Genomic DNA, 121,896 nt, shown 5'->3' with positions numbered 1-121,896 from the left:
AACTAGAATGGCTATGCCTTTAGATATTATATAACTTAGAAGCAATAGAAAACCTACTTTCGAAAAATATACTGAGATAAGATAACTTTATAGTCAACCTAGTACTCCTGAGTTCCTGCTATATGCGGATGGTCAGGAGACAGGAAAAGGTCTGAGCTAAAGAGCGAGTTGGGTGTGAATGTCTGGATGAAGGTTTTAGCTCTGACTCATCCACCCAGGAGAAAGGCTGGGCAGCTAGGGGTGGGGGACTGGACACAACCGAACCAGACAGGCCAGGACCTGACTCTGCGGGACCCTCCTCATGGCTGGAAGATAGCATCACAGGAATCACAGAATTGTCACAAGACAATGTAAGCCTCTGAGGAAAGTAGGCCAGAGGAAGCCACGGAGAGTGAGGGGGCCTGAAGTCAGGCCAATCACCTGATCAGAAGAGGCCAGACTTCGGAACAGCTCAAGAGGCAGAACTCCCATCTAGCAAGTTGGAGGCCCCAATTTGTGGGAGGCTGGAAGAGCCTGAGGTTATTCTCAATAAAACAACATCCATTATCCCTTGCTTTCTCCTCCATGAACCCAATTAGGAGGACATGTACATGTATAAAGTTTTTGGCCATTGGGCTGGGAATGTGGCTTAGTGGTAAAGGGCATGAGCACACATGAAGCCCTGGGTTCAATTCCTCAGTGCCACATACACAGAAAAAAACATAAGGGATACCTGTGGCTCAAGTGGTAGAGCACTAGCCTTGAGCAAAAGAAGCTCAGGGTCAGTGTCCAGGTCCTGAGTTCAAGCTCCCCCCTTCCCCCCAATATCTGGCAATTACTGTTGGTATTTGCCAGCAGTTGTGGAACCAGGGACTTGTTAGTGGGCCAGGCACTATATAGAACACAGGCTTGCTGTTACCATGGCAGTATGAAGGCCAGCTACAGCTGGACACCATTAATCTGTCAGTAGCTGGTTGGCAAGGATGAGATTTTTCTACCACAAGGGCTCAGCAAACAGCAATGGCCAAAGGCCTGGAAGGGATGGGTGGATGGGCTACTTGGAAGGTGGGCTGGCATCAGAGACTCATGGGGCCATGCGTTCCAGTCTGGAAAAGCTGGCCGGAGGCAGTAAGGTTCCAGGCTCTGGGTCTGTTCTGGTCAAGCACAGATTTCACGGTGGGCCAGGAAGAGTGAGGAGGCCTGGAGCTGGTTGTGGCTGGGGAGGGAAGAGACTTCCTTTGTTCCAGTCCTACCGCTCCTGGACTCTGGTGAACAAGGCCTACATGGGGGGAAGGGGTGGAAGTAAGGCAGGTGAAGTAGTGGAGGGAGGAATCAGGGAGGGGATGGCCAGGCAGTTGCTGAGGCCCCGGGAAGGGGGAGGGAAATGGGGCAGGAAGACCCCGTAGCCAAGGTCGGGAAGCAGAGTTTCCTCTCCCGGGCTAGGTCACAGGAAACCCAGCCCTGTGCTTCCCGTCGATAAGGGCGACCCCTTCCTGCTTCCTGCTCTTTCCCCACCTCCCATCCTGCCGGGTCCCCGGGGACCTGCGGCCTTGGGACGGCCTGGGTGGGGAGGAGCTGGCCCGCTTCCCCAGAGCCTCAGCGCCCGGCTTGAGGAGGCAAGGCCAGACCGACGGACAGCCCGGACGGCTTCGCCTGGTCAGTAGCCTAGGGAGCAGGCTGGCCCTGGGGGGCGGGCGGGGAGCGGTCCAGCCGGGCGCCGTGCTGGAGTTGGGGGGCGGCTCGGGGCCGGGCTGGGGTGGTCTCCGGCCTCCTCCAGGCTCGGGCCGCCTGGGGAGGCCGGGGCCCAGGGGCCCCCCCATCACTGGGGAGGGCTCCCGGCCCGCGGCTCCGTGAGGTGTGCGTGCCACCCAGGAAGCGGCTCGCTGCGGGACGGGGGTGTTCGGCGGGGGGAAGGCGGCTGGGGCGCGGGGCCCGGGCGCGGGGCCGGGCCCGTCCGCGGCTGGCACGCCGCTCGGGCGGCGCCGCACCCGCGCGCTCCCTCCCGCCCACTCGCCGCCCCTCCCGCGTTGCCACGACAACCAGGGAAACCAAATTCACCTCACCGCCGTCGCAGGTGGAGACTCGTGGCGCCCCCTCCCCTCAGCCCTTCCCGCAGGTCGCGCCCCCACCCTGCCGTCGCTAAGGTGACGGGGAGGGGGCGCCTGCAGCGGCGCGGGGCCGCCCCGGGTCCGGAGGGCCGCAGGGAGGGGGCCGACTCCACAAACTCGGCCGCAGTGGGGATCTCTGGGAACCCTCTGGGTGCGGTCGGAAGCGCTGACGGGGGGGGGCACCCCGTCCGGGGCCCATCGCCCCCGTCGGGGTCCATCCCCGGCACGCCCCCCGGGCCCCATCGCCCCCCCCCGGGGTCCAGCCCCCACTTCGGGGTCTATCGCCCCCCGGGGTCCATCCCCCCCACTCCGGGGTCCATCCCCCGGCGCCCCCCAGGCACCCATCGCCCCCCCCGGGGTCCATCCCCACGGCACCCTTTCTCGGGGTCCATCGCCTCTCCCTCCCCGGGCCGGTGCGCCGCTGACCCCGCTGCCTCTGCGGGGTCTGGAGCGGGGGTCGGTAGAGTGGGAGGCAGCGAGGGGGGAGGTTTCCAGCCCCAGACCTCAATTCCGCTTCTCTCCCTCTCCCCCGGCCGGGGGTCCTCCAGCCCCGACGCGGCCGCCGCCGGCTCCCAGGACCCGCCGCCGCCGGGCCCCACGGCGGGCGGTGGGGCCCTCGCCGCCCGCCACTCCCACCGCGAGCCCGGGGCGCCCCCGGCCCCGCCTCGAGCCCCCCCGGCTCCCGCCCCTCCCGCCGGACGCCCCCGCGGCCCGCACCGCGCGAGGACCCTGGCCGGCCGGCCCCCGGTCTCCGCCTCGGCGCGGCCCCCTCGCCGCCCCCGCGCCGCGCCGGGCGCGGGCCCCCTCCCCCCGCCGCCCCCGCCCCCGGGGAAGGCAGGCGCCGCGCGGAACCCGGGCCGATGCAGCTGAGCCGCGCCGCCGCCGCCGCCGCCGCCGCGCCCGCGGAGCCCTCGGAGCCGCTGTCCCCCGCGCCGGCCCCGGCCCCCCCCGGCCCCCTCCCGCGCAGCGCGGCCGCAGGGGCTCCGGCGGGGGGGCCGGGGCGCCGCGCGGAGTCCCCGGGTGCCCGGCAACCGGCCGCGAGCTGCCTGGGCCCCGGCGCCGGCACGGGGATGGACGGCCCCGGGGCCGGCGCCGCCGTGGTTGTGCGCGTCGGCATCCCGGACCTGCAGCAGACGGTGAGCCCCCCGAGCCCCCCGCGCGGCCCCCTCCCCCCCGCGCACCCCGCGCCCGACCCCCGACCGCGGCCGCCCGCCCCTCCCCCTCCGCTCCGCGGGACCCTCCCCGCAGCCGGGCGGGGCCGGGGAAGCCCGGCCCCAGGGCGGGGCCCGGGCCGCGCGCGGCTCCCGGCCGCCCCTCGCGGGCGGGCCCGGGCTCGACGCGCTCACGACCCGCTCCGCCGCCGCAGAAGTGCCTGCGACTGGACCCTACCGCGCCGGTGTGGGCCGCCAAGCAGCGCGTGCTCTGCGCCCTCAGCCACAGCCTCCAGGATGCGCTCAACTACGGGCTCTTCCAGCCGCCCTCGCGCGGCCGCGCCGGCAAGTTCCTGGACGAGGAGCGGCTGCTGCAGGACTACCCGCCCAACCTGGACACGCCCCTGCCCTACCTGGAGGTGCGGGACGGGGCGCGGTCCCCCAGCTTCGGGGGGCGGGGCCCGGCTCCCCCAACTCCGGGGGCGGAGCGTGCCGCGGGGTGGGGCGTGTCGGGGGCGGGGCGAAAGGCGGGGCGCGGCCCCGGGACTCCGGTCCCGGAGCCTCTATGAGGGCGGGGGGGGGGGGGCCGGGGGGGTAAGGGGGAGCCAGGGCAGCCCGCGCTGCGCGTAGCACCCGGGAGGCAGGCGTGTTCGGCGCCGGAGGTCGGCCCGAGCACGGTGCGGTGGGAGGGCGCAGTGCCGGAGGGAGGAGTGGGGTTTGAGCTGCGTCCCAGACGTGCACACGTGCCCTCGCTGGCCCTCGCCGGCCCTCGCCGGCCACCCTGGTGAACTTGCCCCCGACCTGCGCGCGTTCCTGGCGAGCGGTGCCTTGAGCGCCTTTCTCGGCCGAGCCCAGGGTTTGGAGGCTGTGTGACCGCCCCGACGGGCCCAGCTCCCCAAGGTGACCGGGCGCGCGGGGGCCCCAGCGGCTCTGCCTGGAAAGGCGCTGTCCGGGGAGCGCCGGGAGAGGCCGGCGCAGGCCGGCCACGTGTGCGCGTGTGTGGTGGGCAGGCGGCAGCTGCCGTCGGTTGTGTCGGACTGGTGTGACTGCCGTGCGCGCGTGTGAACAACATGGCGCTCGCCGCTCCCTCGCTCGGCCTACATGGATACTTTCTCTTCACCTTCTCTTTGAGCAGTTTCGATACAAAAGGAGAGTTTATGCCCAGAACCTCATTGATGACAAGCAGTTCGCAAAGCTGCACACTAAGGTAAAGAGGGAGTCACGGGAAGGCGCCCCCCACGGCCTCTGCCCCAGCCAGCCTGGCTGACCACAGCTGCTGCAGTACTGGCCCAGTACGCTCTCCTCTTCTGTCAGGCGCTTGCCTGTACTGGGAGAGTAGATGTAGATGCTGTACTTGTAGGGCCTGACAGAGAGGGTGGAGATAAGTGTGTGCATGTGTTGGGAGCCAGCTAAGAGAGAGACCTAGGCTAGCTTCGAACCACCATCCTCAGATTTCAACCTCCCGAGTAGGTAGGATATTCTTGTCCCTGGCTCATAGGCAGACTTCTTGATCTACCGCTCTCTGCCAGGCAGTTTTGTGGACAGTAGGCCTTTTCTTGGTGGATACGTCATTGAACATCCCTAGAGCCTAGGAGAGGGCTTCTGCGACTGGCGCCAGATCCTTAAGCTTTTTTGTTTTGTTTTGTTTTTTGTCAGTCGTGGGGCCAGAACTCTGGGCTTGGGCGCTGTCCCTGTGCTCAAGGCAAGCGCTCTATAATTTGAGCCACAGTCCCACTTCATCCTTAGCTTTTTTGCCAGATTTTTTTTTTCTGTTCTTACGCAGTGGCAGTCAATGGTCCTGGGTTGTAGCTGGACAGAAAGCATCTCAGAAAGATGTTTCTCTCCAATGGCCCTCATGTTGACCCTGTCACTCTGAGTCCCTCTGATATCTCTCCCCAGGGACCCACAGGACACTAGTAACTTGTTTTTCAGTGAGTCTTGTTTTATTCTTTCTTTTCTCTCTATTCCTCCTTTCCTTCCTTCTTTCCTTCCTTCCTTCCTCTTTTGTTTTGGATGGGCATGAGGCTTGAACTCAGGGCCTGGGCACCATCTCTGAGCTTTTTTGCTCAAAGCTAGTGTTCTCTCACTTTGAGCCATGGCATCACTTCCAGTTTTTTGGTGGTTAATTGGAGATAAGAGTCTTGCTGGGACTTTTCTACTCTGGCTGGCTTCAAACTGCAATTCTAAAATCTCAGCCTCCCCAGTAGCTAGAACTATAGATGTGAGCCACCAGCACCCACTTCAATCCTGTTTGCCTTTAGAATGAATCCAAACTCCTTACCTTAGCCCTGTGCCTCTGTGTGCCCAAGTTGTGCTCTCCCCATCATCCTTGGGTCTGACTAAGATCTCTTAGAGGCTTTGCACCAGCCTTCCCTGTTTGCAAGCACCTTTCTTCTGGTTTCATCACATATAACAATGACAGTGGTCCCAAAGTGGCCTCCTTCCTTGTCTCTGATGCGTGCTGAGTCTTTCTGGAGTTTGTGTGTATGCTATCCATTCTACCAGCAAATGCTAGTGAGGCTTTGCTGGGTGGCCTGTGTAGGATGTGTGAAAGAATAAAAGGGAAAATCATGTCACAAGGGTCTCAGGGGTCTGCCGTAGGGATGAGCTTGTGAAGATAGTCAGAGAATGGTTGAGGATTCAGGGCTGCTGTAGGTCTAGCAGGCTCCTGCTAGAGAGGACTCAGCTTGTGCAGGCTGGCGCCATGCTCCAGGGCTGGAGCACCATGGTCAGAAGGTAGAATGAGAGCAGTGAGAGGTTGAGAGCAGGGCATAGACTCATTTGAAGGGCACGACTAGGGTGACCAGGCTGTAGTGAAAAACGCCAGGCTTAGGTTGATAGCTGTGGTAGGTTTGGCGATCAGGATATAAGGAAGGGCTTTGGATGGTACGTGAATCCAGCTAAGCTGGAATTAGAGCCAAGATAGTAGTATGGAGCTAGGTAACATTGCCGGCTACTCAGGAGGCTGAGATCTGAGGATTGCGGTTCAAACCAGCCTGGGCAGAAAAATCTGAAACTCCTATCTCCAATTAACCACCAGAAAACTGAAAGTGGTGCTGAGGCTTAAAGTGGTAGAGTGCTAGCCTTGAGCAAAAAGATCTCAGGGACAGTGTGCAGGCCCCCAGTTCGAGCCCCACTACTGACCAAAAAATAAAAAATAAAGCAAGACATCGTATCAGAGTGACAGGGAACAGGTGAGCATTTTATAGGTGGCCAAAGATTTCCTAGAGGTAGGGAGCAATGGTTGGATGGCCATGGCACCCAGCTGATTAGGATGGCTGGTGTTTCAGGCAAACCTAAAGAAGTTCATGGACTATGTCCAGCTGCACAGTACGGACAAAGTGGCCCGCCTGCTGGACAAGGGGCTGGACCCTAATTTTCATGACCCTGATTCAGGAGGTGAGTTGCAGAACAGAGTGGGAGAGGTTACCGTTGAGTGGTTAGGAGCCTGACTTTCATTTCTTCCTCACCTCAGAGTGCCCTCTGAGCCTTGCGGCGCAGCTGGACAATGCCACTGACTTGCTGAAGGTTCTACGCAATGGTGGTGCTCACCTAGACTTCCGCACCCGGGATGGGCTAACTGCAGTCCACTGTGCCACCCGCCAGCGAAATGCGGGAGCGTTGACGGTCAGTGGGGTTCCTTCTGACCTGGAGGGGCATGGGTGCGGTAGAGGAGGAGCTGGCCTGGCATTGATGCTGAGGTGCCTTCTCTTAGACCCTGCTGGACCTGGGCGCTTCGCCTGACTACAAAGACAGCCGTGGCCTGACACCCTTGTACCACAGCGCCCTAGGGGGTGGGGATGCCCTCTGCTGTGAGCTTCTTCTCCATGACCATGCACAATTGGGGACCACTGATGAGAATGGTTGGCAGGAGATACACCAGGTGGGCTGGGTCCCTGGGGTGGGGTCCAGGCCCTGTCCAGGCAGGGGTTTTAGCCTCTGGGATATTGCAGCACCTCTGTCTTTTCTAGGCCTGCCGCTTTGGCCATGTGCAGCACCTGGAGCACCTGCTGTTCTATGGCGCCAACATGGGTGCCCAGAATGCCTCAGGGAACACAGCCCTGCATATCTGTGCTCTCTACAACCAGGTGTGTCCTTATGCTCCACATTTGAGTGTGCATACTTAGACACTGTGTGTGTGATGAAGTGTGAGCATGTGTATGTATGTTCCTTCACAAAAATGTTTGTTCTGGTTTACATACCCCTCCCCGTGTGTATTCTGTGACCTCCAGTGAGTTCTAGTTACTGGATTGCCTGCCTCTTTTTTTTTTTTTGGGTCCGGTCGTGGGGCCTGAACTCTGGGCCTGGGTGCTGTCCCTCAGCTCTTCAGCTCAAGGCTAGCGCTGTACCACTTGAGCCACAGTGCCACTTCCGGCTTTTTTCTTATGTGGTGCTGAGGAATCGAACCCAGGGCCTCAGGCATGCAGGGCAAGCGCTCTACCACTGAGCCACCTTCCCAGCCCTGGATTGCCTGCCTCTTGGGCCTGCTTGTGTATATTTATTCCCTGAACATACATATGTGAACATGTGTGTTCTGAACAAAATTGGGTATGAATTGTGTACATTTAAGCTCTCTGGAACAGGTGAGACCTACCCACATAGCCCTATGTGGTCTAGGTATACACTGAACATATAGGTATGAGTCTGCATGTAATTCCTCTGCTCTGCACACCTGTATGAGCAACCTCATGTGTGTACCTGCTCTGGCTTCCTAGCCATTCTCCATTTCCCAGTGTCACTGCCACTGTCTCCCAATAGGAAAGCTGTGCTCGTGTCCTGCTTTTCCGTGGAGCCAATAAGGATGTCCGCAATTACAACAGCCAGACAGCCTTCCAGGTACATGTTGGTTTATAGGAATATGAAGCTGCCTCTGGGGGTTGACTGTCTCCTTGTGATTCAGCCTTTCTGAATCTTCTTCCCAGGAAAGTTACAAGGCATTGCTCACTCCCAGGAAAGAATGGAGGCAGGGTGGGTCCAGTAGGATATTCAGTGAAGTGGTTTCTTTTATTCACCTTTCAGGGAGCTAGGAAGATCAGAGGGCTGCAGGATGGGGGAAGGGCAGATGAGAGGACAGGTGAGCAGGTGTAGGTGTGACCCCTGGAAGTAGAAGGGACCCAGAGGACCAATCCAGGAGGGGGGTTCCTGAAATGTGAAAGATACAGACTGGTGTGATAGTGCAGTAGAGAAGAGTCAGGCTGAGATGTAGGCATCAGGGCACATCTAAAAGTAACGCCAGGGCCAATCAGATGACTAGGTGTCACAGTTATAAGGAGGAAGAATGAGAGCAATAGGCTGGGCAGCCATGGGGGGCCCTGGTTGAGACAGGATAGAGGACTATATTTAGGGGCAGATTAAAAGTTCTAGTGCTGTGCCCCGTGTACTGAGGGCTGTTTGGTTTTAGCTCTGAAAGCCTAATATCTAGGAATAGATTGGGTTCTTGGCAGATGGGGGTGGTAGGTGACCCTAGTTACAAGTTGAGGTGTAGTACCATAACTCCTTTCTGTAGTGAGTTGTGTCCCAATAGACAGGAGTGCTTTGACTTGAGCAAAGCATGATCTGGTAAGGAGGAGTACTGTGGTGAGGCAAGCCTAGGCCATTGAGAATCCTTTCTTTTCTTTCTTTGCTTTTATTTTTTGTCGGTCATGGGGCTTGAACTCTGGGCCTGGGTGCTGACCTTGTGCTCTTCAGCTCAAGGCGAGCACTTTACCGCCTGAACCACAGCACTACTTCTGGTTTTCTAGTGGTTTATTGGAGATAAGAGTCTTACGGACTTTCCTGCCTGGGCTGGCTGTGAACCTCGATTCTCAGATCTCAGTCTCCTGAGTAGCTATGATGACAGGCGTGAGCCACCGATGCCTGGCTTCTTCGCTTTTTTTTGAGCATCCTTTCTTGTCCTCTGTGTCTTGGCCTCTTTCTCTCAGGTGGCCATCATTGCAGGGAACTTCGAGCTTGCAGAGGTCATCAAAACCCACAAAGACTCAGATGTTGGTGAGTTTTGCCCACCCATAAGTCCCTGATCAATGTAAGTTTTAGAGGCAGTGGTGATAGAACGAGGGCCTCTGCCCATGAGCCAAGGTGGCTCTTGTAGGGATGGGGAATATGCTGGGGAAGGGGTTGTATGGACTGGGCAGAGGCCTCAGTCAGGGCTGGGATAATGCGAGTCTAGGGGTTGATGTTGGGCTTAGAGCTGTGTTTACAGTTAATTAGGTTCTGGGAAGGGCCATCTATGGGACGTTTTCATTTTAGCCTAGAACATGAGAACATTTATGTAGCCATGGTTCTCCACAGGGTCTCATGAACATCCATGTAGAGAAAACAATATATTATAACAAAGATGAAGTCCAAGGTAGAAACAGAATTGCTGCTATCCTCTAGGTTTTGCGTTTCTGGTGGTCCATGTATAAATGAAGGCCTGGCATGTGCATAAGTTGTGGTCCTAAAAGGAAGACCAGGGCTTTGTAGCTTAGCCCCAATATGGATAAGAAGAAAGGCCCCAATTGTATTCCCTTATCTCTTGGATGTGTGGTGTCAGACTGGACCATTCTGTGTTCAGGTGACTGAGCAGCAGGGGCTGTGGATCTCTGCTCCAGGAAAAGATATTGTCTAGCTGGGCCACACTCTAGTCACTGGCTGCCTCCTTGTCCTCCTTGTTTCTAACTATCTCTTTCTGGAACATGGAATCTCAGATTCTCCTTCTTGCCATGAGTATTTACTTGGGCTGGTGTTAGAATCTCTCTTGGATCCAATGTAGGTTCCAGTCTGTGATGCTTTGCTTTCTTTTAAGTAAACTATGTACCATTATTTGTATCCCTTTCCACCTTGGCCTCCTTTGAGCTCAGGGGTTCCACCTTCCTCCCACCTCCTGGGACGTGTACTTTGTGTAGCTGATTGGGCCTGTGGTCGGAGTGCAAGGGGAGTAAAGGCAGTCTAGGGCTTGAATGCAGTCCAGACTGAGAGACAGGAACATTGCACTGCCCTATCCTCAGGCTCTGGAGCGTTACCATACTGAGACTCCTGTTCTGGGGCATTCTGGCGCAGTTGGTTAAGCATACTGTCCTTAGAACACTAGAATGGGCATCTGTGTCACCTAGTCCAGATATGGTCACCAGTTCTGCTGGCCACACACTCTTGCTCATATGTCATATACTCAACAACATCCATGTATGCAAGGTGCTGCAGTTGTGGGATTTACTGTGAATTTTCATACCTCAGTTCTTCCTCTCAACAACTGGCTCATTTTATAGAGAAGGAAACCAAGGTTCAGAGAAGTTAATGACAGGGCTTGACCCTAGACCTGGGGATTCAGGGTCTTGTTACCCTCTCTCCCCTGCTCCCCAGCACATATTTATTCTGAGACACTCTGAGTGACAGTCATGAATCTCCATGGTCCACCCAGGTCCTTGAGCAGGCCCTGCACATAGAAGCTTGAGGGGACTCTTCCAAGCCATTCTTTTCCAACTTCCTTTGTGTGGGGCTGATCACCCTTCAGAGGACAGGACACTTTCTATCTCAGTGGCTATTTCCTGTTGTAGACCAATAAGCCTTTGATAGGATGCTGGCCTGTCAAGTGAGTAACTCTGCTTGCTGCCTCTGTCACTAGGCCATGTTCTTTCTAACTCTCTCTCAGGCATGTTCCCATCTACATGGGTACCATTCATGCTTCTTATGCATATCCTTTTTTTTTGTCGGTTGTGGGGCCTGAACTCTGGGCCTGGGCACTGTCCCTCAGCTCTTCAGCTCAAGGCTAGCGCTCTACCACTCGAGCTACAGCACCACTTGTGGCTTTTTCTGCGTATGTGGTGCTGAGGAATCGAACCCAGGGCCTCATGAGTGCAAGGCAAGCACTCTTATCACTGAGCCACCTTCCCAGCCCCCCTTATGCATATTCATTACTCACTTGCTTTTGTTGAGTGTCATGGTGACATCACCCGAAGAGCTTGTGTAGATTCTGACCCAGAGCCTGGGTGGGGGCCTGAGCTGCACTAATCAGCATGAGGTGAGGTTGGAGGTAAGGCTAATGCTGCTGATTTGGGCACTACATTTTGTACAATAGGAGTCTGGATATGGCTTGGTAGATGGTGGCCACAGGCCAAATCCACACTATAGCCTTTTGTTTATTTATTTATTTGTAAGTCCTGGCTAGGGCCTGGCACTGTTCTTGAGCTCTTTAGCTCAAGGCTAGTAGTGCTCTACCACTTAGAGCCACAGCCCCACTTCCCATTTTCAGGTGGTTAATTGGAGATAAGAGCGGCACAGACTTTTTTCTGCCTAGGCTGGCTTTAAACCATGATCCTCAGATCTCAGCCTCCTGAGTAGCTAGGATTATAGGTGTGAGCCACCAGTGCCTGGCTAAGTTTTTGTTTTTTTTGAGGGTGTGAGTGTGTGTGTGTGTGTGTGTGTGTGTTTGTACACATGTATATATGTATATATACATATATACATATATTAGCTATGTTAATTGATCTAGTAGCATTTTTTTTTCTTCTCTACCACTTGAGCCAAAGCACCAATTCTGGTTTTCTAGTGGTTTTTATTGAAGATAAGAGTCTCATGGACTTTCCTGCCTGGGCTGGCTTTGAACCGTGATCCTCAGGTCTTAGCCTCCTGAGTAGCTAGGATTACAGGCGTGAGCCACCAGCGCCCAGCTTTCCAGTAGCATTTCTTACACTCACAGTGTAGTGTAGTTAATTTTATTGAATTCTCCCCTTTTCATTGCCCCAAAAGAAAAAATCTCACACATTAAGTAATTATTCTGCATACTCTCTCCCTTCTAGTTGTCTGCTGTGAACACACGTTTCTGTCTCTGTATTTACCGATTCTTGCTGTTTCATATAATTGGAATCATACAGTTTGTCCCTTTGTGTTTTTATTTTTGTTTGTTTGTTTTTTGGTCATGGGTCTTGAACTCTGGGCCTGGGCGCTGTCTCTCAGCTCTTCAGCTCAAGGCAAGTGCTCTACCACTTGAGTCACAGCACCACTTCCAGTTTTCTGGTGGTTAATTGGAGATAAGATTCATCATGGACGTTCCTTGCCCGAGTTAGCTTTGACGCGATCCTCAGATCTCAGCCTCCTGAGTAAGCTAGGGTTACAGGAATGAGCCACCATCACCCGGATGCTACATACTATAAAACTTTAGCATCTAGGTATTCTGCAGCTCGTGAATGAGGGTAGCCCCTTGCTGGGAGAGGCAAGAGGGGACACCTTTTTTTCTTACAAATGAGTTGAGGGGACACTTTTAAAATTTATTTTTATTTATTTTATTAATACATATTAGTTGTATGATGAGGGTTTTATTGTGACATTTTCACATATGTGTACAGTGTATCTCAATCTCACCCGTTCTGTCCCCCCCACACTTCTTAAAATCATTTAAACCTATTTTATTTTTCTTTTCTCATACATGCACACAAAATTCTTCCACTGTCCTCATCATCATTCACTTGTCTTTGTTAGCCTGACTAGCTCCTGCTGGGACTTGCTTCCCTAACACAGCTTGCTTTTTGATCCCCAAACCCTCAACCTGTTGGCTGACAGCTTTCATTGAGAGTCTTTTTATTATGAAAAAATTATTTTAAGTACTTATACAAAGGGGTTTCAGTTTATTTATTTATACATGTATTCGTGTATAGTTGCAATGTATTGCAAAAATGTTCACATTTGATCTTTTTCCTTTTAAGAGAGGAAATATCTATCCATCTCCTTACCTATCTCTGCATGCATGCTTGCCAGTAGGACTCGGGGCCTTGTGCTTTGTTTGCCTTTTTTGCTCAAGCCTGGCATTCTACCACTTGAGCTACAGGTTTTTCCTAGTTAATTGGTAATAAAAGTCTCTTAGACTTTTCTGCTTTGGCTGGCTTCAAAACACAGTCCTCAGATCTCAGCCTCATGAATAGACATGAGCCAAGGGCTCAGTTTTGTTTTGTTTTTTTTCTGGTCCTAGGGCTTGAACTCAGGGCCTGGGCACTGTTGCTCAGCCTCTTTGTGCTCAAGGCTAGTAGTGTTCAAGGGGAAACTTTTATGAAAGTATTTGAAGAAACAAAACAAGGAAAACAATGATTGGTTAGAAGTTAGTCGATGGCTTCTTATTGGTGCAGTTTCTAGTTTCAGTTTACTGCTTGCTTTGGCCTTTGGTTTCTTTTTGGGTGCTGTCCCTCAGCTCTTCAGCTATAGACTAGCGCTCTACCACTTGAGCCTCAGCACCACATAAGCAGAAAAAGCCGGAAGTGAACCCAGGGCCTCATGCATGCAAGGCAAGTACTCTACCACTGAGTCGTAAGTCCCGGCCTTTGGTTTCTACAGTAAGAATTTAGAAACTAATAATAAATAGCATCTCAATTAGATTTTTTTAAAAAACAACCCATTTCTTTTAGCCAGCCTCTCATTCATGTGAGATTGACCAAAACCTGGAAATTAAGTGCCACCATGGTAGCCGATTTTCTTTCTGTCAGAAGTAGAATTCATAAGTCCTGGCCCGGTGCTGGTGGCTCACGCCTGTAATCCTAGCTACTCAGGAGGCTGAGATCTGAGGATCGCGGTTCAAAGCCAGCCTGGGCAGGAGAGACCGTGAGACTCCTATCTCCAATAAACCACCAGAAAACCGGAAGTGGTACTGTAGCTCAAGTGGTAGAGTACTCGCCTTGAGCTGAAGAGCTGAGGGACAACGCCCAGGCGCAGAGTTCAAGCCCCACGACCGACAAAAAAAAAAAAAAAAAAAAAAAAGAATTCATAAGTCCTGGTGTCAGGCCTGTTGAAGAAAGATACTTTTGTTCAGATCACCTTTGCTATACTAATCATGCAAAACCATGGATGGCTGTAGACGCACATAAAGACATTGAGAGACAGTGGTGCACTAGAGACATGGGAAGGTTGACTGGCAGGATAATACCAACAGCCCAAAGTACATTTCTCAGCCTTGGTCTCCACCAGCCAACCCAGCTAATAAATCTGTGGAATAAAACAAAAGCAGAAATCAGTGATTAAAACAAACTAGAAGTTAGTTTCTGAGTCCACAGGGGAGTTACTCATAACTTCTATGTTCGAGCTTAAAACCTACTTCTGGGAGTGTGGCCTGACAGATAGCTGACCTCTGATGGTCCACACTAAAGTATCAGGCTGTCTTCTGCAGTTGCACTAAGGTATCCATCTCCAGCTTTGGGACTGCAGGAATACTGCAGGTCTTTTGTGTTTTGTTTTCTTGTTTGGGTCCTAGGTCTTGACCTCAGGCCCTAGGTGTTGTCCCGAGTTGGTTGTTTTTATTAGTTAGTTTAAACTTTAAAAAATTTTTTTTTTCCAAACAGTCTCTTGCTGTGTTAGCCCAGGCTGCCCCTCATCTCCCTCATCTCAACAATCTTCTTGCCTTAGCCTTCAAAATTCTGGGATCACAGGCATGTACCACTATGCTTGGCTTCTTTCGTTTTCAGATACTGGCTTAGACTTTGATCTTCCTGCCTGTGCCTCTCCTGTGGCTGAGATTACAGGCACAAAGCACCATGCCTGGCCTGATTTTTATGTAAGGTCAAAGTAACTTTTTTTTTTTTTTGCCCAGGCTAGACTCAGACTGCACTGCTACCATCTCTGTCCCCTGTGTGGGAGTTACATATTTTTTTAACCAGATGATTGGGGTAGCTGGCTTGAGACATACACAAGAATGTAGTTTTATGAAAGTTGGCTTGCTATTTACACAAATGCAGGAAGAGAGCACATAGGGTCTTGAAAACTTGAACTTGGTTAGCATTTTACAAATCACCAGTTTCTGTTTGCTTGTTGTTTTGGTTTTTAATTTTTTTAAGTTGGTATTATAAAGGTGATGTACAGAGGGGTTACAGTTTTGCTTTATATGTATGTGCATGTGTGCACTGGTACTGGGGTTTGAACTCAGGGTCTCAAGCTATCACTTACTTGACTTTTTTGTTCCATGCTCTATCACTTCAGCTGCACCTCCAAATCTGGCTTTTTTTCTGATTAATTGGAGATAAGAGTGTCATAGACATTCCTGCCCAGGATGGCTTTGAGCTGGGATCCTTGGATCTTAGCCTCCTGAGTAGCTAGAATTACAGGTGTGAGCAATCATTGCTATGTGACTATGGTGCCCAGTTTCGTCCAGAACTGCTGGCTCAAGCGGTCCTCTGCCTCAGCCTCCAGAGTAGCTGGTACTATAGTCACACTCTACCATGCCTGACTTCAGTTTATTAGAATTGTGGAAATTGTTACCGAGTCTGATGGTATGGTGTTAAAGTTATCAGAAGCAATTCCATATTAGTTTCCCAAGAATGTCTCTGAAGGAAAAACATTTTTGAGTTGTAGCTGACTGCAAATGCTTTTAGGGAAGAATGATAATAATAACTATGGGTGACAAAACAGAGAAGGGCCATGGTAAATTCTGATGATGCATTTGGCAAGGAAATTTGATTATTTTTTGTTACATAATAACTGATTGATAGCATTATACCAAGACATTAGACTTCTAGGAATTTCATACAGGTTGCTACAGTCTTACCAATAACACACCTGTAAATATAACTTGAAGGTTCAGGAGCCCCAGGGTATGATTCAAAATATATCCTCATAGGTTCTTGTTCCTGCTTGCTTGTTCTCTCTCCCTCTCCCCCTCCCCCTCTCCTCCTCCCCTTCTCCTCTTCCCCTTCCCCCTCCACCTGTCCCTCTCCTCCCCCTCCCTCTCTGCTTCTCCCCCTCCCTCTCTACTTCTCCCTCTCCCTCTGCTTCTCTCCCTCTTCCTCTCTCTCCTTCCCTCTTCCTCCCTCCCTCCCCACTATCTGTGTTAGGATTTGAACTCTAGGCTTTATGCTTGCTAGGCTGGCACTTTTATCATCTGAGCCATACTCTAAGTTCTTTTTTGCTTTAGGTTGTTTTTTTTTTTTTTTTTTTTTTCAGATAGGATGTGTGTTTTTATCCAATGCAGGTCTCAGATTTGATTCTTCTACCTATGCCTCCCATGTAGCTTTTTGTGTGTGTGTGTGCTGTGTACCCCTATCCTGGGGCTTGAACTCAGGGCCTGGGCCCTGTCCCTGAGTTTTTTTTTTTTTTTTTTTTTTTGGTCAAGGCTAACACTCTACCACTTTGAGCCATAGCTCCACTTTTGACTTTTTTTGGTGGTTAATTGGAGATAAATCTCAACAGACTTTCTGGCTTGGGTTGGCTTCAAACCTTGATCTTCAGACCTCAGCTTCCTGAGTTGCTAGGGTTACAGATGTGAGCCGTTGGCTCCTGACTCCCATGAAGCATTGAGTGCAGGTTTGAACCATCAGGCCTAACTTGGATGAGGTGGGAGAGCTCATTAACTTTTTTTTTGTTGGTTGTGGGGCTTGAACTTTGCGCCTGGGCTCTGTCCCTGAGCTCTTCAGCTTAAGGTTAGTGCTCTACCGCTTGAGCCACAGCACCACTTCTATTAAGTCTTTGCTGAGGCTGGCCTCTTAACTATAACCATCCTCTGCCTCCTGAGTAGCTGTGATTGTAGGTATGTAGCACCCGGCTGGACTTTATCTATTATTATTCATATGTCAGTGCCGTTGTTTTTTGTGGTTCGGGGGACTGAACCCACATCCTTATACATGCTAGGCAAGTGAGCTTTATACCATTGAGTTTTATCCCCAGCCCAGGGATGGTTTTGATTCCTGTATCTCTGTAGTAAGTTTTGAAATGGAGGGGGGTGGGGGGAGGGTTGAGTCCTGCAACTTTTCTTTTGATACTGTTTTGGTACATCGAAGCCCCTTACAATTCCACATGGATCTGAGGGTTACTTGCTTGCTTTGGAAAAACAGAACATGGGCCAGGCAGTATATATCTCTAATCCCAACGCTCAGAAAACTGAGGCAAGAAGAGGCAAGTGTTAGGCCAGCCTAGACTGTATTCATAATGTACTGTCTCAGAAACACAGCAAATGAAACAAACCCTCCACCCCAACAAAAGTCCAACAAAAGTCCAAGTAGCAGTTGAAATATTGGTCAGAATTACCTCAAATTTATAATCACTCTGGGTAGGATTGGCAGTTTTTTCCTCTGGCACTAGGGACTGAACTGAAGGCCTTGAGCTTGAATATTCTACCACCTGAGTCCTGCCCTACCCCAGCCCTTTTGCTTTAATTTATTATTACTTTTTGTTGTTGTTGGTCGTTGGGCTTGAACTCTGGGCCTGGGCGCTGTCCCTCAGCCCTTCTGCTCAAGGCTAGCGCTCTACCACTTGAGCCACAGGCTCAAGCTTTTTCTGCTTATTTGGTGCTGAGTCATCGAACCCAGGGCCTCATGGATGCAAAGCAGGCACTATACCACTGAGCCACCTTCCCAGCCCTAACTTCTTTTTCAGATAGAGTTTCATGCTAAAATTTCCCAAGCTGGCCTCTGAGATCCTCCTGCCTCTCCCTGAATGGCTAGGAGTCCAGATGAGGGTTACTGTTTAAAACAATATTCTAGTTAATGGATGTAGATGGGCCTTTCATTTATTTAGATCTCCTTTAAGCAATATTTTATCATTTTCAGAATATAAATCCTTTCACTTCCTTGAGTTTGGGGGTATTCTTTTGGATTCAATATAAATTGAATTATCTTCTTACTTTTTTTGGGATTGTTTTATTGCCAGTGTATAACTAACTTTTGCACATTGATCCAACAACTTTGCCAAATTATCTCTCCTGGTAGATTCTTGTGTATGGGGAGTTTCTTTGTTTTGTTATATAGAATCGTGTTTTGCAAGTACAGATAGGTTTACTTCTTTTTTTTTTTTTTTTTTTGGTCCTGTCATGGTGCCTGAACTCTGGGCCTGGGCACTGTCCCTCAGCTTTTCAGCTCAAGGCTAGCACTCTACCACTTGAGCCACAGCGCCACCTCTGGCTTTTTTCTTTTTGCTTATATGGTGCTGAGGAATTGAACCCAGGGCCCCAGGCATGCAAGGCAAGCGCTCTACCACTGAGCCACCTTCCCAGCCCACGTAGGTTTACTTCTTTCTTTCCAATTTGGATTCCTTTCATTTGTTTTTCTTGCCTAATTGCTCAAGCTAAAATTTCTAACACAATGTTCAGTAGCTGTATTGAAAATGGGCATTCTTGCTGGGCACTGGTGGCTCATACCTATAATCCTAGCTACTCAGGATACTGAGGCCTGACAATTGCAGTTCAAAGCCAGCTGGGACAGAAAAGTCCATAAGACTCTTATCTGTACTTAACCATCAGAAAACTGGATGTGAAGCTGTGGCTCCAAGTGGTAGAGCACTAACCTTGAGCAAAAAGATCTCAGGGACAGTGCCTAGGCCCTGAGTTGGAGCCCCATGGCTGACAAAAAACAAAGAACGAGGAAATGGCACATTTTTTTCCTTACTCCTGATTGTAGAGGAAAGTTTTCAATCTTTTACCACTGGGTAAAAGATTGTTCCTGTGAATTTTAAATTAAATGAGTCTTATGTTGAATAAACTTATTTATACTACTAGTTTTCTGAATTGTTTTGTCGTGGAAAGTTTTGGATTATGGAAAATACTTTATTCTGCATCAACTGAAATGATCATTGTAGGTTTTCTCCTTTGTTCTATTAATGTGGTATATTTTATTGATGATAGTGGTTTCTAGATTTCTCCTTGTAATACCTTATCTGGCATTGTCATCAAATGATAGTTGTCCTCATAGAATGAGTTAGGGAGTGCTTCTGTCATTTTCAGTTTTTTGACTAAGAAGGGTTAAAATGTTAGTAGAAGTCACCATGGTCCCATCTGGTAGTAGACTGTTTCCTTTCTTGCCAGTGTTGGATTTTGAACTCAGAGCCTCCTGCTTGTGGCTGGTGCTCTGCCACTTAGACTACACCTCTAGTTACAGCTTTTTGCTGCTTAATTGGAGATGGAGGTTTTTCTACCTTGGGTAGTTTCAAACTGAGGTCACTCCAGGTCTCAGCCTCCTTAATGGCTAGGATTATATTTGTGAGCCACCAGTGCCTGGCTAGTAGACATTTTTTTTGTGGTTTTTGCTTTCTGAATGAAGTTTTGCTTGGTTTACATTTGTTTAGACTTTCTATTTCCTTTTTTTTTCTTTTTTTTTTCGGTTGTGGGGCTTAAACTCTGGGCCTGGGCGCTGTCCCTCAGCTCTTCAGCTCAAAGCTAGTGCTCTACTACTTGAGCCACAGCAACACTTCCAGTTTTCTGGTGGTTTATTGGAGATAAGAGTCCCATGGAAATTGTAACTCCTCTGTACGGTATTTTCATAATAAAAAATTAAATAAAAAAACAAAAAACGAGTCTCATGGAATTTCTTGGGCAGGCTGGCTTTGAACTCTGATCCCCATATCTCAGCCTCCTGAGTAGCTAGGATTACAGGGTGAGCTACTGGTGCCTGGCTCCTTTTTCTCTATGAAAGAAATAAATTTAGGTAGTAATTAAAAAGGCATTTGGCAGTAAAACTCCAAATGTCATTTCTGATTTTGGCTGTTTCTAAAACTACTTTTTTTTCTTAGTATAGTTAAAAGTTTGTCAATTTTGTTGATATAAAAAAAAATACAGCCGGGCGCTGGTGGCTCACGCCTGTAATCCTAGCTACTCAGGAGGCTGAGATCTGAGGATTGCGGTTCAAAGCCAGCCCGGGCAGGAGATACCGTGAGACTCCTATCTCCAATAAACCGCCAGAAAATCGGAAGTGGTGCTGTAGCTCAAGTGGTAGAGCGCTCGCCTTGAGCTGAAGAGCTGAGGGACAGCACCCAGACCCAGAGTTCAAGCCCCACGACTGACAAAAAAAAAAAAAAATACAGGAGGGCTGGGAAGGTGGCTCAGTGGTAGAGTGCTTGCCTTGCATGCATGAGGCCCTGGGTTCAATTCCTCAGCACCACATAAGCAAAAAGAAAAAAGTTGGAAGCAGCGCTGTGGCTCAAGTGGTAGAGTGTTAGCCTTGAGCTGAAGAGCTGAAGGACAGCGGCCAGGCCCAGAGTTCAGGCCCCACAACCAGACCTCCCCACCCCCCAAAAAAAAAATACAGGGGTAGCTGGGTGCTGGTGGCTCATATCTGTAATCCTAGCTACACAGGAGGCTGAGATTTGAGGATCATGGTTCAAAGCCAGCAGGTGCAGGAAACTCCATGAGACTCTTATCTCCAATAAACCACTCAGAAAACCAGAAGTGGTGCTGTGGCTCAAAGTGGTAGAGTGCTAGCCTTGAGCTGAAGAGCTGAGCCCAGGCCCAGGGTACAAGCCCCATGCCCAACAAAACAAAACAACAACAACAAAAAATACAGGGTTAGAGATTTAGCTCAGTGAAAGAGTGCTTGTCTAGCAAATACAAGGCCTTAAAAGTTTGGTCCTCAGCACCATAAATAAATAAATAAGACCAAATAAAACACAGCAGTTTATCTAATTGATTCTCTGTTATTTTTCCATTTTCTCTTTTCTCTAATCATTTCTGTTTGTTACCTTTCCTTCCTTTTATTGGCTGGCTCTTTTTCTAGTTTCTTAAGTTATACAATTAAGCTTTCTATCTGTTTATTTATTCTTGTGCTAGATATTGTATGTGCTAGTACTTGTAACATTACATACTACATTCTTTTTTTTTTGGTCATGGGGCATGAACTCTGGGCCTGGGTGCTGTCCCTGTGCTCTTCAGCTCAAGGCGAGTGCTTTACCGCTTAAGCTACAGCACCACTTCCAGTTTTCTAGTGCTTTATTGGAGATGAGTCTCAGGGACTTTTCTCCCTGGGCTGGGAACTGTGATCCTCAGATCTCAGCCTCCTGAGTAGCTAGGATTATAGGCATGAGCCACTGGTGCCCGTCTCTAACACTACATTCTTAACCTCCTGCTTTTTTTTTTAGTTTAGTTTAGTTTTTGTTTCTTTTTTTTGGTCCGGTCGTGGGGTCTGAACTCTGGGCCTGGGCGCTGTCCCTCAGCTCTTCAGCTCAAGGCTAGCACTCTACCACTTGAGCCACAGCGCCACTTCTGGCTTTTTTTTTTTTTTTTTTACTTATGTGGTGCTGAGGAATTGAACCCAGGGCCTCATGCATGCAAGGCAAGCGCTCTACCACTGAGCCACCTTCCCAGCCCCTCTTACGGGTACATTTCTTATCAAGCATTGTTGCCTCCTCAAGTGAGAGCTGAATAGCTATTCAGGCTGCTTTCCTTCCCAGTGTATACACTCTCCTTCCCAGCCTCACTTGCAGTTTTTGAGAGGTTAATTGTAGATAGGAGTCTCACGGGGACTTTTCTGAGTGGGCTGCTTTGAACCAGATCCTCAGATCTCAACCTCCTGAGTTGCTAGGATTACAGGCCGGAGCTACCAGCACCTTGGCCTTTTTTGTTTTTGTTTTTTTGTGCTTAAAGAGAAGATACTTTGTATGGTTTCAGCTTTTAAAATTTATTGAGACTTATTTTGTGGCAAGATCCGTGGTTTGTGTGGAGAACGTCACAGTGTACTTAAGAATTCTCCATAATATTCTGCTGCAATTGAGTCAAGTGGCTTGAATGTATCTTAGATCTTAATTGGTTTAAGTCTCCTATGTCTCTTTGTTCATCTGTATAGATAGTCTATCCATTGTCAACAATGGAATATTGAAGTCTCCAGCTATTATTAATATAGAACAGCCTATTTCTTACTTCAGTCATTTATTAATATATTTTATTTTGGTGTCCTTTGGTGCATGTAATAATCGTTAATTCTCTTGATAGATCAACTCAGCAAAGTATAATATCCTTGTCTGTCTCTTGTTCCATTTTTTATTTTGAAGTTTAATATCAATATGGACACTCAGTCCTATTTTGTATACTATTTACGTGAGATATCTTTTAAAAATGTTTTTAATTCCTAGCCTATTTATGTTTTGGGATCTGAAGCAATTCTTGGGTAAATAGCATATAATTGGATCTGGGTCATATATTTAATTTTGCCAACTGTTTTTTGTTTCTCTCTCTCTCTCTCTTTCTCTCTCTTTCTCCCCTCCCTTCCTCCCTTCCTTCCTTCCTGGGTCATATATTTTATCTTGCCAACTGTTTCTCTCTTCCTCATCTTGCCAATGGTTTTTCTCTCTTTCTTCCTCCCCTCCTTCCCTCCCTTTCTTCCTTCCTATGTATGTGTGCCCTGGAGCTTGAACACAGGGCCTGGGCACTGTCCCTGAAGCTTCTTTTGCTCAGGTAGTTCTCTACCACTTGAACCACAGCTTCACTTCTGGCTTTTTTGGGTACTTAATTGGCAGTGAGTTTCACAGACTCCCTTGCCCAGGCTGGCTTTGAACTGTGATCCTCAGATCTCAGCCTTCTGAGTAGCTAGGATTGTAGGTAGGAGCCATTGACACCTAGCCACTGTTTCTTTCTTTCTTTTTTTTTTTTTTTGCTGGTCGTGGGGCCTGAACTCTGGGTCTGGGCGCTGTCCCTCAGCTCTTCAGCTCAAGGCTAGTGCTCTACCACTTGAGCCACAGCGCCACTTCCAGCCTTTTCTGCTTATGTGGTGCTGAGGAATCGAACCCAGGGCCTCATGCATGCAAGACAAACACTCTACCACTGAGCCACCTTCCTAACCCCTAGCCACTGTTTCTTAAGTAAAGTTTTAAAACACCTACATACCGGTTTGCTTATATGTAGTTTGTGACTATTTTCATGCTACTGGAGAGGAATTGAGTCATGTTAATATTAAGATTATAAGTGGCTTTCAGAGCCTGAAATAATTGGTTTTCATAGAAGTTTGCTGACCTTTGGTCTAGAATGTCCTTTTCTGTTTCCTTGAGTGTAGTTTCCTTGAGTACAGTGTCACATTGCTGTAGGTGAGTGAGAGCTATCACATTAGCCTGCTTTGGGTCTCTTGAAGCTTGGAAATAGGCTCATTTTGATAACAAACATGGGTACTCCCAAGGCCTTGGCTGGCCAGACAAGGAAGCTAGGGTTGGAGGCAGTGGGGCTGGGATTGTCCCCTCCTTAGCCATGCCATTCATAGGGCAGCCAACTGTCCTGGTGTCCATGCAACTAAGGCAGTTCTTAGTATATAGGATTCTGGAAAGCTTAGCTAAGCTATGATAGTCGATTGGTCAACCAGCTGATCCTTAGAATCTCATTCGTGCCCCTCTACCCCAGTACCATTCAGGGAAACCCCCAGCTATGCAAAGCGGCGACGACTGGCTGGCCCCAGTGGCTTGGCATCCCCGCGGCCCCTGCAGCGCTCAGCCAGTGACATCAACCTGAAGGGTGAGGCACAGCCAGCAGCCTCTCCGGGGCCCTCCCTCCGAAGCCTTCCCCACCAGCTGCTGCTCCAGCGGCTGCAGGAGGAAAAAGATCGCGACCGGGATGGTGAACAGGAGAATGACATCAGTGGCCCCTCAGCAGGCAGGGGCAGCCTGAGCAAAATCAGGTAGGAGAAGGTGGGGAGGTCCTGGAAGGGTAGGCAAGGGTGGGATGCCAGACATCCAGCCAGCAAAGCCAGAAGAAGGAGGCAGGGAGAGTTTGTGGCTGGCATCTGTGCAGTGTTGGGTTGGTGTTTGAAGTTGTGGCACAGCCAGGCCCTCAGAAGGGCTTCCTTGGATGGAGTGCAAAAGAATGTGATGCCCTGGAGGCTGGGTCGGCATATTCTCACTGATTTATGGTTGGAGGTGGGGTTTGCTCTGAGGACACAGGGCAGCTGAGAGAGTTTAGGCGGGTGTGGTCCAACCTGTGAATAGAAAGCTTATTGCCATGTGTGAGAGAGTGGTAGGATGGAAGGGGATGCCTTTCACTGAGGGCTCAAATCCTGTGGGTGAAGCTAGCACTGTCCTCATGCAGGAGTCTTGGCTTCACCCTAGACCCAGTCTTCTATACCTACAGGACTCCACCTCTTCTTACCCTCAAGCCCTGAGAAATCAGGAACATTTGTGGGACTTAGTTTCTCCCAAACTTAATAGTGGGAGGCATGGATTGGAGCTTGTTAGTCTTTGCAGGCTGCATGGAGGTAGAGGGGAGGGTGAGCACTAGCTCTCAGATGGCCAGTGTGCCAGTCCTGTTGGTGAGGTCTTTCAAGGCATGCATTCCCATGGTGAAGCCCTCCAGGTGGCCTGGGCAGGTTAGTCTGCTGGGACCCACACACACTGTCAGCCAGTGTGGTTATGGGATCTGTGTTTCCTTTGCCTTGGTAGTAGGAGCTGTTTTTCTTACTTCCTGCCTTTTCCCCAGAGCTAGGCACATAGAAGTGTGTGTTAGATGCAAGTGTTACATAAGCAGAGTATTGTTTTCACAATACAGTTTAAATTTTTTAATTGTTAATATAAAGGTGATGTACAGAGAGGGATTACAGTTACGTAAGTCAGGTAAAGAGTACATTTCCTTTTAGACAGTGTCACCCCTTCCTTTGCTCTTCATAATGTGGTTTAATAACCCCAGGGCTCCATGTGCCACTGGGCTGTATGACACATTTATGTCATGTCAGTTCTATAACTTAGGACATGTGACACTCAAGTTGGCTCATACTTGTCCAAAGTCAGAGTTAGGAATCAGCTTATCTGGGTTCAGTTTGATAAAGGTCATAGGGTATGGCAGGAACATATGCAAGGCCCTCCTTTTCTTCATGCAGCAGGTCTTATGTCTGTTTCTACCTAGACTTGGATCCCCGAAAACTGTCTGCTTGCTCCAAATACCAGTTTTCATTTGAAGATTTTTCATAAGCCCTTTGGATTTTCCTAAGCTAGGGCTGATGGCCTGGTGGCTGAAACCATACTTTGCCATTTCATGAGATGGCTACTTGTGAGAGGAGCTGTGTGGTCACCGCTGGTCTCTGCTTTAGTGTATTTATTCGCCCTTTCAACAGACAAAAACCCAGGACCTACCCACATGCCCGGGACTCTAGCTTTCTTGCTCTGTAGGACAGCAGGCTTCTTTCTTCCTCATGAACATTTGTTAGGCCCCATTGTGGTGGGATCCCACACCAAGGTTCTGAGTGGGTTTCAGGGCATGGACACCTGGATCCAGGGCTGAGAGGCAATTAGGTGGACAGTGAATCAGGTATGACAGGGATCTGTAACGCTTAGGAAGAAGTGGCTGGTAAAGTGTGGTGCATGGAGGAGGGAGGGACTCTGGGTTCAGTTGCCTATGGTCAAGGGGGAAAAATTGCCATTGATGGAACCCCGTGGGGCTGCACTGGCTCTGCCGCCCCCTGTTGGCAAAGCTTGGCACAGGATCCCTGGCAGCCAGCCATGTGTGGTCGGCCGGGTCCTGGCCCCAGAAACCTACCAGGGCACTCGGAGTGGAGTCAGTACTTCAGTCGCTGGCCAAATGGCCGGGATGGCAGTAGGTTCTGAGTAGGTAGCCGGTGGCCGGTTCCCAAGTTCCAGAGTGCCTGGCCATTGGTGGAGACAGTGAGTATCTGACTTGGCATGCCTAGGTGCTAGACCGCAAGCTTTGGAGCCTTGGTACTAGAGAGCAAGCCCTGGAGCTGAGAGCAGGTGGCCTGCGCCTCGGGGCTCAGTGCCCAGGCCCGGAGCAGGCGTCTGGGATGAGAGGACCCAGGCCTGTGGGAGGGCGCCCCGCGCGGGGGTGGGCAGGGCGCAGCGGGCAGGCCAGGCCCACACTGGGGAGCTGGGCCCGGCCACTGCGCCCCGCCTGGGCTCCGGCCTGGCCTGACGGCCGCGCCCCACCCGCCCCGTGGTGAGCCCAGTCATCCTGCCTGGCGCCCACACCCCCACCCCAGCCTTCCCCAGCCTCCCGCGGCGGCTCGGCCGCCACTCCCCCCACAGGCGGGGCGCCCCCTCCGCACCGGCCCTCAGCCCGACCCCCGGCCCTCAGCTCCTCAGCTCGGACCTGCCGGGCCGTGGGCCCGCGGGGGGCGCCGCGGGTGGAGGGCGCGCCGGCCGCCGCCGCCCGCAGAGGGAGGAGCCGGCGCGGAGGAGGCGGGGCGCAGAGCGGCCGCGGCATGGAGCGCAGCCCCGCGGCCCCGGAGCCCTGAGCGGGCGCGGCTCGTGCGCTGGCGGGAGCTGGCCGGGCGCAGCGGCGGCGCGGCCCATGGAGCGGCCCCGGGCCGGGCCCCCGGCGGCGGCGGGCGGGCGGGCGGCGGGCCGGCGGCGGGCGCTGCGGCGGCGGCTGCCGTGAGGCCGGCGGCGGGGCCCGGCCGCGCGCCATGGAGGCCCCGGGCGCCGGCTTCGCGTGCCCGCTGCCCCCCGGCATCGCGTCCGTCACCTACGTGTTCGTCTACAGCCCGAGCGGGCCCGGCGGCCCGGGCCCCGCGCCCGGCCCCGGCTCGGCGCCCCCCGCATCCCCCGCGCCGCCGCCCCGGGGCCCGAAGCGGAAACTTTACAGCGCAGTCCCCGGCCGCAAGTTCATCGCTGTGAAGGCGCACAGCCCGCAGGGCGAGGGCGAGATCCCGCTGCACCGAGGCGAGGCCGTGAAGGGTGAGCGGCGCGGGGGGCGGGCCGCGCGGCCGGCGGGGCCATCTTGGGGTCTCCGGGGCCGGGGCCCCGGTCGGGGCCGCGGGCCGCCGCCGGCACCTGCGCCCCTGGCTGTCGCCACAGACGTTTCTGTGTCATGCTGGGGGCCAGCGCCACCCGGCCCCGTGTCCGGCCCCGCCGCGGGGCTCTTGTGTCACTTCTTGGGCTTCTCCGCTGGACACCCTGGGGCCGGGGTGCCGCCGCGGGGGAGGGCTGTGACAGTGACCGTGCCCACGGGTGCTGTGCACATCCCTCCCGCCCGTGCGGCCGGCCTGCTGAAGGCACAAGTGCCTCATTTTGTAATCACCCGGGTCCTGCCCAGGCGCCCTGTTTCCATGGGAGCCTGAGGTGGAAGCAGGCATATCTTGTGGCTTACTGCTCTGGCCACCGTGCAGTGACCCTGAGCTCTTGGCGGTGGCCCTTGGGTGGGTGACAGCTATCAGAGAGTGGCCACTGGGGGCAGGAGCAGGATTGTGGCTCCTGCAGCTGCTCCCGTCCTCCTTGAGTATGTCCATCTGTGTCTCTGTCCCCTGCATGCCCATTCCGTGCCCAGCCCATCTGTTTGTTTGCCTTTTCTGCGTGGATCCCACAGTCTTCCCAAGAAGAAAGCTAGGCAAATGTGGGAAGGGATGGAGAGCAAGGTTTAGGGCAGAACCTGAGCCTGAAATGGATGGGTGGGGGGGCGGGTAACCTGCAGAACCTGAGCCAGAAATGGAAGGGAGGTGACCTGCGGCTCCTTGCTTTACCCTAATGGCCTGTCTGGCTTTTGTTCCCCAGTGCTCAGCATCGGGGAGGGCGGATTCTGGGAGGGGACCGTGAAAGGCCGTACAGGCTGGTTCCCAGCTGACTGTGTGGAGGAGGTGCAGATGCGACAGTATGACGCCAGGCCTGGTGAGTGACCCCAGACTCCTTCCTAGGCACCTCCTGAGGTGTACACCCTTTGGCTTCCCGTTGGTTTTTCTTGGCGTAAATCTGGGTGCTCACAGAGAAAAGACAAGAAGTAAACTCAGACACACCTAAACACACACCTGTGCATATGACACATACATGGTGTGTATTCGTGACACATGTAGTTCTAAACAAAACTTCACATATGTTGGAGAACTTGTGACATGCTCACAGGAGGTACACAACCGTGAATGTCCTCTGTGTTTCCACACGTGATTCCAGTGCTTGTGACCACTGTTTTAGCATAGTCTTCACAGAAATACCAGGTGCTTGGAGCTTGCGATTCATGTGTGACTGGCAGACAAATAAGGAGGTCAGTGTGAGAAAAGAGGCATTTTTCCAAAGTGGACAGATTGTCCAAGTGGGCAGAGCAGGAGGGCTGGACCAGCCAAGAGGAAATGAGGCCAGCTGGGCCCCAAGGGGTAGTTATAGGTACCCTGGGGCTGGGATAGTCTGAGGGCAGCTGTTGAGGGATGGCCCCTGTCTTTAGTCAGGCAGAGAGGATGTGAAGTTGAAGGCCTCAACTCCTGAGGCTGGTGAGCAGCCTTCATTTAACCCTGCTGAGCAGCTGGGTTTCTAGGTAGGACCCCTCGGTGCCGGAGCCCACTGCGTGAGCTGGCTGTATTATCTAGGATGTAGCCTTTAGTAGGAGCCTTCAGGGATCCTAGAAAGCCCTAGGTCCCATGAGTTTTACTTCTGGCCCACAGAGTAGGTGTGATAAATGAAGTTCTCCTGAGTGGTGGTCATAAGTGGTCACCAGTGATGTGTTGAGTCACAGTGCATGTGTTTCTCTGTACCTGGAGGATTTGGGTTCAGAGTTGGTATTTCCTCACATTGGATTGACAGCTTCCCAGTGGAGCCCATCCATGTGTCACCCAGGACCCATGTGTGATCCAGAACCAATGTCCTGTGCCAAATTTGGTAGAGACCCAAGGACATGTGAGTTTGGCTGCTGACCCACTGCTGGCCAGGTGACTTGCTCCCTTACCTGGTAGACCCTTGTCCTGCTCCAGTGGTGGTGGCATGGAACGTGGAAGGGTCTGGGCTTCCTTGTTCTCTGCCTGTGGAAAGTAGTAGATGGAGTGGGAAATGATGTCAGGGTTTTGGCCTTAGGCCTGTCAGGGTGAAAGGAGGGAATAGAGAGGTATGTGGACTCAACACCTGTTGAACAGGAGCTAGTCCTATATACTCCTACAGGAAGGGTGGTGAGGTGCTGGTCTAAGAACTGGAGGCGCCAGGGACAATTTGGACCTTGGGATGAAGTTGAGATGGTAGGAAAGTTTGTGCTGGAGTCGGAGTCTGAGATGAGTGGCTGCTAATTAGGTTACTCCACGCTGGACTTGGTGCTGGCTCCTCACAGCAGCTGTGGAGGGTACACTGGTCTGTGCTTCTGCAGAGGCTTTGTGAGGAGCTCTCTTGAGTTCCCTGAAGGATTCAGAGAGGGCTTCAAAGCAGAGGTGATGTTTGGGCGGAATCTTCTGGGTGGATCCACAGATGAGGCGTTACTTCGTGTTTTCAGGGATCTCTGGCTTAGGGTTCTGGTGCTATACAGTGTTTCAGAGTTTCATTTGTCAGCAACTCAACATAACTTTTTTTGTTGTTGTTGTTGGTCGTGGGGCTTGAACTCTGGGCTTGGGTGCTATCCCTCAGCTCTTCAGCTCAATCAAGGCTAGTGCTCTACCACTTGAGCCACAGTGCCACTTCCGGTTTTCTAGTGGTTTATTGGAGATAAGAGTCTCACAGGCTTTCCTGCCCGGGCTGGCTTTGAACCGTGATTCTCAGATCTCAGCCTCCTGAGTAGCTAGAATGACAGGCATGAGCCACCGGTGCCCGGCTCTAATTTTAACATTTTTAAATGGACAGAATTGCCAGTTTGTCCCAGAAACCCTGGGGAGGTTGAGTCAGGTGTTATTAGTACATTTCTAGAGGGCCCCGCAGCCATGAGGGCCACTTGTGGCAAGGCTGGAGTGGGGAGCCTGAGGTCACTTAGATGCTCCTGGTACAGAGAAAGAACAGCCTTGTGGTGGGAGCTGACTAGGCCAGGGTTGCTTGATTGTGCAGTTCTTTTAGGGTCATGGTCAGGATTTGGACAGAGCAGAGCAGAGAGGTAGGCAAAGTGGGCCAGAGCTTCAGAAAAGTAGCCTGTGTGAGTGATGAAAACCTAACAGTTACAGGGATGCTAGACAGGGCTGTGGGGACTGAGTATCAAAGATAGCTGTGTGGATGGGAGTTCCAGGGGTTGGCCGAGGATGAGAGCCCTGCTGAAGCTGCCTGTCTGTAGGAAGGGGCGGGAACAATGGTAGCCTTTCTCCGACCTCAGCTGTAGTCTTGGCCAGTCACTCTAGGCAGAATCTCCCATGTTGAACTCAGACTGAGTTTGGCCAGAGGCTGGAGGGCAGCCCGGCCATAGAAATCTGCTTTTAGTAGGCGTAGATCCAAGGAAGAAATCTGATTCAGGGGCTAGAGTAGGAACTGAGGACTTAAAGGCCAAAGACTGGACACTGTGTTGAGGCATATGGGCGAGGCTGGTACCCAGGGCCACCGCTAGAAACTGGACTAGGGAACAGGTCCTGATCCCTTCATGAGGTGCAGAGCCAGTCTCTCAAGACACTGGAGAAGCAGAGGGTGTTGAGCTGGGTGGGAGGAAATGCCCAGGCCAGTTTGTGCAGGGACCCCAGTCCCAATGTGCCTCCCCTCCTTCCCCACCTAGTTTTGGGGTTGTTCATGTTCCGAACCTTCAACTATCTTTTTTTGTGTGTGTGCCTGATTAATAAGCCCAGGAAATGAATTTGTGTTACATAATGAATGCAATTTGTTTGGTTGACCAAAAAATTTCAAAACAAGATTCTAGTGATTTTAAGATTGGGTCCTTTTATCTTGCCCATGTAATTGTAACCCCTCTGTACAGTATTTTCACACACACACACACACACACACACACACACACACACACACACACACACACACACACACACACACACACACACACACACACACACACACACACACAAAAACGAAAAGAAAGACTGGGGTCCTTCTGCAGGCTGAGTGTTTCTTTGACTTGACTGGTCTGAAGAAGGGTGTTATAGAGGAGTGTAGGGCACTGCCTTCGTGGTAAAGCCTGGCTTATGCTGGCCTTGGGAACCAATATGGCCTCAGCCATATTGGGCTGTATCAGGGGGAAGAGAAAAGTGAATTGAGAGCTTGGATGCGGCAAGGGTGATGATAACAGGCTACCGAACCCAGGGGCCACCAAGGTAACCTTGCTCTGGAAGGATAGACCCAGAGGGGCCAGTTGCCTTACTGAGAATCTCATATCTAGTAGTAGGAATCTGAATTTAGTACTTGTTTTTTTTTTTTCTTTTTTGGTTGGTCGTGGGGCTTTGAACGCTGGGCCTGGGTGCTGTCCCTCAGCTCTTTAGCTTAAGGCTAGCGCTTTGCCATCTGAGCCACATGTCCGGCTTTTCCTGAGTAGTTTATTGGAGATAAGGATCTCACGGACTTTCCTGCCCAGGCTGGCTTTGAACCTTGATCCTCAGATCTCAGCCTCCTGAGTAGCTAGGATTACAGCCATGAGCTGTAAGATATGAACAGGGGCTGGGAAGGTGGCTCAGTGGTAGAGCGCTTGCCTTGCATGCCTGAGGCCCTGGGTTCGATTCCTCAGCACTACATAAGCAAAAAGAAAAAAGCCGGAAGTGGCGCTGTGGCTCAAGTGGTAGAGCGCTAGCCTTGAGCTGAAGATCTGAGGGACAGCGCCCAGGCCCAGAGTTCAAGCCCCATGACCGACAAAAAAAACAAAAACAAAAAAAACACAAAGCCTAAACATCTCCCACCTTTGCCAGACAAAATTCTACAATTTGATTCCCTCTGCCATTTTCTTTGGCTCCTTCAGTTCTAGCTGCATGGGTTCCACACTGTCTCTAGCATCCTCCAGGTTGCTGCGCATTGGCTCTGCCCTGACTGCCCCACTCCTGGGAGATGCTGTGTCTCCAAGTGGTCTTTGCTTGGCTCCCTCTGCTGGTGAGGCTATCCCTAGAATGGTACTTTCTTTTTGGGGGAAGGGCAGTACTAAGGTTTAAAATTCAGGACTCGACCAATACTTCTAGTCCTTTTTTTTTCTCTGATTTTTTTTTTTTTTGGGGGGGCGGGGAGTGTCATGGGGCCTGAACTCTGGGCCTGGGCGCTGTCCCTCAGCTCTTCAGCTCAAGGCTAGCACTCTACAACACTTGAGCCACAGCACCACTTCTGTCTTTTTCCGTTTATGTGGTGCTGAGGAATCGAACCCAGGGCCTCGTGCATGCAAGGCAAGCACTCTACCACTGAGCCACCTTCCCAGCCCCTTCTCTGCTAATTTATTTTTTTTGGGGATCCGGTCATGGGGCCTGAACTCTGGGCCTGGGCGCTGTCCCTCAGCTCTTCAGCTCAAGGCTAGCATTCTACGACATTTGAGCCACAGCACCACTTCTGTCTTTTTCTGTTTATGTGGTGCTGAGGAATCGAACCCAGGGCCTCGTGCATGCAAGGCAAGCACTCTACCACTGAGCCACCTTCCCAGCCCCTTCTCTGCTAATTTATTTTTTTTGGGGATCCGGTCATGGGGCCTGAACTCTGGGCCTGGACGCTGTCCCTCAGCTCTTCAGCTCAAGGCTAGCATTCTACGACATTTGAGCCACAGCACCACTTCCGGCTTTTTTCTTTTTGCTTATGTGGTGCTGAGGAATCGAACTCAGGGCCTCATGCATGCAAGGCAAGTGCTCTACCACTGAGCCACCTTCCCAGCCCCTTCTCTGATAATTTTTGAGATAGGATTTTACTTTCTGCCCAGGCTAACCTAGTCCTTGATTCTCTTATTTATGTTTTTCACCAGTTGGAAGATAGCTGTGTACCACTACACCCAGCTTTTTTAAACTGTTAAGGTGGGATCCCATGAACTTTATTTATTTATTTTGAGACTACCCTGGAACTGTTATTTTCCAAACCTCAGCGTCTAGATTATAGGCATGTCTTGTAAACTTTTTGCCCAGGCTGGCCTCAAATTTCTTTCTTTTTTTTTTTTTTTTTTGGTCAGTCGTGGGGCCTGAACTTGGCCTGGGTGCGGTCCCTGAGCTCTTCATCTGTAGCCTAGCGCTCTACCACTTGAGCCTCAGCCCCACTTCCAGTTTTTTCTGCTTATGTGGTGCTGAGGAATCGAACCCAGGGCCTCATGCATGCAAGGCAAGCGCTCTACCACTGAGCCACTTTCCCAGGCCCTGGCCTCAAATTTCTATTTTTTTGCTATCTACCTCCCGATTAACTGTGATTATAGGTATGAGTGTGGGTAGAACTGAACTTTTTTTTTTTGCATCCTTGCTCTGTTTTCTATGCTATATTCTCAGAGCCAGAAAAACTAAAAAGTGCATAGTAGACATTTAATAAACCCTTGTTGAACTAGAAAATGAATCTTGGAAAGTGCTACAATAAGAGAGAATGAGAGCAGAAGGTTCTGAGGGATGAAATTTGAGTCAGTGGTGGGGTTCCCTTGGAACTCTTCCCCGATCTGGGGAGTAGAACCAGAGATAGGAGGAACTGGGATATGATTTCAAATTTTGATGACATCTGCAACAGCGAGGAGGGGACAGGCAGCCCCTGGTCAGCTCCACAGTGGCCATGAAGAACTTTAGGGTCAGAGAAGAGGTGAGGACAGGATTCTGGGAAAGGGACCCAGACCTTGAGGTTCTTTCCCCATTCAGAGCCGGAGCCTCTAGCTAGGTACACTCTGAGGTTTCATCTTGGCTCTTGTGAGGAATTCAGTGGAGAAAAGAGTTGCTTTCATGATAGTTCATGTGGGCACATAGCACAGAATACATGCACATGTATGAATACTCCACTTGCACACAGCTGTGGGTACATGGACACTTATATGTTACCATGCTAGGCTCATACAGATAATGTATGAAAGAAGCAGTCGCATGCACTACAAGTCTCTCTTTCACACACACGAATATGAATACAACATTAATATACTAGCGCGAGGCTCATACACACATAGACTTGCACATTCTGTCCCATAATCTCAGCTTTAGGGCTCACTGACTGGATGGCCCTGGTCTTTCTGGTCTCCTGTGTCTAGCTGTAAGGTCCTCAAAAAAAAAAAGCCACAGCTGCTGCCCTCCTGGGTCCTGATTCCAGGAGGCAAGTATTCTCTGCATGCTTCCTTCTTAGCCTTCTTACCTTAGGACGTATAGACCCAGAACCCCAGGATGTGGGATCCCCCACTTACATCTTGGTACAAGGGTACAGAGGCTAAGACCAGCACAGTTAGGGGTAGTCCCTCCAGCTGGAGGCCAAGACTACTTCAGCTTCTGATTCTCGCTCCAGAAACCCGGGAGGACCGTACGAAGCGGCTTTTCCGACACTACACAGTTGGTTCCTATGACAGCCTCACTTCACACAGGTATTAACAAGTGAGGGAGGGGAAGGGGGACAGGACATGGGCTGGACCTGTGGCTATGGCATGGGAGGCGTGGGAGGGGGAGGCCAGGGTTTGGCAGTATGGGTGGAGGGTGAGGAGAAGGTGCCCAGAATGTCTGCCTTCTGCTTTTCCCCAGGGTGGCCTGTGTCTGTGTGGCCCTGTGGGGTCCTCCTGGTGCCAGGTTGCCTGCAGGTTGCCTGAAGTTACCTTTTTGTGCTTTCCTCCACTAGTGATTATGTCATTGATGACAAGGTGGCCATCCTGCAGAAACGGGACCATGAGGGCTTTGGCTTTGTGCTCCGGGGAGCCAAAGGTAATGGATTGTATTTTTGGGAATGTTTTCTATGTCTTTAGTCCCAGCCCCTTCCATCTAATGCTGTGGTTGTGACGGTCTTGGTTTGCAGTGTCTGGGTATAAGGCAGCCATTTCCTGAACCCTCCACTGTCTCCTACCCTTTGGCTTGGGGTGCCTAATAGAATAGGGGCTTTTAGCCAAAGTGAATGAAAAAGGAATGTGTACTGATGTTCTGGACTGTGCGTCTGCCTGCTGCCCTCTCCATCTTGGGTCACTGTCCCAGTAGTCACATGCTTCTCAAGCTAAGCATGTGGAGGTTGCTGTGTGACAGCTTCCCTCACTTGAACCACACTGGTGAGTGCCTTCCTGCTCCTGCTTCCTAATCCCCCTCCCTGCAGCAGAGACCCCTATCGAGGAGTTCACGCCCACACCGGCCTTCCCTGCGCTCCAGTACCTGGAGTCTGTGGATGTGGAAGGCGTGGCCTGGAGGGCTGGGCTTCGTACTGGAGACTTCCTTATTGAGGTGAGGCATATCCTGACCTGTAGTGGGGGTAGGCTGAGGGGAGGTGCTGACCCTCAAGCTTTGAGGGGGTACATGTAAGCACCCTACCCAGTTGCCTGTGTCCTAGGTGAATGGGGTGAACGTGGTGAAGGTCGGACACAAGCAGGTGGTGGGTCTGATCCGTCAGGGCGGCAACCGCCTGGTCATGAAGGTTGTGTCAGTGACCAGGAAGCCTGAAGAGGATGGGTCTCGGCGCAGAGGTGAGGGCTCAGGCTTCCGGATCTGTCAAGACTCTCCCCTTGGCTCCTGACCTTAGCCCTTTGACTTCAAGCCCACATTTCTCTTGTCACTCAAACTGCTGGGTTTACATCCTAATTTCATATTCCTGAATTTAGAGGAAATGTTGGCATTTTAGCCCAGAAACACTGCCCGAGCCCTAGTGTTGGATATCCATTGGTCCCTGGCCAGGCCTCTGACCCCTGACCCCAGATTGCCCTCATACTCCCACCTCCTCCTTCCCGGCATCCTCCAGCCTTGGTGTGGCAGAGCCCTCCTTCCCTACGCCAGCAGCTGCCTGGAGGCCGGGTTGCCATGGCAACTGTGAGGTTGACGCTGCCGCTGCTGCTGCTTATTGTGCGGGGAAGGGGGAGGCGGCACCTGAGGGAAGAGGAAAAGCGTCTTCTCCCGCGCCGACGTAGTTGAGGCTCAGCCTGGGCCCAGGAGGCTTTGCAGCAGCCCAACCCGGGTTGTTGGCTTGCCTAACCACACCCTGGTCCCCTAAGGGATAGTGGTACCTGGGCCTGGAAACTCTGGGTGGCAGGAGGCAGCCTGGCAGAAGACCCACCCAGCCCCCACATGGCTCCAGTGCCCCCTTGCAGGGCCCTAGGAGCCTTCAGGGTGGGTGCTCATACCAAAGCCAGCCAGCACCGTGTCCCCCTTCGGTATTCTTGATCACCACCTGAGGCCCTGGTCAGGGGCCCCAGAGGTTCAGCCATCCTGGCTCCAGTGCTCCCCAAGCTCCTGGAGCTCCTGGAGCCATGAAGAAGTTTGCATCCAGCCGCAGCCTGAACAAGATCTTGGCACAGTGTGACTCGTCCTCAAGGGAATACGAGGAGATCCAGGCGGTGGAGCGCAAGTGGCACTTACACCTGGCCACGCCGCGCCGCCTGCTGCTGGACCGGAGGGCCAAGGCCTCCCTCTTCTTTGCAGCCCCACCTCCTCCCAAGAGAGCCCCCAGCACCACGCTGACCCTGCGCTCCAAGTCCATGACGGCTGAGCTTGAAGAACTCGGTGAGCACCGGGGGTGGTTGTGGAAGGAAGCGGTTGACCCTGGTCAGAATGGCCGGGGTAGGGGGGGGCCCCAGGCAGTGTGGGAAGCCAGAGGGACTGAGGCTGGGCTGAAGCCAGGCACCAACAACAGGGAGGAAAGACTGGCGAATGTGGAATCAGGTCAAAGGTTAGGTCCAGTGCCTGTTGGATGAGGAGAAAAAAATGGCTTCTGCAGGGGTGTGTGTGTGTGTGTGTGTGTGTGTGTGTGTGTGTGTGTGTGTGTGAGTGAGAGACCCCTGGTTCTACATGTCTCCACTCTGACTTTGTTCTTGCACTTCACCCAAGTGAGGGAAGAATAGTGGTTGAGCAGCCTGGTGTCTGTTCCCAGCTTGCCAAGCACTACTTGGGTCATCTTTGTGCTGTATTTTACTCTGTTTGTTTGCTCATGCGTCAAGCAAGCCTGCTGGCCTCATAGGGTCATTGTAAGCATGTCTTGTGCAACATGGGATGGGTCCTTGTAAGCCGCAGAGGTGAACAAGACTGAGTCAGACTTTGATGGGCACAGTCCCAGGTTGAGCACAGAAACCATCAGGACCGTATCCCAATGTATGACATTTAACAACCTTGCAATAGGCATGTCAGATACATAATAATGTCCTGACATGTATGACCATTAACAACTTTGTCATGAATGTCCTGTGTGTATAACCATGTCCAGTCACGCATAGCAATCAATAGTCTTTTCATGGGCATGCTCTCATACATAAGACTATATCCTCATTGTGAGAATATGTTAATGCTTGTGAGAATTAAGAGCCTGTGTCCTGACCATCAACAGCCTCACAGTGGGTATATTCCCATACAAGTGATTGTTGGCTCACTGCACTTCCACATTCTGAGTCCAAACCCAGCCTCAGTTCCTTGCTATCACTGTACCAGTGGAAGGAACTTTTACCCTGGCTCACAGAACTCACCCTGTCCTTGCTTCCAGAGTGAGCTCTGACCCTGTTCTGGCCCACAGAGCTTGTTCTAGTCTGAAAAGGAGCTTTGACTGCAGTTTTCAGTTTAGTTTCCATAACAGCTACCGGGAGGGACTGGGTTGACATGATCAGAATTTTCCTTGCCATAAATATTCTGAATAGATAACACACAAAAAATACATAGACAAAAATACACAGACAAGTCAAAAGAAAGGAAGAGGAACCCTTAGGCTTCAAACGTAAAATGGGATATCAAAGCCAGGGGAAGAGAGAAAGCTGATGCTTCCTAGCCGTGATGGAGATCCCAAGGGCAAGGTCAGGTTCTGAAGCCTTCACCAACTCGAGGGGATGAGGCTGTGGACCTGTAAAAAGTGGGAAGGCCAAAACCAAGCATAGGAACTAAAATTAGCATCAAAAGAATTAGAAGCCAGAAAAGAATATGAGACAGTAGATACAATGTTTATCACAAAGATCAGAGAACTAATAGACTAATGAACTAATAGGACAGGGCCAAAAGAAAAAGAGCAATCACATTTAGAAAGGGTTTCTGAAGGACTGTCATTGAAGCCTGGTACTAGGGGCTTCCACCTATAATCCTAGCTATTCATGAGCTGAGATCTAGAGTACTGTAAAGCCAGTCTGGGCAGAAAAGTCCATGAAATTCAGTCTTCAATTAGCCAGCAAAATGCTGAACTGGAGGTGTGGCTCAAGTGGCAGAGTGTCAGCTATGAGCAAGAAAGCTGAGCAAGGGCTGGGAAGGTGGCTCAGTGGTAGAGCGCTTGCCTTGCATGCATGAGGCCCTGGGTTCGATTCCTCAGCACCACATAAGCAAAAAGAAAAAAAAGCCGGAAGTGGCACTGTGGCTCAAGAGGTAGAGTGCTAGCCTTGAGCTGAGGAGCTGAGGGACAGCGCCCAGGCCCCGAGTTCAGGCCCCATGACAGGACCCCCCCCCCCCCCCCCCCGCAAAAAAAAAAAAAAAGAAAGCTGAGCAAAAGTGTGAAGCTTTGAGCTCAATCCACGATACTGGTGGACAAAAAAAGAACTGTTATTAAAATTGAAAATATAAAACAAAGAAATACAAGTTAGAAAACAAATGAAAAAAATCTGTGGCTTATATACACAATATCCTAGACCCAGCTGAAAATGAAGCAGTGGATGAGATCAGTTGGAGGAGATGACCCAGAATCTGCTCAGGAAGAAGAGTAGATATTGAAGAGCAGGTAGAGGATATGAGAAAAGTAAAGAGAGACTGGCAGCTACTTAGTGGAAGATCTAGAGGGAAAGAGTAAAAAAATGAAAGGCAGTGTTTGAAGAGTAAACAGCTAAGAATGTAAGTGAAAAAGATACGAATTCCATTAGAAAAAAAAGAGCAGAAGTCATTCACAAAGAAAGAAAAACTCATCTACATCCAGATATGTCAGAATAAAATTTTAGAATGCCATTGACAAGCAGAAGAAAGGAGAGAGAGAAAGCATGCACCAGCCCGCCTTTGCTTGCCCTTGTGAAGCCAGTTGGCTTAAAAGGGAGTGATGGTGTGATGGGCAGCAATGGTAGAAGGCAAACATGGAATCAAGATGCCTCTCCACCTAGATTCTGAACTCAGCCAAACCTGCTTACCTGAGTGAGCAGAGACACCAGCTGACTTCTGGCTCCAGCATCATATAAATCCCAGGTTAGTCACAGGGAGCTGACCTGTCAAACTGACCAATTAGGCAGTACTGGTAGGCAGCTGGACTTGTGTGGACATCAGGCAAGACCAGTGGATGTTCCTTGGAGTCTCTTGCCAGACTGTAACATAGCCATGTTTAGGACTCTCCTAGTGGGCACAAAGGCTTTAGGCAGCCTGAATTCTGCATTCCATGGGCATAAATACTCTGCTGTCTCAGAGTAGAGCTCCTCCCTCTTGCCCTGAGCCTTTCTGCCTACAGAAACCGAAGTGGAAGAGTGGAATGTTCTTTTCTGCTCCAGAAGCCTCAAGAGAGGCTCACTGTTTGCTCTGGGCCCTGCTGCACCGAAGGGCACAGATATCAGACTGTTCCTGAGTAGAACCTAGAGGAGGACAGAAGCCCAGCATGAGCTCTGCATACATGTCTGGGCCCAGAGACAAAACTGCTGAAGTGGGATCAAGGGTCTAAATGGTGCTATATTTAGAGAAGGGCCAGGCAACCAGGGGCCCAGAGCTGTGCTGCCTCTCAATACAGCTGTCCAGAGAGGCCAACTTAGCACCCACTTCTTTTTTTTTTTTTGTCGGTCGTGGGGCTTGAACTCTGGGCCTGGGCGCTGTCCCTCAGCTCTTCAGCTCAAGGCGAGGGCTCTATCACTTGAGCTACAGCGCCACTTCCGGTTTTCTGGTGGTTTATTGGAGATAGGAGTCTCACGGTCTCTCCTGCCCGGGCTGGCTTTGAACCGCGATCCTCAGATCTCAGCCTCCTGAGTAGCTAGGATTACAGGCGTGAGCCACCAGCGCCCGGCAGCACCCACTTCTTAACCTGTTCCCTCTGGATGTCTGCTTTGAAGAAGCCAAGCCAAAATTGTGGTTCCCCAGGCTCCTGGGGAGCCATCCCACAGTCTACTATTTGTGTTTTTAAAATGTAGAAATAAGACATGTTGGTGGCCAGGAATGTGGCTCAGTGGTAGAGTGCTTGCCTAGCATGCATGAAGCCCTGGGTTTGATGCCTCAGTACCACAATAAACAGAAAAAGCCAGAAGTGGTGCTGTGGCTCAGTGGTAGAGTGCTAGCCTTGAGCAAAAGAAGCTCAGGGACAGTACCCAGGCCCTGAGTTCAAGCCCCAGGACAGACATAAAAAAAGACAAGTTGGCACCACTAGCATGAACATGTCCATCCTGACAGTAATAGTTAGAAGCTAATAGAGCCCTTTAGGATCCATAGTCTATTGAGAAAATGACCTGAAGACTTGCAAAGAAAAGAAAATGTGAGGTAATGGGGAAGCGGGCCTCAGAGGCTCACGCTCGGTGTCTTGTGCTTGGTGGGGATCAGGCCAGGTCCTGTAGAAGGAAGAAGAGGGATGAGCGTGTTGTGGGTGAGCAAAGGCTAATGAAGATTGGGTGGCTGTGAGGAATGAGTGAGGGAAAGAAGTTGGAGGAGATAGCCTCCCAAGAGAAATAATTCTTAGAGGGAGAAATTCAGAGCACCTGTTCCCCTCCTCGTGTCACGTGCACATTGGCTTCGCTTGAACTAGGTTTGGAGGTCATGTTTTGGAGACCTAGGTCAGGGAGTCTGGTGGATCTAGACTTCTTTCTTTCTCATCCATTTCTTCAGTAGAAGTTGGGACTTCGCTGTAGTTTCTGGGTCCCTTTTTCTTTGGTGATGAGAACTCATGATAGGTGTCATATCGTGTCCCTAACTCTGGCGTTGGTCTGGAAGAGAATTCTCTGCCAGACATATATGTCCTCCCTGCTGTTTAAGCCTGTGTTTGCTAAGGCCCCCAGTTCTATCCCTAGCATGGGAAAAACCTACAGAATGCTCATGGGTGACCATCTTGGTTTTCATTGGTCTCTGAACTTGGGTTTTATGGAGTTATATCTTTTTTTTTTTTGGACAAAAACCACTTGGCCAGAAGAATGTGGTTTAGTTATGCATGTCTCTGTGTATGCATGTATGCATGTATACATGTGTGCTTGTGTGTGCATGTATACACAGGCATGTGTTCCTGCTTGTTGTTCTTCCCTCTTAGGTTTCAAGACATTGGCAGGTTTGTGCTTTGGTTTAATAAGGGGTGGGGGCAGACCTGTGAGGCCTGTTTTGGGAGATAGGGGATGGAAGGGATGAGGGCAAGGAGACTAGAGTGGAGAACAGGCTCAGGTGCCGTGAGAAGAAGCGTGTCTCTTACCCACTTTACTCTGTTTCTCAATTCCAAGCCTCCATTCGGAGAAGAAAAGGGGGTAAGTCATCTGTTGTGTCCCTGGGCCCAGCTTGCTTGCCCCTATCAGGTGGTGCCTGTGTGTGAGGAGCCACAGTGGAGCACAGTGTGGGCCTGGGAAGGATGAATGGGAGTTCCCAGAGGTGTGGGCATCTGGGATCACAGCGGGGCACAGCATGGGCGTTAGGGGATTAAGTGAGCCGTGGTATGAAGATCACTTGAGACATATGATATCTGGGCCACGTTGGGACAGGCATATCTGGGTGTTCAGGTATGTCCTTGCTAAAATTTTACGCCTGTCCCCTGGGGTTACCTCTGTGAGTTGTTGGTGTCCAGTCTCATGCTGACTGGTTGCATGGTCAATTCTAGAGTTGACAGTACCATCAGAGCATGGGGGCCGAGTTCCACAGCACTGGTAAGGGAGCTAGAGCTCCCCTGCCTAGCATTTCCCTCCCCCCTCACCACAGCCTTTTCAGGGGCTACCTCCATATCTTTTCAGATTCTTCCTTATATATGTCTTGTGTGTCTACCTTGACTGTATAGAAAACAATGTCGGATGTAGACAGAGCTGCCTGGTCCCCAAGGTCCAGTATCTGAGGAAGTCTTGGAGCCTGTTTACTACCTCTTGCCTCTGTGTGTGTGAGTGCACATGTGCACACATATGCCTGCCAATCCTGGGGTTTGAAGTCAGGGCCTTGGCATTGTCACTGAACATTTTTGCTCAAGTCTAGCACTCTATGACTTGAGCCACAGCTCCACTTCTGATTTTCTGGTGGCTCATTGGAGATAAGAGTCTCACGGACTTTCCTGCCTGGGCTGGCTTTGAACCAAAGTCCTCAGATCTCAGCCTCCTGAGTAGCTGGGATCGTAGGCATTAGCACTTAGCTTTCTCTGCCTCTTGAAGGAAGGGAGTTAGGCCCAGGTGGAAAGAAAGTTGGGCCCAGTGGAAGCCCCAGGTGTGTGGAATCACACACTTAGCGCCTCTCTGTCACTTTTTTTTTTTTTTTTTTGGGGTCCGGTCGTGGGGCCTGAACTTGGCCTGGGCGCTGTCCCTCAGCTCTTCTGCTCAAGGCAAGCACTCTACCACTGAGCCACCTTCCCAGACCACTTTTTTTTTTTAAGTTGGTTGTGGAGCTTGAATTCAAGGCTGGGCACGGTCCCTGAGCCTCTTTTGCTTAAGGTGAGCACTCTACCATTTGAGCCACAATACCACTTCCAGTTTTTGAGTGGTTAATTGGAGATAAGAGTCTCATGTACTTTGCTGCTTGGGCTGGCTTTGGGTTGTGGTCCTCAGCTGTCAACCTCCTGAGTAGCTAGGATGACAGGCATGAGCCATCCACCCCCGGCCCTCTGTCACTCTTGAGGCACTGGACTTTCCCTGGATGTGCGTGTACACCCTCAGTGTGCATTTCTCAGTTCACCACAACCCCACCTCAGTCTCCTGTTAGCCTTTCAGGTACTAAAAACAGATGTCAAGGGTTCCTCCAAGGACCCATCTCTCCTTGCTCTAGAAGTTGACAAGCAAGTTCTTTCTGGAGTGTTGTGTTGTGGCCCTCTGGTGCATTAATGGGGCTGCTGTGTACTATGCGAGGGCCATCTCCGAGCTGTGGGGAGTCAGATCTGTCCCCCGTGCAGGGCTCTCCTCTCTTTGGTCCCAGTCTGCTCTGCTCTGTGGGAATGAAGCCCAGACCTGGCTATCCTAAGGGGCTTCATTTCCTTTTTTAAGTATCTAAAATAATCCTCACACCAGCAATCCTTGGTCCATACTGTCCCCTGGTGGTGTTGAAAGCCATATTTAGGCCCCATGAATTGCTCTGTACTGGGAACTTGTTTTGCTGGTAAACTCCTGTGTTGTTCAATGCATAGTCTGAATTCTGATAGAACTTCTCTTCTTCAGAGAAGTCACAAGTTGTTTGGGGAGGCAAACGGGTGGCAGGTAGAATGAGCAGGTGCTGGTAGGAAGCTTCAGGTTGGAACTAAAAGAGAAGGTGTCCATACTGACCATAGAAGTGCTGGGTACTTTGAGAGTGGAGGGCATTAAGATGAGTGTCCCCGGATGGTAGGCACAGCTCTCAAGAGTTAAGCAGAGCTGGGTGCCAGTGGCTCACACCTATAATTTTCACTATCAGGAGGCTGAGATCTGAGGATTGAGGTTTGAAGTTAGCCCAGGCAGACATATCTGAGAGACACTTATTTCCAATTAGCCAGCACAAAAGCTGGAATTGGGGCAGTGGCTGAAGTGGTAGAGTAAGTGCCAGCTTTGAGTGAAAAAGCCAAGCAAGAGCAGAAAGCCCAGAGTTCAGGCCTTCGTACCAGGCAGAAAACAAGAGTTAAGCAGAGCCTGGAGACAGGTAGAGCCTGAGGGATGGGTGAGAGACTTGGTGGTTAGATTGAAGCTGCTGAATGAGAACAGGGGGACACAGGTGCTACCTCCAATCCCTACTGCGTGCTGGAGCACTGGCTCCGAGTTAGCTCCAGGGTAAAGATGAGTGGACCTATTAGGGTAAGAGTGGTTGTTCTCTTGGCCGAATCCATCTAACTATACCTCTCTCAGCCCTCAGACACATGTTAATTGTTTAATAAACAAAAGTACCCATTTAAAAAATAATAGCTTTGATAAGAACAAACAAAACATTCTTAAAATATTGGACTTGAAACAAGTGTGCCTGAGGCCTGCTGGTACCTTTCCTCCCGGGCCTTGTTCATCGGTCTTCACATGAGTCTCCCAACCCTAACTCTGCTCTGCTTTTCAGCTCCCACTGCTTTCAGAGGAATTGAGGGGAGCCCCTCAGTGAGGAGATTCCTTTTCAGTACTGTCTCCTATTTCTCCTTTTTGTAAACATCTTCCATTCCGTCTACAGCTGCCTTCTCTCAGGGGGAAGGAGGAAGGATCCATGGCCTTCCGTGCTGTATTGGACCACTTTTTAGGTCCCCAGCCCAAGTTTTGTTCTCAGGAAGTATCCCTACCCTTGTTTGTTCACTTGTTGATAATTAGCTTAACCATTCATTATTCAGACAGCTCTGTGGACACCTGCTTGAAGATCAGGATCTGTCCCAGGGCAGTGATACTACTAGAAACAGCTTTTCTTGGCAGTGGTAGGGACAGGCCATGTGCTGAGAACAGGCACAAGGGAATGGGCGCGAGTCGGGGAGATGTTTCTAAGTGGTCTGTCCTCCATCTTGGTGCCCTTCCATAGCCTTATCGTAGTGGTCACTATTGGAGGAGTATCCCCAGCGACACTTGGCAGGGAAGGGGGGTCCTCTTTAAGGGCAGAAGATGGCTGGGTCTCAGTACCCCTGTGTTAGCACCATAGACATGTCTAGGAGAGGGTGCATCAGTGAGCAGGCCCTGGGCTTGAGGTGGTTGTCTCCTCGATGTGCAGAGAAGCTGGATGAGATCTTGGCAGCTGCTGCGGAGCCAACACTGAGGCCGGACATTGCAGATGCGGACTCCAGAGCAGCCACAGTCAAGCAGCGGCCCACTAGCCGAAGGATCACCCCTGCTGAGATCAGTGTAAGCCAGCCTTGAGCAGCCAAGTCTTTGGATGGTAGGGGCTGGGCTTGGGGACCAGAGGCTCATGTACCTCTTGTCTGAGGTAAGAATCCAATCATTTGGGCCCCTTCTCCAGAGGGGTGGAGCTCCCATGACCTCTCTTGGAGACATGTAGGACAATGTCAGCCTTCTGAATGGCCATAGTTCAGTACCTGCAGGTTTTTACTTCTGTGACTATAGCTTGTGGTGCCTTGACTTGGGGTAGTTTTTGTGTCTCTCAAGTCATCTGGATCCCCTTATGGGACTGACAACACAGTATATTCCCAAGCCTGCCCTTTCTCTCTGACATCTCTGGACTCCTGCTCTCCTTCACCTGGGCTATACGCACTGTCTACAGTGTTGCTGACCACACTGCCCATATGACCTAGGCCCTGCTTGGTTGTATCCTCTGTGATTAGAGTACATAGATCCAAATCCTGAGTCCAGATCCCACTGACACCAGTGTTGTCCAAAGGAGTGCATGGGGTATTGAATGTCCAGCTTAGGAGGAGGATGAGTGGGGCTGGATGGAGACCCAGGGTCCCCAGTGTCCTGGAACCTCCATGTTCCCCCTCCCCGACCCCCACAGTCATTGTTTGAGCGCCAGGGCCTCCCAGGCCCAGAGAAGCTGCCGGGCTCTCTGCGGAAGGGGATTCCACGCACCAAGTCTGTAGGTATGGCTGGGCTGAGGGGCTGCCGTGGGGCTGGGAGGGGCTGGGCTGGGCTGGGTGGACTTGGGTTTGCAGGGTACTCCCTCTGCTTTCATAGCCAGGGATCTCATGTGTTTATGAACATAAACGAGTTAGTCCTTTCCTTAACCCAGAGATGTGTTGCTGGAACTTGAGAATTTCTCTCCCCAGTCTACCTATCCCTGTACACTGGGCACTCTCTGGTTCACCAGGCTTACCCCCTCCCCACTTCACGTCTCCTATCTGGGTTCCCTCCCATTCATCCCTTCTGCCTCCCACAGGTAACCAGCATCTTTGTCACCACGTCAGCTCTCTTCTCTCCAGGCTGCTCCTTTGCAGCCTGGATGCAGGCTGACCCTAAAATTACTCTCTCTTGAACCTCCCTCACTCAGATACTGTGCACGCTCTTTCTCCCCCTTCATAGCCAATTTTCTTGAAAAGGTCACCCATACTTCCTCCTGTCTCCATCTGTTCCTAAGCCTGTGGCAGATGAACTCATTCCACATCTAAAACTGAAACTCCTCTCACCAAGGTCATCAATGGCCTCCAGGGCATCCCTCCTAGTGGATACCACCAGCTCTTTTCATAAAGACCTCAGCTGGCATTGGTGTTGTTTTTTTCCATGAAACTCCTCCCTGCAATCTAGGCAGTGCTCCTTGTTCTCTTTTCCTCTTTCTTGGGCTACCCCTTTTCAGACCCTCCCTCAACCCATCCAAGGACATGTTCTGATTTTCCTTTCCCTCTGTACCTACTCACTTTGGGGCCTTATCATCACCTTCTCTAGCTGCTGGCCTACCTCTAACTGTGTTTCCTTCTAACCCCAGCCTGGGACTTGTCTAACAGGCCTTGCCTACTGATCATGCATGGCTCCTCACCTTGCTAACTTGTATATCTGTCTCCTACAGAGCTGCCCATTTGTCTATTTATTTGTCTGTATTCATCCCACCATCTGTTCAGAGGAAGCCCCTACTTAGCATTTAAAACATGTTAAGCACTGAATGTTTATGTACATGGATCCATGTAATACTTACAGTGATGATATGGAGGGAATACTGTATTCTGTTCAAGCAAGAAGACTTAAAGTGACTAGGCCAGGGCCACACAGGTTCACTTTCTAGCCACCCTGAAGCCAGCCAACTGCCTAAACATATCCCTCACCCATCCCAGGAATCTCTGGTCTGACCCTGGACTGGGTTTGGGGCCCAGCTGGGGAAGAAGACATGTTTGTACATGGTCAGCTCAGCAGTTATATGGTGGGTGTCAAGACACATACACAAATGGGCTCTGACGGGAGCTATGAACGTCACTGAAGCCTAGGGGAATTTGAACTTAGAGTGCAGAGTAAGTGGAACTTTCTGGGTGATGATGACGTGAACTGTTGACACAAGCCAGTGTATAAATGACTCAGGCATGTAGCAAGGTCCTTAATGTATTGACAAGGGTTGGGATGTATGTGTGTGGCAATGCTAGGGTTTGAATTTAGGATATTATTGGTTGCTGGGCATGTGCTCTACCCATCTGAACCACTCCTCAAGACATGTTTTATAGGTCATGGGGCTTGAACTCAGGGCCTGGGCACTTTCCCTGAGCTTTTTCACTCAAGGCTAACACTCCACCACTTGGAGTCACAGCACCACTTCCAGTTTTCTGGTGGTTAATTGGAGATAAGAGTCTCAAGGGGACTTTTCTGCCCAGACTGGCTTTAAACCGCTGATCCTCAGATTTCAGCCTCCTGAGTAGCTAGGATTACAGGTGTGAGCCACTGGTGCCTGGCTGCCTCCAGACTCTTTTAAAAGTTGTTTTTCAAATGGGGTCTCGTATTTTGCTGAGGCCAGCCTGGGATAACAGATGTGTGTACTACCATTCCCAGCTAGGGGTCTTGCTAACTTTTTGCCTGGGCTGGCCTTTAGCTGTGATTGTTCCAACTTCTGAAACTAAAGGCATGAGCCACCATGCCCAGCTGACCAAAGGTCATTTCTATAGCTAAGAGAGTGGGGAAAGCAGTTGGTAAGACTGCAGGCTGTCAAGTGGTACTTCTTTTTGCTCTCTTTTGCCCAAGTTCTGGGCATTCTCCATGATTTCTTCCTTAGGCTATGCCTCACCTGACAAATTGGGAGTGGGCTGCCTCTTCACATGTGTTTGGCACTGCTATGCTCGGCTTGTACCTAATCCAGAGCTCTTTCTTATGACCCCCTGCCCCAGCTCTGTCTTTCTGGGAAAGGAGGCTTTCTACAGCACAGTTATCATATCATCTTGCATCCATCCTGCTGACCCACTGCGGGCTCCTTAGGAGGACCAGCACTGGCCCTCTCCTGGTCCATCTGAAGATATTTGTCACTGCCTCTCCCCACTGTGAATCTTCCCACACTCCCTGCTCCCCACCTGCCCTTCTGCTCATGGACAGCCTGTCACTCAGCCTTGCCCACTTCCAGAACAGATCACTGCAGGGACCTGTACACCTGCTCTTGAGCCTCTTGTTTGATCTGCTGGTTGGTTCCTCCTGTGCCCAAGTTGACAGGTGGGCCACACAGAGGCTCACATATAGGCCCCCTCAGTGTGGAATGCCACCAGTTGCAAGCACTATCACTGGCTGAATTGTTAGTCTCCCCAGGTTCCCACTCTGTGCCAAGGCTGTGTGTTGTCCCCGTGTACATGATGCTTCTCTTGGAAGCTGTCTGGGTAGGAACCACAGGACTCTTGTCCAGAAACATGGAGCATAAATACTTAGTACCCATTTCTAAGGACTGCTCAGAGTCCCCCTTGAGCACACCAGGCTGCACAGTAGCTGTAACAAGTCAGTAGATCTAGGACCTGCATTTTGAGCAACATTGAGTGCCCAGGAAACACCTTTGCTGCTGTTTTGAGCAAGTAGAGAGGGTCTCTGCCTCCTCTGGTGTCAGCATAGCCCTCATTCTGGGCTGCGTCAAGTGACTTTTCTTTACCCTCAGGCAGAACTTAGCATACCATTAGCATTAAATTCCCCCTTTTCATCTTTGCATGTCACTCCCACCTTCTGTATCCTCCAGGTACGTGTTTTTCCTACATAGTTCTATCTAACATACAGGCTTGTGGGTGTTCAACTGTATGTTTATGTACTGTGCAGGAATACTGCGGAGAGGTTCAGATATGTTCAATGGTGGAGGCCAGCAGGCCTAGAAAAACGATGGTGATAACCTTGTCACCTTCTTGGGTGCTGCTGCCTGCCCTGAAACTTCAAATGGCTCCTTGACAGGAGTAGGCCGTCCTGATAGGAGACAGATTCCTCCGAGTGAGCTAGCTGGTAGAGCTGGAATTAAAGCCCAATTTGACAACAAAAGTCTATCCTGTTCCTTGAAGTGACAGCTCTCCCTCCATGCTGGATGCAGATTGTAGTGTGAGGCCTCACCAGTGATTTAGATGATGTCAAGAGCAAGTAGTCTGTGTTGTGAGCACCCAGTAGAGCACTGCTAGAGCCTTGATGTGTCACCACAGTCTCTCTTCCACATTACTGGGCTGGGCCACTTAGCCCTGCAGCCTCATTGACTGCACACACTTAAGTCCAAGCGCCCACATTGTATCTGAAAGAGTGGGTCTCCTCTTAGGTTTCCTCTGGATACTCGACTCTAATGATGTGCATATGGAAGGAGGGAGTTTGTTACAAGCCTGTGTAGGCCTTGAGAAGGGGCTCAGGAGGCCCAGCACCTGGCCCAGGGTCGGTCAGTAGAGGTGTATCTGAAGTACGCCGTGTGTGCTTGGCTTACAGTCTCACTTTAATTTATCCATTCTTCCCATGTACCCACCTACCCAGCATCACTGAATTCCAGCCACTCCTTTGAGTGGGTCTCCTGTGAGCCTGCAGGGTTTCTTTCCCGGCTACGGGGCCTGGGCCCTCGTGCTTCTCTTGGCGGATGCACGGCCGCCTCATCACCACAGTCCTGGGCTTCATCCGCAGGCGCCCCTCGTTTCTGGCCATCTCCCTTTCTGCTCTCTCCGGGTCACCGGGGCTTCCCCTGACTCCTGCTTGTGCACACCGGGCCGCGGCCTCTGAGCAGGTTTGCCCGGCTTCCTCCCGGCCCCAGCCCAGGCCGATCGGGCCTTGTCCTTTGGGCTTCTCCGGTGGAGCTCTTCCTTCACCCCGTGGCAGGACCGGGGTGCTGTGGGCTTCCCGAGGGAGGCCTGCGGTGCGGGCTCGGGTGTCCCCTGCGCGCGCACTGCCCTCCATCTCCCATGTCCCGTTCGCCCAGACCCCCGGCTGCTCCAGGTTGGAGCCCAGGCCGGTCTCACCGGGCGCCTTGGTCTGCAGGGGAGGATGAGAAGCTGGCGTCCCTGCTGGAGGGGCGCTTCCCGCGAAGCTCGTCGATGCAGGACACGGCGCGCGAGGGCCGCGGCATCCCGCCGCCGCCGCAGACCGCGCCGCCGCCTCCGCCCGCGCCCTACTACTTCGACTCGGGGCCGCCACCAGCCTTCTCGCCTCCGCCCCCGCCGGGTCGAGCCTACGACACCGTGCGGTCCAGCTTCAAGCCGGGCCTGGAGGCGCGCCTGGGCGCGGGCGCGGCGGGCCTGTACGAGCCCGGGCCCCCGCTCGGCCCGCTGCCCTGCCCCGAGCGGCAGAAGCGCGCGCGCTCCATGATCATCTTGCAGGACTCGGCGCCCGAGGTGGGTGACGTCCCCCGGCCCGCGCCCTCGGCCACGCCGCCGGAGCGCCCCAAGCGCCGGCCGCGGCCGCCCGGCCCCGACAGCCCCTATGCCAATCTGGGCGCCTTCAGTGCCAGCCTCTTCGCGCCTTCCAAGCCGCAGCGCCGCAAGAGCCCGCTGGTGAAGCAGCTGCAGGTGGAGGACGCGCAGGAGCGCGCGGCGCTGGCCGTGGGCGGCCCCGGCCCCGGCGGCGGCAGCTTCGCCCGGGACCCCTCCCCCACACACCGCGGGCCCCGGCAGGGGGGCCTCGACTACGGGGCCGGGGAGGGCCTGGGGCTCGCGTTCGGGGGCCCGGGCCCGGGGCAGGGCAAGGAGCGGCGGCTGGAGGAGCGACGCCGCTCCACCGTGTTCCTGTCGGTAGGCGCCATCGAGAGCAGCCCGCCCAGCGCAGACCTGCCGTCGCTGCAGCCCTCGCGGTCCATCGACGAGCGCCTCCTGGGGGCCGCGGGCGCCACCGGCCGGGACCTGCTGCTCCCCTCGCCTGTGTCCGCGCTGAAGCCGCTGGCCAGCAGCCCTGGCCTCGCGCCCGCGGGCTCCACCTTCATCCACCCGCTCACCGGCAAGCCCCTGGACCCCAGCTCGCCCCTGGCTCTGGCCCTGGCCGCCCGCGAGCGGGCCCTGGCCTCACAGGCGCCCTCCCGCTCCCCCACGCCCGTGCACAGCCCCGATGCCGACCGCCCGGGACCCCTGTTCGTGGACGTGCAGGCCCGGGACCCGGAGCGAGGGGCCCTTGCCTCGCCGGCCTTCTCCCCGCGGAGCCCGGCCTGGATTCCCGTGCCCGCTCGCAGGGAGGCCGAGAAGGCGCCGCGGGACGAGCGGAAGTCCCCGGAAGACAAGAAGTCCATGATCCTCAGCGTCCTGGACACGTCCCTGCAGCGGCCGGCCGGCCTCATCGTCGTGCACGCCACCAGCAACGGGCAGGAGCCCGGCAGGCTTGGGGCCGAGGAGGAGCGGCCGCCTGCCCCGGAGCGGCCGCCCGCCCCGCTGCCCGCGGCGGCCGTGCCTCTGTCCAGCCCCCGGGCCCAGCCCCCCGGCGGCACCCCGGCGGACCCCGGGCCCGGCCAGGGCAGCTCGGAGGAGGAGCCCGAGCTCGTGTTCGCCGTGAACCTGCCGCCCGCCCAGCTGTCCTCCAGCGACGAGGAGACCAGGGAGGAACTAGCCCGGATCGGGCTGGTGCCGCCCCCGGAAGAGTTTGCCAACGGCATCCTGCTGGCCACCCCGCCCCCAGGCCCCGGCCCCTCACCCACCTCGGCGCCCGGCCCGGCCTCCGGGAAGCCCGGCAGCGAGCCCCCTCCTGCCCCCGAGTCCGCAGCCGACTCTGGGGTAGAGGAGGCCGACACCCGAAGCTCCAGCGACCCGCACTTGGAGACCACAAGCACCATCTCCACCGTGTCCAGCATGTCCACCCTGAGCTCAGAGAGCGGAGAGCTCACCGACACCCACACCTCCTTCGCTGATGGACACACTTTTCTACTCGAGAAGCCACCAGTGCCTCCCAAGCCCAAGCTCAAGTCCCCGCTGGGGAAGGGGCCGGTGACCTTCAGGGACCCGCTGCTGAAGCAGTCCTCGGACAGTGAGCTCATGGCCCAGCAGCACGCCGCCTCTGCCGGCTTGGCCTCTGCCGCCGGGCCTGCCCGCCCTCGCTACCTCTTCCAGAGAAGGTCCAAGCTGTGGGGGGACCCGGTGGAGAGCCGGGGGCTCCCTGGGCCTGAAGATGACAAACCAACTGTGATCAGTGAGCTCAGCTCCCGCCTGCAGCAACTGAACAAAGACACACGCTCCCTGGGGGAGGAACCGGTCGGTGGCCTGGGCAGTCTGCTGGACCCTGCCAAGAAGTCACCCATCGCAGCAGCTCGGTGAGCAGGGATGTGGGAGGGTCCTGCCCCTGTCCTCTTTTCCTCCTGTCCACGGGTAGGCTTTCCTCTGACTCCCTTCACATTCCTCTCTCTCATTTCTCCATGGCACAGCCACTCTCCACTCCCACCTGTGTACCTGTTTGTCTTGTCTTGTTTTGCTGTCTGGAATAGAAGGTTCCTTAGGGATGATGATTTCCACATCCCTGTTGGTGCTAGTAGTGAACCCAGGTGGAAACTGAGCACCTTCTGGGCCCTCCCTACCCCGATATTTGCAGATCTGGTTCCCCACCCAACCTGCCTTTGCCTAAGGGTTTCAGGGTCTACTTTGGAGCCACACCCTCCTCACAGCTCTTTGGGTCTTCTTTGGTTCTGTATCTCCCAACTGTACCTCCACTCCTGTCTTCCTTGTGTCAGTGGGACTTCTTCATGTGACCAGTGCCACCTGTCCAGAAGCTGCCCCTTGCCTGGACTCCTTTTGAGTACTGGAGTACACGTGCTCCATTTGAGAACCTGCCACAGACTTCCTGTTTTTCTGTCCCACGAGCATTTGTCTTGTGACACACTTTAAAGCCAGTCAAACTCAGATTTCTGGGTATGATTTTTAAAGTGCCTCAGGAATATAGATGAAAGTCACAGCTGTCTGCCCTCTCACCTTCTGCCCTCCCTTTCCCGTCCTTGTCCCTCTGTCTGTCCTGTTCCCCACCATGGGAACTTGGGGGAAGTCCTGGCATGGGGAAGCACTGAGTTGGGGTCTGGGTGCTGCTGAGGCCGCTGCTACTCTTGTCTAAATAGAAGCCTGCCAGATCCCTGAGCTGACCCCTCAGCCCTTCCTACAGACTCCCCATGTGGGCTGCTTTTGTCTATGCCCTGTTTGGGTGGGATTCTACCTGCTGAATCTCCCTCATTGCTGCCCTGCAGAACACCTTAGTGGGCCCTTCACTGTCTGTGAATGCAGAGTTCACAGATTCATGAGTGGTACACAACTTAAGGACTGCAGATCTTTTATTCTGCTGTTTTGGTTTTATGTCAGTTCTGGGGTTTGAACTCAGGGCCTGGGCACTGTCCCTGCACTTTTATGCTCAAGTCTGGTGCTCTACCACTTAAGCCACAACTCTACTTCCAGCTTTTTGGTGGTTAATTGGAGATGAGGGTTTTGTAGACTTTCCTGTCCAGATTGGCTTTGAACTGCGATCCTCAGATCTCAGCCTCCGGAGTGACTGAGCCACTGACCCCTGGCTTGCCAGTCTCTTTTTTTTTTTTTTTTTTTTACAGGATCTGTCTACCCTAGCTTCTTTCAGGTTAAGATAAAAAAGATAAATGGGAGCTTGAGAATTACCATTCCTCTCTTTGAAAGTTAAGGAATACTGTCGTAGATCCTGTCATCCTGGGAGCTTGCTCTGGGAACTTTAGTCTCTTCTAGCTCCCAAGTGATTTTGAAAGCCTCTTTCCAGCAGTGTAGTTTGGAAGGCACCCTTAGAATGCGCATGGTATAGGTGTGGCTGAATTAGGACAACCTGTTGGTATCCAGACCTCTCTGTAGAACCAGATTCCTGAGGACAGAGTCTTCTGACTCAGCATTGGCAAATCCCCTGTCCTCTGTTTCTTCCCTCAACAGCCCCTCCATATATCTTCCTTTTGGTCCAAAAGTCAAAGCTACTTAAGGTTCATAGCACAGTGGCTGGTCCAGCATAGGCTCTCAAAAGACACATGTTGAGTGAATAAAAATAAAGTACAGTGCTGGTGCTGTCTTTGTGATTTCCAAGGAGGCGTCTTAGGGCACATTCAAGGGAGAACAAATCCAACAACTGAGAGTCATTGGGTGTTTGGGGAACCTAGTTCTTGTCATTGGTTTTGGGTCTCAGGGGGCATCTGGGCAATCGTGGGATGGGTTCCAGGTGATTCCTCAGCCAGAACCTTGTCTCGATTCATCCTCTCACCATGTTTGGTGTTCACCTCAGTAGGGATAAGGATCTTACTCTGCACTTCCCCTTGTACTTTTCTTCCTCAGATGTCAGTTGGGTTGGGTGGGCAAGACCATTTTCTATCTGTCTACAGATTGCTGGAAAGTAAGCCTGTTTTTCTTTGTTTTTGTTTTTGTTTTTTTTGGTCCTGGGGCTTGAACTCTTCAGCTCAAGGCTAATGCTCTTCTACTTGAGCCACAGCGCCACTTCCGGCCTTTTCTGTTTATGTGGTACTGAGGAACAAACCCAGGGCTTCGTGCATGCTAGGCAAGCACTCTACCACCAAGCCACATTCCCAGCCCCAGAATTTTAACTCTTTTAACAGGTCATGTCTCAGCTCTGCTTTCTTAGGCAAGCCCTTAGCCTCTGTGAAGGCCCATCTGTCCTCTGTGTGCAGCATCAGCTATAGAACATGAGACTCCCTGTATGGGAGCTAACATTGCCTGCCACTGCTGCCAGGTGTTTAGACTAGGTTAAGTCTTAGTGAGTCCTTTATAGAAAAATAAATGTGCTCAGCAGGGCACTAGAGGATGTCAAATCACATTATTAAATCCTTATAACCATTCTTTTAGATGGACAATTATATAAACTCCATTTCCAGACAATAAGACAGGTTCCAGAGAGTGTCACTCCATCCAGTAAGTGGTAGCATGGCTTGCCTGTTTTATTTGGAGCCTCTGTCCTTAAGTCCCTTCTGATGAAATACTCTGCGTTTATGCTCAGTAATCCCACCTTGGAAAGGCAGACACATGTTTGCTACGCAAGCACAGGTGTCAGCATGTATACAGTAAATGGCTCCTGTCAGTTGGCTCGGTTGCCCTAAGCCACCCTTTGGCTCTGTGCTCCTTTTCTGCCTCTGTGTTTTGTTCTGTTATCACCCACTCTTCTACTTCTTGGGCTCCTTCTCACTATTGGACCTGAGCAAAATCACAACCCTCTGTGGAGTCTCCCCTGCTGGCCACCTTAGTCCCTTTGTTTCTGGCTACAAGCTGTGTCCAGCCTGTCGTGATGCCCACCGGGGCTACGTATCAGTTTCTGACCTGCAGCCAGTGATCGCTGGAGCCTAGTGCTTACTTCTTACTACTAGGGAAACCTACCTTTTAGAGAATTGTCTACAGTGTGTGGTACTGGGATGTCCAGGGGTGGCTGCTTCCTTACTAGGACCTATCTTGTCAGTGATCACATCTTTGAGTTGCAATCCTGGTTTCTTGTGTAGTCCCCGAGTTTTGCTACCCAGGCTCATCTGTTCCCTGCCCTCCCCCCCACCCCCATGGACATCCCCAAAAAGCAAATGCCCTTTACTGCCCGCCTTTTCCACAGAGGCTCAGACCAGACTGTGAAGTCCTAGGCAAAGGTGCTCTGCAGCTTTGGTCTTTTGGAAGTTAAACTGCCCTGTAGATATATCATGAAGCCAAAGTTTGCTAACTTGTGAAGATATGATCAGTTCCTTCACAGTGAGATCATCTTTGGTTCTAGTGTAGTAGCTGGAGGATACAGCATCCTGAGTGTTTCCTCAAGTTCAGGATCACTGGCCTTCTGAATGTTTATCCCAGGTAGACTACCTGTTCTATGCTTCCAGCTTGAGGTCCAGCCCTGCTGACAGTAGACCATTTGTCTACTCAGAATCTCAGACCCAGCTCTAAGGCTGCATTTGGCCATTGATTCAGATTTGACTTTGAGTTCCACAGCTGGTCTTTTAGGCCCCTCCTTTGTTCATGAAGAGGCCCACACCTATCCCTGAACTCCATTTGTCTTCCAGGATCCATACTTGAGCTTGATTTTCACATGTAATTTGAGTCCTACAGCAGTGCTTTGCTTACCCAGAGCCCTGCACATGCCAGGAAACAATCACTCTACCACTGAGCTATATCCTTAGCCCTGCCTGTCTTCCACCCCAGCCCCTCTCCCCTCCCCTTTTTGGGACAGAAGCTTAGTATGTAGCTCAATCTGGCCTTGAATTTAAGAGCTGACTTTGAACTTAAGAGCATCCTGGCCTGGGAAGGTGGCTCAGTGGTGGAGCGCTTGCCTTGCATGCATGAGGCCCTGGGTTCGATTCCTCAGCACCACATAAACAGAAAAAGCCGGAAGTGGCGCTGTGGCTCAAGCGGTAGAGCGCTTGCCTTGAGCTGAAGAGCTGAGGGACAGCGCCTAGGCCCAGAGTTCAGGTCCACGACCGGCAAAAAAAAAAAAAAAAAGAGCATCCTGATTTGGCTGCCAAGGTGATGGAATTAAATGGTGTACTACTACTCCTAGTGGCTTTCAGTTTTATATCTATCTGTCAGACCCTCACATCTGAAAAAAGTTTATGGAGAAATAGGATTGGAAACAAATTCAAAGAGATTCTTTGTTGAGTACTTCTCAGCTTGTATAGAAGGAAATGTGGTTACGCTGTGTTCTCCAGACCACTTAGGATTACTATGTCTCACAGCAAGCTCACTTTCCCAAAGATGATTGAGAAGCCCCGCACTGGCTGTCTGCTGTAGGGTCCTACCTATTAGCTTGTTTTTCAGGGATCCAGACAAAGCCCTGTGAGCTTGGGAAACCATTTCCTGCAGTGCCCAGGTGGGCAGTGGATCCAGGGTTCACTATGACCCTGCAGGCCCTGAGCTCTCTTGTGGAACAGGAATGGTGCACAGAGAAGATAAAGAAACACTGGAGCACATCAAGGCTGGAGACGTAAACAGGCCCGGATGGTGAGAAGTGAGGTGGTGGCAGAAGAGACATTCACAGAAGCTGCAAAGCCATGACTAGTTCTGCGTTCTTACAAGGATTATTTTCTTTATTGAGGAACCCAAAGTTGCAGAAGGCTACAGGCCTAGACTTTTTTTTCCTTCCTTTTTTGTATTTTGTGTCTGTCCTAGAGCTTGAACTAGGGGTCTGGGCCTTGTCCCTGAGTGTCTTTGTGCTCAAGGATACCACTCTACCACTTGAGCCACAGCACCACTTCTGGCTTTTTCTGAGTAGTTTATTGGAGATTAGAATCTCACGGGCTTTCCTGCCCGGCTGGCTTCAAACTACAATCCTCAGATCTCAGCCTCCTGAGTAGCCACCAGCGCCTGGCCAGACCTAGACTTTTACCACAGGAATGCAAAGGAAGAAGGCCTGAGGTGGATGCCAGGCCTGAGTATGAACTTCTTCCTGCAGTTGGTACCTAATGGCCTGACAGAAGTGGGAAAGCTCAGGAGGAAAAGGCTGTGTTATTTTTTAAAGATGGTACGTTTTTTTCAATGCATTATCCCTGGATTTGTGCCAGATACCAGAATTCAAGGAGAATAGTTTAAAAAGTGAGAAGCCAGGATTGCAGTTTAGTGATAGCTTTTGTGACATTTATGAGGCCCTAGATTTGATCCCTAGCATGAAAAGAGGTAAGCTAAAAAGCCATGAGAGCGTGAAGAAGAACCTGGACCCAGAGGAGATAAGGAGTACTTGAATTAATACTTGGGGTTGGTGACTTATCCATAGTAGGGGTGAAAAAATAGGGAGATTACTTGCTTCCAAGCTTCTCAAGTGGGAAAGATGGGCTGCTTTTCACCAAGGCAAGGGGCATATTAGAAGACCACAGACTACTGAACTGGAGTTGAGAAAAGACTGGTAGTGCCTCACATATGCCATCTCTGGGCACATCAGCTGTAGCAAAGGGTGGGAGTAGATAATGTGGCCCAGGAGAACTGTAGACTATGAAGAGAAGGAGCCAGAAAAGTCCATCCAGGAAGGATATCTTTAAGAGAAACAGATGACTGTCAGCCACAGGTCCGGTGTTGGTGACTGCCTAGAAGTGCCAGACCTCATTGGCCAAGATTCTCAGTAGTTAGTGAGATAGGACAATACCAGATACTGGTGGGAAAGACCTTGGGAGTCATAGATACTTCACTGAGCAATCTGGACTCGAGTCATGACACTTGGTGAGGTATTGTATCTAAGAGGATAGTTGGCCAGAAGTCCTTACAGAGGTGGCAGTTGCTTAACCAGGAAGATAGATAACTAGGAATGACAGTTGTCAAGCATGGTATACAAAGATGGAAGCACATAGAAATCAGATCTGGACACTTCAGGGATTTCTACCATAGGAGTGAGATGAGCAGACCCCAGGCTGTGTGTTCCTTGTCCATTCCCTCCTGTGGGAAGGAATAGCCTTCCTTGGGTATTCCTTCTAAGCCTCCTGAGGTCTCCAACATGGGTGGCAGATGGTCAGAAGGTAACTGGTCTTCTCTCTACTCCTAGCCCAGTAGCTTCTCAGCCTTGTGCATACAGGTATACCTCTGAAGGACACCTGCACCCATCCCAGGACTCCACATCTCTGTGACCATATTGGAGGGCTGACAGGCACAGTTTTGCTCTTCCCAACTTGGCCCTCCTGGACCTAAACCCTGTTCTAGGCCCTGGCTGAACCTTCCCACTATACTGCCAAACAGCTTCCTGTACCTTTTGCCTTCACTGCTCAGTTGTGGTCAAACTTAGCACCATGCCATGTCTCATCTGAGACATCCCAACATGGGAACCGAACTCTTGGGTTGAGTCCTGGGCTGTCCCATCCTGTGGTAGCGTGTAGTCCTGGGGTTAGGAGCAGGGTAACATTTCTAAACCTATTCTATGGTTCCTTACAGTCTGGCCACACAAATGTGATTCCCTCATAATCTCAGTCCCTGCAGCACTCTCAACTCCACTACCTTCTCTGGACTCCACTTCACTTTGCCTGGAAGTGTGGGGCCAGGTTCCATGGCAGCAGTGAGTTTCTTCTGGTATTTCTGCCTGTTTCTTGCTCCTGCTACTGGGGCCCCACTTCTTACCCCCACTCCTTTGTTGGGAGGCACTGTCTGGCCTCTTCTGGGAGCTCTATTCTGGATGTAGGGAATTGGGAGAAGGCAGCAGGGACAGGCTAAGGAGGAACAGCCTGTGGAACAGATGGAAATGATGGAGAGTGGGAGTGAGGGATTTCTGGAGAGGGGATGACCATCTATACGGAGATGAAAGATAAAACCTGCTTTAATGGAGGGGAATGTGTTAGCTTTCTTGTCACTGTGACAAAGTAGCCGACATAAACACCAAACAGGAAGAAGAATCTGTTTTGGGTCATGGTTTCAGCCCATGTTACCCTTGTTGTGGGTCTGTGAGGACGCACGCAGAGCATCACAGTGGCAGAAGTGGAGCAGAGCTGTTCACCTCTGAGAAGCATACAGACACGAGTCTGAGACGAAACAGAACTCCCAAGCACATACTTCCTCTAACTAGGCCCCACCTCTGAAAGTTTCTACCACCTCCCAATAATGCCTTAAAATGATGAACCTTCAATTGGTTAGTATATTGATGAGATCAAAGCCCTCATGATCCACTCCCTGATGGGCTGGGGACCAAGTTTTTAATACATGAGCCTTTTGGGGGTACATGTGATGACCAAATCATAATGGAGGACAATGTTAAGAGCGCTGGAGCTGATGTGGGATGGGCATTGTGACTCTTGGTTAGCAAAAGCACCAGGGGAGGCAGCAGCTCAGATGAGGGATACTTGGGTCAGCCCAGGAAGGGAGGTCCTTTGCCTGCGCTTGTCTACGTTGCTTAAAGGAGAGCTGTTCCCATGCAGGCAGGCCAAGGATTCTCTGAGGTCTGCCCATCACACGTAGAACGTCCCTCCCGCAGTAGCTGAGACCTCCTCCTGAGCCCCTCCCTCCACCGGGGGTCCGGCAGGGGTCCTGCATCTGGCTGCCCATCGTGTGGTTGTGGGCCTGGCCTGCTAACATTCTCTCTCATTGCTCTCTCCTGCCCATCTGCATGTGGCTGCTCTGTCTAGCTGCGCGGTGGTCCCGAGCGCCGGCTGTGTAAGTGAGCATGCCCATCCCATGCCTCTTGCGGTCCATGTGCTGTGCCTGGCTTCCCCAGTCTGCTTTGCATGGGCTGTGGGAGCTGATGCCCCCGAGCGCCATGCCGCCGTAGTAAGGGGTAGGGATGGGATGAAGGGTTCTGGAAGGGCCGGCCTTCCCGCTAGCAGACTGAGGAAGGGCCTAGGTCCTGCCAGGTGAGGCTGGGGAGTCAGGTACCGCTGTTCCTGCGTGTCTGTGTGTGCGCTGCCGGAGCCCTGCCGCTGCACGCGCGCGTCCCACGTCGGCGCCGGGGGTTAGTCCCGCGCAGGGGCCGCCTTCCTGTCACCCGTGTGCCGGTGTCTCACGCCCGCATGTGCCCTACCTTGTGTGGATGTGAGTGCTCCATGGTTTCTGTCCCCCGTGTCATGGGCCTCACTGCCAGCCGTCCCTGAAGCCGGCCAGGTCTCGGGTCTCCCGGAGAGCAGAGCAGCGGGCGGGGCGGGGCGCAGCCTCGAGCCGTCCCGCCGTGGTGTGGGCCTTCTGCCCGTGCCCGCGCCCGCCTGCCCGACCGGTGTCCGCACCCTCGCCTGGCCCTGACCCCCTCTCCCTCCGCAGGCTCTTCAGCAGCCTCGGTGAGCTGAGCGCCATCTCAGCGCAGCGCAGCCCCGGGGGCCCGGGCGGCGGGGCCTCCTTCTCCGTGCGGCCCGGCGGCCGCTACCCCGTGGCGCGCCGCGCCCCGAGCCCGGTGAAGCCCGCGTCGCTGGAGCGGGTGGAGGGGCTGGGGGCGGGCGCGGGGGGCGTGGGGCGGCCCTTCGGCCTCACGCCCCCCACCATCCTCAAGTCGTCCAGCCTCTCCATCCCGCACGAGCCCAAGGAGGTGCGCTTCGTGGTGCGCAGCGTGAGCGCGCGCAGCCGCTCGCCGTCGCCGTCGCCGCTGCCCTCGCCCGCGCCCGGCCCCGGCGCCGGCCCGCGCCGGCCCTTCCAGCAGAAACCGCTGCAGCTCTGGAGCAAGTTCGACGTGGGCGACTGGCTGGAGAGCATCCACCTCGGCGAGCACCGCGACCGCTTTGAGGACCACGAGATCGAGGGCGCGCACCTGCCCGCTCTCACCAAGGAGGACTTCGTGGAGCTGGGCGTCACGCGCGTGGGCCACCGCATGAACATCGAGCGCGCGCTGCGGCAGCTGGAGGGCAGCTGACGCCGCTCCCGCCCGAGGCCGCCCTGCCGGCAGGGCCCCGCCCCGGGCCGCGGGCCGCGCCCGCCCCCACGTCCGCGGGCCAGGAATGTTGCATGAATCGTCCTGTTTGCTGTTGCTCGGAGACTTGCCCTGTACATTGCTTAGCGCCCCGCTCGCCGCCGCCGCCGCCCCCCCCCCCCCCCGCCCCCGGAGCCGGCCCGCCAGCCGGGCAGCCGAGCCCCGCAGTCGGTGGCAGCGGGCGGGGCGGGGCGGCGGGAGGGCGGGGCGGGGCGCCCGGGCCGGCAGCGCCTGCGCAGCTCCCAGCGGCCGCCCTCCCGGAGGGGGGAGCCTGGTCCAGCATGCGAGGTCAGGACACGCCCTGGCGGCTGGGGGGAGGGAGGGGGGAGACATGGGGTTCTCGACGGGGACCAAGGAGCCCCCTGTGTTGCATATTTTAATCCACTCTATATTTGGAACGAGCAAAGGAACAAATATCTCTGTCCGTAGCCGTCTCTGCCCCCCGCGAGCCCCCGCTGCCCCCGCGGCTCCGTCTTCCATCGCGGCCCCTCACTGCCACCCCACACGGGGCAGGGGACACTCCAGCTGGTCTGGGGTGGGCCGGGGCCCCCGGCTCGGCCGCCCCCGCTGAGCTCTGTGTGCTCCACCCACCCTTCAGGTGCTGCTCTGCGGGGAGGGGCAGCCGGCACCGCCCGGCCGGGCCCTGGTTCTCCAACCCCAGCCATCTTCCTCACAGGGTCTCTTCGGAGGACGGGTCCAACTCCTGCTCTCGGTCTTGGGCAACCACAGCAGAGAGACCTCCCTGCCTGGGACCCCAAGGCCCGGTCCCACCCGGTCCCGCCCCGTGGGCGCGCGCCCGCGCCCGCCTGTGCGCGCGCGGAGCCGCAGGCGCAGCGGGACGGGCGGGCGGGAACCCTGTGTGTGCCTGACCGCGGGCGGCCGGAGGGGCCGCTCCGAGCCGGCGGGGACCGGGGCGCGGGCCCAGGGCGCACGCGTGGGTCTGCGCCTCTGCCAAAGAAAGGCTGCCCTGGGTTTGGGTCCTACTGTTTGCCCAGCCTGCCCTCCAGAGCCTCACCCGGCCTGAGCAGGTGTCCTTGGTGATTCCCTGCTGCCTGGAGAGGCCCCAGGGGCCTCTGGGTTTCCGAGGGGACTGTGGGGGACCCCTAGAGTCAGGCTACCACAAGCCCTGTGGAGAGTCAGAGATCCCTGAGCGTGCCCCAGCCCCCTTACTGTGACTCCTCACACTCAGCAATGACCTGTGGGGTAGGGGGCCCTGGGACATTTTTAAACCTAGGGTCTGGAGTCTAGACTAAGCTCCATCCACGTCACTCACAAGTTTCTGTTTATATTTCTAGCTTTTTTTAATAAAAAGTTTTAAAAAAAAGACAGAAAACAGATGTTTTCCCAGCCCAGGGGCCTGGCACGCCGGCCTGTGCCTGCCCCGCCCTGGCCCACCGGCCCCCTTCCCTGGGCACAGAGTCACACCCACTAACGCTCACTAACAGACCAGGTCACACAGCAGTCCCTGTAACAGACTGCCACATACACACTCAGTCTCACACTCACCTGTGGGTTTTTGGTTCCGTTCAGTTTGGGTTTTTAACTTTACAGGGTCAGTTCCGCTTCACCCCTCCTTTTGTATGGAGTTCCATCCAGGGGTTTCGCCCCTGCTCCAGCCCTGAGGCCTCCTGACCCTGACGTTGTGATACACCCCACAGAGATCTATGTTTCTTATATTATTATTATTGATAATTATTATAATATTATTATGTAATAAATTTATAAGAAATTGAGCCATGTATTGGTTGCCTGCTTGAGGGGACGTTGGGAGCAGGCTGTCTGTCACTCTCCCTCAGTCTGGTCGCACAAGTCCTCGGCCCCCACCCCCCAGCTTGACTGCTTCCACTAGGGACTCAGAGGGAAGTCTCTCACTGGGCTGCTGCTGCTTCCCAGCCCAGACTTCCTGCACTGGTGTAGCTTACTGAGTGGCACCTCCTAAACTAATCCGGCAGTCTTCCACGGGTCCTTATCACTTTGGGGTGTGTGTGTGTGTGTGTGTGTGTGTGTGTGTGTGTGTGTGTGTGTCTGTCTGTCTGTCTGTCTGTCTGTCTGTGTCCACTCCACTGTGGTGCTGGGGAAGGAAGGGGGTGTCCTGCATGCTAGGCAAAGCGCTCTGCTGACGGGCTACATCCCCAGCCCTGGATTTAAAACCTCTCTCTCTTGTCTAGGTATTTATAAATAAGTATGCTGTTCTTGATTTCCAACTTTCTCATGTCTCTCCCCACTGTCTGGTCTATGGGCACTCACATGTCTCCCAAAGTAGGTATGGGGTTTTCCATCTCTATTTCTACTCTATGCTCACCAGCACCATCTGTGCAAATGAAAAAATGGATGAAGGCCCCCTCGTGCCCTCCAGCCTCAGCTGGGCCTGTGCTTCCTATACTAGGCGTGCGAGCTGTCCCTGGCCTCCTGGAAGTCTGGGAGCCCACCACAGTGGTGGTTCAAAGCTCACGACTCACTTCCACACCCTGAGTGACTCACCCTACACCTTTGTTGGCTGAACTCCAGGTTCCTTCTTCCAGGAAGTCCTCCCTGCCCCACCCTCCTCAGACACTGAGATGGGTGTTAGGCTGTGCATCCTTGAAGCTCCCCAAACCATCTTAAATTAGAGGAATACTCACTTGGGGTCCTACTAGGGGTTGAATTCTTCGGTGTGTAAGGTTAATCTTTTCCTGCTACCCTGAGCCAGGCACTAGACACTGACATCTTTCAGTACTGCACCACTCGCATATGAGCAACTGGCTGCTACTTGCCAAACAGGTGGTATGGGAGAGTATCCTGTGTAACACTGATGTTAGTGGCCAGCCTATAACAGGCATAGAGGTACCTCATGAACTGAGGTAGGAAAGACAATGAATGGATAGACACTCCTTCCTAACAAGAGAGTGGAGAGAGAGCCAAGATCTTAAAGGTATGATATATTGAAGGGCAGACTTTAGAGGGCTGTGTGAGTGCAGAGCCTGGTCATGCTGGCAGTATGAGAAAGCTGGCACCGTGGACTCTGAGTTATCCCCGAGTCCGGGGTGTAGCCGTGAAGAGCCAGTCAGAAAGCAGAAGGTCCCCTGGGAGGAGGAGGTAGCTTGCTTGACAGAGAAGGCCACAGACCTGTTAGTCCAGGGGAAGCAGGTGCCCCAGAGTTTCACAGAACAGGTACAAGTGTGGTTTCTCAGCGTCACACTCTTGTCTAGGTGTCTGTGCTTCTGTGAGGCTTTGTGACAAACTTAACCTGCCTGGGCCACATACCTCACCCATCACCATGGCCCAGGACAAGTATTAGACCTTCTACAAATGGAGTCGGCCTCTTCTTCAGAGGCAACTAATACTCTTCAATAATCTATGTATTGGGTTTCTAGACCTTGTTATTGCATACCTACTAAATACACATTTTTCAAACTTCATACTATGTCTCATTTTAAAGTTTATGGCTAATATGTCACGGAGGCCATGATATTAAAAATTGCACATTTTAATGTTCAAAATAAAACAGTACATCATTCTTTTCAAGTAATTTTCATGGATCCAAATTACATAGTAATTTTATAGTCATCAAAATCCTTTAAAACCTGTGGAGTAAAAACTCTGTGATTGTGCAGTGCTGGGGATAGAATCCGGGGCTTTTTTTTGGTCCGGTTGTGGTGCCTGAACTCTGGGCCTGGGCGCTGTCCCTTAGCTCTTCAGCTCAAGGCTAGAGCTCTACCACTTCAGCCACAGTGCCACTTTTTTTTTCCGCTTATGTGGTGGTGAGGAATCGAACCCAGGGCCTCATTCATGCAAGGCAAGCGCTTTACCACTGAGCCACTTTCCCAGCCCAGAATCTGGGGCTTTAAGTATGCAAGTGTTCTGCCACTGAGCTATAAACCACAGCCCTTAGTCAAAATTTTAATACCACTCCCTGAATTGGTGTTGCTATTTCTTGAATAATACTTTCTAAGTCTCTGTCCCTCTGCTTTTGTACTGCACTTGGGATTGAATTCAGGGCCTGGCTACTGTCCCTTAGCTTTTTGCTTAAAGCTGGCCCTCTACCACTTAGACCGCAGCTCTAATTCTGGCTTTTTGGTGGTAAAGTGGAAAGTCTCACAGACTTTCCTGCTTGGGCTGGCTTTGAACTGGAATCCTCAGATCTCATCCTTTTGAGCAGCTAGGATTACAGGTGTGAGACACCACACTTGGCTCCCAGGGGCTAGGGGTATCATCTACAACCTGACACCTAGTTAAAATCAGGAAGGCTTCCTAACAGCATTTAAACTGAGACCTGTTAACGTTCAGATTGATGAAAGAGGACAGTGTGACCTTCAGATAAAAAAGATGAGATCATCTGGCAAAAAGGTTGAAAAAGAGAGATCTTACACATTTTTTTTGGGGGGGGGGGTCTGGTTGTGGGGCCTGAACTCTGGGCCTGGGCGCTGTCCCTCAGCTCTTCAGCTCAAGGCTAGTGCTCTACCACTTGAGCCACAGCGCCATTTCCGGCTTTTTTCTTTTTGCTTATGTAGTGCTGAAGAATTGAACCCAGGGCCTCATGCATGCAAGGCAAGTGCTCTACCACTGAGCCACCTTCCCAGCCCATCTTACACACTTATTAAGAGAGAAGGATCCTCCAGACATTCAGAAGAAAATTATCTTTGTGATTTAAATTTGGGAAGTAAAAACTTCTGATGCTTAAAGTAGCTAGTACCTAAGAGCCCAAAGATGGGTGCTAGTGGCTCACATCTGTTCATCCGAACTACTTGGGAGGCTGAGATTTGAGGATTGCAGTCCAAGTGAGCCAGGGCAGGAAAGTCTGAGAGACTCTTATCTCCAATTAACCACCTAAAACCTGGAAATGTAGCCGTGGCTCAAAGTGGTAGAGTGCTAGCTTTGAGCAAAAAAGCTCAGGGACAGTATCAAGTCTCACAACTGATTTAAAAAAAAAAAAAGCAAGAGCCTTGAAATTGACATAGCTAAGTCCTTACACTCAGATAAGAAGTCTTTTTTTTTTTTTTGGTGCTGGTGATGGTGGTCAGTCCTGGAGCTTGATCTCCAGGCTAACATTCTACCACCAGAGCCACAGTGCAACTTCCAGCCTTTTCTGAGTAGTTTACTGGAGATAAGAATCTCACAGAAGGGGCTGGGAAGGTGGCTCAGTGGTAGAGCACTAGCCTTGAGCTGAAGAGCTGAGGGACAGCGCTCAGGCCCAGAGTTCAGGCCCCACGACCGGACCCCCCCCCCCCCAAAAAAAAAGAATCTCACAGAAGCCAGGCGCCGGAGGCTCAGGCCTGTAATCCTAGCTACTCAGGAGGCTGAGATCTGAGGATCGCGGTTCAAAGCCAGCCCGGGCAGGAAAATCCATGAGACTTATCTCCAATAAACCACCAGAAAACCGGAAGTGGCTCTGTGGCTCAAGAGGTAGAGCTTTTGCCTTGAGCTGAAGAGCTGAGGGACAGTGCTCTGGCCCAGAGTTCAAACCCCATTACCATCAAGGAAAAAACTAGTATCATGGACTGCCCTGCTCTGGCTGGCTTGGAGCCACGATCCTCAGATCTTGGCCTCCTGAGTATCTAGGAGATCCAGGAGCCACAGGTGCTAGGCTGAGAACTCTTGACATCCATGCAACAGAAATAAAATCTCATAGCAGATAGTTGCTAGTATTGAGATTATTGAGATCTGTTTACTTTTATAAAGGAAGTTAAATTTCTTACTAGTGTTGGGAAAATGGAGGAGAACAGAAAAGGAATAGGCCAGACTCAATCGTCAACAGGCAAGACTGTTTATTGAGCAACAGTAAGAGGCACAGACAGACCTTCCCATGGGTTTGGAGGTTGAGCAAGGGACTACATTTTGGGGTGTGCTTATATAGGGCTTAACAAGGAAGCAGAGAATAAAAAATGGACTGTGTCTCCTTGGGATCAAGGGTGATGTCCACAGTGGAAGCTGGGTGTGGGGGCTTTTGTGTTCCAGGGGCCAGGGTGGGAATGACCTGCCTGTAGCACACACCAGGTGCTTTGCTCGACCCTGGGGAAGAAGGAAGGACTCAGTCCTTCATATTTCATCTTTAGATACATAAAAAGATTGGGCCCAGAGGGGAGAGGCAGATCCTTCATATAAGATCTTTTGCATGGGGGCTGGGAAGGTGGCTCAGTGGTAGAGTGCTTGCCTTGCATGCCTGAGGCCCTGGGTTTGATTCCTCAGCACCACATAAGCAAAAAAGAAAAAAAAAATCCAGAAGTGGCGCTGTGGCTCAAGTGGTAGAGCGCTAGCCTTGAGCTGAAGAGCTGAGGGACAGTGCCCAGGCCCAGAGTTCAGGCCCCACAACCGGACCCAAAAAAAAAAAAAAAAAAAAAAAAAGATCTTTTGCATGCATAAAAAGTTAAAAAAAAAAGTTGGGCTGAAGGGAAATGGGGTGGGCTGGGGAAGGGGTCAGCGGCTGTGTTTCTGGCTACTTCCTGCTGACATCGGGGCATCAAGGAGTCACTGAGGCTGGGGTCTTCAGGGTCCAGGTCTATGCTGGGCGGGGCAGGGTGGTGTAAGAGAAACCTCTGGTTGCCTGCAGTAATAGGATGGCCCTGACTCGCTCCCAGGTCCTGGGTGAGGGCTGTAATCCTGTTAAAGAGAAGCTTGGAAAAGGTGAGACCAGGCAAAAGGCTGAGGAGGTGGCAGGACCAGGTGGTATGAATGACACAGGAAAACACACCCTGGGCACATTTGGTACATGAGCCCATAACCAGTCAGAAGGTAGACAGGTATGGACATTAGATGGGCATTAATGGGCATTAATTAATTAGACGGGCATTAATTATTTTCTTTTGATCTCCTGGCTCTGGTTAATTTTGAAGGGGTGATTCCATTTGGAATGTGATACCAACCCCTCTTACTCCAGGACTAGCATTTGTCCTGGGGGGTCTAGGTACTTGTTGATGGGATGGTTTTTCCCAGTTGGCATCTCTCTTGTTGGTCACGGGGTTTGAACTCAAGGCCTGAGCACTGACCATGAGCACTTTTGCTCAAGGCTAGTACTCTACCACTTTGAACCATGGCACATTTCCAGAATTCTGCTGGTTATTTAGAAATGAGAGTCTTTTGGCCCGTGCTTTCAGCCTAGCTCTTTGCTGGTTAGTTGGGAGATGAGAGTCTTAGAGGGATTTTTCTGTCTGAGCTGGCTTTGAACTGTGATCCACAGATTAGATGAGTCTTTGCCACATGAAGCCCTTTCTATTTCCAATTATTGTGACAAGGAGATCAGATAAAAACATAGTTTTTGGGTTTTTTATTTTTATTTATTTATTTTTTTGTCAGTCATGGGCCTGAACTCTGGGCCTGGGCGCTGTCTCTCAGCTCTTCATCTCAAGGCTAGCGCTCTACCACTTAAGCCACAGCGCCACTTCTGGCTTTTTCTGCTTATGTGGTGCTGAGGAATCAAACCCAGGGCCTCATGCATGCAAGGTAAGTGCTCTACCACTGAGCCACCTTCCCAGCCCTATAAGGAAAGCCTTTTTGTTGTTGTTGTTGGTTGAGGGGCCTGATCTCTAAGCCTGGGCACTGTCCCTCAGCTCTTTCAACTTAAGGCTAGCGCTCTACCATTTGAGCCACAGTGCCACTTCCGGCTTTTTCTGCTTATGTGGTGCTGAGGAATTGAACCCAGGGCCTTTATAGTTATTCTGAACTGCATATAACAGTTTAGGATACCAGTTGAGATTAAGACATTGTAGGTGTCACCAAGCCTTTGTGATTTCAACAAAGAATGCAGGAGTTGGTGTCCTTTTAGCTCTGTATCCAAAGCAGCTTACATGAAAAAATGGCATTTGAGTTAAAAGGTGTTCATTTGAAGGACCTTGACATAAGCAAACACTTAAGTGAACATTGGTTTGCACAAACAATTACTTTCATAGAAGGGACATTAAGAATGAAATGCTAGTTTTCAAAGTTACAGCCAACTGAATTACATACCAACTTAACTTATAATCTCTATCTTTTAAGACATATTTATACCATCTGCTACAAACACAAGCCTTTTGGGGTAAGACAATTTTTACTTTTTTACCTTTTTTAACCAGAGGAAGCCATTTTCATTCCTTTAATTAGCAGATAGAGGAATAGTACATCCACTACTTAAGTAGGGGAGTCAAATTATTTTGCTTTCAGAGAGAGGAAATGAGGCCCTGTTAAGCAAAGATGAAAGTTCTTGGTCCAGGAATACAAGAGACCTTCATACATGCAGGGAAAGCAGGCACTGGGTCACTCATGTGGAGAAAATATAGCGCTTAAGACAGGTATATGAGATGAGTTCTCAACATTTCCATAAAGGAAATGACATGTCCTTACAATCAAGCAAAAGAGGTGAGACTGGCCCAGGTATTAGTGGCTCATACCAGGAAGCCTAACTACTCAGGAGGCTGAGATCTGAGAGTCAGGGTTCAAAGCCAGCTGGGGTTGAAAAGTCTATGAGACTTATCTCCAGCAAAACCAGCAAAAAGCCTGAAGTAGAAGTGTAGCTCAAGTAGTAGAGTGCCAGCCTTGAGTGAAAAAGCCCAATGAGAGGGCAAGACCCTGAGTTTAAGCCCTAACACTGGCACAAAAACCGACAAATGAGATGCCTGACACTGAGGCAAGAAAAACAGACTTTGTAAAAGGGGAGGTGAGATCAATGATCACACAGAGGTGATAGAACCAACCAGGCTTTGGTGGCTCACATCTGTCATCAGCTACTCAGGAGGCTGAGATCTGAGCACCACAGGTCAAAGCCAGCCTGAGCAGGAAAATCTGTGAGATTCTTATCTCCAATTAACTAGCAAAAAGTTAGAAGCTGAGCTATGGCTTAAGTGGTAGCGCACCAGTCTTGAGCAGAAAAGCTGAGGGCAGCACCCGAGCACTGAATTCAAGCCCCATACTGACCAAAGAAAGAAAGAAAAAAGGAACCTTCTGTAGACACGAGGTCTGTTAGAGACAAGGTTTCTTGATGCTTCAATGGAGGAGACAGGAGCTTGGATCCTCAGGACTGGTAAAACCTTCTTGCACACAAACAGAAGAGGTAAGATTCAAGACTCTCAGGAAGGAGAGATAGGACCTTGGGACAGATACGCGGGGAGCTGAGAGGAGAATTTCAGACATCCAGAGTAGAGACAAAATCCCTGACATTTAGGTGGGGAGATGAGACTATACTTGAGGAGGGGAGGGGAGGGGAGGAGCGGGGAGGGAGGTGTGAAGAGGAGGGAGGAGGGGAGGGAGTTCATGACAGCTAGGTGTGGGAAACGAGAACTCTTGACATTTCATTATGGCAGCTGAGACTTCAGGACACTGATACAGGTGAGGTGTAATCTTTCAACATGCAGGTAAAGGCCATAAGACCTCTTGATTATCAGGTAGAGATGCTGAGACACGGTGATAACCTAGGGGAAGAGATAAGACCTCTAGCCCAGGCCTGGCGCGAAAGAGATGTTCTCACTTACGTGGAGAGAAGTGGGAGTTCTGGATTCTCACAGGAGGCAGTTGAGGGAGCTGTGGTCTCTGAAAGGTGATGTGAGGTGAGAACGTAGGACACTTAGAGAAGCTGCTCAGAGAACTCAAGGTCACCTCGTAACCCAGACTCAACAGTCGAAGGAGGTGAGATGTCTTGATAGGTAGGAGAGATGGGATCTACAGAGCTCTCAGGGGAAATGTCACTTCTTTAGCCTTCTGACAGACTGGTGGAAACTTAGAAGAGACGGGACCTTTGGATGTTCTTGTGAGGGAGGGGAGACATTTTAATATCTAGGAATATGTGACAAGCATTCGTCGTGTTCTGGCAAGATGATGCTATCTTCAGACAATCGGCTAGAAAAAAAAGACACTTTATGATATGCAGTTATCTATGAGAAGTTTTTACCTCCCGCTCCCTACACCCGCCAGTAGTGGGGCTTGAACTTAGGGCCCTAAACTTTCTGGCAGGCATTCTATACCATACTCTAAGCCAGTATACCAGCCCCTTTTTACATTGGTTATTTTCAAGATAGGGTCTCACTTTGTGCTTACACTGGCCTCTCAGAGTCTCCTGTTTGTGCTTCACTTTATGATTGAGAGGATAGGTATGTACTACTGCACCATCCAGCTTCTGTAGTCTAGGGTGACAGGTGCATGCCTCTGCCCCTTGCCGTTAATTGAGATGGAATCTCATAAACTTTTGTGATTGGGCTGCCATTATCCTCCAGTCTCAGCCTCCCAAGTAGTTAGGATTACAGGCTGGAGTCACACCTGCTGGAGAGAATACTTTGCTGCACTTAGGTCCCATAGAGGAGACCTGGAGACATTCAAGGAGGTAATATGAGATGTTGGGATACTCAGTAGTAGACAGGAAAGTGGGTTTATATTCATGAATAGGGGAATTCAGGTAATCCCAGCTATGCTGGGATTTGCTTGAGTAAAGTTAGCTCAAGACTATCTGAAAAACAAACTAAAAGCAAAAGGGCTCCAGAAAGACACAGGTGATAGAGTAATTGCCTGATCAAGACTCTGAGTTCAGTTCTCAGTGTCACAAAAACAGAAAGGAATTGGACTTTTTTGAAGGTGTGTTGACGTCCACCCTCGGGAGAGGGCGCACTTCCCTCAGGAAGCACTAAGGGCTCCGTGTCTGTGAAGCTTGATGATGTTTAGACACAGTTCCTGAGTCTGCGTGGTCACAACTCAAAGAGGTCATCTTGGCCAGACATGGAGGCTCATGTCTGTAATTCCAGCTCCTTGGGAGGCAAAGGTCATGAACATCATGATCCAGACTAGGCCTGGGCAAAATTATAAGGGTGCTAGCCAAGAAAATTTTAAAAAGAGGGGTGTGGTTATGAGTCCTTGAGCTTGGATCTTAGTATTGTCAATAAATAGATAAAATACATAAATAAGATGAAAAGAACTGATCTTGAACCTTCACCTGGTTTGCCTGGGACCTGGGAAGAGTAATGTGCAATAGAGGCCTTGACTTTGGGCTAGAGGGGATAGGGTTGACCCCAAGCCTCCGTTACCCTAGGTCTGGGATGGCTTTACAGAAAGTTGGGAGGTCACTTCAGCATGGATCCGTTAAGCCAAGGGCCCTGTGCAGACGGCCTATGGGGTGGGGGTGTTGCCTTGCTGATTGGCCAGAATTTTACAGAGCTTTGTGAGGTCATGGCTTGCAGGCCTGTCTAGAGCAGGAGTACAGTAGAGATGCTGCCAACTGCTGTTCTGCTGGTCTTGGCAGTGTCCGTGGTTGCCAAAGAAAACACCACGTGTGAGTAAGTGTTGGGGGCCTTGGTGTGGGGAAGAGCATCTTCTAAACGACAGATCCCACCCAGACTCCCTCTGCCTGGGGCTGGGTGGGGGGCCACACTTGAATCTTAGCAGTCCTAGGGTAGGCTCACAGTTCCGGTATCCACATCCCCAACTCAGACCCTCCCAGTTTCCAGACCCTCAGTCTTCTGTTGCCCTTGAAAGGGACCCTTCAGCTCCTGGATCTGTTTTCCCTGCTCCTCCAATAACTGCTTCTCAGACATCAGGTCCTGATTTTTAGGAGCCCCTGTCCTTCAGTGGACAATGCCAGTACCCTGCCTGTTCCTGGCTGTGAAGGCAGTACGTGCCACTGTACACGTACTCACCCCTGAGGATCCTACAGTTCCATCACGGCCCAGCTAGTGGAAGCCTTCCTCCTGTGACTCAGTTCCCAAGCTATGTACCTCTGGGCCCCCACTGCTCCTTGTGCCCCTCTGCCCGGGAACCATGGAGGGCTCACAGCTACCCTCCCCTCCAGCCCGCTCTGCGTCCTCAGACCCCTTACGTCACGCCCTCCCCGAGTCTCCCACCTAAGATTGACCCTGACCACCCCAGGCCCTTAGGCTCATCTGCTTCCAGACCCTCCACTGCACTGCTAACTCCCACTCTTCGCAGGGATTCCCCTGTGCCTCTAGGGCCACAGGGCCCGGCCTCACTATATGGCCCCGTCTTCTCATCCTGAGATGAGATACACACTATCCAATAAATCATAATGGCCTAAATGATTTCCCAGGGCCCGTGCTTTCTGTACACCTCATCCCACCCCTTTCCCAGAGCCCTGCAGGACTGTTCTGCCCTTCCTAAGCCCAGAACCCTTTCTCCCCCCAGGTGTGAGGTATGAGGACACGCTGGGCCCGTCCTTTTTTTGAACTGTGTCCCTCAGTGTGTGTCTCCTGTGTCTCTTCTCAGTGGTCCCTGTGGGTTACGGTTCAGGCAGAGCGTGCAAGGGCCTGTCCGGATTGTTGGTGGACAGGCTGTGCAGCATGGCGCCTGGCCCTGGATGGTCAGCCTCCAGATCTTCATGTCCCACAACAGCCGCAGGTACCATGCATGTGGAGGTACCCTGCTGAATTCCAACTGGGTGCTTACAGCTGCTCACTGCTTCGATAACAGAAAGTACGTGTGGGGACTTCCGAGGGCGGTCTCTAGAATGTTCTTGGAAAGGGACGTTCCTCAGGGGCTCTGTGCAGGGTCTTCCTGGGGCTCTGGGTGAGGTGGTAACCAGATCCTGATGGAAAGCTCTGTCCAGCTGTTCTGTAAATGAAAACAATTGGCTTACCTTTGTGTCTGCAGAAAAGTCTATGACTGGAGACTGGTTTTCGGAGCACAGGAAATTGAGTATGGGAGCAATAAGCCAGTGAAGGCACCTCTGCAGGAGAGATATGTGGAGAAAATTGTCATTCATGAGAAATACAACGTTGTGACAGAAGGGAATGACATTGCTCTCTTGAAGGTCACCCCTGCTGTCACCTGTGGGCGCTTCATCGGGCCAGGGTGCCTGCCCCATTTTAAGGCAGGCCCTCCCAAAGTTCCCCAGACCTGCTACGTGACCGGATGGGGTTACATAAAAGAGAATGGTGAGTACAGGACGGGCTCCTCGGTGGGGATTCTCCTGGGGGTCTTCATGGCAGAAGGAGTCATCTGTTGGTACACGGCTGAACAATTTTCAGTCTTTAGCATGGTACCAGAAATAGAGCCCTTTCACAGCTGGAAAACTCTTGAAGTCGAGGCCTCTACCCAAGTCACATGACTGGCACAGGTGCCTAAGGGAAGGATGAATGGCAGACACAAGCATTGTTTATTTTTTACGCTGAGTCAAGGCTGTGTTTGTGTTGGCATCTGGAGCCCAAGTTGCTACACCTGCTCACTGGATCTGGAGAGCTCCGCATGTGGTTTTGTGTCTTGGGTCAGTTTTCCTCTTTCAAGATTGGAAGGGCCAGATCAGATAGTCTCTAAGATGAACATTTCAAACCTGTGACCCAGAGCTGTCTTTTTCTTTCTTTCTTTCCTTTTTTTTTTGTCAGTCAGGGGGCTTGAACTCTGGGCCTGGGCACTGTCCTTCAGCTCTTCAGCTCAAGGTGAGCCACAGTGCCACTTCTGGTTTTCTGGTGTTTTATTATTCAAAGGCAGCCTGGGCTGGCTTTGAACCATAATCCTCAGATCTCAGCCTTCTGAGTAGATAGGATTTCAGGCTTGAGCCTCCAAAGTGTAGCTTAATATTTTTTTTTTTAAGTAAGAAAAAAAACACCTCATCTTCCTTTCTCTCTTATTCCCTTCGCCAGAGGCTAATTCAATTCCTGACAGACTTGCTACCTGTCTTGTCTTTTAGGGTATGTCCCAAGTTGCCATTGTCTTCACTGGTATTTTTTTTTTTTGGGGTCCAGTCGTGAGGGACAGCCTGGGCACTGTCCCTCAGCTCTTCAAGTCAAGGCTAGCGCTCTACCACTTGAGCCACAGCACCACTTCCGGCTTTTTTCTTTTTGCTTATGTGGTGCTGAGGAATCGAACCCAGGGCCTCAGGCATGCAAGGCAAGCACTCTACCACTGAGCCACTTTCCCAGCCCTTCTCTGGTATTTGTTAACATACAACTTGCTCTCTGGTCTGAGTTGCCCATCTTCATCCCACCTGCTGATGCCTCAGAATGAGGACATGCATTATTCTGGTCTTAACTCCTCTCTGCCTCTGAGCATGTCCACTGCTCGGAGACTCTTGTAGTCCTTGGACTGGTTTCAGGTCTCCACTACCACCTCTATCTACTTTTACTATCCAGTTGTCTTGGAGGATTAGGGGCTCCCAGCTATACCTTGGATGTCAAGCAAGACGTTTTTGTTCTGGAAGCCTAAATTAATGAGATACCTTTTATTTTTGTTTTGCATAGACACCCACCGCTCCTAAGTCCCAGCCTTAAATCCTCAGGTTTCAAACTCCCATTATTTGCTCAGATGCTCTTGTTATGTCTCCTTGAATTCATCTGTTTCAAGGGTGGAAGAACTTCCCAGGTATTGTTCCTTTTACTTAATTTTGAGTTTCTATAGGTTTCCTAATATTGGCGACTCAAAACCAAGGGACTGGGACTGAGAACATTGTTCTCTATTTCAGTACACTTGGCTCTTCACAATGAAGAGGTATGGCTGTCAAGCTCGGTCATAGATTGCTGTCTTACTGCCATTCTCATGTTAGGCAGTACATGTACAAAAACTCTTACTGCTGCCTGGATGAGAAGAAAAGTAGAAGCTACAGTGTTTGCAAAATAGACCCACAGCTAAGCAAACATGCACTCAGCAGCTATCTACTTGAGTACTGAATTCTGTATCACAGCTTCTTGCATTTTCTTTTTTTCTTTCCTTTTTTTTTTGTCAGTCATGGGGCTTGAACTCTGGGCCTGGGCCTGGATGCTGTCCCTCAGCTCTTCAGCTCAAGGCTAGCACTTTACTACTTCTGGCTTTTTCTGCTTATGTGGTACTGAGGAATTGAACCCAGGGCCTCATGAACGCAAGGCAAACACTCTACCACTGAGCCACCTTCTCAGCTTCTTGCATTTTCTATCTTTTTCTTGCATAGCTGTGTATCCAGGTCTGCCCTACATCAGGCTGCTTCCTTCCAGTACTGCTGATGAAGTCCAACCCCAGAGCCAGAAGGCTGTAGGTTCTGCTGAGGTTGGGGAGCAGCATAGCTGCTGTCATTAGGTCTTCTGGCTGCAGTGGTTCTGGGACTAGGTCTAAGCTGTAGCCTAGCCAGACCTTTCCTAATCCCAACATTGTGATAGGGCTTTGGGTGGAAAGAAACTCTGAGTCACCTTTCCTTTTCCTAAAATCCCCTCAAAACGGTATACAGGGAGGATTCTGTCCACAAGCAGGTGTAAGGTAGAAACACAGTGAAGGTGGCTTGTAGAGATACTGTGAGGAATGAAAGATGTGTCTCAGGCTTGGTCTGGAGGGAGCAATTCTGGCAAGATTCCAGCTCCTGCCATTCCCAGAGTAGGTGGTGGTGCTCCAGCTCTGCATGCAGAGTGGGAATAACAGGACCAGGGAGCCATAGTGAGTGCTTGGGCACATGCTACTCCATCCATCCATCCATTCATTCATTCATTTGTAATGCAACAACTAACCTCCTGAATCTTCCTCATCTACTATTCACACACACACACACACACACACACACACACACACACACATCTATCACCTTTCCTTCTTCATTCAGGTAACATTCTTCTACTTCCATACACTTGCTCTTTCACTATGTAGTTCTTCCTTTCAGCAATGCACAAGGAGAAGCTGAGGGAGCATTACAGAGGATGGGGTTCATGGAGGGAAGAGGCAGGACTTTTCCTCCATGTCTTCCTAATCCCCTAACCTTTGTGTGGCCTGGCTGCAGCTCCCAGGCCATCACCCATCCTGCTGGAGGCACGTGTGGATCTCCTTGACCTCGACCTGTGTAACTCAACCCAGTGGTACAATGGGCGTGTCACGTCAACCAATGTGTGTGCAGGGTATCCTGCAGGCAAGATTGATACCTGCCAGGTAACTTCCCTCTGGTGCCCAGACCCGAGGGTCCCCCACCCCACCCCTACCTCAAGTATTACCAGGCCTTGAGAACACTTCATTTTGGGCCCTTGAGCCTCACCGTTTCTACTCCCTGCTCTGGACCCTATTTTAATGATTCCTTCTCTGAGCCCTTCACCTAACCTTGATGGTCGCAATGAGGATGGAAGGTACTATCAACCAGATTCTCTTAAAGATCAGTTACATTTAGCCCTTGATCCCAACTTTAGAATAATCCACTAAACCTAGTCTTGCCTCTTCACAGTTGTTAATAACACACAGTTAAGCTACATGCATGCTCATATGGGTTCACTCATCTCACTGCAAGAAAACTCATGCCAATATATACTGTCTTCGTAACCCGATGGAAGCTGTTGGCACAGCCTCAAATGTATGGAGCCATTTGTGCTTCTAGCAGTGGAAAACATGTGGCTGCAGAAAGTGCCCTCTCGGAGCCCCGTGACCCTGGGCAGGAAAAGGGTCTGAGGCCGAGAGTGACTTGTGTGTCTTTCCGGGCAGGGGGACAGTGGTGGGCCTCTCATGTGCAAAGACAGCGCAGACAGCCCGTTTGTGGTTGTGGGGATCACAAGCTGGGGCGTGGGCTGCGCCCGTGCTAAACGCCCTGGAATCTACACGGCCACCTGGGACTACCTGGACTGGATTGCTTCCAAGATAGGACCAAACGCCTTGCACATGATTCAACCAGCCACGCCTCACCCCCCTACCACCCATGCCTCCTCCTCTCACCTCCCCTCCTCCAATCCTGCCTGGTACTTTGAAAACCCTCCTCATGCTGCTCAGTCTTCCCATACTCACCCCTTTCGGCCTCAGCCCTATCCACCTCAACACCCATCCCAGCCTCCGCCACCACCGCCCTTATCTCACACCAAGCCTCCCAAAGCACTTTCCTTTGCCAAGCGCCTACAACAGCTTATAGAGGCTCTGAGAGGGAGGCCTTATTCTGTTGCCAAGAACTCTTACTACATGGGGCCTACGGAGTACCCAGAGACAGTCCTCTCCTGATCCGACCTTGTTTTCAACAGACCCAGGCCCCTCATTCCTTAAAAAAGAGAGAGATGAAATAAACATATACACATATATTTATTTATAAATAAATAGATAAATACAAATACAGGCATGCACATGAAGAGATGCTTTCTCGACTTTTATCTGCCTGCTCCAACTACACATCCAAACCATCAGCTCTACCCCTCCCCGCTTCACCCTTTAATAAAGTGAAATTGCTCGTGTGTTTATGTTGTTATTTTACAATTTTTGGTATTGGGGATTGAACCCATGGCCTCATGCTTGCTAGGCAAGCATGATTTTTGTTTTATTTATATTTTTGTTGGTCGTGGGGCTTGAACTCTGGGCCTGGGCGCTGTCCCTCAGCTCTTCAGCTCAAGTCTAGTGCTCTGCCACTTGAGCCACAGCGCCACTTCCTGTTTTCTGGTGATGGATTTAGCATTAAAGTACAACCAAAGCCCCATAAAAGTTCTCAGGCAAGAGGAGCACCAGGCGAACCATGTAGACCAGCAGAACTTCAAGCTAGAGGATGAGTAGGAAAGGAAGATGAAGTGTTGGTCTCCATGGCTTGTTTTCCTTCTTCCATTGAACTTCCTTTCATACACTTGCTGAGAATTTGTGACTAGTTAGAATTGTGGAGAAGCTCTGCTTAGAAGAAACAAACTAAGCAGCAGGTGGATCTGTGCAACTTAAGAGTGGGCAGTAGTGGCTGGTTGGCACAGCCCACAAATGTAAATGTGCAGCTTCCTTTTCCTTCAGATAAGTGCCCTAGCTAAAGCAGAGCCATTTTGCTCTCTCCTTTTTATACACTTTGCTGACCAGACATTCATACTCCCACCCTCAGCCTTGAGGCTAGACAAAATCTAGGATGGTTAGTCCTCTACAGCTTTCCTGGTGGTGGTTTGAAGCTGGCTTCCAGTTGAGACAGCCTTGCCTGCTTTCCTGTCGCCCATCCTTTCAGCTCCCCTCCCTCATCTTTGGGGAGAATGGCTCCAGTTGGCCATCCTCAGACTCCGCTTCTAGGGAATGTGATACAAAGCAGTGCAAAGTCAATACCAGGGGTGAATTTCACTGCATGTTTAGCCTATTTCAACAAAGCTGCTTGTATTAAAAAACTATTGGCTGATGGGGCTGGGAAGGTGGCTCAGTGGTAGAGCGCTTGCCTTGCATGCCTGAGGCCCTGGGTTCGATTCCTCAGCACCACATAAGCAAAATGAAAAAAGCCAGAAGTGGTGCTGTGGCTCAAGTGGTAGAGAGCTAGCCTTGAGCTGAAGAGCTGAAGGACAGCACCCAGGCCCAGAGTTCAGGCCCCACGACCGGACCTCCCCCCCCAAAACAACAACAAAAAACCTATTGGCTGGGGAAGTATCTTAGTGGTTAGAACATTTGCTTGCATGCATGCATGAGGCCTTGGGTTCAAACCCCAGCACTGTCAAATACATAGCCAATTTACTATTTACAATAACTAAAACTTGTTATCCCTCCCTTCCCTCCACTTCCACTTCCAATCCCACCTCATTAATGCTTTTTTTTTTTTTTTAAGTCGGTCATGGGGCCTGAACTCTGGGCCTGGGTGCTGTCCTTCAGCTCTTCAGCTCAAGGCAAGCGCTTTACCACTTGAGTCACAGTGCCACTTCTGGCTTTTTCTGCTTATGTGGTACTGAGGAATCGAACCCAGGGCCTCATGCATGCAAAGCAAACACTATACCACTGAGCCACCTTCCCAGCCCCTAAAGTAATGCAATTCGAAAAACCTCAGGGCAGGTGAACTCTGAGTTGACTGTGTGAGCATCATTTATTTAAAGAAGAAGCTCCCACTCCTATGTTTTGCTGCTGCTGCTATTACTGGGGCTTGACCTCAGAGCCTGAGTGCTGTCCCTTTACTTTTTGGCTAAGGGCTAGCATTTTACCACTTGAGCCACAGATCACTTCTGGTTTTCCAGTGGTTAATCGGAGTTGAGTCAGGGTTTGTCCATTCAGGCTGGCTTCAAACCATGATCCTCAGATCTCAGTCTCCTAAGTGGCTAGAGATTACAGGCATGGGCCACCAGCACCCAGCACTTTTTTTTGTTCTTGCCAGTCCTGGGGCTTGAACCCAGGGTCTGGGGACTGTCCCTGTGCTGCTTTTACTCAAGGTTAGCACTCTACTTCTTGAGCCACCACGCCACTTCTGGCTTTTTCTATGTGGTATTGAGGCATCTAACCCAGGGCTTCAAGCATGCTAGGCAAGCACTCTACCACTGAGCCACATTTCTAGCCCCAGCACTTGTTCTTGAAACACTAAATTTCACTGAAATGGTCTTCTCTAGTCAATCAAGATGAGGTTACGCTGTGGTAGATCAAGATGATGATCTGCAGTTAATGTGGTTGACGGTCTGTATCATTTTCCCCAGTATACCTCAGAACCTCCAAGCACAAACAAACACTCTATGTAACTCAATGTTTATTGTAAAAAATACAAACAAAACAACAGTGAAAATAATGCAAATGATGTTCAGGATGATCATAAAAGCATACTACCAAGCCACGGGTACTGGGCAGGGGAGGAGGCAAGCAGGGCATCTCTTCTGCCACTCAGTCGTTGGTCACTCACAGAAGGCAGTGTTCAAGGATCCTAATGAACTGGAGGAAAGGTTCCCATGCTGACAGGAAGACTTTGAAAGCTATTCTGAAAGCTGACTTCATGCAACCCCAGTGACGTGTTCCTTGTGGCACAGCTGTTTGACCTCATGTTTACCAACAGTAATGTATGTGATTACATACAGCTACACATTGTTTTTTCTTTACTGTGATGCAAACCTGGTTCCTATGATCTCAGCCTTATGTAGAAGAGTTCTTGAAATAGTAGGTACTCGAAAATCTGGAATGAATAGTTCTATGTTCAAAGGCATTGTTTTAAAAAAGTTGGCTGGGAGACGAGGGAAAAAGGACAGAGCCTCACAAATTCTGCTGGGGGAGCGGGATGTGATAACCAGGGATCAGCGATCATTCTCTTGGCAGATATGCATCAGATATCCCTGAGGTCAGTTTTGGGAGGAAAAAACAAAATCCAAACAAACCTTAAACACCTAAATGTCTATTTTCTGAAGAGGCATGTACGTATGTTCCCTGATTCTTTGCTGCTCAGCTGGGGGTGTGGGTGGAAGGCTTGGAAGCACTGAGTGCTAATTCTGCTGCAGGGAGGTTGGTGGGGTCCCACACCAGTGTGCTTGTGCTGACCTCATCCTACACCAGGGGATGGTGGGTTTGCAGAAGGCTGAGCAAGGGTGGTCTGAAGAGCTGCTCCATTCACAGCTAGAGGGGTCTTCCAAAAGGCTCCCCCCACATCCCCTCAAGTCAGCGATTCGAGGCTACTCTTGGATCAGGTAGGGGATGGGCTTTCAATCCTGCTACTCGGCTCTTGGTCTGGTGCATCCTCTTCTTTCTGCTCCAACTTGAAATTCTGTGAACAAGGTCCCAGATGAGGCCTGGCCCTGCATGTGCCCGTGTAGCCCCGATACAATTAAAAGTAGCAAGGGCAAGTAGAATACGTTACATTGGGTTATACCCCACATCTCTGAAGAGGAGGCAGGCTTTTTCTATCCCCTCCCCCCACACGGGGCCTAGCCTACCTCGAGCTCCCGTAAAACCTCATCCATAAAGTCCTGGGAATTCTGTTTGTATGACACAGCTAAGCGGATTGCATCATTGAAGAGCTGCAGGTGGTAGAGGCAACGTGTGACAATGGGCAGAGGGCCTTGGCCTCCCACCACCCTCTACCACTAGCAAGCCTGCTCTTCATTGCAGCCCTCATCACCGGATCCAGTCAAGAGACACGCACGGCATCAAGCACAAGCCCACCACCCTATTCCCCCACTACCCCCTCTCCCGCCCCGGCTCACTGGCACACTCTGTCCATCCTCCTGGTCCCTTCCCTTCACAGATCCCTATGACTTCAGTATCTATTCCCCATCTCACTGACTGCTCCTGCAGCCTGCCATTACCTTCACAACATTGGTACCATCAGCAGCTGAGACAAAGTACAGAGGCAGGGAGAACTTCCGGGCAAAATTGAAGCTTTTCTGAGTCACCTGTGTGTCTGCTGCAGAGAAAAGCAGGGCATTGGCCTATCTATTGAGAGAAAGGGAAAAGGGATTTGAAAGCTAAGGGGAAGCTGAGCTAAAAAGTAGGGTATGTGTTCTGAGTAGACAGATCTGTCTCAGGAAGAAGACAGATTGGCATCTTTAAGGGGAAGGGAGGTCAGGAAGGATAGATCACTGAAGGCCACCCACTCCAGGGTAGTGGGAAATGTATGGTGGAGGGTTCCCAAGAATCACTGTCACTCAGGTCCAGGGATGGCCCCACCATCGATTTTATTGGCCACCACGACGCATGGGATCTCCGGCCTGAACTCCCGAAGCTCTGCATACCAGGTGCTCAGGTTCCTATAGGTGACTTTCCTCTGTACATCAAACACCTGCGAAGGGCAGAGGAAGACGTCATTTCTAAAATCCATTTCTAGTGACTCCCCCCCCCCCTTGCTCCCTCCCCCCCCGGGGGGGCAGGTGAGTACAGGCAAGCACCATAGCCAAGGAATTCAGGCTGGCACACTAGCCAGAAGAGGGTCTGAGAGGAACCAATGCATACACATGGACATCCAGGAGGGTGGCACTCTCAAGACAGGAGAGGCAAGCTTCAATAGCAGATGTCAGAGCACGACTGAAACTGAAATGGCTAAGTTTCCTGTTCCTGTGAGTCATACTTCTAGCTCCACTTGCCTTACTTTATATCCTCTTTTGTTTTTAGTATCTTCTTAAGAATTTGGAAATTCTCAAGGGCTTAAGGGACTGAAGAGCTGGGTAATGAGCCTCTCCTTTATACTTTGAAAGGGATCAGGAGGGAAGAATCCTCACTATCTTCATTGTGGTGTCTGCCAGCTGATAAGCCCCCGTTGGCAACTTTCACATACCAGCCAGTCCATGAGCCAGAAGCGGTAAGGTCTGTTGTGCATAAAAGAGCAACTCTGCCACATATCAGAAAAGGATGTATAGAGGTGGTGGTGTCTAAGCAGAGCCTGGATGAGCAGTATTTCAGTGAACAGGTATAAACCAGGGCAGGCTGAGGGAATGGGGAAGAGTAAGCAGACCAGTTTCTTTTGTATCCCTTCTGCTGCTGCTGCTCATTCAGGGCAGAGACAAGGTCATGCACACTGAAGGAAACTACAAAGTAGGAGGTAGTACTGGAAGGGTGAGTGTTGTCAAGTGTTATTGAGTGTCAGGGCAGACTTAGAGACACTAACGGTGGTGCCAACTCTTCCACTCCACGTGCTTTTATCAGCGATGTGGGACCCTTTGTGACTGCAGCCAGACTGAGGTTGTTGGACTTTCAGGGCTAGGCCACAGGGCAATACAACTTCCACCTGACTTTCCTTGGGTTCTCAGTCTTGAGATACAGCTGCCATCCCGTGGGCAAGCCACATTAGCCTATACTAGCAAAACTACTTGGAGAGACACTTGTGACAATACCTGCTGATGGCCCAGTCTGCTCCCAGCATGTGTGGAGAGGCCTGGAACCCAGCCTAGGGATCTTCTTGACAGAGACCCCACAGACTTACTGGATCCCTTACCCCGTGTACAAGGGTGTTTTGTGCCACTAAGTTTGGGTTTTCTGTGAGCAAGACCTTGAGTGATAGTCTAAGAAATATGAATGAGTGAGGTTTTTACTGGTGACAATTACTAGGACTCACAGGTTAGTAAACCGTCTTTGGGGTGGGTGCAGATCAGTGGCAGAGCATATGCTAAGCTTTCCCAAGGTCCAAAAAAGGAAAAAGGAAGACTAAGAAAAAGGCAGTGTCTTATTGATCCATGTGTTACAGATGGCTGATGTCCATGAAAATGTTTTATAAGTGGATCAAAAGAAAAATGTGTCTTTCTTAGCAGCTAAGAGTGGTGGCTGAGAAATCAGCCATGTTACTGCGAGGTGGAAGCTTCTAGGAGACAGACCGGCTTCCTGTCACTTTTTACTCCCTTCCCATGCTGTATTCTACACCCAGCCACTAAGTGGAACCTTAATGACCCTCACAGTGAGAAGCTGGGAAGGAGGCGAGGGCCGGTCTGAGAAAGGTCACTGGAAAGAAGTAAGAGGGCCCTGGGAAGGGATGTGGTCCTGTTCTCAGGCATGTTTCCACTTAGAAGTTCTGGAAGGCACATGGAGTTTAAAGCCCTCTGAGTGGCCCTGACCCCTTGTCTCCCAGTACCCAGCTCGGGTAGAAGGGCCCAGGACTCGTGACGCCCGCATCCCCTCACCCTCAGCTCTCATACCATGATGCAGGCGTGGGCCTTGTGGTAGTAGGAGGCATGCATGCTCTGGAACCGCTCCTGCCCTGCTGTATCCCAAAAATCTGCAAGGTAAACACAGCTCCGTCTGATGGGATGGGAGGGCAGGAAAACCCACACATCCCCAACATGTCTCTGGGTAGAAACATGACACACGTGTGGGGCCAACCGCAACGTGTGTGAGAACATGGAGAGCCTGGGGAGGGGCGGCCACCGCACAGCTCCACGCTGCCATTAGGGCAGCACGCCCCGGGTGGGCTGTGAGAAGTGTGTGTACACTGGTGTGTGGGGGCGCAGGGCCAAGGACCAAGGGAGGGGTAGGTAGTCTGCACTATGTCCAGGGAAGTCCTAGAGGTGGGGGGGGGAGGAAGAGGAGGGGGAAGGAGGGGGAGAGGACGGGGAGGTGCTCCTCATCCTCACAATCAAGATGGGCTAAATTTCCATGTGCAGTGATCACAGACTGGACAGCCAGGCAGGATAGGGTGGCCTGGCCAAAGAAAAAGTTGTAACTTCATGGAAGGTCAAGTCCTGAACAGGAGATCATGTTCAGGCCATAACTGTCTAGTCAAAAGTTTGTGTGCTAGCCGGGCGCCGGTGGCTCACGCCTGTAATCCTAGATACTCAGGAGGCTGAGATCTGAGGATCATGGTTCAAACCCAGCTCGGGCAGGAAAGTCTGAGACTCTTATCTCCAATAAACCACTCAGAAAACTGGAAGTGGTGTTGTGATTCAAATGGTAGAGTGCTCGCCTTGAGCTGAGGGACAGCGCCCAGGCCCAGAGTTCAAGCCCCATGACCAACAAAAAAAAAAAAAAAGAAAAGAAAAAAAAAGTCTCCTGGACTTTCCCACCAGGGCTGTCTTCGAATTGTGATCTTCATATCTCAGCCTCCTAGGCAGCTAGGATTTTGACTGGGCGCCAGTAACACCCAGTGTTCAGCTTTATTTTTAAATTATTAAAAGATGTATATTATTATATATCTATTAGTATGGCTTTCAATACCACCCACAGCATACATATCATTTAAGAGACAACAGGCTGTTTATTTGCTACATCTTACTGCAAAGCCATTGTAACTTACTGATGTGGTTCCCCCCATTTTCTTCCCTCTCTTGGCTACCCCCTCTGGTCTTCTCCCTTTCTCTCCCGTGAGGCTCAGCGTGGCCAGGGCCCACGATGCTCACCCACAAGGATGGTCTTTCCATCTACCGTGGCGGTGTGCTTATACAGAGTCAAGGCATATGTGGACAGCTGCTGTGGCTGGCTGCACACAGGTTAAGGACAGAGGTGAGTAAAAGGGAAAAAAGAAACAAGTGGGGTGTTAGTGTGATGAAAGGTGCCCCCCCTTTTTCTGTGGAGATTTGTACAGACAGAGGATCACTCTCTCTCACTGACACCAGCTCCATGAGGTCCAGAGACAGCAGGGGCTGGAGTGTGTCAAGTCTGACCACCTAAACAGGGCACAAAGTTTTCCACAGAAACTGCCATAAGCAGTGGCATCGTGAAGTTGGAAAACAGAACCGGATGTCTCAATTTTTTCATGGACAGAGCTCTTGTAGGCCAAAAAGGAAACACTAATTCCAGGTGGCAACATGACTATTCCATGGGGAAAAAAAGCTCTCCCAAGCCAGGCATCTGACAAGCTGTTTATAAACTGAAGCTGCCTATGTGTGAAGTCTAGCAGAAAACCTAGAGAATGGCACCTCTTGATGGAGGTGCTAGATGGCCCAAGTAGCAAAGCTGAGACCATACAGGTGGGCTGGGTCACAGTAACACGCCGTACAAGGTAGAACAAAATATACTCAGATCCCAGTATGACTCACATCAGTCTTGTGGAGCCAAGGCAGGGAGCACACAGGTTCTAGGGCCCTCTTCACCTGTAGTTCTCAATGGATCTACCTAGCAATGTTTCCGTTTAATTTATTATTGGCTGGGTATTTTGAGGATAGGGCTTTGTGAACTTTTCTGGCCAAGCTGTCCTTGAACCCTTCCCCTCAGCCTCCAGACTATATAGGATTACAGGTGTAAGCCACTGGAGCCTGGCCTGAGCAGCTTTGTAAAAAGCTCCTAGTTGCAGGGAAGGCCTTGCTCTAAAGCTGCACAATGGGACAAGTTACAGGAGGAGGGATCAGCTGGTACTTGTATTGTACACAATGCATCTGTAACAGAGACATTAAGCAAAATTAAGAATCCATGTTTTGAGGTAAGAAATTAAGTGCCTTATCCAAGGCCAGAGTTACTAAGGAGGCATAGCTTCATTTCCAACATTTGATCCAGACCAAATGCTCCATACCATTCTTCTGGTCTTTCTAATATAAAAGAGACCCTAAACATGAGTAAGCTCTAGCACAGTCAGCAGGGATTATGTGATGTGTGGGTCAATGAGGGAGAAGGTAATGTGAAGGGAAACCCATGTGTCATTACCCATCAAATCTCCCTGGGCTGCTATTGGAAAAGGTAAGGTGGAGATGAGAGGCACCATAGTTGGAAGAACACAGGAACAGGGGTTTCAACTCTTGAAGGATACAATCCATCCATGAGAAATCTCTCCATGAGTCTGTAAGGGGAAGGTTCAAAGTGGAAGGTCACATGGCATCCTAATCTCCTCCTTACTCCTACTTTATCAACTCCATGCTGATAATCTGGAAGACACCTGCGGTTCCCCCTCTCCCATTAACTTTCAGTCACACAGTTTTTAGGTTAAGCCTAAAATTTGGGAATCTCTATTGTCAACCCCTCATCGCAAACTACTTATGTTACTATGGATGCATAGATCAATGCATATGAGGCTCTCAGATTCATTGTTTCTACTTCAGCACATTACTGCCCATCATACAATTATCCTCATTCTATACTCGAGGAGGCTGAGTTCAGGAAGGCTGCACCCTTCACTCCAAAGACCCTTCCCCAAGATTCTGTAGGTCCTTAGAGGTTTTGTGTAAATGTCACCTGAACAGTAAGCTCATCTCTGGCGACTCTACTTATCATAGTTATAATAAATAATAAATACAAATAAAGAAATAATACGCCTTCTACTCCCCATCCCTCTCTGCTTTGCACTTAACACCAACTGAAATAGCAGGTAACTTTATTCTGTCTGTCTCAGAATGTAATATACACGAGAGTAGTTTATGAATCCAAGTTTGTTGCTATATCCCCAAAGACTAGGGCAGCACAAAGGTACAGTGGTACCCAGTCCGTACTTGAACACATGAATGTGAGCTTAACTTATTTCATATCTCTGAACCCAAGGTTAGACCTGTCTTCCACATCCACTAACGCCCAATTAGACCATATAGTAAATCTCAAAAAATAACCACCCTCTCCCAAATACTCTCTGAGCAAAATATAATTAAGTTGTAAATAAAAACCGAAACCAATTTTAATGTCTTCATTATTTTATTTATGTATTTATTTATGCCAGTCCTGTGGCTAAACTCAGGGTCTGAGCACTGTCCCTGAACCTCTCTGTGTTGCAGGGTAGCACTCTACTACTTGAACCACAGGGCTCCTTCCAGCTTTTTCTGTTTATGTGGTATTGAAGAATTGAACCCGGGGCTTCATACATGCTAGGCAAGCACTCTCACTAAGCCACATTCCCAGCCCATCCTTATACTTTAAAGTTAAATGACTATCAAACATTTTAAGCTACTTATAAACTAGTCTGATACTTGCTAGGCAGGCACTCTACCACTTGAGCCACATCTTCAGCCCCTTTTTACTTTTTTTTTTTCTTGCTGGTTCTGGGGCTTGAACTTGGCTTGGGCTCTGTCTCAGCCTATTTGTGCTTAAAGTTAGAGCTCTACCACATAAACCACAGCACCACTTTAGTTTATTGGTGCTAGGAGTCATGGAGTTTTCTGCCCGGGCTGGTTTTGAACTGTGATCCTCAGATTTCAGACTCCTGAGTAGCTAGGATTAGAGGCATGAGCCACTGGTTATTTATTTATTTTTGTCGGTCGTGGGGCTTGAACTCTGGGGCTGGGTGCTATCCCTGCGCTCTTCAGCTTAAGGCGAGCGCTCTACCTCTTGAGCCACAGTGCCACTTCCGGTTTTCTAGTTTATTCCGGTTTTCTAGCTTTATTGGAGATAAGAGTCTCATGGACTTTCCTGCCCGGGCTGGCTTTGAACCGCGGTCCTTAGATCTCAGCCTCAGGAGTAGCTAGGACTACAGGTGTGAGCCACCAGTGCCCGGCCCACTGGTTATTTTTGAGGTAAGGTCTTGCTTTATACATGAGCCAGCCTGACCTGTGACCTTCTTACCTGAGCTTCCCAGTGTGGCTGGGGATGACAGGAGAGTCTTTACACCCAGCTACTGTGCTCCCCCCTAGCTAGGATAACAAGTGCTCACAACTATGCCCAGCCATTGGCTGAAATGGAGTCCTGAGACTTTTATGCCTAGAATTTTATAGCCTAGAATTGAGCTCCAAGTAGTTAAAATTACAGACTTGAGCCATTATGCCTGGCATGTATAAGAAACATTAAAGGAGGTCTGGGAAGGTGGCTCAGTGGTAGAGCGCTTGCCTCACATGCATGAGGCCCTGGGTTCTATTCCTCAGCACCACATAAGCAGCAAAAGCTGGAAGTGGTGTTGTGATCCAAGTGGTAGAGCGCTAGCCTTGAGCTGAAGAGCTGAGGGACAGCGCCCAGGCCCAGAGTTCAAGCCCCATGACGGAAGAAAAGACAAAAAACAAAACAAAAAAAAATGCAATAAAAAAATTGGCTCTTGGACCCTACGTTGAAAATGAACTTCACAACTTCGGGGGGTGGGGGGGGCAAGGTGGGAGGAGTAGTGGAGGTGGGGAGGGAAGGGATGATAGGGGAAAAACAAAGGAGGAGATAACAATGCTCAATAGGAAATATACTCATTACCTTACTCATGTAACTGTAACCCCTCTGTACAGCATTCTTACAATAAAAAATATATACAAAAAAACTGGCTCTTAAAATATATCCACAAAGTTGAAAAACCTGTAGCTAGACTAGGAAAAAAGAGAGAGATGAGAAATTCTTTATCAGGATAAAGGCTATATATGAAAAACAGGTAACATCACACTCAATAGTAAAAAAATAAGAGTTTTCTCCTAAGACCAGGAGCAAGGCAAGGATGCCCCCTTCCACCATTTCTAGTGTGTATTGTACTAGAAACGCTACTCAGAGAACCTACACGAGAAGAAAATAATAGGCATCCAAACGAAAAGGAAGAGGTAAAATTTAAAATAAATCCACAACTGTTATATGTGATATATTCAGCAACGTTTAAGAATATAAAACCAAGCCAGGCGCCGGTGGCTTACGCCTGTAATCCTAGCTACTCAGGAGGCTGAGATCTGAGGATCGTGGTTCAAAGCCAGCCCAGGCAGGAAAGTCCGTGACTCTTACCTGCAATAAACCACTAGAAAACCGTAAGTGGTGCTGTGGCTCAAGCAGTAGAGTGCTCGCCTTGAGCTGAAGAACACAAGGACAGTGCCCAAGCCCAGAGTTCAAGCCCCATGACAAGAAAAAAAAAAAAAAAAATATATATCTGTATATATACATATATAGATATATACATATAAAACCAACACAGAAAAATCAGTTGCTACACACTAGCATTAACAAAATATGAACATTAAACAAAGTTCCTTTCACAAGTGCATAAAAAAGAATACTTAAGAATAAATATATCCAAGGAGAAATAAAACTTGTAGCACTGAAGACTAAAGTTTTTTTTTTTTTTTTGGGGGGGGGGGGGGGGGTCTGGTCGTGGGGACTGAACTCTGGGCCTGGGTGCTGTCCCTCAGCTCTTTAGCTCAAGGCTAGCGCTCTACCACTTGAGTCACAGTGCCACTTCCGGGTTTTTTCTTTTTTGCGTATGTGGTGCTGAGGAATTGAGCCCAGGGCCTCAGGCATGCAAGGCAAGCGCTCTACCACTGAGCCACCTTCCCAGGCCCTGAAGACTAAAGTTTTTAAGATAGAAATTAAGATCTAAATAAATGGACAGATATCTGTTTCCATGAAACTGAAGACTTAATATTATTAGGTTGATATTACCACCCATAGCAATCTACAGATTCAATGCAGTATATCTTTCAAAATCCTGTAAGATTTTTAAAAATAGAAATAGAGACATTCCAGAATTTATATAGAATTTCAAGGGATCCTAAGTAGCTAAAATAATCATGAAAAAGGACTTATAAGAGACTCATAATTCCCAATTTCAAAACTCACTATGAACCTAGTAACCAAAGCAGTACAGTATTAGAATCTGGAGATCTAGAACATACAGACATAGAAGAATAGAATAGATAGTCCAGAAATGAAATCTCACAAATATGACCAATTGATTTTTGAAAAGAGTACAAAGATCATAAATGTGGAAAAGGATGGTGCTTTGAAAACTGGAAATCAAGCTGGGTGCTGGTGGCTCACGCCTGTAATCCTAGCTACTTAGGAGGCTGAGATCTGAGGATCGCGGTTCAAGGCCAGCCTGGGCAGGAAACTCCGTGAGACTCTCATCTCCAATAAACCACTCAGAAAACTAGAAGTGGCACTGTGGCTCAAGTGGTAGAGTGCTAGCCTTGAGCTGAAGAGCTGTGGGAGAGCACCCAGGCCCAGAGTTCAAGTCCCACGACTGACAAAAAGAGAAAACTGGAAATCAACATGCAAAAGAATGAAGCTGGTGTTGATGAGGTGGTCAAGGCAACTGTAAACTACTAAAGTAGAATTGCAGTATGTGGGTGTAGTTGGGAATGTGAATTCATGAAGATGGTCTCAAAACAGCAAAGCCTATAGAGAACTGTTTACACCTAAGTTCATATAGAAAACGTGGTGGGCCAGGGGCTCACAGGAGACAAGACTAGATCAGACATCAAAGCAAGAACAACTCTACTCTCACTTCATGAAGGTAAAAATGGCTAAGGACTCTACCAGTCCCAGAGGAGAAGTAGGATGCCCCATGGAAATAAGCTACGAGCACTGCATACCCTTAACCTCATACCACATTAAAAATGAACAGGCTGGGGGCCAGTGGCCTGTAATCCTAGCTACTCAGGGGGCTGAGAAGTGAGGATTGTGGTTGGAAGCCAGCCTAGACAGAAAAGCCCATGAGACTCTTATCTCCAATTAACTACTTAAAAACTGGAAGTGACACTGTGGCTCAAAGTGGTAGAGTGCTAGCCTTGAGCAAAAAGAACTCAGGGCCTGCACCTAGGACTTGAGTTCAAGCCCCATTACAGACAAAAAAATTAATTAATTAACTGAAACTCAGAAGTAGAGTTGTGGCTAAAGTGGCAAGGTGTTGGCCTTGAGCAAAAAGACCCTCAGGGACAGTTGCCAGGCCCATAGACCAGTGGGTGCACTGTGTGCGCACATATGCATGCGCATACACATGCACACAAGCACACACACACACAATTAAAATTGGTCAGAGACCTAAACATGAGAGTTAAAAGTATGAAACTCTTGGATGAAAATTAGAGAGTGAAAAATCTTCATGACCTTGGATTTGGAAGTATTTCTTAAATATGATATTAAAAGCACAAGAAATCAGAGAATAAGGTATGGTAAGCATAATTAAAATTAAAAAGTCCTTTGTCAACCAAGGAAGTGATAAGACAACTTATAGAATAGGAAAATATATGCAAACCATATATACCTGAAGAGTTTAGTAAGTAGAACACAACGATCTACAATAAAAAACTCCAAAACAGCCAGGCACCAGTGGCTTGTAAACCTAGCTACTCAGGAGGCTGAGATCTGAGGATTGCAGTTCAAAGCCACCCTGGGCAGGAAAGTCTGTGAGACTCTTATTTCCAATCAACTACCAGAAAACTGCAAGTGGTGCTGTGGCCTTGAGCTGAAGAGCCCAGGGACAGCACCCAGGCCCAGAGTTCAAGACCCACAACTGACAAAACAACAACAACAACAACAAACCTCCCAAACAATCTTATTTAAACATGGATAAAGGATGTAAGTAAACATTTGTCTGAAGAAAACATACAAATGACAAAAAGCACATGAAAAGATGAGGCAACATCATCAGATCTGAGGAAAATGCAAATCAAAACTATAATCAGACACTATGCCCATTGGAATGGCTAGTATCACAAAAAATGGTAAGAGGTTGTAGAGAATTTGGAACCTCTGTGCACTGTTGGTGGGAATGTAAAATGCTGCAATTACTGTGGAAAACAGTTTGGTGGTTCTTTTTTTTTTTTTTTTTTGGGTCTGGTCGTGGGGCCTGAACTCTGGGCCTGGGCGCTGTCCCTCAGATCTTCAACTCAAGGCTAGTGCTCTACCACTTGAGCCACAGCGCCACTTCTGGCTTTTTTCTTTATGCTTATGTGGTGCTGAGGAATCGAACCCAGGGCCTCAGGCATGCAAGGCAAGCGCTCTACCACTGAGCCACCTTCCCAGCCCCAGTTTGGTGGTTCTTCATGAAGTAAAACAGAATCACCATGCTGCCTGCATTTTACTCCTAGATATATAGTCCTTAAATTAATGGACAGAAAGTTGTGCACCAGTATTCATAGCAGAACTATTTATAATAGCTTGTGCATCTGTCATTAACAAAGGTAATATTTTCTCCAGAAGGCAGTGCCCAGGTCAGAGGATTCCTGCATATAGAAGTGGGAACCAAGCCGGGCGCTGGTGGCTCACGCCTGTAATCGTAGCTACTCAGGAGGCTGAGATCTGAGGATCAAAATTCAAAGCCAGCCGGGGCAGGAAAGTCCATGAGACTCTTATCTCCAATAAACCACTTAAGTGGTGCTATGGCTCAAGCTGTAGAGCGCTCGCCTTGAGCGAAGAGCACAGGGACAGCGCCCAGGCCCAGAGTTCAAGCCCCACGACCAACCCAAAAAAAGAAAAGAAAAGAAAAGAGCTGGGAATAATCACTGCGGGGTGCCAGTGGCTCACTCCTGTAATCCTAGCTACTCAGGAGTCTCAGATCTGAGGATCACAGTTCAAAGCCAGCCCGGGCAGAAAAGTCTGTGAGACTCTGATCTTCAATAAACCACTAAAAAACCAGAGGTGGCGCTGTGGCTCAAGAGGTAGAGCGCTTGCCTTGAGCTGAAGAGCACAGGGACAGCACCCAAGCCCAGAGTTCAAGCCCTATGACTGACAAAAAAACACAAAACAAAAGAAGTGGGACCATATTTGTGCCTACCCTCAGTGGAGGTCTGGGATGCTTATAGTAGTCAACCAGGATGAATGTACCCTGGAGAAAACGGCACTTCAAAGAAGACCTGGTGATCTGGACTCCTACTAATGTGAAGTCACTGCAAGAAGGCAGCATGACTTCCACATTTCTCTGGACCTGAGGTTGTGCAGAGATAGTGCTCTCCAAATCAATGCACATAGGTGTATTGGGAGTTCTTAGTCTCCCAACAGAGTGTAGATGTACAAGTTAGAGATACTGAAATATAACAGAATTCTAGACTTTCAATAAAACTGAACCAAGAATTTCTCATCTGTCCATCTTCTTTCAGATCTACTGTTTCCACCATAGGTTCTGTGTGTGAAACTGCTGTCTGAGGTATTGCTAAGGGCTGGTGACCAGCTTTTCTTTCTTTTTTTTTTTTGGATCTGGTCGTGGGCCTGAACTCTGGGCCTGGGCGCCGTCCCTCAGCTCTTCAGCTCAAGGCTAGCGCTCTACCACTTGAGCTACAGCGCCACTTCGGGCTTTTTTTTTCTGCTTATGTGGTGCTGAGGAATCGAATCCAGGGCCTCATGCATGCAAGGCAAGTGCTCTACCACTGAGCCACCTTCCCAGCCCCTAGTTTTTCTTCAAATGTCCTGGGTGCCAATGCTGGATAATCTTTGATGTCCTATTAATGACTTAAGATTTTTATTTTTTGTTATCCCGTCACTTGACTTATCCCTGCACTGACTTAGCAGGCAGGCCCCGTGGGTCTCTCTATAAGCTTCATTCCCCAAAACGTCTATCAGTTATTAGGCCACAATACGCTCCCTATCTGCCTGCCACTTGTGTGCTCTGTGTTAGTCTCTCCCAGTGGGGACAGAGGAGTTATTTATTGGGTAATCTTCCCAAATTGAAACACTCATCCTTACTTTTATTTTTTTGCAATGGTCTTAGAGCTTGAACTCAGGACCTGGGTGCTGTCTCTGAGCCTGAGTCTTTTTGCTAAAGGCTAGCACTGTAACACTTCAGCCATAGCTCCATTTCTAATTCTTTGGAAGTTCACTGAAAAAAAGAGCCTCGTGAACTTTCCTGCCTGGGCTGGCTTGGAGCAGGGATACTCAGCTCTCAGCCTCTTGAATAGCTAGGATTACAAGGCAAGCGCTACCAGCACCTGGCCATCCTCACTTTTATTGGGTAGAATGTTTATAAGTTCAAGGCAACTGTAAATACAAAAGTAGACCTGCAAATGTGAGTGTAGTAGGGGAAAAAGACTCAAACTGCAAAGTCTCAAAAACTGGGGGAGAGTGAAGGAAGGGGCAACATTGTCCAAAAAGAAAAAAGTTCTCATTATCTGACTTATAAAACCTTAACCCCTCTGTATATCACCTTTATAATAAAATAAAAAACATTAAAAAAACAACCTGCAAAGCCTCTGGAGAGCTACTTATAGCTACCTGAGCACAAAGCAGAAAATGTGGGGGCCAGGAGTTTATAGAAGATTAGGCTAACATTAAGGCAGGAACAATCTACTCTCATTTCATGAGTAGAAATGGGCAGGCACCCATACTAGTCCCAGAGAAGTAGGATGCCTCGTGGAGATAAGCTGTGAACACAGCACAACCTTGCTTTACCTTCCCCCGTGGAGAGTTCTGCACCTGGTCTGACAGAATAAGCCACATGGCCAAAACCATTTTTACCACCATTATTCAACCTGTCACTTTTCCCTTTCCCTTTCCACTGTACCAGCCCTTCAGCCCATGTGCCACATAAAGGAATATTCCAATTCTTACCTCCTCATTTTGTACTCCACGGCTTCTGTCAGGACTCAAGGAAAATGTTCTAATTCCTTAGTCCTTGAGTCCTACCCCACCCCTTCTCAATACCCACAATTCCTGATGTGATCCTTTCATGTACAGCTATGCTCCGCCAACACTCCTCCCTCGCCAGCCCATAGACTCCACCACTCTTTGAAGACTCTGGAGGACTTTTCTAAGAAAAGTGGGTGGTCTTCCCTAATCTTTCAACATACTTGGACTTGCCCACCGCGCTGTCTCCCAAGCAGATGATCTTCACACTGTCATCAGCATCGTATTTCTCTTGGTCCAGTTCACAGCGTTTGGTTCTGTCCCCTGCCATTGGGTCTGGGTTTTAGGCAAGATTCCAGCCAGGGGTCTTGTCACTATCTACGAAGGTCAATGAGAAGCTATTGTTAGAGATGTGAAGTCCCTTTAATACAATCTGTTTGTTGTTCCTCCTGGACTGATGAGAAAGGGGTGTGAAGGACATACATTCTTCTCCATTCACCACCAACTTGGTCACCTTATATTGAGCTTCTAGGCTATAACCCTATGTCCATAAGATTCTCCTAGGTCATTTTTTTTTTTCAGACCTGGGGCTTGAACTCAGGGCCTCCGCACTGTCCCTGAGCTTCATTTGCTCAAGGCTAGCACTCTATCGCTCGAGCCCCACTGCCACTTCTGGCCTTTTCTGTTATATGGTACTGAGGAATTAAACCCAGGGATTCATGCATGCTAGACAAGCACTCTACCACTAGGCCACATTCCAGCCCTCTCCTAGGTCATTTCTTTGCTCTAGGTATGCTCAGGCCACTCCCACCTGCTCCCATCTGCTGTACTACAGGGTTTTGTGTGTTTCTCTGTGTGTGTGTGTGGTTTTTGGTGTTGGCACCAGGGCTTGAACTCAAGGCCTTTCACGTTCCCTGAACTTTTTCCCTATGGCTGATGCTCTAACATTTAAATCACACCTCCAGTTTGACATTTTTTTTCTGGTTAATTGGATATGAGGGTCTCTCAAACTTTTCTAAATGGGCCAGCTATAAACCATAATCCTTGATCTCAGCCTCCTGAGTAGCTAGGTTTGCAGGCATGAGCCACTGGTGCTGGTTTAGTTTCTTTACATTCTTTTTTTGGGGGGGGTCTGGTTGTGGGGCCTGAACTCTGGGCCTGGGTGCTGTCCCTCAGCTCTTTAGCTCAAGGCTAGTGCTCTACCACTTGAGCCACAGCGCCACTTCGGTCTTTTTTTCTTTTTGCTTATGTGGTGCTGAGGAATCAAACCCAGGGGCCTCATGCATGCAAGGCAAGTGCTCTACCACTAAGCCACCTTCCCAGCCCCTTTTCTTTACATTCTTTAAACATAAATTCAACACACATTTTCTCACTTGTAAAACTTTAACAAAAAACAGTGTCCATATCACATATCAAGTGTGAGACGCCTGTCTGGCAGTAACAGCCTCCGCTCTGATCACTGAATGGCATGGGTCACAGAGTCTAAGATGCCTAACTTATATTCTGGAAGATCTTCCCTCGCTTCAATCAGCAGGTGTCTTTCCTTCCAGGTGGGTATTCCTCAAGCCTCTCCTGCAGAGAATATTTTAAAACCTCTAGTAGTTTTAGGCATCTCCTAAATGTTGAAACACTAAAGACACCTACATCCAGAGGTTTGTAAATTGCACACAAGCGCAAGTTACGTTAAACACAAAGTTTAGTCCTGCTCACTCCAAAGGCTGTTCCTCATTCCTATCTGTGCAAAACGCACTGCCACTCAGGGCCGACACCCATACCAGCCTACAGAATCCACCCGGCGTGCAACTTCGTCTCTCGCCTATTCTGCTCTATCCATGTGCACATTTGATTCTGCAAACATTCTTGGCAACGTTCTACGGCCAGGTTCTGAGGTGGCGGGCGGCAGGGACAGGCTGCCGTCGGCCCTGGTGGGGCTCGTTCGTCCCCGGGGCGCACGCTCCGGGCTTACACGCTGCGGTCCTGACCCAGCCCGAAGGGCCCGGGGCCCCCGGCTGTGCGCGCACGGAGCCCAGCTCACCGCGGAGCTCAGGTTCCAGCTCCGGGCTGCGGGGAGGCGCTCGTCTGCTGGGCCGGCCGGCGGTCCGTCAGAAAGCCGCCCCGGCCCCCTCCACCCTCCAAGACCCTCGCCGGCCGCGAGATCCGGGGACAGACTGCCCGCGACCGGCCTTTCCGCGAACTCACCCGCCAGCGCCGCCTCCCGCACCGTGCGCAAACGCGCGCAAGCCCACGACCCTTCCGGTCGCGGCCTTCCCGGGCCGGGGCCCTGCGCGGTTCCGACGGGCCGGCCGGTAGGGTGGGCCGCTCGCCGCCTCCCCGGCCTCCCGGCGGCTTCGTCCTCGCGTGCGCTTTCTCGAGGGCTGGACGGACCGGGGACACCGCAGACACTCCCGCCCGCGGCGGGCCGACCTCGGACCCGGACGGCCAGCGGGCCCCACGCGGCGAGCCACCTGGCTTCCGGCCGGGCCGCGTCCCGCGGCTGCTACGCGACCGCCCCAGGACCCCGGTAGAGCTGTCCACTCGAGAGCCCGCAGGACCCCGCCGCGCGCGGGCTGGCTAGCGCGGTGCCTGAAGACAGCCGGGCTCAGGCGAGTCAGCGGCCGGAGGGCGCGGCGGCTGCGCCGTGGCCGGGCGCGGGGGGGCTCGGGCCGGGCGGGCGGGCGGGCGGGGCGCCGGCTGCGGGGGCTGGTGGCCAGTGGGTGGCCACGCCTTGGGCTGCGTTCACGGGGTGAGTGTGCGCAAAGCCCCGAGGGCACAGGAGTTAGGACGGCTGGAGGCCCCGTCGCCCCCGAGGGGCGGGTGGGGCGGCGGGGAGGCTCGGGAGGAGGCCGGAGGCGCCGGGGGCCACGGGCTGCGCGCGCTTGGGCCCCGAAGCCCCGCGCACCGGAAGGAGCGAGGCCGGCGGCGGCTGCCGCGGGGAGCCGCCTCCCCGGGTCCCGCTGTGCCCAGGCGAGCGCTTGGCGTCCGGGAGGGCCCGCCGAGCTCGGCAGCCCGCGGCCGCGGCCCCGCCAGCGCATGCAGGTGCAGCGCAGGTCCGCACTGCCCGGCCGCGAGCCCGCGCTGGGCCGACCTCCTGGGAGTCCTCCTGCTGGGTGGTCACGGTGGGCCCTCCGCTGCCCCCGAGAAAAGCAGGACACGGCCTGGACACACGCCTGCCCTGGACACTCGTCTGCAGTCCCATCCCGGCTGCCTGCCCTGCCCGCTGTCCTGCCTCTGCTTCTTCCATAGCATAGCAGGATGACAGGCCCAGCCCACTGTCCTGGTCTGCTTCTTCCGTAGCATAGCAGGATGACAGGCCCAGCCCGCCGGCCTGTCTCTGCTTCTTCCATAGCATAGCAGGATGACAGGCCCAGCCCGCCGGCCTGTCTCTGCTTCTTCCATAGCATAGCAGGATGACAGGCCCAGCCCGCCGGCCTGTCTCTGCTTCTTCCGTAGCATAGCAGGATGACAGGCCCAGCCCACTGTCCTGTCTCTGCTTCTTCCGTAGCATAGCAGGATGACAGGCCCAGCCCGCTGTCCTGGTCTGCTTCTTGGGGGACGACAGGCTTGCACCCCCCTCCTGGTCAAGTGTGGGTAAGGGGCTCTCACTGTTTTTGTAGATTGGCTTTGAAACATGATCTGACGCTCAAATTATTGGTCACCCTTTGTATGTTGAATTCTCTCTTTTCTTTCTTTCTTTCTTTTGTTTTTTTGTTCTTTCTTTTTTTTTTGTCAGTTGTGGGCCTGAACTCTGGGCCTGGGCGCTGTCCCTCAGCTCTTCAGTTCAAGGTGAGTGCTCTACCACTTGAGCTACAGCGCCACTTCCTGTTTTCTGGTGGTTTATTGGAGATAAGAGTTTGATGGACTTTCCTGCCCAGGCTGGCTTTGAACCACAATCCTCAGATCTCAGCCTCCTGAGTAGCTAGGATTATAGGCATGAGTTGCCATCGCCCAGCTTGCTTTCATTGTTTTTAGAATAGTATCTTGCTTTGTGCCAGACTGGCCTGGAACAGAGTTCTCCTATTTATGAAAACAGGCATTGACATGCCCAGGTTTTATTGTTTGAGATGTGGTCTTGCAGACCTTGCCTAGGCTGGCCTAGAACCATGATCCTCCTGATCACCTCCCAAATGGCTAGAATTACAGGCCTAAGCAACTGTACTTGGCCTGTTTGTTGTTGTTGGTGGTAGTAGTGGGGCTTGAACTCTGGGCCTGGGTGCTGTCCCTTAGCTCTTCAGCTCAAGGTGAGTGCTCTACAACTTGAACCTCAGTGCCACTTCCAATTTTCTGGTGGTTAATTGGAGATAAAGAGTATTGTGAGCTGGGCGCTGGTGGCTCACGCCTGTAATCCTAGCTACTCAGGAGGCTGAGATCTGAGGATCGTGGTTCAAAGCCAGCCCGGGCAGGAGAGACCGTGAGACTCCTATCTCCAATAAACCACCAGAAAACCGGAAGTGGTGCTGTAGCTCAAGTGGTAGAGCGCTCGCCTTGAGCTGAAGAGCTGAGGGACAGCGCCCAGGCCCAGAGTTCAAGTCCCACGACCGACAAAAAAAAAAAAAAAAAAGTATTGTGGACTATCCTTCCTGGGCTGGCTTTGAACAGTGATCCTCAGGTCTCAGCCTCCTTAGTAGCTAGGATGACAGGCATGAACCACTGGCCCCTGGCTCACTTGGGGTTTAAAAAAAATTGTTTTTGACTCTGACATGTCTGTGATGACATTATGGTTTTAATTGGTATTTTTCCAATGACTAATGATGATGAATGTATTCATTTCTTTTTTCGGTTATGGGGCTTGAACTCAGGGCCTGGGCATTGTCCCTGAGCTCTTTTGCTCAAGGCTAGTGCCACAGTGCCACTTCCATTTTTTTTTAGTGGTTAATTGGAGATAAGAGTCTCACAGGGACTTTTCTGGCCGGGCTGGCTTTGAACTGTGATCCTCAGATCTCAGCTTCCTGAGTAGCTAGAATTATAGGCATGAGCGCCAGTACCTAGTTTTGAATGTACTTTTTTTTTGGTCCGGTAGTGGGGCCCGAACTCTGGGCCTGGGCGCTGTCCCTCAGCTCTTCAGCTCAAGGCTAGAACTCTACCACTTGAGCCACAGTGCCACTTCTGGCTTTTTTCTTTTTGCTTATGTAGTGCTGAGGAATCGAACCCAGGGCCTCATGCATGCAAGGCAAACGCTCTACCACTGAGCCATCTTCCCAGCCCCTGTTCATACCTTTTGTCAGTTTTCTGATGATGCTTTTATTGTAATTAGTCTTTTCTCAAATATATGGCTTGAAAACATTATTCTCCCAGTTTGTAGCTTGTCTTTGTAGAAGAATAGCTTTTAAGAAAATTTTGATGAAATTCTAATATTGACTTTTTTTTTATATGGGACACTTTACATAGTCTAGGGTTTTCCTTTTGTGGAAGGTAAGACATTTAGCTTGAGCCAGTTGTTCACTTGTTCCTAATACCATTTGTTGAATGGTTAGTTATTGTTGAATACTTAGTTCAGTCGCTTTTATTCCTTTGTCAAAGTCAAGTAGGCTGTCTTGTCTGAGTATTTTGGGGTCTCTGTTCAACTGGATTGCTGTAAAGGTTCAGGAGAGCCCCATGTGAAAAAAGAGAAAAGTGTGTTCTCCCCACACCCCCTATCCCCATCCCCATCTCTGCTGGGATCTGCCAAACCTGACGGTGGCATTCACGGAGAATCTGGGATGCAGGTGAGTGGCATGCAATACTCCAAGTGACGGTCCCTAGCAGGTCTCTGCGGAAGTTCCTAGCCTGCTTCTCCCAATCATTTCGCCAGTTCTAGCGGCAGAAGAGCTTGCTGACTGACCCTCACCAGGCCCTGCATTAGAACTCACTCCTAGCTAGGCAGGCAGGGCAGCAGGCGGGCAGTGAAGCGACCTCGACAAATCTTGCTTTGGAGAACATAGACCCCAGCGCAGGTCTTGCATAGGGCATGGAGGCTAGGATGGAGGGGATGTGTGGGAATGTTTTTTCCAGATGCCAGTGTCTTATGCCTGTAACCCTAGCTATTCAAGAGGCCAAGATATGAGGATTGCAGTTCAAACCCACTTCAGGTAGGAAAGCCCTTGAGGCTCTTTATCTCCAATGCTCACACACACACAAAAATATCCTAGAAGTAGAGCTGTGGCTCAAGGGGTAGAGCACTAGCTTGAACAAAAACAGCCCAGGGAGAGTGCCCAGGCCCTGAGTTCAAGCCCCAGGACCAGCATTAAAAGATTTTTTGGGGCTGGAAATGTGGCTTAGTGGTAGAGTGCGTGCCTAGTATGCATGAAACCCTGGGTTTGATTCCTCATTCCTATATACACAGAAAAAGCCAGAAGTGGCACCATGACTGAAGTGGTAGAGTACTAGTCTTGAGCAAAAGAAGCTCAGGGACAGTGCCCAGGCCCTGAGTTCAAGCCCTAGGACTGGCAAAAAATAATATATATGTGTGTGTGTGTGTGTGTATATATATATATATATATATATATATATATATATATACACATACGTATGTATGTATGTGTATATTTTTATATATCTGTCTATAGATCTATATCTGAGCTGCCTTCAGTTCCCTTTTCTGCTTTGTCAGTGTGGGGGCCTGCATTTAGGCCTGTGAGAGTTGTCTCATCTTTTCACACAAGGCGAGCGTCTACCACTTTGAGCCACAGTGTCACTTCTGGTTTTCTGGTGGTTAATTAGGGTTAAGAGTCTCATGACTGCCTTTGAACCACAATCCTCAGATCTCAGCCTCCTGAGTTGCTAGGATTATAGGCTTGAGCCACCAGTGCCCAGAATGCCTTCAGTTCTTTTCAGGGCATACACAGGAGTAGAATATCTGTTTGTCTCTGTCTGTCTGTCTGTCTGTCTGTCTGTCTGTCCGTCTGTCCGTCCATCCGTCTCTGCCTGTCTGCCTGCCTGCCTGGTCATCTGCCTTTATCTATCTATATCATCAGTCATAGCACTGTATGTGGTCACACCCCCATCTTAAGTGCATAAGGCTTCTCAGTTTCCCATATTTGTGCCAACACTTTTTTTTTTATTATGAAAATACCGTACAGAGGAGTTAGAATTACATGGGCAAGATAATGAGTACATTTCTTATCAAGCATTGTTGCCTCCTCCTTTGTTTCCCCTTCCCATCCCTTCCCATCTCTCCTCCCCCCCCCCCCCCCGGCCCATTCCCCATATCCTCCCACCTCCCCCCCCAACACTTTTTTTTGTGCCCATGTTGGGACTTGAACTCAGGGCCTGGATGTTATCCTGAGCTTTTTTGCTTAAGGATAGTGCTATAGCAATTGAGCCACATATGTACTTCTGGCTTGGAGGTCAATTGATGATAAGATTCTCAGGAACTTTTGTGTCTGGGTTGGCTTTGAACTGTGATCCTCAGATTTCCTGAGTTGCTAGGATTACAGGTGTGAGGCTCTGGCATCCTTCATGTGCCAACACTTTTATTTTTTTCCAGTCATGGCTCTTGAACTCTGGGCCTGGGCACTTTCCCTCAGCTCTTTAGCTCAAGGCGAGCACTCTACCACTTGGGCAATAGCACCACTTCTGGTTTTCTGGTGGTTTATTAGATATAAGAGTCTCATGGACTTTTCCTGCTTGGGTTGGCTTTGAACTGTGATCCTCATATCTCAGCCTCCTGAGTAGCTAGAATTATAGGTGTGAGCTACCTGCACCCAGCCCAACACTTCTTTTTTTCATGATAGCAAAGAAAGTTTATGATATGAAGTCTGCTTATAGCCTTTCTCAAGATTGATAGCAGGTAGTCCCTTTGCTCTTGCTCTTCCAATCTTTTGTTTTTTTTTTGGTGTGATTTTCTCGTGCTTGGTGTAGCTTGTATCTTCTTGTTTATAGGTTGAGTTTCTTGCATGCTTCTTTTCTTGTCCTTCATTAGCTCAGAAATTTTCATGCCATTACTTCCTTTACTGTTTCTTGACCCTTTCCCTCTCTTCTCCCAGTGTTCCTGCATTGCTATGTTGCCCTGGTTGATGGTGTCCCACAGGTCATTCAACTGATTACTTTTCTGAAATACTTTTGTCTGTTCTTCAACTTTGTGATTCCTGTTTGTTTATTGGTTGTTTCTATAGTTTGCTGAAATATGCCTTTGAATTTCTGCAGTGTTTGTTAGTATTTCAGTTGTTGCCCTTTTTATTTCTATAATTGTCACTTATTTTTATGTTCTGTCTCTTTACTGATATTTATAATTTACTCATGTTTAATTTTCCCCTTATCCACAGTTAATTTTTCACAATTTTTTCTCTGTGGTCTATTGCAGTGAAGATATAATACATAGAATATTCTAGAAACATGCAATTCATAAATTTTAAATAACTTATGATGGCATGTTATTGTGGTTGTCTTTTAAAAAGTGTTAGTAGTTGTTGCTATTCCTTACTGTACCTAATTTCTATGTTGAATTCTGTAATAGGTATATTTGTTTAGAGGAGAACGTAGGTAGGTACAGTTACACTAAATAGTCCCCAGTCAATGGAAAGAAAAGCTTCTGTAGGAGGAAACTTGAATTACAGCAGACAAAAAAGTCATCTGGTCACAAAAGAGGAAAGGAATCCATTTATTTTTCATAATATTCTGAAATATATTTTAAACTCAGGGAGAGTTTAAATCTATGGAGAAAATGTGTAAGACTGTTTCAGTTTCAAATTACACAAATGTAGGAGTAATGGAAAAGGAGGAAAGCAGCTTAAAAGACAAATTTGGAGGGTAATAGAAGAAAAAATAGGAAAAAGAAAAACGATCTAGAAAATTAGAAATGAAATAATTCAATAAATAGAGTGACTTAGATCTATAAAAATGTTTGGCCTATTAGAATTACATATTCAGAATCAACTTGCAGATCTCAGGCACTGAGATTACATGAGGAGGTCAAATGTTTGGGACAGAGGATTTTTTTTTTGTCGGTCATGGGGCTGAGCTCTGGGCCTGCGCACTGTCCCTCAGCTCTTCAGGTCAAGGCTAGCGCTCTACCACTTGAGCCATAACACCACTTCCGGCTTTTTCTGCTTATGTGGTGCTGAGGAATCAAACCCAGGGCCTCATGCATGCGAGGAAAGCACTCTACCACTGAGCCAACTTCCCAGCCCCAGGATAGAGGATTTTTGAGGTTCTCAAATCTCATAATACTTTCTGCTTAGCTACTAATTCTGTAAGTGTAAGCTTCTCTGAGCAAATAATACACTTGCCCAATGTTCTTGAATAGATGGCAATTGCCACATCCTCTGATCTTCACTACCTGAAGAACCTCCAGATCCTTGCCAGGACTCTTCTGAGAGCTCCCTTACATCCTTATTGCTCAGGGTGTACATAAAGGGATTCAGGGTAGGGTGACTGTGGAATAGAAGAGAGAGATAAACTTGTCCTGCTCCTGGGGGTATCTGGAGGGGGGCTGCAGGTACATATAAATGGCAGATACATAGAAGATAGAGACCACCACCTGGTGGGAAGAACAAGTCCCAAAGGCCTTGTGCCTTCCCTTGGAGGACTGGCTCCTGAGCACAGTTCGGGCAATGAAGCCATAGAAGAGAAGGATGAGAGCTAGGGGGACAAGCACAAAGAAGACCACCAGCACCGCTAATGTTGTATCATTCACAGTCCTGTCAGCTCAGGACAACTTGATCATGGCTGGCACCTCACAAAAGTTGTTTATCATCTTCTGCCCACAGAAAGACAATTGTACATTCTGAACCACTTGAACAAGAGAGTTGCCAAAGCCACTGAGCCAGGCCACAACCATCTGCTGCTGGCAGAGAGTGGTGCATGATAATGTCATACCAGAGGGGCTCACAGAGGGCCACATAGCAATCCAGGGCCATAGCAACCAAGACAATGCATTCAGTGCACTACAACCAGTGGGAAATTGCATACTGCACTGTGCAGCCTCCGTAGCTGATGGTCTTCTCGGAGCTGCCCATGTTGAACAGTATCTAGGGGACCATGGTGGTGGTATAGCAGAGGTCCACAGGAAGGACAGGTGGCTGAGGAAGATGTACATGGGGCAGTGGAGTTGGGGATCCAGGCGGGACACCAGCATGATGGAAATATTTCCCAACATTGCCAGAACGCAGGATACCAGGAGGACCACAATAGAGGGAGCTCCAGCCATGGTCGGCCAGAAACACCCAGAAGGATGAAGTCTGTCAGGGGATCCCCCAAGGCACTGTGGTTGTCACTTCTCATGCTGAGGCATTTGCTGGTCACTGTCAAGAGGTTCAAATAAATAACTCCTGAGATACATAGTGAAATCGTTTTCTGATGCCAGTGTCTTCTCTTTCTTTGTTACAACCCCGTCTTACCCTGCTTAACTGTGTCAAGACACTTGGATGTGGAGAAGTCAGAAGCAAAGCCAGAAGAGCAGCATGCAGTTCTTAGTTTCTCTTTCTCTTTGTGATCTTAACTGTGTAGTCTCTCAAAACTTCACTTTCTGCATCTGTTAAAATGAGGAAAACAAAACTTGCTTCAATGTCAGAATCTTGAAGATGGTAAAAGTCTTTATGTGATGCATATTGTGTGGATGACAATTTTAAATATTTCAGCTCTTTAAAAATAGTTATTGTAGAGTTGATACACAGAGGGGTTATAGTTACATCAATCAGGTGCGTGTGCACCGTGCTCTTCTCATGACCCGGGGTGCAGTGAGCAGTGATTTCCACCAGAGGGTGCTCTAGGTGTGCAAACCGTCCTCCTCAGGACCGGAGTGCTGTGAACAGTGATTCCCACCAGAGGGCTGTCTAGGTCTGCACCGTCCTCCTCAGGACCGGGGTGCAGTGAGTGGTGATTCCTGCCAGGAGGTGCTCCAGGCATGGGCACCGTCTTCCTCAGGACCCAGAGTGCAGTGAGTGCTGCTTTCCATGAGATGGCGCTCCAGGCATGCTCACCTGTCCTCTCAAGACCCGGTGCAGTGAGTACTGGTTTCCACCAGAGGGTGCTCTAGGCACCTCACACTGTCTTCCTCAGGACCCATGGACCCACCAGAGGGCATGCTAGGCATGTGCACACCATCCTCCTCTCTGTAGGACCAGGGTGGCAGCGACCACTGATTGCCACTAGATGGCACTTCAGGTGTGTGCACCGTCCTCAAGATCTGGGGTGCAGTGAGCTCTGTTTGCTGCCAGAGGGCGCTCAAGGTGTGCTCAGTGGTCCTCCTCTCCTCAGGACCCAGTGTGCTTCAGTGAACGCTGATTCCCGTCAGAGGGAATGTACGTGTGTATCATCTATCTGCCTTCCTGCCTGCTGTGGTATCCATGGCATCACACGTGCTAGACAAAGTGCTCAGCCACTGAGCTACAAACATTTTTTACATAACTGAAGCCATCTTGTCAAGTTGACTGGTCAGACTTCTAACTCACTACGTAGCCAGAGTGGACTAGAACTTGTAGTTCTCTTGCCTCTGCAGGAGACAGTCCTGGGAATACAGCAATGTAACACCATGACAGCTCCTTTGGGCTCTATTCCAAGTGGCTTATCACTGAAAATGCAAGAGACCTGTGGTTTACTCAGTGGGCTCAGCAATGGTCTACATCGACATGTGGAGCAGATAATGAATGAATGCTGGCTGCGGTAGGCCTGCCTTCTCCCTCAAAGAGGGTGCTCAGAAGGGTGGCGTAAGGGACTGTCTGCCACATCTCGACTTGGATGGCCTATGAGGAGGCTGTGTGAGGCCAGCCTGTCCTGGAGGCCCAGCAGACGTGGGCTGCTGAGCACTCAGAGGGCAATGGCTCTCTCCCATTCTGTGCAGGCAGCAGGCTGTCCTGAGAGTTCTAGAACTCTGACTTGGCAGCCTGCTTTATGTGCACATTGAGAAAAGTAGATGAAAGCCCCTGTTTCTGACTGTTGCTGGACCTGGGCCTCCTGAGAAGCGTCACTCCACACTGGTCAGAGGCTCTCATGTTGATGGAGCAGGGCCCCTCGTCAGTCCTCAGCCCCGTGGGGACGGGTCTCTAACCTTAGCATCCTGACACCCAGTCTCTTTCATCCTTTTCCCCTTTGTGGTTTTGCCTCAGGCCTTTCTGAGAAGAAGGGTGTGGATACAGAGCCTGTTCCACTCCCCCCTTTGAAGGGCCAGCCTGGGCTCAGTGGACACAGGCAAGATGCCATGACCAGCTGGAACAGCGTCTTCATGAACCTTCCTGAGTCACTTTCACTACTGCGTTTACAAGGGACGTCTTGGCTGTTTCAAAGTACAGATGACCTAAGCACTGGGATCCTGTGATCCAGCATCAGCAGGGCAGAGGCTCACCAGCTTCAGAAAGTTCTATCTGTTTCTTGTCCTTATTTCCCCACTGGTCCCAGGAGGTGGAGTGCTGAGGCTGGGGATGCCAGACAGACACAAGTGACCACCTGGCCATGGCTATGGCCTGTGAAGGGCCCTGCTTTCCATAAAACCTTGTTGGGTGAACTTGGGGGAGGCACCCATGGTCTGGAGAGCATGTGGAAGGAGTGGAACATTTATGTGTTATTTCCCTAGGGTAGCTCTGACACATCGCCCTCCTCAGGACCCAGGGTGCAGTGAGTGCTGCTTCCCGCCAGAGGGTTGCTAGGCACATGCACACCATACTCCTCTCCACAGCCCTCAGGGTGCAGTGAGCACTGATTCCCACCAGAGGGCACTCGACATGCACACTGCCTGCCTCTCCTCAGGTCCCATGGTACAGTGAGCACTGCTTCCCACCAGAGGGCAGTTTAGGCATGCCCACAGGCCTTCTTGCCTCAGGTTCCATGGTGCAGTGAGGCTGCTTCCCACCAGAAGGCAGTCTAGGGATGCCCACAGGCCTTCTCTCCTCAGGTTCCATGGTGCAGTGAGCTCTGCTTCCCACCAGAGGGCAGTCTAGGCATGCCCACAGGCTTTTTCTCCTCAGGTTCCATGGTGCAGTGAGCTCTGCTTCCCACTAGAGGGCAGTCTAGGCATGCCCACAGGCCTTTTCTCCTCAGGTTCCATGGTGCAGTGAGCTCTGCTTCCCACCAGAGGGCAGTCTAGGCATGCCCACAGGCCTTTTCTCCTCAGGTTCCATGGTGCAGTGAGCACTGCTTCCCACCAGAGGGCAGTCTAGGCATGCCCACAGGCCTTTTCTCCTCAGGTTCCATGGTGCAGTGAGCACTGCTTCCCACCAGAGGGCAGTCTAGGCATGCCCACAGGCCTTTTCTCCTCAGGTTCCATGGTGCAGTGAGCTCTGCTTCCCACCAGAGGGCAGTCTAGGCATGCCCACAGGCCTTCTTTCTTCAGGGCCCAGGATGCAGTGAACACTGATTCCCACCAGAGGGTGCTCTTGGAATGCCCACCGGCCTCCTCTCCTCAGGACTTACGGTATAGAAGACATGTGGAGACCATGTCCTCTAGGCTACATGGAGTCACAGCATCCTGAAGCCGAGAATGTGCACAGGGTAAGTTGTTCTGTCTGACTCCATTCTCAGGAAATGATTATGAGTCGGATTTAGGGTTGCTTCAAATAAAACAAAGTAAAGCCGGGCACCGGTGGCTCATACCTGTAATCTTAGCTACTTAGGAGGCTGAGAGCTCAGTACCTTGGTTCAAAGCCAGCCGGGGCAAGAAACTCCATGAGACTATCTTATCTCCAATAAACGACTCAGAAAACCAGAAGTGGCACTGTGGCTCAAGTGGTAGAGCGCTTGCCTTGAGCTGAAGAGCTGAGGGACAGTGCCCAGGCCCAGAGTTCAAGCCACATGACCAACCAAAAAAAAAAATAATTGCAATGTGAGAGACATTAACATGTGTTCAAGGTTATTAGACAGAGTAGCAGATAGGAAGGATATGAGACTTGAAAATTAAGTTGTCTAGTAGAAATGTCACAACCACAATATGTAGATTTAATTCAGTTTAGCACACATTGGTGGTGGTGGTTTCAAAATTAACACAACTTATGTGTCCATTATGTGCTGTTCTGGATTGTACTGGCCAGGGCAGGGTGTTTGCCTGCATTCCCAACTCTGACCACTAGGTGTCAGCAATGCCCGACCAGCCTAAAGAGCAGCCATGTTTACCTAAATTGCCAGTATCAACTGGGGAGCAAACCTCCCTGATAGAGAACCATTCATGACTCTGATGGCTTTGTACAACCTGTAAATACTGCCAGGGGCTTCTGATTGTGTGCAGACCCTCCATTGCCCTTCCTTAAGGAAGTCACTACCTGGCAGGACTCTATCCTGTTCTCATCAGGTAACAGTCCCTGTAAGAACCAAGCACCTTGGGGTCACATGCAGCCACGTCAGGTCCCCTGGCTGCCTACTCTCTGCCAGAGTTCAGAAGACTCATCCACGAGAGGGTCAAGCTCTGGAGGGTGGCTGCTTTTTGTGTGGCCTTGAGGTGTAGTTCATTGCTATTTGGGGTTCGGAGCTGAGGAGGGCTTTCTGCACAGACTCCTCCTGGTCTGAAATGATAAACCAATCCAGGAACAGATTCCAGGGCTGCCTGTTCCCAGGACTGTTGGGTAATATGGCTGTTTGAGTGTTGGCAGCTCCTGAGGGAAGCAGACAAGCATGACCCTAGATACCCCAGGGGCATCTCCAGGGGAGAGGAAGAGAGCGTGTGGAAAGAGCAGAACATTTATGTGTTATTTCCCTAGGGTTGCTCTGATAAATCATGGCAGACTGGGTGGTTTAGAGATCTGTGTTCACAGCTCTGAAGTCCAGCATCATGGAATCAGTGTCTTCTGGGCCACATTCCCTCAGGAGGTACAAGGTGTAGTGTGTTCTAGGTCTTGGTTTCTTTTTTTTTTTTTTTTTTGAGGGTGGAACTAAGTGATTTTTATTGAATTACATAAATATGTATATTGTTGCATTATCCAGGCTCTTTAGCTCTAAAAGAAGGACTTGCCTCAGGAGTTGTAGTTGTTTCTTAAGCTTTGAAATTAGCATAGTGCTTAGAAAAGAGAATGCAGAGTGATAGCTACCCACAGGCAACCTTAGAGACGCTCAGCCTCGTCAGAGTAAAGGTCTGGCTCTCATTAGGAAGTTGAAGCTGTTGCTATATTTTATTTGCATTTCTATAGGAGGGATCTATCTCTTCAATGTGCTCACACCTCTTAGAAGATTGCTTTCCACAGAGAATGGAGCATCCAGGTACCTGCTGATTAAACAGGAGTTAGGGTACCAGGATGGAAAGCAGTGCTGAGTAGCATGCCCAGTGTTTAGTGAGAATAGCCACCAGCCACAAAGTCACCATCAAAGTGAGGCCCGCAGAGGGACAGAGAGGAGCATGCTGCACTGGGCAGATATTTACATTTGTAGTAGGAAGACCCCTACTCAGGCAGGCAAGCCCACCTAGTCGTCCAGAGTGACAGAGCCCACCGCAACAAAGTTGTTAACAAAGAAGCAACTTTATTGAGAAGGTTCCTACACTAAATGGCCAGGGCCAGAGCACAGGCTCGAGAGCTGATACTGCGACCCCGAGTGGCCCCCATTCTTTGGTTTTTAAAGGCAAAATCCATGAGGTCCAGCCTGGTCACGTGCATGTGACCAATGGGATTGTAACACATACAAAGGATTGTACTATCATACCAGACCACACACATGTGGCCAATAGGCCAATAGGCGGAGTTTACCGTAAGCATGTGCAAGAGGCAGGGTTTGCTATAAGCATGTGGTGTCACTAGTTGGAGCCAGATTATAACCTATCTGTTTTATGGGTCAGTTTTTAACTCAACAATCAAGGGTGGGTTAGGTTGTTAAGGGGAGGGGATCAGATGCATTTTTTAAATTCTGGGAACTAGGCCCATCAAGTCTAAGATCCCTAAAACAAAGGCAAAGCTCAAAATGGAATCATACCAGCTTGCACTCCATCTCAGGGTCCACTTCAATATTAGTGATGGCACAGCTCCCCTCCCGTAGGGGAAGGAGGCCTGGGACAGTTTCTTGGTGATGGAAACACAAGGGCAAGTAAGAGAAATGCTAGCCATGAAGGCATGTAGGTCTTAGTTTCTAAACCTGAGAGCAAGGTCTCTACAGAGTATCATACCTGTGTGCATTTCTACGACCCAATTTCCCCCCTTTTAGGGGCACAATAACAACAGGAACTGGAGTCGATCTCCTGCCAAGAGCCCATTTCCATATAAGGTCACACTCATAGGAACCGGGTGATGAGAGTGTCCATATATGAACTTTGGGAACACAACCCATTACATTGTTCCTGCCTCTACCGGCAGCCTCTACGTCCCTATTGACCTCGTGGCTCCTGGGGCCCCATCTCCTTCTTGGGCACCTAGCAGATCACTGCTGGCCCTCACTGCTGGCTCGAGCTGACACTGTGATAATTCAGTGAGAACTGGGACAAGACTGCTTTGGAACTCGGGGCAAGCTTGGAGCAAGAGCACACAGAGGCTAGTCTGTCTCTGGCACTGAGGCATTGGAACATTTCCTCAGGGCTTCAAGTTTTCCTGTGTCCTGGGCAGAAGTAATTGCAGCTACAGGCTAGGAGGAGGAGCGGAGCCCTGCAGGGGTGGGGCAGGAGCAGGAAGTGGGTGGTCCATGGGTGGAGCTTGTAGGAGGCCTGGGGTCCTGAGGAGGACAATGCACACCTAGAGCACCATCTGGTGGGACTCAGTGGTCACTGTACCACTCTGGTCCTGAGACAAGGAGGATGGTGGGAATCAGTGGTCACTGCACCACTGGTCCTGAGATGAGGAGGATGGTGTGCACATCTAGAGCACCATCTGGTGGGAATCAGTGGTCACTGCACCACTGGTCCTGAGATGAGGAGGATGGTGTGTACATCTAGAGCACCATCTAGTGGGAAGCAGTGGTCACTACACCCCCTGAACCTGAGACGAGGACAGCTCATACATCTAGAGCACCATCTGGTGGGAGTCAGTGCTCACTGCACCCCTTGGTCTTGAGGAAAGGAGGACGGTGAGCATGCCTAGAACACCCTCTGGTGGGTTCATTGCACCCCCTGGTCCTGAGGAAAGGAGCAAGGTGCTCAACTGTCTAGTATGCCCTCTGGTGGGAATCAGCCATCACTGCACCCCAGGTCCTGAGGAGAGGAGGACAGTGAACATGCCTAGGGCACCCTCGGGTGGGAATCAGTGCTCACGGGACCCCCTGATCTAGAGGAAAGGAGGACGGTGAACATGCCTAGCATGCCCTCTGGTGGGAAACAGTCCTTATTGCACCCCGGGTCCTGAGGAGAGGACCAAGGAGCTCACCTGCCTAGCGTGCCCTCTGGTAGGAATCAACTGTCACTGCACCCCAGGTCCTGAGGAGAGGAGGACACTGTGCAAGCCCAGAGCATCCTCTGGTGGGAATCAGTGCTCACTGCACCCTCTGGTTTTGTGGGCGGAGCAGAGCACAGAAGTGAGAGGTCCAGGGGCGGCACTTGTGGAAGAGCAGAGCACAGAAGTGAGAGGTGCAGGGGCGGGGCTGGTGGAGCAGTGCTAAGGGGTGGAGCAAGAGCGAGGAAGAGAGCAGTGCAGGGTTTGTGGGAGGACCTGGGGTCCTGAGGAGGACAGTGTGCACACCTACAGCACCATCTGGTGGGAAGCAGTGGTCACTGCACCTCTGGTCCTGAGAAGGATGGTGCACACACCTAGAACGCCCTCTGGTGGGAAGCAGTGGTCATTGCACCTCTGGTCCTGAGAAGGATGGTGCACACACCTAGAACGCCCTCTGGTGGGAAGCAGTGGTCATTGCACCTCTGGTCCTGAGAAGGATGGTGCACACACCTAGAACGCCCTCTGGTGGGAAGCAGTGGTCACTGCACCTCTGGTCCTGAGAAGGATGGTGCACACACCTAGAACGCCCTCTGGTGGGAAGCAGTGGTCATTGCCCCCCCTCCAGGGAGGTGAAGACAGTGCACATACCTAGAGTGTCCTCTGGTGGGAAGCAGTGCTCACTGTACCCCTCTCTTGAGAGAAGGATGGTGAACATGCCTAGAGTGTCCTCTGGTGGGAAACAGCCCTCATTGCACCCGATGTCCTCCATGGACGGTGATCCTGCCTAGAGCACTGAAGTGAGCAGCCCAAGGCAGAGCACAGGAGCAAGATACATTTTGGGTACATGTTAGGGTGCATGTACGGACCACTTAGAGTACATGTTAGGGTGCTAGTTAGGACACACGTTAATGTTTACCATACATTTTAGGGTACGTAGGGTGTTAAGAGTTAGAGTACATGCTGGCATATGGATTTCGGTCAGGGTAAATGTTAAGGTGTGAGTATGGGCCAGAGTTAGGGTGTGTGATGGAGTATATGTTAGAGAACATTTTAGGGTACATGTTAGGGTTAAGGTATGTGTTAGGACTAAGGCCAGCACTAGGTCATGGGTCAGGTTATACATTTGGGGTACACGTAAGGTTACCTGTATGGTTTAGACAATGTATTAGAAGTTAGAGTATTTATTAGGGTATGTGCTACATTTAGGGTACATGTTAAGTTATAGTTTGTTAGGGTACATTCAGGGTACACATATGGTTTATAGAATACATGAATGGGTACTTGTTACCACATGAGTTAGTGTCCAGAGCATGTTTAGTGTATTATAGTATATTGGGAAATCTGTTAAAGTTACATGTTAAAGTAATGGCACATATTAAGGTATGTGTTTGGGTCCATGTTAGGGTATGTGTTAGAGCTAGGGTACTTGATAGGGAATTTTTTAGGGTTATGGTATGTGTTAGGGCACATGTTAGAGTGTGTGTTAGGGCACATTTTATGGTATGTGTTAGAGTTTGCATACTTCACAGGGGATTTGTTAGAGTCTTCACACATGTTAAGTTTATGGTACACATTAAGCTATGTGTTAGGGAACATTGAGGGTACATGTTAGGGTGCATGTAAGGATACTTGTGTGGTTTATAGTACTTGTTAAGGGATGTTAGGGTGCATGTTAGGGCACATGTTAGGGTTAAGGTACATGTTAGGGTATGTTTGAGTCACGTTAGGGTACATGTATGAGTACTTGTATTTTTTAGAATACATGTCAGGGTACTTGGGGTGTATGTAAAGGTCAGAGTTAGAGTATGTTAGGTACATTCAGGGTACATGTAAGATTACCTGTATGGGTCATAGAGTACGTGTTAGGGTATTTGTTATCATATGTGTGTCTAGAGTATGTTTAATGTGTTAGAGTATTATTGGGAAATCTATTAGAGTTAAAATACATGTTAAAGTCAGGGCACATATTAGGGTGTGTATTGGGTTACTTTCGGGTACATGTTTGAGTGTGTTTAAAGGTATTTGCATGGTTTTGAATAAGTGTTAGGGTATTTGTTAGGATATGAGTTAGTGTTTAGAGTACATGTTAGAAAACAGGGTATGTTTTGTGCACATGTTAGGGTACATGTACGACTTGAAGTACATGTTAGAGTACTTGTTAGGATACATGTAAATATTTAGAGTGTGTGTTAGAGTACATGTTTGGATATGTGCTAAAGTTACAGTTATGGTTTGGGTTAGGCAACATGTTAGGTAGTATGTTAGGACAAGTTTAGGGTACTTGTTAGGGTATATGTAAACTTTAGAGTACAAGATAATGGTTAGGGTCTGTGTTAACCATTAGGGTATATGCTAGAGTATTTGTTAGGGTCTGGCATAGGGTTAAGGTATGTCTTAGGGTATGTTTGGAGTACATGTTAGGTTACATATAAGAGTACCTGAATGAATTAGAGTGCATGTAAAAGTAGTTGTTACCACACATTTTAGTGTTTAGAGTATATGTTATGGCATGTGTTTGAGTAAGGATGAAGTTTATGGTATATGTTAGGGTTTGTGTTAGAGTTAGGGTATGTGTTAGGGTTAAGGTATATGCTATAGTGTATGTTAGTGTTATGGTTTGGTTTAAAGGCAAGTGTTAGGGTATGTGTTAAGGTGCATTTGAGGTAGATGATAGGGTGTACGTAAATGTATCTGTATGGTTTACAGCACTTGTTAGGGTACTTGATAGGATGTGATATTGTTTACTATATTTGTTAGGGTACTTTTTAGGGTATGGGTTACAGTTTAGGGTTTTAGGGTAAAGGTATGTGTTAGGATAACTGATAGGGCACATTTTGGAGTGTATGTTAGGGTATGGGTTAGGGTCAGAGTCAGGGTCATTGACAGTGTTAGGGTTATAGGTTAAGGTTATGGATCTGTTGAGGTTAGGGCTAGCATTTGGATTATGGAATAGGTCAAGCTTAAGGTCAGGAAAGGGTGTAGGGAATATGGTAGATAAAGGGTGATGTTAAGGGTTCAGGAAAGGTTGATCCCAGTGTCCACATTACCCAATTCCAAGTGTCCACACTCCCCAGATCCCGGTGTTTACAATCCTCAACTCCAAGTTTCCACACTCCCAGATCTCCTTGTTCTCACTCTCCATATCCGTGTCCACACTCCCCAGATCCCAGTGTGCACATTCCCCCTATTTCAGTTTCCAATCTCCATAGATCCCAGTGTCCACACTCCCAGTTCCCCGAGTCCACCCTCTCCAGATCCCAGTGTCCACCCTCCCACATCCCAGTGTTCACACGACCCAGAGTCCAATGTCCATATTCCCCAGATCCCACTCCCAGTGTTCACACTCCCCTGATCCCAGTGTCCACACTCCCCAAATCCCAGTGTCCACACTCCCCATATCCCAGTGTATACACTCCCAAGATCTCAGTCTACACACTCCACAGATCACAATGTCCACACTCCACTGAGCAGTGTCAATAATCCCCAGATCCAATGTTCACACTCCCTATATCCCAGTGTCCACGCTGCTCAGATACCAGTGTGCATACTACCCAGAGTCCAGTGTGCACACTCTTCTGAAACCTGGGTCACACTACCCAGATCTTTGGGTGCACACTCCCCAGATCCCAGTGTCCACACAACTCAATTCCCCATGTGCATACAACCCAGAGTCCAGTGTGTACACTTCTCTGATCCCAGGTTCCACACTCCCCATATCCCCATGTCAACACCAAAAGAGTACAGTGACCAAACTCCCCATATCCTAGTATCTAGACTCCATACATTCCAATTGTCACACTGCCTAGATCAGAGAGTCCACATCCCCCAAATCCCAGTGTGCACAATCCTCTATTCCAGTTTCCAGCTCCTTAGATCCCAGTGTCCACATTCCCAGATCCCCATGTCCACACTCTCCAAATCACAATGTCTAAACATCCTGGATCCCATTTTGTACCTTCCCAGATCCCTGTATCCACACTATCCAGAGTCCAGTGTGCACACTTCTATAGTCCCAGGCTCCACACTCCCCATAACCAAGTGTCAACACTCCATAAAAAACAGTGTGCAAACTCCCCACATCCCAGTATCCAGACTCCAAAGATTCCAGTGCCCACACTGCCCAGATCCCAGTGTCCAATTCCCCAGATCCCAATGTCCACATTCTCCAGATACGAGTGTTCATATTGCCCCCAACCCAAAGTTCATACATCCCCTATAACAGTGTCCAAACTCCCCTGGTACCAGTGTCCGCTCTCCCCAGGTACCAGTGTCCACACTCCTCAGATTTCAGGATTCACACTCCCTCGATCCCAGTGAGCACATTCCCCCTATCCCAGTGCACACACTCCCAAATGCCAGTGTCCACACTCCCCAGATCCCAGTGTCCACCCTCTCAGATCCCAGTGTGCACACTACCCACAGTCCAGTGTTCCCACTTCTCTGATCCCACGTTCCAAACTCCCCATATCCCAGTGTCAGCACTGCAAAGAGTTGTGTCCCAACTCCCCACATCCCAGTATCCACACTCCTAGATTGCAGTGAATACACTGCCCAGATCCATGGTCCATACTCCCCCAATCCCAGTGTCCACCCTGCCTAGATCCCAGTGTCCACACTCCCCACGACTCAGTGTCCACAGTGCATGGACTCATATATCCACATTCCCCAGATCTTAGTGTCCTCACTAATCACAGTGTCCACACTGCCCTGATACCAGTGTCCACATTCCCCAGATTCCCCTGTGCAGACTCCCAAGATGCCAGTGGCCACACCCCACAGAGCACAGTGCCCACACTCCCCAGATCCAATGTGCACAATACCCAGATCCCAGTGGCCACACTGCCCAGATACCAGTGTACACACTATCCAGAGTCCAGTGTGCACACTCCTCTGATCCTAGGGTCCACACTCCCCAGATCCCTGGGTGCACTTTCCTCAGACCCACTGTCCACACAACCCAATTCCCAGTGTCCACACCCCACAGAGCAGTGTCCACTCTCCCCAGAGTCCAGTGTCCTCACAAGATCCCAGTGTCCATAATCCACAGAGTCCATTGTCCACATTCCCCAGATACCAGTGTCCACACTCCTTAGATCCCAGTGTGCACAGTCCCCAGACTCCAGTGTCCACACTCCACAGAGTACACCCTCCACACTCCCCACATCCCAGTGTCCACACTCCCGGAGCACAATGTTCACACTTCCCCGATCCCCGTGTTCACAATCCGCAGATCCCAGTGTCCATACTCGAAAGAGTAGATTGTCCAAACTCCTCATATCCCAGTATCCAGACTCCATAGATGTAGAGATCCCAGTGTCCACACCCCTAGATCTCTCTGTGCACACTCCTCAGAGTCCAGAGTGCACATTCCTCAGAGTCCAATGTCCTCACTCCTGAGATCCCAGTGTCCACACTCCCAAGATCCTAGTGTCCAAACTCCCAGATCCCAGGGTGCGCACTACTCAGAGTCCAATGTGCACACTCCTCTGATCCCAGGGTCCATACTCCCCACATCTTAGTGTCAATCTCCAAAGGTTACAGTGTCCAAACTCCCCACTTACAAGTATCCAGACTCCATAGTCTCCAGTGTGCACACTCCCCAGATCCCAATGTTCATAGTTCCCCGATCCCAGTGTACACATTCCCCCGATCCAAGTCTCCACACTCCAAGATCCCAGTGTACACACTCCCAAGATCCCAGTGTACACACTCTCCAGATCCCAATGTCCGTACTCCCCTTAAACTATTGTACACATTCTATCTATATCTGTGTACAAATCCCCAGATCCTAATGTCCACACTCCCAGAACCCCATGTCCACACTCTCCAGATCCCAGGGTCCACACTCCTTAGTTCCCAGTGAGCACACTGCCGACAGTCTAGTGTGCACAGTTCTCTGATCCCAGGTTCAACACTCCCCATATCCCAGTGTCAATACTCCAAAGAGTACAGTGTCCAAACCCCCCACATCCCAGTATCCAGACTCTATAGATTCCACTGTCCACACTGCCCAGATCTGGAGTCAACACTCCCCAGAGTGCAGTGTGAAGACTCCCCAGATGCCAGTGTCCACACTCCACAGAGCACAGTGTCCACACCCCACAGATCACAGTGTCCACACTCCTTATATCCAATGTCTAAACTCCCCAGATTCCAGTGTCCACACTCCCTAGATCCCAATGTCCATATTCCCCCAATCCTAATGTTCACTCTCCCTCAATCCCATGTACACACTCCCCGATTTCAGTGTCCACACTCCCAGTATTCCAGTGTCCACACTCCCAAGATCCAGTGTACACATTCCCAAGATCCCAATGTCCTACTTCCCAGATTCCACTCTTCAAACTCCTCGTATATCAGTGTACACACTTCCCAGATCCCGTGTCCACACTCCCAGATCCACGTGTCCACACTCCCCAGATCCCAGTGTCCACAATACACAGAGTCCAGTGTCCACATTCCCAACATCCCAGGATCCACATTGCCCAGATCCCAGTGTCCACACTCCCAACAACAAAGTGTCCACATTCCTAATATTTCAGTGTCTACACTCTCTGGAACCCAGTGTCCACACTCCCCAGATCCCAGTATCCACACCATCCAGATCCCAGTGTTCACATTCCTCTGATCCCAGTGTCCACACACTCAGTGTCTATAGTCCCCAGGTCCCAATGTCCAAACTCCCAGATCCCAGTGTCCACACTCCCAACAACAAAGTGTCCACATTCCTAATATTTCAGTGTCTACACTCTCTGGAACCCAGTGTCCCCACTCCCCAGATCCCATTGACCACACTCCCAAGATCCCAGTATCCACACTCCCCAGATCCTAGTGACCACACTCACAAGATCTAGTGTCCACATTCCCCAGATCCTAATGTCCATACTTCCCAGGTCCCAGTGTTCACACTCTCCCTATACCAGTGTACAAACTCCCCAGATCCCAGTGTCCATACACCGCAAATTCAGTGTCCACCCTCCAAGATCCCAGTGTGCACATTACCCAGAGTTCAGTGTGTACACTCCTCTATCCCAAGATCCACACTTCTCATATCCCAGTGTCCACATCCCAGTATCCAGACTCCATAGATTCCAGTGTCCACACTCCCCAGAGGGCAGTGTGCAGACTCCCTAGATGCCAGTGGCCATATCCCACAGAGCACAATGTCCACACTCCCCAGATCCAATGTTCACACTCCCCAGATCCCAGTGTACACACTACCCAGAGTCAAGTGTGCACACTTCTCTGATCCCAGAGTCCACACTCCCCAGATTCCTGGGTGCACTTTCCTCACACCCAGTTTCCACACAACCCAATTCCGTGTCCACACCCCACGGAGCACAGTGTCCACATTCAGCAGAGTCCAATGTTCTTACTCCCAAGATTCCAGTGTCCACAGTCCACAAGGTCCAGTGTCCACACTCCCCAGATACCAGTGTCCAAACTCTCTACATCTCAGTGTCCACGATTCAGAGTCCGGTGTCTACACTCCCAACATCCTAGGATCCACATTGCCCAGATCCAAGTGTCCACACTCTTCTAATCCCAGTGTTCACACTCTCCAGATCCCAGTGTGCACACTCCCCTATCCCAGTGTCCACACTCCCAAGATTCTAGTATTCACACTGCCATATACCCGAGTCCACACTCTGCAGATGTCAGTATCCACACTCCCCAGATCCCAGTGTCCACACTTCACAGATATCATTGCTCACAATCCCCAGAGTCCAGTGTCCACATTCCCTAGATCCCAGTGTCCACACTCCCCAGATTCCAGTGTCTAAACTCCCCAAAACCCAGTGTCCACACTCCTCAGATCTGTGTCCACACTCTCCAGAGCCTAGTGTCCATACTCCCCAAAAAACCGTGTCAACACTACCCAGATGCCAGTGTCCATACACCCAGACCCCCATGTCCACACTCTCCAGATCACAGTGTCCAATCTCTCCAGATCCCATTGTCCACCCACCCAGATCCCAGAGTCCATACTACCCAGAGTTCAGTGTGCACACTCCTGTAATCCCAGGTTCCATACTCCCCATATCCCAGTGACAACACTGGAAAGAATAGTATAGTGTCCAAACTCCCCACATCTCAGTGTCCTGAATCCATAGAATCCAGTGTCCACACTGCCCAGATCCCAGTGTCCATACTCCCAAGATCCCAGTGTTCATACTCCCCCCATCCAGATTTAATACTCCCTCTATCCCAGTGTTCACACTCCCCAGATCCCTGTGTGCACACTCCCATATCCTAGTGTCCACAATGCCCTGATCCCCATATCCACACTCCCAGATAACTGAGTCCACACTTTCCAGATCCCAGTATCCATACTCTACAGATATCAGTGTCCACATTCCCAAGATCCCAGTGTCCCCACTCCTGAGATCCCAGTGTCCACACTCCCAGATCTCCGTGTTCTCACTCTCCAGATCACAGTGTGCACAATCCCCAGATCCTGGTGTGGACAATCCCCCTATTCCAGTTTCCAAACTCCATACATCCCAGTGTCCACACTCCCAGTTCCCCGTGTTTACCTTCCCCAGATCCCAGTGCCCACCTTCCCACTTCCCAGTGTTCACACGACCCAGAGTCCAGTGTTCACCCTCCTTGGATCCCAGGATCCACACTCCCCATATCCCAGGGTCAACACTCCAAAGAGTACAGTGTCCAAACTCCCCACATCCCAGTATCCAGACTCCATAGATTCCAGTGTCCACACTGCCCAAATCCCAGTGTCCACCCTCCCAAGATCCCTATGCCCACACTCCCCATGTTTCAGTGTCCACAGTCCATGGACTCAAGTGTCCACATTCCCCAGATCTTAGTGTCCACACTAATTACAGTGTCTTCACTCCCCTGATACCATTATCCACACTACCCAGAGTTCAGTGTGCGGACTCCCCTGATGCCGGTGTCCACACCCCACCGAGCACAGTGTCCACACTCCCCAGATCCCAGTGTCCACACTCCCCAGATCCCATGTTCCACACTCCCCATTTCCCAGTGTACACACTCCCAGATCACAGTGTGCACATTAAACAGAGATCAGTGTGCACACTCCTCAAATCTCATGTTCCACACTCCCCATATCACAGTGTCCACACTCTAAAGAGTAGAGTGTCCAAACTCCTTATATCCCCGTATCCAGACTTCATAGATTCAGAGATCCCAGTTTCCACACTCCTAGATCTCAATGTGCACACTCCTCAGAGTCCAGGGTGCACACTCCTCAGAGTCCAATGTCCTCACTCCTGAGATCCCAGTGTCCACACTCCCAGATCCTAGTGTCCAAACTCCCAGATCCCTGTGTGCACACTACCCAGAGTCCAATGTGCACACTCCTCTGATCCCAGGGTCCATACTCCCCACATCTCAGTGTCAACACTCCAAAGGTTACAGTGTCCAAACTCCCCACTTCCCAGTATGCAGACTCCATAGACTCCAGTGTGCACACTCCCCAGATCCCAGTGTCCACACTCCCCCATTTCCGTTGACCACACTCCCAAGATCCCAGTGTCCACAGTCCCCATTTCCCAGTGTCCAAATTTCCAAGATCCCAATATCCACACTCCCCAGATCCCAATGTCCACACTCCCCGATACTAGTGTACACACTCCCCCTATACCAGTGTACAAATCCCCAGATCCAAATGTCCACACTCCCAGAACCCCATGTCCACACTCTCCAGATCCCAGTGTCCACACTCCTCAGATCCCAGTGTGCACACTACCGACAGTCCAGTGTGTACACTTCTCTGATATCAGGTTCCACACTCCCCATATCCCAGTGGCAACACTCCAAAGAGTACAGTGTCCAAACTCCCCACATCCCAGTATCCAGACTCCATAGATTCCACTGTCCACACTGCCCAGACCCGGAGTCAACACTCCCCAGACTGCAGTGTGAAGACTCCTCAGATGCTAGTGTCCACACCCCACAGAGAACAGTGTCCACACTCCCCAGATCCAATGTCCACACTCCACAGGGCAGTTTTC

At 50.6% G+C, this 121,896-nt stretch overlaps 2 protein-coding genes and 1 long non-coding RNA gene across 7 annotated transcripts; 2 read left to right on the top strand and 1 right to left on the bottom strand.

The window, feature by feature from the left end:
* The first annotated feature begins 2,947 nt into the window (after nucleotides 1-2,947).
* Shank3 (SH3 and multiple ankyrin repeat domains 3) lies at nucleotides 2,948-77,607 on the top strand. 3 transcript variants are annotated; one of them, XM_042698016.1, is made up of 24 exons: nucleotides 2,948-3,223; nucleotides 3,454-3,657; nucleotides 4,374-4,445; nucleotides 6,529-6,637; nucleotides 6,714-6,865; nucleotides 6,954-7,121; nucleotides 7,210-7,326; nucleotides 7,997-8,074; nucleotides 9,160-9,226; nucleotides 23,271-23,544; nucleotides 26,352-26,545; nucleotides 27,359-27,472; nucleotides 33,887-33,962; nucleotides 34,211-34,293; nucleotides 34,673-34,797; nucleotides 34,904-35,036; nucleotides 35,986-36,066; nucleotides 44,290-44,420; nucleotides 45,028-45,112; nucleotides 49,410-51,657; nucleotides 72,819-73,025; nucleotides 73,203-73,486; nucleotides 76,285-76,430; nucleotides 76,971-77,607. In XM_042698016.1, the coding sequence occupies exons 1-24, from the start codon at nucleotides 2,948-2,950 to the stop codon at nucleotides 77,472-77,474; spliced, it is 5,928 nt and encodes a 1,975-aa protein (XP_042553950.1). In that variant the 3' UTR covers nucleotides 77,475-77,607. The 3 variants fall into 3 exon arrangements, with proteins under 3 accessions (XP_042553950.1, XP_042553952.1, XP_042553951.1); XM_042698018.1 differs by lacking the exons at nucleotides 72,819-73,025; nucleotides 73,203-73,486; nucleotides 76,285-76,430; nucleotides 76,971-77,607 and adding exons at nucleotides 59,404-59,431; nucleotides 60,029-60,142; XM_042698017.1 differs by lacking the exons at nucleotides 72,819-73,025; nucleotides 73,203-73,486; nucleotides 76,285-76,430; nucleotides 76,971-77,607 and adding an exon at nucleotides 60,029-60,785.
* A 2,294-nt stretch (nucleotides 77,608-79,901) lies between these two features.
* Rabl2b (RAB, member of RAS oncogene family like 2B) lies at nucleotides 79,902-95,049 on the bottom strand. 3 transcript variants are annotated; one of them, XM_042698074.1, is made up of 8 exons: nucleotides 94,943-95,049; nucleotides 86,317-86,346; nucleotides 84,974-85,053; nucleotides 83,777-83,856; nucleotides 81,822-81,933; nucleotides 81,461-81,558; nucleotides 81,089-81,172; nucleotides 79,902-80,919 (listed from the first exon to the last, which is right to left on the bottom strand). In XM_042698074.1, the coding sequence occupies exons 1-8, from the start codon at nucleotides 95,047-95,049 to the stop codon at nucleotides 80,839-80,841; spliced, it is 672 nt and encodes a 223-aa protein (XP_042554008.1). In that variant the 3' UTR covers nucleotides 79,902-80,838. The 3 variants fall into 3 exon arrangements, with proteins under 3 accessions (XP_042554008.1, XP_042554009.1, XP_042554010.1); XM_042698075.1 differs by having other exon boundaries at nucleotides 81,461-81,555; XM_042698076.1 differs by lacking the exons at nucleotides 84,974-85,053; nucleotides 86,317-86,346 and having other exon boundaries at nucleotides 94,943-95,032.
* Nucleotides 95,050-97,411: 2,362 nt separating this feature from the next.
* LOC122123598 lies at nucleotides 97,412-105,172 on the top strand. The gene is made up of 3 exons (XR_006150415.1): nucleotides 97,412-97,461; nucleotides 98,221-98,306; nucleotides 104,402-105,172. It is a non-coding gene; the product is annotated as an uncharacterized LOC122123598 (long non-coding RNA).
* Nucleotides 105,173-121,896: the final 16,724 nt, after the last annotated feature.

Source organism: Dipodomys spectabilis, unplaced genomic scaffold (genome assembly GCF_019054845.1).
Source record: "Dipodomys spectabilis isolate Male_0828 unplaced genomic scaffold, ASM1905484v1 ptg000230l, whole genome shotgun sequence".
In the NCBI taxonomy this organism is placed as follows: Eukaryota; Metazoa; Chordata; class Mammalia; order Rodentia; family Heteromyidae; genus Dipodomys; species Dipodomys spectabilis.
Note: the sequence above shows the minus strand (reverse complement) of the source record. Positions and strands in the feature narration are given on the sequence as shown.

What these genes read in the sequence shown, in the direction of transcription:
- Shank3 (XM_042698016.1), top strand. Translation starts at nt 2,948, where the DNA reads ATGCAGCTGAGCCGCGCCGCCGCCGCCGCCGCCGCCGCGCCCGCGGAG. An exon ending in GGCAGCCTGAGCAAAATCAG is followed by an intron (nt 23,545 to 26,351) that starts GTAGGAGAAGGT and finishes GTTCGTCTACAG; the next exon opens with CCCGAGCGGGCCCGGCGGCC. An exon ending in TCACCCATCGCAGCAGCTCG is followed by an intron (nt 51,658 to 72,818) that starts GTGAGCAGGGAT and finishes GTCTCTTCTCAG; the next exon opens with TGGTCCCTGTGGGTTACGGT.
- Rabl2b (XM_042698074.1), bottom strand. Translation starts at nt 95,049, where the DNA reads ATGGCAGGGGACAGAACCAAACGCTGTGAACTGGACCAAGAGAAATAC. An exon ending in AGCGCGGTGGGCAAGTCCAA is followed by an intron (nt 86,347 to 94,942) that starts GTATGTTGAAAG and finishes TTCCCCTTACAG; the next exon opens with ACTCATGGAGAGATTTCTCA. An exon ending in AGGCCCACGCCTGCATCATG is followed by an intron (nt 81,934 to 83,776) that starts GTATGAGAGCTG and finishes TGCCCTTCGCAG; the next exon opens with GTGTTTGATGTACAGAGGAA.